The 144,179-nt window shown below is 41.8% G+C and overlaps 2 protein-coding genes, 1 long non-coding RNA gene and 2 pseudogenes across 6 annotated transcripts; 2 read left to right on the top strand and 3 right to left on the bottom strand.

Moving 5' to 3' along the window:
• Positions 1-41,374: 41,374 nt before the first annotated feature.
• On the top strand, positions 41,375-104,472 carry LOC103694537 (mediator of RNA polymerase II transcription subunit 14-like). 4 transcript variants are annotated; one of them, XR_010061845.1, is made up of 4 exons: positions 41,375-41,897; positions 42,097-42,340; positions 62,774-62,965; positions 104,074-104,472. XR_010061845.1 is itself a non-coding variant. In XM_008773673.4 (4 exons), exon 4 carries the CDS (start codon positions 64,445-64,447, stop codon positions 68,657-68,659), a length of 4,215 nt encoding a protein of 1,404 aa, XP_008771895.2. In that variant the 5' UTR covers positions 41,560-41,897; positions 42,094-42,340; positions 62,774-62,965; positions 64,048-64,444; the 3' UTR covers positions 68,660-69,300. The 4 variants fall into 4 exon arrangements, 3 of the variants coding, with proteins under 3 accessions (XP_008771895.2, XP_008771896.2, XP_038956650.1); XM_008773673.4 differs by lacking the exon at positions 104,074-104,472 and adding an exon at positions 64,048-69,300 and having other exon boundaries at positions 41,560-41,897; positions 42,094-42,340; XM_008773674.4 differs by lacking the exon at positions 104,074-104,472 and adding an exon at positions 64,048-69,300 and having other exon boundaries at positions 41,560-41,897.
• Positions 50,807-50,925, top strand: LOC120099635 (5S ribosomal RNA; annotated as a pseudogene).
• LOC108353311 (uncharacterized) lies at positions 97,547-101,856 on the bottom strand. The gene is made up of 3 exons (XR_001842836.3): positions 101,335-101,856; positions 100,859-100,992; positions 97,547-98,705 (listed from the first exon to the last, which is right to left on the bottom strand). It is a non-coding gene; the product is annotated as an uncharacterized LOC108353311 (long non-coding RNA).
• A 9,362-nt stretch (positions 104,473-113,834) lies between the features above and the next one.
• Positions 113,835-115,654, bottom strand: Limd2-ps2 (LIM domain containing 2, pseudogene 2; annotated as a pseudogene).
• Positions 115,655-117,787: 2,133 nt separating this feature from the next.
• Sry4 (sex-determining region Y protein 4) lies at positions 117,788-118,276 on the bottom strand. The gene has a single exon (NM_001416755.1). The coding sequence runs from the start codon at positions 118,274-118,276 to the stop codon at positions 117,788-117,790; it is 489 nt and encodes a 162-aa protein (NP_001403684.1).
• Positions 118,277-144,179: the final 25,903 nt, after the last annotated feature.

Below are 144,179 nucleotides of genomic sequence, written 5' to 3' on the forward strand. Positions count from 1 at the left end.
GGGGGGCTCCCTTCGGGGGTCTTTCAGCAGTTGCCAGTACTATCAATGATCACCAAGAATAGCAGCACCAATGGAGTGGAGTCAACCATAGCTTAGAATGGTATAGACAGCAGAGCTGGAGAAGTGATGCCAGCCCTTTGGAGTTGTTCAGAAGATCATGTGTGGATCCCACACATTAGAACAAGAAGCTAGGAAGTTGAAGTTGACTTGGAGATCCCAAGATGGTAAAGATGTCAGAGGTGTGGGATTTCTGCCAAGGAAAGCTGCTAGCATGGAGTCAAACTAATAGAAAGACGTCTTTTTGTAATCAACATAGATGAAAAAGGAGCTGGAGACTTGAAGACCACTTTGACATCAGACACGAAGATGCAGAGTTTTGAGTTTGCCCAGGTGGTTTCCTGTTTTGCTTTGGGGATTACAGTGAAGTGATTGGATGGATCTCAGAAAAACTTTGAACTTTTAACATTGTTGAGATTGTTAGAGATTGTGGGGACTTTGAAAGTTGAACTAAATTTTTTATTGTTGAATGGCTTGGTATAACCCCCATAGATTCATGTGTCTTGACAAGCCTATGAGGCAGGGAGTGGAATGTGGTGTTTTGATTATGCTTGGCTCAAGAAAACATGGCCCAGACAGCTGACTAATTGGAGTTAAGAGCAGCCAAGATGGAACATAGAAATTAGTAAGTACTAACTTGGAATTATTGGCAAGAGGGAGAGTCTAGCAGCATAGATGCTTTATAGTCACCCAGCTATTGTGCTGTTTAAGGCATATTCAAATATAAGGCTATGTGTGTATGTGTGTTTCATTCAGGAAGAAAATGTCAAGATGGGAAGCAACCTGTGCTGGGATTTATTAATAAATTATTACTACATTCCTGTAATAAAAATACTAGAATATGTCTGGAGAGATGACTCAGAGATTGAGAGCACTGACTGGTCTTCCAGAGTTCCTGAGTTCAAATCCCAGCAACCACATGGTGGCTCACAACTGTCTGTAATGGGATCTGATGCCCTCTTCTTGTGGACGTCTGGAAAACAGTGACAGTGTACTCACATACATAAAATAAATAAAATTTAAAAAAATACTAGAATATAGTGGTAAAGGCTTTATTTTGGCACCAGGTCAGCTTCTGCATATTCAGTGAGTGGTGTAGGTGTTTGTCTTCAGCTATGAGGTCTTGCTGTCAGCTTATGGAGAGCAGCCTGTAGTCTTGGCAAAAGCCCAGTTTATTTGAGGATTCCCATGGGTCCCCTTTGGGCAATAACTGAATTAGATGGAACCCAACCTCAGTTATGAAGGCATTTTATTTGTTTACAAGAGATGACCAGTTAGAAGTACTCTGTTTCTCTCATTATTTGGTGATTTCATAAAAGTGTGTGTGTGTGTGTGTGTGTGTGTGTGTGTGTGAGAGAGAGAGAGAGAGAGAATTTTTTAGGAAGTTTCACTCAGATCACCTTCATATTTCCATATTCTACTGTATTAGGTTTCTATACTGCCCCTCAAGTGGCCCTTAATTTTAGCTGTCTTTCCCAGTGTTCCCTCCCTCATCCTCTCAACTTGATCCTCCAAATTAAGTCCCCACTTTACTTATTTTTAAATATTTTATTTCTTTTCCTAATGACATCTGTCTCCTCCAGTCCCCCTATTATATAACCAATCTCAGTGTTTCCATGAATTTTAGATTAGTTATCATTGACTTATGTAGGATGATGTCATTATGCAGATGAAGGCAGGCACAAGATAGAACAAGGCCTGTCATTGGACAAGAATGAAAAATGGGCAGGAGAAAAATTTTAGAAAGGAGGAGGAGACTGGAGCCATTGAGAAGTGAGAGCAGCTGGGAGAACATGGTGGCAGATGTTAAGATTCCTTTCTGCACATTTACAGGCTGTTATGAATATTCTTAAGGGATGGATGTGTATAGGACTTTGTATGTTTAGGTAGGCAATTATATCTTATCATCTGGATCAGAGGTTACTGTGTTGTGTGTTCTTTCAAATGGCGATTTGAGTTCAACAGAGTGTGTGGTGGCTGGACACACTGGGCCACCACAAAATTGGGATGTGTATATTTGGCATGGTGGCAACCTGCCTTGAGAACTAGATGGGTAGAGAAATTGTTGCCAGGCGTAGAGGGTAGCCATCAGCAGTGTGATATGGAATGGAGCAGAGCAGGTAAGATGCTTTACTGACTGAGATGAAATCACCCAACAGATGCCATGAGGTACTATGGTGCCAGACATAATATGAGATAAAAGAAGCCTTATTTAATCTTACCACAACAGACTTAATAGCTAATATCCACATTATCCATGAGTACATACCATGCATGTCATTTTGGGTCTAAGTTACCTCACTCAGAATGATATATTCTAGTTTCAAACAATTTTCCTGAAAAGTTCATGATGTCCTTGTATTTAATAGCTAAGTAGCATTCCATTGTGTAAATGAACTACATTTTCTTTATCTATTCTTCAGTTGAGGGGCATCTAGGCTGTTTCCAGTTTCTATTATGAATAAAGCTGTGATGAGCATAGTTGAGCTAGAGCTAAAGGTAGATTAGTTCCTGACTTCCTCAGAAACCACCAAATTGATTTCCAGAGTGGCTGTACAAGTTTGTACTCCCATCAGAAATAGAAGAGTGTTCTCCTTGTCCCACATCTTTACCATAGGAGATGTTACTTCTGTTACTTATCTTAGAGATTCTGAACTGTGTAAAATGAAATCTCAAACTAGTTTCAACTTGTATTTTTGGGATGACTCAGGGTGTTGACATTTCTTTTAAGTGTTTGTCAGTCATTTGGGTTTTCTCTGTTGAGATTCTCTATTTAGATCTGTAACCAATTATTAAATTGGGTTTTGATTTTTTGATATTTAGTTTCTCGAGTTCTTTATATATTTTGGATAGCAGACATCTGTCAGTTATTTTAGATATTAATCATCTACATATATGTAGTTGATTAAAATCTTTTCCCATTCTGTAGACTGCTGCCTTGTCCAGATGATGTCCAAACAAATGCTGAAGCATTTTAGTTTCATGAACTCCCAATTATTGTTAAAGAACACAAATTCAGAAATCTTAGTCCATCTGTTAATGGTATTCTCTTCAGGAAGTCTTTTCCTGTGCTAATAACTTCAAAGCTGTTCTCTACTTTCTCTTCTAATAGGCTCAGTATATCTGATATAACTTAAAATCTGAGTCATTTGGAGTTTTTTCAGGATAAACAGGTTAAACCAGATTGCTACATGTAAAAAATCCAAATATAGCTATATTTTTTCTAGTTTGTTTTTCTAGATTCTTTATGAAAAGTCAGGTGTCTGTGTATACGTGGCTTTATGTTTGGGTCTTCAACTCAAATCCACTAAGATCAGTCACTTTTAACAGAAAACCTAGAATCTTTTTCTTAACATTCCTAACTATTGTCTAATCTCACTTTTCCTTAGTAGCTTGGTAAGTGTTCATATTTATTGTAAAAGTTTGGCATAGAACTCATGCCCTACGATATGTAACACCCAATATGTATTAAAGTTTATTTGTGGGGGTTGGGGATTTAGCTCAGTGGTAGAGCACTTGCCTAGCAAGCGCAAGGCCCTGGGTTTGGTCCCCAGCTCCGAAAAAAAAAAAAAAAAGAAAAAAGAAAAAAAAACCCAAAAGTTTATTTGTGAAGGAATGCTGCAATATATATATATATATATATATATATATATATATATATATATATATATATATGGGACAAAAATCCAGGAATTTTATGCTAAATGCCAATCATTGTGTACTTTCATGTTAGTCAGTTGGAAAGTAATTCTAGCTTCTTTTTTGCAGCCTCACTCCTTTGGGTTACCTATGTTGCTCCTATGATTCCTATACTGTCAAGTTTTAACAAAGTGTAGAAAGATTTCATCCTGAGTGACTTTGCCATTACTCCATTCCCTTCACTTGGTCTAAGTGATTAAATATGAGTTCTTAGACCTAAACACAGCAAGAGTGACGCCTTCTAAAACCCAATCATCAATCTTTACAAAAGTCATATTTCTAAAACAGGATGTAGTCAGATATTAAACTTTCATTTTATTGTTGTATGAACAAGACCACAAGGCAAATTCAGTCCCAGAAGGTTCTTGTTTGGAAAGAAATAATAGTATCATCTTTATGCCTGAAATCACCTTTCCTTTCTGAATTATAGTTCATACATTACTCTTTATGTACAGTTCTCTGGCCTCTTGTAGTCCATCTCCCCAGTGAGAAAACATGACAACTGCTTTCCTTAGTGTTATCCTGTTTTGCATGGGTTGGGTAACATTGAGTTCCATTCAGCTCCATTGACTTCCTGTAACTTATAGTTCATACACAATGTCCAGGGCACCATCCAGAGGCTCAAATGAGTAGAGTGAAGCAAATTCTCAGAAACCATTTTTTGTTTGGTTTTATTTTGTATTTTACTTTTGTTATTATCAATAAAAGTGCTTACTGACTACCCTTGGTTGCACTAAGACTTGCTAAATGCATTTTTTTCTTTCTTTTTTTCCAGAGCTAAGAACCGAATCCAGGGCCTTGCGCTTACTAGGCAAGCGCTCTACCACTGAGCTAAATCCCCAATCCCCAAATGCACTTTTTCTACATGGCTAGCCTCAAAGTCACAAAGATCTACCTAACCCTGACCCCCAACTGCTTGTAACAGAGGTATTTATCATCATGGCTGGCACAATTCTTAGGATCTTTTCTTAGATTTATCAAATATTTAAAGTTTTTTTTTTACCATTTCTTGCTTCCATCTCTGGTCTCCCTCTAGCTCCTTCTCCTGTTCAACTCACAGGCAAAGGTAGTGACTTTGTATAGGAAAAACAGGAAATTGTGAGAAATTCTCATAATTCTTCAAAGAGATAGAGTGCAAGAATTCAAGTGCAAAATAAAGGAAGCTAAACTGAAAGATTATTTTAAGAGGCTGCAAGATATACTACTCCAATTCATCTGTCAACAAAATGTTGTCAAGTTTTATTGATATAAGGGGTGGAGACTAATAACATCTTTTGTAATGGTGGACAGACTACATACATCTTGATGTGACAGCAGAAAGTGACATGTTCTTCCAGATAGAGCCTGTATTTTAAGGGAAACCAAATGAATCTCTGATTCATAGTGAGAACCTTACCAAGTATGTGGTTATATAGGACAAAACTATGTAACAATGTTAGACTCCTCTATAAGAAACCATAGAAAACCAAACAGGAAGGGAATGCTTAAGAGATTAAGTAGGTATCTCTTAGTGAATGAACCAATATTTTCCCACCAGGGATGCTTGGCATCTGCTGATTCTCAGAGGCGAATTTATTTATTTTTGAAGATGTTCTTCCTGGGCATCTGGATAGAGTTGATGCCTGAGTTCACAACTTTTGTGAACTTTTGTATGACAGGTGTTTTGAGAGAAAGTATCATGGTAAGAGGCTGCTTTTCTTCACTTAAGATTGTGGAAATCTATGAACTCTGTCAATGTGCATGGAATACAACTGTGTTCCATGCTCATGATCCATTGAAATAGCAGGTAATGATAACCATATTTTTTAACCCTGGGATAGCAGGAGGTATGTATCCTATGAGACTAGATAGGAGGAAAGAAACATTGCCATTTGCCTGTCCAGAAATGTGTGTTGGCCATACACACTTGATGTTAATTAGCTAAGTAGAACTTCACATACTTCATGTGCTTTTTCACAAATTTTCTATTTGAAATCTATTATGTGAATCATTTGTTGGAATCAAATGTTACAGTTGAAAGAATGATGAGGAGAGATATGCCCTGGTATGGTAACTATAACTATACTAGAAAGGAATCAGTTTTGGAGATGCTCTCCATTTACCTGGGAATTAACCTATCACTCAGGGCATGGAACAGGAAATCAAAATAATTATCAATCAGAGATGTGAAAAAATAGCAAAAACTGAAGGAAAGGCTATCTATAGCCTGCCCCACCTAGGGATATAGCCGGTATATATACATAGCCACCGAAACTAGACAATATTGCTGATGCCAAGAAGTGTATGCTGACAGGAACATGATATAGCTGTCTCCTGAGAGGCTGTGCCAGAACATGACAAATACAGAGGTGAATGCTAGCAGCAAACCACTCAACTGAGAATAAGGTCCCTGTTGAAGAAATCAGAGAAAGAATTGAAGGAGCTGAAGGGGCTTACAACCCCATAAGAACAACAATACCAACCAACCAGAGTTCCCAGGGACTAAACCACCATACAAAGACTATATACATGGACTGACCCAGGGCTCCAGATGCATATGTGGCAGAGGATGGCCTTGTTGGGCACCAATGGGAGGAGAAGCACTTGGTCCCGCCAAAGCTAGATCCCTAGTGTAGGTGAATGTCAGGGCAGAGAGGTGGGAAGGGGTAGGTGGGTAGGCAGGGGAACACCCTCATAGAAGAAAGGGGAGAAGGGATGTCATGGGGGTTTATGGACAGGAAACTGGGAAAGGAGATGATATTCAAAATGTAAACAATTAAATAACCAATAAAAATATATAAAAAGAAAAATAAGAATAGCTATTGTTGACTTCCGGTTTTTAGCGGGATTCCCAATCTTGTGTTCCCTGCCTCCATGGAGCTCACTGCTCCCATGGGAGAGAGAGCTCACTGTGGAGACAGGTGGGCACTCCTGAGACTGCAGAGCAGAAGAGACCACCAACACTGCCCACCCCTGCCCACATCCCTGGCCCAAGAGGAAACTGTATACTGTCTCTGGGTTCCCTTGGATAAGGGCACAGGAGCAGGAAATCAGCTGCTTCTGAGACACGGCCGGAACCTGAAGGGACCGACCAGATAAACAGTTCTCTGCACCCAAATCCCGTGGAAGGGAGAGCTAAACCTTCAGAGAGGTAGGCACACCTGGGAAACCAGAAGAGACTACATTTGGCCCACATCTCTGACTCCAGAGGAAAACACCAAACGCCACCTGGAACCTGGTGCACGTTAGCTCCCGGAAAGGGCAGCGCAGATCTCCCTGGTTGCTGCTGCCCCGGAGAGTTCATAAGCAACACCCCACCAGCAAACTTCAGCCTCAGGACCACAGGTAAGACAAACCTACCTACTCCAAGCGACCTGCCTGGTGAACTCAAGACGACCCACAGGAACAGCTGAAGGCCTGTAGATAGGAAAAACTACATGCCCGAAAGCAGAACACTCTGTCCCCATAACTGGCTGAAAGAAAACAGGAAAACAGGTCTACAGCACTCCTGACACACAGGCTTATAGGACAGTCTAGCCACTGTCAGAAATAGCAGAACAAAGTAACACTAGAGATAATCTGATGGCAAGAGGCAAGTGCAGGAACCCAAGCAACAGAAACCAAGACTACATGGCATCATTGGAGCCCAATTCTCCCACCAAAGCAAACACGGAATATCCAAACACACCAGAAAAGCAAGATCTAGTTTCTTTTTTTTTTTTTTTTTTTTTGGTTCTTTTTTTTCAGAGGTGGGGACCGAATCCAGGGCCTTGGGCTTCGTAGGCAAGCGCTCTACCACTGAGCTAAATCCCCAACCCCAAGATCTAGTTTCAAAATCATATTTGATCATGATGCTGGAGGACTTCAAGAAAGACGAGAAGAACTCCCTTAGAGAAACAAAGGAAAACATAACTAAACAAGTAGAAGCCTACAGAGAGGAATCACAAAAATCCCTGAAAGAATTCCAGGAAAACATAAATAAACAAGTAGAAGCCCATAGAGAGGAGTCACAAAAATCCCTGAAAGAATTCCAGGAAAACACAATCAAACAGTTGAAGGAATGAAAAATGGAAAAAGAAGCAATCAAGAAAGAACACAAGGAAACAACCCTGGATATAGAAAACCAAAAGAAGAGACAAGGAGCTGTAGATACAAGCTTCACCAACAGAATACAAGAGATGGAAGAGAGAATCTCAGGAGCAGAAGATTCCATAGAAATCATTGACTCAACTGTCAAAGATAATGTAAAGTGGAAAAAGCTACTGGTCCAAAACATACAGGAAATCCAGGACTCAATGAGAAGATCAAACCTAAGGATAATAGGTATAGAAGAGAGTGAAGACTCCCAGCTCAAAGGACCAGTAAATATCTTCAACAAAATCATAGAAGAAAACTTCCCTAACCTAAAGAAAGAGATACCCATAAGCATACAAGAAGCCTACAGAACTCCAAATAGATTGGACCAGAAAAGAAACTCCTCCCGTCACATAGTAGTCAAAACACCAAACGCACAAAATAAAGAAAGAATATTAAAAGCAGTAAGGGAAAAAGGTCAAGTAACATATAAAGGCAGACCTATCAGAATCACACCAGACTTCTCACCAGAGACTATGAAAGCCAGAAGATCCTGGAAAAATGTCATAGACCCTACGAGAACACAAATACCAGCCCAGGTTACTGTATCCTGCAAAACTCTCAATTAACATAGATGGAGAAACCAAGATATTCCATGACAAAACCAAATTTACACAATATCTTTCTACAAATCCAGCTCTACAAAGGATAATAAATGGTAAAGCCCAACATAAGGAGGCAAACTATACCCTAGAAGAAGCAAGAAACTAATCGTCTTGGGAGCAAAACAAAGAGAAGAAAAGCACACAAACATAACCTCACATCCAAATATGAATATAACAGGAAGCAATAATCACTATTCCTTAATATCTCTCAACATTGATGGCCTCTACTCCCCAATGAAAAGACATAGATGAACAAACTGGATATGCAATGAGGACCCTGCATTCTGCTGCCTACAGGAAACACACCTCACAGACAAAGACAGACACTACCTCAGAGTGAAACGCTGGAAAACAACTTTCCAAGCAAATGGTCGGAAGAAGCAAGCTGGAGTAGCCATTCTAATATCAAATAAAATCAATTTCCAACTAAAAGTCATCAAAAAAGATAAGGAAAGACACTTCATATTCATCAAAGGAAAAATCCACCAAGATGAACTCTCAATCCTAAATATCTATGCCCCAAATACAAGGGCACCTACATATGTAAAAGAAACCTTACTAAAGCTCAAAACACACATTGCACCTCACACAATAATAGTAGATTTCAACACCCCACTCTCATCAATGGACAGATCATGGAAACAGAAATTAAACAGAGATGTAGACAGACTAAGAGAAGTCATGAGCCAAATGGACTTAACAGATATTTATAGAACATTCTATCCTAAAGCAAAAGGATATACCTTCTTCTCAGCTCCTCATGGTACTTTCTCTAAAATTGACCGTATAATTGGTCAGAAAACGTCCTCAGATCTTTTTAGCTCAGTTCTCCTTAGCTTAATTCAGCTCAGTTCTCTTTAGCTCAATTCAGCTCAGTTTTCCTTCATTCAGTCCTGACTCTTTAGCTCAATCCCCTTCAGCTCAGGCCTGACTCTTTGTTCTCAGCACTTAAACATCATTCAAAATACATGATCACATGTTACAAAGTTTATCACAAGTTCACATAAAAAGTCAAATCATAAATTGAAATAGAAGATTACAACAGAGTATGTTTGCATCCATATCCATTAGGCATAATTATCTGGCTAAACATCCATCTCCTGCCACAACTCCACAGGTTCACCAGAGGTTTAAAACCATAACTAATTTATTAGTGAAGTTTATATAGATAAACCCAGTCAATATTTTATCCTCTGTCCTAGCACCTGTAATAAATCATTAGTTCCCTTTTTATGACCTTTGGTTAATTTTTTTACAACCTCTTGGAATGTGCTCTGAGTAGGAGAAAGTTTGGTTACCATCTAAGAGCAATTAACTGGTGACACTTGCAAGACTGGCCGAGTTCTCACTGCAGTTTTGACTATCAGAAAAAGGCTTAATAACAGTCCCTCTATAAAAGAGCTTAATAATCAATGTTATGATTTTAGGAATTCTTATAGAATCATATTAATATTATCATATTTCCTTCTCTATGCAATAAAGATTGGAGCTCATCTTTCATCCCGAGTGAGTGAGTTCTTTCTGCACCTGTACTTGGTCTTTTGCTTCATATGCAAATGTAAGTATGGATGTGTGTGTAAGTATGTAATTGTGAGAATGTATACATGTGTTTGTGTAAGAAAGTAATTGTGAGAATGCATGTAAGTTGGGCCCAATTATTTTGAGTGTAAATGAATAAATATGCATTCATGAACTGTATATGAACTTATATAAGTTTATGTTGATTTGCTTATGTAGAAGTTTTTCCTTCTGCAAGCACAATTCACTTCTCTCGGTTCAATAGAAGTCTATTGCTCCAAACTTCCCCTTAGCCTGACAAGCAAGAGGCATAGGGACAAAAGGGAAAAGGCTTTGGCAATTAATCCTCTAGTTTATTTCTTGCTGTTTCAGAATGAGGTGCTAAATGCCAGAGACTATACAGTTTCTGGCCTCAGAGGAACAGAGGCCAGTCAGTTACAGTAACAGAGCATAGTGACTAGCATAGATAAGAAAATCAGCTACAGTAGCATAGTAACTTAGACTTAGATAAGTCAACTTATTATACAGCAACCCTAAACATCTCATAAGACAAAGTCTTACCTTCTCCTGATGATCTTCCCACTCCACTGTCTCAAGAACTAAGGAGAAAGAAGACTAATGTCATGGTTGGCCCCCCAGCAAGGGATAAAAGGTTTGACTCAGTGAGGGAGTCCCTCCAATTTGGCAGCTGTAGGTGTCATAACAATCACCTTAAAAGGGCCCTGCCATTTAGGATAGAAAAATGAGGGACAATGGTCTGGAGAGGATAGAAGAACCTATTCTCTAATGTTGATGGGCAGATGACAGGAAACAGTGTGTGGCCAAGGTAGATAGTGGTCAGCAAAGTTCTATGAAGGTAGCAAAGCAGTGAGGTGAGTAGATGGTCTAGAAGGGGAGAGCATTTAGGTTAAGGCCGAGGGTTAGGGCCTGACATCCATACATGAGTTCAAATGGTCAGTCTTGGAGAGGTTGCATAGGGAGAGCTTGTAGACTGAAGAGAGCCAGAAGAGTTTTACCTAATCTAGATGGAGTTCCTGTGACAGCTTGACAAGAGTAGTTTTTAAAGAACAGTTAGTTCTTTCTATGTTTCCTGACGATTGAGGGTGGTATGGAATGTGGAAATGCCAGAAGATGTCTAGGCCTTAGCCAGAATTTGAGAGATTTGGGAGGCAAACTCAGGACCATTGTCTGACTGGAAGGAGGGTGGGACACCAAATCAGGGGATGAGGTGATCAAAGACTGTCTGAGCCCTTTTGTTAGTTGTGGGAAATGCCTCTACCCACCTGAGAAGGTGTCCACCAATACCAGGAGGTACTTGGCACATTTGATGGTGTGCATGTGGGAGAAGTCAAATTGCCAGTCAGTTCCAGGAAGGAAGCCTCTGGCCTGGTGGGTTGTGAAGGGGGCACAACAATACCTTGAGTTGGAGCCTGACATCTGACAGATTTTGCAAGAAGCAGTGACACATTTTAAGAAATTTAAGTCCTCAGGAGTAGGCTGTAGGTGAGTCCAGTAAGGAAGGTAAAGTTGTCCTCCTACTCCAATAATAGCAAAACAAGAGGGAGAATGGGGGTTCCCATAACTCTGTCAGGATTGAGTAAGTGGCTCGAGTGTTTTGTTATAAAATTATATTATTTCTTTTATTTAAAACAGTCTTTTTACTTGCTGTAGGTCCGGCACCGCAGTGTCCCAAGGTATCTGCTAGATATCTTAGTCTCAGTCAGCAAAGCCTCTCACTTGCTCTGCTCCAACCCATATCACACTACTGAAGGCCTCTCTCTGAGCCATCAGCAATCTTTCTTCCTATCTAGTTCCCAAGGCAGGTTTCCATGCCAGAAACACACATCTCAACTCTGTGGTGGCCCATACACTCTTCATTTCTCTGAGTCTCCTTCTCTCTTCCATTCTAGTCTCCTACCCTTCCCTCAAACTTTTCTTCCGCCCATCCTTCCTTCTCATCCAATGACAGGCCTCGTTCTATCCTGTACCTGTCTTCACCTACATAATGAAATCGTCACACACAAGTGTCCAAGAGGTAGGAGAAGGGCCACTCACATACCATGGTGGCTTGTTAGGAGTGATGCCCTTGAAGCCCTCCATTATTGAAGTTAATATTATGGTTAGCATTAAGTGTGACTGAGATCATGGAAAATCCCCAGCCAGCTGCAGAAGACTAATACAAATCTGGTGGTCAGGATGAATAATGATATGATAAAGTTGTGACCTTGCTGAGAAATACATCTGATGTCAAGATACCCAATGCAATGACTTGTAACCTTTCTGAAAAATCAACATCCTTCTGACTAATAGATATGACAAACCTGTGCCCTTTCTGACATCCAGTTGACATCAGCTGACCACACGAATACTGTGTCCTTGGCCTGTGCAAATGTTTCACACTTCCCCCCTCCCTCTGTTACCCATGTTATGGTATAAATTCAGCCTTAGGAAAAAATAAAATTGTCGCCTTGATCAGACTCTTGTCTTGGCGTCCTTCTTTGCATCTCTTGTCCCCCATTCTCTCCCAGGTACCCTCAGCATCCTCATTGACAGTAGCTACGTGGCACCTGCTAGTGGTCTGGTCAAGAGAGTTAGGGCCCCTTCAGTCATTCATAGCCAAGCCTCGAAGATCCACTGGAGGGTTATCTAGACATGATGTCCCCTGTTCTTTGCAACATGAAGGCAATTGGGAGCACAGTGTCCCTCTTGATGGCACCTAGGACATAGCCTCTTTGACCTGAAGAAATTAGGGCAAGCCCTTATTTGCCTCATGACCTCTCTGACCACACTTGTAGCAGGAGCCTGGTGGTCTCTTAGCCTTAGAAGACCAGGAGTCTGGGGTAGTAGCTGGGGCTGGTCGGACAGTCTTTGCCAGCATATGGTATTTTTGTCTGCAGGTTTTCTCATCTTCCTTATGGTATACTTTGAAGGCCAGTGCCAAAACTTCTGCCTGTGGAGTTAGGGTCCCCCACCTCCAGCTTACTAGGTTTGTCTTTTATGCTGGAGTAGGTCTGAGAAAAGAAGTAGGTCATCAGAAGTGGTTTACCTTCTGTGTTTTCAGGGTCCAGATTAGTGTATTGTACTAGAGTCTTTGTAAGGCATTCTAAAAGTTGAGATGGTTTTTCCTGTTTGTCCTGGATTAACTCAGAGTTTTTCAAAATTTACTGGTTTTAAGGCTGCCTTACTAAGACCAGCCAGGAGGCAGCTTATGAATCTTTCTCTGTTTAAAATACCTGTGGAATTATAAATCCATGGAGAATCTTGGTCAAGTACTGTTTCAGTCTGATTGGATATGTTGCATCTGTTTGATGAGTATCATCTGCATGTGTTCTTGCCTGCTCCCAAACTTGCCTGCCTTTGTCAGGAAGTAAATTATTAGGATCACATGTACAGTGTGGAAAGTTAGGCTTTAAGACTGAATAATGTACTGAACCTCTTTAATAAAGGCAGAGGAGTTAGAGGTATAAGAACCCAATCTCCTTTCTACCTGGGAAAGTTTACTCGGAGAGAAAGGACCATGTACTCTGACAAGGTCATCTACCCCTGCAACTTCCCTTAAAGGAAAGACTAGTGCTGGGTCAGGTGTCCTGGGGGTGGAAGGACTTGGGGATTTGGCTGTGGCCTTGGAGCAGGTGATGGGGAGGGGTGAATGTAGGTGCCAATGCAGACCTGAAGCTGTCACAGGAGGAGGGGAGGGGTCTGGAGAGGTAGAACAAGGAGGCTTTTGGGTTGACTTGTGAGAAGGAGAAACTGAGACAGTGGTTGGGTTTTTGGAGGCATGGAAACAGGTCTGTAGCAGCAAGAAGGCAGTTTGTTAGCTGGATCAAAGGTCATAGCTTCATGTGGTGAAGGTTTCATGGCTAAGAGAAGTTGTATAGGGGAACAAGAAGAACAGTCAGAAAGGAGCAAAGATAGGTAAATGCTTGGGCTTAACCTCTTTTCATTTACCAGACTGCTGACAGTATGTATGAAGATCCTATAAAATAATTAGATGACCGTAGCAGCTGAAGAGAACCAGAGAGACAACGAACAAGATGAGGTGCCCACTACATACCGGGAGAGGCTCAACTTCCACAATCTCCTAAATTAATGCCATCTGGCCCCTGCTCTTTCACCCCTGGGCTCAAGTAAGAGGAATGAGAAGATGACCCATTGTAGCTATCCTCAGCAAAGGGGAACTTCCTCTGACCCTTGACCAATCTAAGACAATGGAACCTTGGGGGCGACAAGGTGATCCTATGACGGATAAGGCTGGGGTTCGAGAGGTCGATCCTAAGACAGAGGTGGCTACACCCCGTTTAAACATACGGGCCAGTCAAATGCTCCTCTGCCCAGTTTCTCCCCCAAATAACACACACGTATAGCCCAGAATGGTGTGTTATAGCATAAGTTCATTCCTAGCCATTGGGGTGCAGTCCTAACTGCAAGAGTGGCTCGCCATGGCCGAGCTGGGCACTCTGTGAGGCATGTTTGATCTCTCTCAGACCACTACTTCCACCTAATGGTCTTTTATAAAAGAAAAATGGGGGAGATGCAGGGAGTCATATTGGATTTGGACCTAGCCGCTTTGTGACTGTATGGCCACAGTTAAGATTATTTACGGCACAAAAAGATTACAATCACAGAATGCTTTCAGCCCAAACAAAATCCTTCTGAGTCTCTTGCAGGGTTTGACTCCTGCTGATCCCTGCTGAAGCCTTCTGTTCCTAACAAAGGAGCAGTCTTGCCTGGTACCTCACACCTGGGTGAATCTTTCCTGCCTTTTGTTTTCTCGGTCTTTGTCTTTAAGATTTAGGCTGGTCTTCCTGAATATTTCCCTACTTTATTCAGGCCGAAGTCTCCAGCCAGGGTTTCCCACTGTGCTTCCCAAATATTTTCTCCCTGGTGTACTTGGGGTATATAGTTGGTCAATAAAGTTATAGGAGAGCCTTTTCTCTTCTGGCTTGACACGAATAACCTCTGTGTGTGTGTGTGTTTCTTTAATCCCACAGGCTTTTGCCTGATTCTCGGTACTGTGTCAGTGCTGGCGCCGACAATTAGATGTGTAAGATTCAAACTTAAGGACAAAGGCTGCCTTAGGCAAACACCAGGTAGAATATAGGATAAGACCCTGTTCCAGAAAATGAGTTAACCACCCTTACCACCCCATCCGCATGAATGAGCTAACCACTGTAGGGGCAGGATCCTTCACTACCCCCTCTGAGTGCTGAAGATATTTTCCCACCAAGGGCCTCCAATAAACTCAAAGGACAATAGGTGACAATGAATTCAAAAGGTAATAGGCCCAACCAATGAGAAGTAACTTAAAGTCTATAATCCTGAAATAGTATAAAGGGTGTGTGCTTTTGTTCTTTGAGGTCACCTCTGTCCCGATTACAGGGCCACCTCAGTGCATTGGATCATTAAACCTATTGCTTATTGCATCGTTCTCCATCTCCATGTTTTTGTGACCTCCTAGATGTAAGGCTGTTCGGTCCTACAGATCTAGTGTTCCATACTGAAACCAGACCTTATTGCACAGGTATACTAGTTTTGATACCCTCAAGTCGGGTGTTAACTTCAAAGATTTGTTTTCTTTATCTTTACTATGTAGTGTCTTTTCATGTAAAGTTATTGGGGAACATACTGTTTTTTCATTAGTCATTCACTAGAAAAAAAAACTAGAATGTAATCACATTGTCATTCTATATTGATTGAAAGATTTTGCTGGGATATATAAGTTGTGGTAAAAGACCCCTGGAGTGATGACACCCTCATTCAAGTCTCAGGATGACACGACTCCCCAAGAACTCACACAAGACCATCCTTGTTGTAATCACATGAGGTTTATCGATAGCAACCAGTGCACTGGGGTCGAGACTTGTATCCCACGCAGGGGCAGTGGGGTTCGACCCCTAGAGGCTGGGAGAAGAGCTATTTAAAGGGAGAAACCACAACCCGAGGGGGCAGGGATGGTGTCATTGGAAAGTGTGTAGAATAACAGTGAAAAATCACAAGGAAAAACTCTCTGTCTCCCAAGATTGTCTCGTAGGAGGAGCCGTCTCCTGCTTCTCAGATTGTTTAACTTCATGGTCTGCTCGTTCCTAGGAGAAGTTGCTTCCTGCTTCTCAAGATTTTTCTCTAAGATTTATGGTCAGCTAGTTTCTGGGAGAAAGCTGTTGAGCTGGCCAATGTAATTACCCATTTTATAGCCCTAGGAGAGGCTTCTCGGAACATACAATTCTTATTGTTCTTATTTTTCTTCTGCTCTAAACTTTGTGTCTAGGGGGGCAACTTTAAAACTTTTACCTTTCAGTGGGAGAAAAAAAATAATTTGTTGAAGCCTACTCCATTTACTAAATGTGTATATGTGTAAAATGCTTAGAGTCTGTTTGTTTCAGCTTTGCTTTATCCATTCAGTCTGTGTATGTATTTGTATGTATGTGCATGTGTGAAGTTATTGTAGCCTGCTTTGCTTCATTCACTAAGTCTCTCTCTCTCTCTCTCTCTCTCTCTCTCTCCTGGTGTGTGTGTGTGTGTGTGTGTGTGTGTGTGTGTGTGTGTGTATGAATTTTCTCTTTCCTTTTCTTGTTGACCTCTAAGAGTTAAAGGAATTGAGAGTTTCTTCCTGGCCACTGGGAGTGTCTAGTCCCAATGAATCAAGGTTTGTTATCTCACAGAAAAGTCTGCTGAGTGATTTCTCTAATCATACCTGCCAGCAGGTTGCTAATCCAGTAGTGATTTCTCTAATCATTGGTTGCTATCAACACTTACTCCGAGCCAGTTGACCCAGCCAGGTCCAATCAGCACTGGCCATGATCACCAACCCCATACCTTGCTACCTGCCTCAGTTTATGCTGTGGTGTCAAAGCTAGTCTTTGACAACCTTAACAGATTTTATACCAGGAGGTTGGGAGTATGGGGGCTTAGAAAAACAGATAATTTTTCTAGGAGAACTGACCAGCATATATGAACAGCATTGGTTGGGACTTCCCTAACATTTACAATAGTCCAGGATGGGCAGTAAGGGTAAGCTGGTTGTTACCAGATCACACACTACATAAACAAACCTTCATTAATTTCTTAATTCCCTCATCAGCCATGTTAGGCACTTTACTTTATGCCTGGAGGAACATATATTTCTAATATTTATCTTTCCTTTTACATCCTGGATCTTAGAAAGTGACCCAGAAACTGGTACATAACTTCAATGAACATCTATTGGTTGAATTAAAACCATAGGCAGGCTTTAATTAGTCCCTTAGGTGACTAGCGATTGTACAAGTTTGTATTTACTGACTGTGGTACATATTTCTTGATACCACTAGTTCCCTCTCTTGGGAAAAAGTCATTAGCTGAGTATATTTACTTCAGAAAAGAAGGCTTTCTGTGGATATAGAAGAAGCAGACTTTCAGTAGCTGGAAGGATTAAGTAGATGTACTATGTAATCTTCTTTTTTCTATGGACTAATACATGACAGCAGGTGACAAAAAAGGAAGCAATTATTTCACATCCTGGAATATGTTCCAATATAGAAGGACTCTATTTGAATATAGTCCTTCATGGTGGAGAAGTCTATGTGGTTAAAGAGAGATGTGAAGCTAAGGTTACTAATCTCAGCCTACCAGGGATCATAGTATTTTTATAATAGTCTATATTACAGGTACTGTAAAGTTTGAACAGGTGTGAGGTAGTATTAACATATTTAATAGGTTATTAATAATGAATATAAATTCTGAATTCCAGAAATGAGCCACAACTGGGAAGGTGGCTCACCTGTTGTTTACTAACACCCATTTTTTCTTTGACTTTCCTCCACTCTCAGTTTAATATCTGTGAAAGGTCTCATTCCTGCTATTTGCATTTCTTTTTCTTTTGTCAACAAGGTTTGCCTAGCTCTTTCTTGTTTTGGCTGATGATAATCTGTTGCAATAAAAGACATTGTTTGATAAATGATAAAAAAAAAAAAAAAACCTCTGATCTACTTGTACAAGTTGCGGTCCAAGGCGAATGTCCTTAACACCATCCCCATACATGGCCAGACAAGATTAATCCAATATAGTCCAATCAATCAGCAATGTCCCATTTCTGGAAGTGAGTTAAGAACCTTGCTTGGAATTTAAAGAGAGGTCTGGTAGAATGCTCCTATATCAAGTAAGGTAAACTTTTTAACCTTATATAATTCATTACATAAATAACCTTATAAAATATGATCTTTTTTTCTTTTTTTAACATCCAAAGCTTTTTTATTAATAGTAAGAGCTAGGGTTAGTTTTTGCAGCCTCAGCCGAGGCTGGCCCTTCAGCCTCTGGCACGCTCGAACTTCTGAAAGGAGAATTATACGAATTCTACGTTTAGAAATATAAAATTAAAAGAGTAAGCCCCAAAAGCCACAAACTCAGAGCTAAGCCCTGCCGCCAGGAATAGCAGGCCATGAAGATAAAAAAAAAGGAATACAAAAACCAGCTCAGGCTATCAAGGACTGACCCATAAACCATCCACAGACATCCCCCAGCTTACTCAGAATCATACTTTAACCAGATGTCCTCCAGACCCTGAGAAGCCCCTACTTGTGTTTTCCAGCCATTGTGTCCTGCAGAGAGCACTCCAGGAAACCGGGCAGCCCAAGCCTAACCAGAGGTGTTTCAAATACAAATGCTCCATCAATTTTGACAAACTTTTAAAAATAATGAGGACCTGAAGACCCGACCGTTCTCCTGATTTAGTAGCTCTGTTCCAGGAATCAGGGGGCAATAAAACCTTTTGGTTTTATTTTATTTTATTTTATTTATTTTATTTATTTATTTTATTTATTTATTTTATTTATTTTATTTTAATAAACCCCTTATCTCCTGGAGCCATAAAACAATCCTGTAACTTGTGGTGCCTTCCCCTTTGAAATCCCCCATCCCCTGGGCTCACAGCCTCTGCCTTTAAATATTCTTTCTCCCAGCCTCTCGGGGTCGACACCTCTGACTCCTGCGTGGGATATGTGTCGCCCAGGGATCTCCGTAATAGGTCTCTGTAATAAATCTCACCTTTGCTTATTACATCCAAAATGGTCTCTCTGTGTCTGGGGTCCGCGATTTCCCAAGACTTGAGTAAGGGTCTCTCTGTGTGGGATCTTTCAAACTTGGAGTATATATTCGGTGAATAAAGCTACAGGACCCTCTTCCTTTTCTTGCTTAACACTAATAAACCTGTGTGTGTTCTTTAATCCCACAAGCTTACGCCCAACTCTTGGTGCCGTGTCAGTGCGGGCATCGACACCTTTGTGCTTTATTTATTGCTTCTATTTTTATTTTTAAATCATGGATGGTTTTGTTCAATTCTTTCACCTGGTTGTGTTTTCCTGTCATTCTTTAAGTGATTTTTGTGTTTCCTCTTTAAGGGTTTCTACTTGTTTACTTGTGTTGTCCTGTAATTTTTTTTAAGGGACTTATGTCCTTCTTAAAGTTCTCTATCTTCCTCATGAGATGTGATTTTAGATCTTGCTTTTCTGCTGTGTTTGGATGTTCAGTATTTGCTTTGTTGGGAGAACTGGGCTCTGATGATGCCAAGTAGTCTTGGTTTCTGTTGCTTTGGTTCCTGCACTTGCCTCTGGCCATCAGGTTGTCTCTGGTTTTGGCACTCAGAAATCTTGTTTTGGAAGAAGGAGTTAATCAATGGCTATGCTCCAGGAGAGTCTCCCAGAAAGGGTTTGTCAGCTTTTGGTCAGAATAGGAAGAACATTAGCAGAAAGCAAAGTCTGTTCTTCATGACATCAGCACTCCCTTGTCTGGACATTCTATTGTATCCTGGATAGCTCTTAGCATCCTCTGATGTCACCAGTGTTGTAACAACACCCAACTGTTCATTAGGGCTTTCAGCTAGTCCCTAGAGAATTGACCCCTATTATGTTTGCAAGACTGAGGAGTCTACATGAAAGAATCAGGAGCTTAGAGAGTAAAGAGAGAGGCAGAAGGAAGTTGGTTTTCCATCTTGGATAAACCAGAGTTATAAAGAGCTGACTGTTAAGAACTGGTTATCTGATACAGACAGATGCAGACAGCCACAGGTAAACAATGGATGGAGCTTAGGGACTCTTAAGGAAGAACAGAAGGAAGGATTATAGGCCAAAAGGGGATAGAAATTCTACAAGAAGACCAACAGAATCAATTAACCTGGACCCTTGGCTGGCTATAATTATATTTTTTTCATCAGAAACATCAGGTTCCACTTCTTTAATGATACTCCCCCCAGTATTTACACATTTCTATCCATTCTCTGGATACAGTAGGTTAAAGAGTTTCCAGACCTAACCTCATGAACTTGTTCAGTTGCAAAGGCTGCAAGACTGCCTTATGTTTAACTATAAAATGATGTGTACCACCAGTAACTCATCATGAGTAATATGTATATTGCTCATATGATATTGACTACTGTAGCTTATTTTACATAAAGATATCTGTTGTGACTTTTATTCATTGGGAGTATAAACAATGATTTCATTTAAAAGATTAGTGTTAACTTTCTTGTATTATTGAGTGTATGGGAGTTATCAGCCTGACAGTTGGTATGGCAGAACTTCACTAAGCCTATATCATAACTGTCATCATCTCTGAGGTCTGAGAGACTGCAGCATGAACTGGAATTTGTCCCAGCTAAGAAAGAGAACCTACTGCAGAAATAGATGTTATATCAGCAGCTTCATCCCCAGCAAATATAGAATTCCTTGGATGAGTTTCCTTCCTCATATTTTGTTTCCTTAGTCTGAATAGGCCCTAATTTTATATAGCCAATGAATCAGCCAGGTTGCTTCTATTCCCTTTCCTTCTCTGACAACACCCTTTGAGAGAACTGAGGTGACTGCCTTGCTACTAAGTCTCCAGACCAGTCATGGCCTGTAAGACTGTGCTGTTAAATCTGAAGTGAGAGAATAATGCTTAGCAACATTTTTCTGTTTGGCTATGGTTTGGGTTTTCACTTTTTTGTTTTGGGTTTTTAGTTTTTGTTTTTGTTTTTGTTTTTGTTTTATTCTTGGTGTTTTATATATTCTTGTTCTTGTTTTTCAAAGTGTGCTAAGCCTCATCATTCTTTATATTGACAGACCTTTTAAATGTATTTTTATGAATAAAAAATGGTCACTAACCTTTTATACTTAAGAACATCTTCTTTACTAAGTTGTCCTATCTCACTTCTGTAGCCTCAGATCTCAGAGGTAGTAATGAATTTCCAGGCACCCCAAGTCACATAGTGAGTTCCTAGCCAGACAGGGATACACAGAATGTTGGTGTCTTCTGTGTCTATAGTTTGGCTTACTCAGTGGATACACACTTTATGATGTAAGCAGTACCATACTACACCCATGTCATCATGTGTTCAACTATCCGTGAAATATAGTACTTTATATCCCACACTCATTGACTCTGTGGACTAATTTATTATAAATCACAGAAACATTGCTCTAGAGTTTCTGAGGAAATAAAAAAAAGAAATCAGGAGACCCAGGGCTATGCTCCTCATTTTTCTTGCAGTAAATCACCAGTGAGAACCATACAACAGGGATAATGACTTTCCAAGTCATGTAGAGAAATAACTTTTTATAGATGGTGTCAGCCTTCACCATGCATTTGGTGTTCCTCTTTTGGTTTTGTTGTTTACATTTATTTTCATTTATTTTGTGCTAACAAGTGTTTTTTGCCTACTTATGTCTGTGACTCCCACATGCCATTACCTTGAAGACCAGAGAATAAGATCCTCTGATATAGATGTTTGATAAGAACCAGTTGGATACTTTGAGAGATCAGCAAATGTTCATAATTTATGACCCATTACTACAACTCCTGGACTTGGTTTTTGCCTTTACAGCACATGTGCTGTTAGTTGACCTGGATAATCTCCAATTAAATGAAGAACTTTTGAGAGAAATGTAGGTGCAGGTGCATGGGGTTGGCATGCTAAGAGGTTGTCTATGCAGAGCTCGGTAATCACTATTGTTCCCTATGGGTTCAGAACCATAGCTCAGTATCACTTATTTTTAGTTTTGGAGAAGATCTCTGTGTCCTCTCTTCTAGGTACACCAATAAAGTACAGAATTGAGATTATCCTGGAGTCAATGATGGGATAATGAATCCTTTTTGATAACAACAAAAGTATCTTAAACTGAACAGTGTTGGTTGGAAACTTCAGAGTAGCACATTGCATGGAGTGCAGCACATGTAAAATGTTTTTGGAGGACAGCATGCCTGTATAAGCTTGGAACATATGAGGATCAGTATGCTTGCAAACCAGGGCTAATAAATTTCAGCATACAGAGAAGTCGGGTAGAGGTTTTTCTACTCTCTGCCATAGGTCATGTGGTCTTTAGTAACTGACCTTGACACAGAAGGAACCATATACAGACATACTGGAAACTGAGACAATGTTACGGACCCGCTACCAAGTAATTACTGTATTGAATGGGTTTAATTGTCCATGTTAGTACCTGTAAGTAGCCTGATCTTAGCTGTGTCTTACTAACCTTGTGTACTCAATATAGTATGTGGTTGCTTTGGTAAATGTTACTATATGGATAGATTAACCAGTTTCCTCTCCTGGCATATGTGCAGGTAGACAATAACCAAACCCTTCCTATACTACTGTCTGTCCTGCAGTGTGTTCTGAGGCATGTCTTTTCTCTATGAGATAACTAAACATTCCCAGTCATGGACCAGTTTTGGGATGGCAAAATGGACAGTTGAGAGTCTTCCTATAGCTTGCCCTGTAAGTGTTATAGAAAATAAATGGGGTTACAGACATGAAAGTTACAGACAGTGGTAGAGTATTTCTCTAGCATGAACAATGCCCTAGATATAATCCTATTCCTAAGGGGCATTCAGGGAAGAAAAATTAAGAACTCACTTACATCTGAGAGACTACAACAAAAGGCAATTATGTCATTCTAACCTGAAACCTCACCACAGCTCCCTTTGTTGTGTATTTTTATTAAGATCAACATACATTCTTGGGTGGAAAGAATCTGTACTTTATTAATAAGTCACAGATCTGTCAATCTATCTATCTATCTATCTATCTATCTATCTATCTATCTATCTATCTATCTATCATGTATCTTCTTTTGGGGGTGGTGACTTTTTTTCCTCCATCTTTATAAACTTGGGTATTTTTATTTACATTTCAATTGTTATTCCCTTTCCCGGTTTCCGGCAAACATCCCCCTAATCCCTCCCCCTCCCCTTCTTTTTGGCTGTTCCCCTCCCCATCCTCCCCCCATTGCCGCCCTCCCTCCAAAGTCTAGTTCACTGGGGGTTCAGTCTTAGCAGGACCCAGGGCTTCCCTTTCCACTGGGATCTTACTAGGATATTCATTGCTACCTATGAGGTCAGAGTCCAGGGTCAGTCCATGTATAGTCTTTAGGTAGTGGCTTAGTCCCTGGAAGCTCTGGTTGCTTGGCATTGTTGTTCATATGGGGTCTCGAGCCCCTTCGAGCTCTTCCAGTCCTTTCTCTGATTCCTTCAACGGGGGACCTATTCTCAGTTCAGTGGTTTGCTGCTGGCATACGCTGATGTATTTGCTGTATTCTGGCTGTGTCTCTCAGGAGCGATCTACATCCGGCTCCTGTCAGTCTGCACTTCTTTGCTTCATCCATCTTGTCTAATTGGGTGGCTGTATATGTATGGGCCACATGTGGGGCAGGCTCTGAATGGGTGTTCCTTCAGTCTCTGTTTTAATCTTTGCCTCTCTCTTCCCTGCCAAGGGTATTCTTGTTCCCCTTTTAAAGAAGGAGTGAAGCATTCACATTTTGATCATCCGTCTTGAGTTTCATTTGTTCTAGGCATCTAGGGTAATTCACGCATTTGGGCTAATAGCCACTTATCAATGAGTGCACACCATGTGTGTTTTTCTGTAATTGTGTTACCTCACTCAGGATGATGTTTTCCAGTTCCAACCATTTGCCTATGAATTTCATAAAGTCATTGTTTTTGATAGCTGAGTAGTATTCCATTGTATAGATGTACCACATTTTCTGTATCCATTCCTGTGTTGAAGGGCATCTGGGTTCTTTCCAGCTTCTGGCTATTATAAATAAGGCTGCTATGAACATAGTGGAGCACGTGTCTTTTTTATATGTTGGGGCATCTTTTGGGTATATGCCCAAGAGAGGTATAGCTGGATCCTCAGGCAGTTCAATGTCCAATTTTCTGAGGAACCTCCAGACTGATTTCCAGAATGGTTGTACCAGTCTGCAATCCCACCAACAATGGAGGAGTGTTCCTCTTTCTCCACATCCTCGCCAGCATCTGCTGTCACCTGAGTTTTTGATCTTAGCCATTCTCACTGGTGTGAGGTGAAATCTCAGGGTTGTTTTGATTTGCATTACCCTTATGACTAAAGATCTGATGATTTTTGGAATTTCCTCTGAACCTGTAGTTATGTCTTCCTTTTCATTTCTGATTTTGTTAATTTGGACACACTCTCTGTGTCCTCTCATTAGTCTGGCTAAGTGTTTATCTATCTTGTTGATTTTCTCAAAGAACCAACTTTTGGTTCTGTTGATTCTTTCTATAGTCCTTTTTGTTTCTGGTTGATTTCTTGGTTGATGTCAGCTCTGAGTTTGATTATTTCCTATCTTCTACTCCTCCTGGGTGTATTTGCTTCTTTTTGTTCTAGAGCTTTTAGGTGTGCTGTCAAGCTGCTGACATATGCTCTCTCCTGTTTCTTTCTGCAGGCACTCAGCGCTATGAGTTTTCCTCTTAGCACAGCTTTCATTGTGTCCCATAAGTTTGGGTATGTTGTACCTTCATTTTCATTAAATTCTAAGAAGTCTTTAAGTTCTTTCTTTACTTCTTCCTTGACCAGGTTATCATTGAGTAGAGCATTGTTCAATTTCCACGTATATGTGGGCATTCTTTCCTTATTGTTATTGAAGACCAGCTTTAGGCCCTGGTGGTCTGATAGCACGCATGGGATTATTTCTATCTTTCTGTACCTGTTGAGGCCCGTTTTTTGACCAATTATATGGTCAATTTTAGAGAAAGTACCATGAGGAGCTGAGAAGAAGGTATATCCTTTTGCTTTAGGATAGAATGTTCTATAAATATCTGTTAAATCCATTTGGCTCATGACTTCTCTTAGTCTGTCTACATCTCTGTTTAATTTCTGTTTCCATGATCTGTCCATTGATGAGAGTGGAGTGTTGAAATCTCATACTATTATTGTGTGAGGTGCAATGTGTGTTTTGAGCTTTAGTAAGGTTTCTTTTACATATGTAGGTGTCCTTGTATTTGGGGCATAGATATTTAGGATTGAGAGTTCATCTTGGTGGATTTTTCCTTTGATGAATATGAAGTGTCCTTCCTTATCTTTTTGATGACTTTTAGTTGAAAATTGATTTTATTTGATATTAGAATGGCTACTCCAGCTTGCTTCTTCCAACCATTTGCTTGGAAAGTTGTTTTCCAGCGTTTCACTCTGAGGTAGTGTCTGTCTTTGTCTGTGAGGTGTGTTTCCTGTAGGCAGCAGAATGCAGGGTCTTCATTGCATATCCAGTTTGTTAATCTATGTCTTTTCATTGGGGAGTTGAGGCCATCGATGTTGAGAGATATTAAGGAATAGTGATTATTGCTTCCCGTTATATTCATATTTGGATGTGAGGTTATGTTTGTGTGCTTTTCTTCTCTTTGTTTTGCTCCCAAGACGATTAGTTTCTTGCTTCTTCTAGGGTAATAGGTTGCCTCCTTATGTTGGGCTTTACCATTTATTATCCTTTGTAGTGCTGGATTTGTAGAAAGATATTGTGTAAATTTGGTTTTGTCATGGAATATCTTGGTTTCTCCATCTATGTTAATTGAGAGTTTTGCAGGAAACAGTAACTTGGGCTGGCATTTGTGTTCTCTTAGTGTCTGTATGATATCAGTCCAGGATCTTCTGGCTTTCATAGTCTCTGGCGAGAAGTCTGGTGTGATTCTGATAGGTCTCCATTTATATGTTACTTGACCTTTTTCCCTTACTGCTTTTAATATTCTTTCTTTATTTTGTGCGTTTGGTGTTTTGACTACTATGTGACGGGAGGTGTTTCTTTTCTGGTCCAATCTATTTGGAGTTCTGTAGGCTTCTTGTATGCCTATGGGTATCTCTTTTTTTAGGTTAGGGAAGTTTTCTTCTATGATTTTGTTGAAGATATTTACTGGTCCTTTGAGCTGGGAGTCTTCACTCTCTTCTATACCTATTATCCTTAGGTTTGATCTTCTCATTGAGTCCTGGATTTCCTGTATGTTTTGGACCAGTAGCTTTTTCCACTTTACATTATCTTTGACAGTTGAGTCAATGATTTCTATGGAATCTTCTGCTCCTGAGATTCTCTCTTCCATCTCTTGTATTCTGTTGGTGAAGCTTGTATCTACAGCTCCTTGTCTCTTCTTTTGGTTTTCTATATCCAGGGTTGTTTCCTTGTGTTCTTTCTTGATTGCTTCTTTTTCCATTTTTAATTCCTTCAACTGTTTGATTGTGTTTTCCTGGAATTCTTTCAGGCATTTTTGCGATTCCTCTCTGTAGGCTTCTACTTGTTTATTAATGTTTTCCTGTGTTTCTCTAAGGGAGTTCTTCACATCTTTCTTGAAGTCCTCCAGCATCATGATCAAATATGATTTTGAAACTAGATCTTGCTTTTCTGGTGTGTTTGGATATTCCATGTTTGTTTTGATTGGAGAATTGGGCTCCGATGGTGCCATGTAGTCTTGGTTTCTGTTGCTTGGGTTCCTGCGCTTGCCTCTCGCCATCAGATTATCTCTAGTGTTACTTTGTTCTGCTATTTCTGACAGTGGCTAGACTGTCCTATAAGCCTGTGTGTCAGGAGTGCTGTAGACCTGTTTTCCTCTCTTTCAGTCAGTTATGGGGACAGAGTGTTCTGCTTTCGGGCGTGTAGTTTTTCCTCTCTACAGGTCTTAAGCTGTTCCTGTGGGCCTGTGTCTTGAGTTCACCAGGCACGTCACTTGCAGCAGAAACGTTGGTCTTACCTGTGGTCCCGAGGCTCAAGTTTGCTCGCGGGGTGCTGCCCATGAGCTCTCTGCGGCGGCAGCAACCAGGCAGATCTGCGCCGCTGTTTCCGGGAGCCTCAGTGCACCAGGGTTCCAGATGGCGTTTGGTGTTTTCCTCTGGAGTCAGAGATGTGTGCAGAGTGCAGTCTCTTCTGGTTTCCCAGGCGTGTCTGCCTCTCTGAAGGTTTAGCTCTCCCTCCCACGGGATTTGGGTGCAGAGAACTGTTTATCCGGTCTGTTTCCTTCAGGTTCCGGCGTGTCTCAGGCGCAGCGGTCCTGCCGCTCCTGGGCCCTCCCCCACGGGAACCCAGAGGCCTTATACAGTTTCCTCTTGGGCCAGGGATGTAGGCAGGGGTGAGCAGTGTTGGTGGTCTCCTCCGCTCTGCAGCCTCAGGAGTGCCCACCTGATCAGGCGGTTGGGTCTCTCTCCCTCGGGGTCTGGGAGCAGAGAGCTGCTGCGGGCCGGGGTCCGCGGGTGTGGGACTCCTGGTAAACACAGGACGTGCCCGGTCCTAGAGGAATTCTGCCTCTGTGTGCCCAGAGTTCACCAGGCAGGTCTCTTGCAGCAGAAAAGTTGGTCTTACCTGTGGTCCCGAGGCTCAAGTTTGCTCGTGGGGTGCTGCCCACGGGCGCTCTGCGGCGGCAGCAACCAGGGGTCATGAGGGTTTTTCTCCTTCTGTCCTACTAATAGTGTCTTGCAGAAGTTTTGCACTTTTATTTTATTGGGGTTTTTTTTTGATTTTTAAATTTACATTTCAATGTTATTCCCTTTCTTGGTTTTCCATCCATATGCCCTCTCTCCCTTTCGCCCTTCCCCTTCTTCTATGAGGGTTTTCCCATTCCAAAACCACACGCTCCTTCCTGCCTCCCCTCCCTGACATTCCCCTACACTGGTGTGTCCAGGCTTGGCAGGCCCAAGGGCTTCTCCTCCCATTAGTGCCCAACAAGGTCATTCTCTGCTACATATGCAGCTGGAGCCATGGGTCTGTCCATGTGTTCATTTTGGATAGTGGTTTAATTCCTGGTTTAGTCTTAGCATGATAAGAATGGATCGATTTGCATTCCTCTATGTGCTGACCTGCAGTTGAACCAGCACCATTTGTTGAAAATGCTTTCTTTCTTCCATTTGATGGTTTTAGCTCCTTTGTCAAAAATCAAGTGCCCATAGGTGTGTGGGTTCATTTCTGAGTCTTCAATTAGAACTGAAGACTCCATTGATCTACCTGCCTGTCTCTGTGCCAATACCACACAATTTTCAATCACTATTGTTCTGTAATACAGTTTGAGGTCAGGTTGGTGATTCCCACAGAAGTTTTTTTTTCTTTTTTCTTTTTTTTTTTTTTTTTTATTGTTGAGGATATTTTTCACTATCATGACTTTTATGTTATTCCAAATGAATTTGAGAATTGCTTCTTCTAAACCTATGAAGAATTGAGTTAAAATTTTGTTGGGGATTGCATTGAATCTGTAGATTGCATTCAGTAAGATGACCATTTTTACTATATTAATTCTGCCATTCCATGAGCATAAGAAATCTTTCCATCTTCTGAGATCTTCTTCAGTTTCTTTCTTCAGACTTGAAGTTCTTGTTATAGAGATCTGCCACATGTTCAGTTAGAGACACACCCAGATATTTTATATTACTTTTCACTATTGTGAAGAGTGTTGTTTCCCTAATTTCTTTCTCAGACCTTTCATCATTGTAGTAGAGTAAGGCTACTGATTCTTTTTAGAGTTGATTTTATAGCCAGCCACTTTGCTACAGATGTTTTCAGCTGAAGGAGCTCTCTGGTAGAATTTTTGGGGTTACTTTTGTATACATGTGGTATGCATAAGTTTAGCTAGAAAGTGTTAGATACCCTGAAACTAGAGTTACAGATAACTGTGAGCCACCATGTGGGTGCTAGGAACTGAATCTAGACCCTCTACAAGAACAAGTGCTCTTAAGTACTGAGCCATCTCTCTAGCCACGTAATTGTTATACATTATGTGTATATGCGCAGAAATACCTACATGTGCGTACAGGTGCTCACCGAGCTATGAAGAGTTTATCAGATTTTCTACAGCTGGATCCTAGCCAATTATGATCAATTCAATGTAGGTTTTGGAGCCAAATTCCAATCTTCTACAATAGTACATGCTTTTAACTGCTAAGCCATATCATAGACCCTACACCCTCAAATCTTAACTCCTATTATAATTAATCTAAACAGTTACTCAACTTAGTTATCAAGCTTTATACACCTTGTTGATCCAGCATGACATTGCCCACTGGTCACTAACTGTCATCTACTATAATGATTCTATCAGGAATTATTAGAGGTTCTTTATTTATATGTCTTCAATTTAAATCACTAACTCCCCCAATAGTCAGCATCCTGGCTATTCATTCAAATATTGTAAAGAATGAAGTCAATTAAGCAAATATCATCTTATGAACGAATGTCTGCTAGGTACCTCTATCTTTTGTTAGGGATGACAGCATTATCACAAACTATCCCTAATGAATAGCAACTAATAAACTTCCCACAGAGGTATGTAGTAGAAGCGACTATATAAGACAGTCTTCTCAGCATTTTTTGATTGAATATGTCAGATTGACTATATTGCCTGCTGATCCTATGTGATTAGTGACAGACTAAAAGACAAGGTTCTGAATACAAATACATTATGACCCCATAATAGAAGGATTTTTTTTCTTGTATAAATAAACTTATCTAAATGACATTCAAAGCTGTGCCCTAGGTATTAGATCTGTGATCTATAGAAATTAAGCTAAGAAGAATTATTGATACAACATCAAGCAATGGAGACATGGGCAGAAAAAAGCCTTTTAATAGCTTGAAAGATTACTTATCTTTAAAGGTATAATATCTTGTGTTTGGATCCCTATAGTCTATTACATGCCTATAACCCAGAATTTGAGTGAACAAAACAAGTGAATTGCTGCAACTTTGAAGATGGCCAGGACACCAAAACAAGATCCTGTCTCAAAATCAAAATGACAGCTGGAGAGACAGCTGAGTAGTTAAGAGAACTTGTTCCTCTTTCAGAGGACTTGAATTTGATTCTCAGCACCCCCACACAGAAGGTCCCAACCACCTATTTAACTCCAGTTCCAGAGGACCTGACACAATTTTCTGGTCTCTGTAGGTACCAGGCATGCATACTCTACACAGATGTAAACTTTAACATTATTTGTTCTCCCTTGTTTGAACTCCAAAACCCCTATTATTCCTCTCATAAGAATCTTATTTGAGGGAAGAAATAATTCACTTTAAGAGGAAAAACACAACACAAAGAGAAATGAACTTTGAAAGAGAGGTCTGTTAGTTGGAAATCATTTATTGCCTCTATAAAACTTTAAGTAAAAAACCCTACAAAAATTCCATTACAACCTGATATGGTTTTAAGGAGATAATATGTTTTAGGGTAGTACTAGTAAAATAGGATGCAGGATTGCTAAAATGGATTACTCAGCAGGCTAATGCAAAATAAATTTCAATGAAGAACAAAATATATCCAGTATACAATTTAATGGAACAATCATAATTACTATCATAATTATCATTAGTATGAAAATACCTCTTTCTTCTCCCAGCACTTGGCAAATTGTTATTAATAAAGGTTTGTTTTTGTCAACTGTAGGTTCATAAGCTAGTAGCGTATTTCATGACAGCCTTACAAAGCTTGGCAAAGGGCATGGCACACTGCTGTCTGTCAAGGTTAACCAACTTCAAAAAGAAATCTAGTTACCACTTAGAAACAGTGGTGCATGCAACATTTCAAAGCACAAAACTTTTTTTTATTAATTGGGGGGATTTGATTAAAAATACATTTTATTAAAAGGTGTGATGGTTTGCATATGCTTGGAGTGGCACTATTAGAAGGTGTGGTCTTCTTAGAGGTAGTGTGTCACTGTGGGGTGGGCTTGGAGACCCTCCTAGCTGCCTGAGGAGGCTCAGTCTGTTCCTGGCTTCCAGTGAAGATGTAGAACTCAGCTACTCATGTACCATGCCTACCTTGTTGCATGCTTCCGTCTTGTACTCATGTTGCCATGCTTCTGCCTTCATGATAATGGAAATTAAGTCAGCCCCAATTAAATGTTGTCCTTTATAAAACTCGTGTTGGTCATGGTGTCTGTTTACAGCAATAAGATAAAAGGACACATTATTCCTGGTATTTCATCCTACCTCATGGATAAAAGGCATCAGTTAATTTTTTTTAGGATTTTGTTCCAGGGTTATTATAAACAATGATGCTTGGCTGAGCATTCCTACACAAAAAGAGTGACAAAGTCATTTTTGTTGGTCAGTGTCTGTTTTATATCTACCACTTAGTATTTCTCTTACAAACTGATAAGGGTCCCTAAAATAAGGGCTCTAAAATTAACTGTTTCTGTATTTGCAGAAATGAGCTCTTGGACATAATTTGAGGTCTGGATATTAACAAGATACTGAACACAGGATGTGCCTGGGCCACAGCATTTTATTCTCCAATACTAACAAACATTTCTAACACTGCTTATTGTTGCTGTATAAAAGTCCTGCTGAAAACCACTGAACTGAGAATAGGACCCCCATTGAAGGAATCAGAGAAAGGACTGGAAGAGCTTGAAGGTGCTCGAGACCCCAAAAGTACAACAATGTCAAGCAACCAGAGCTTCCAGGGACTAAGCCACTACCTAAAGACTATATATGGACTGACCCTGGACTCTGACCCCATAGGTAGCAATGAATATCCTAGTAAGAGCACCAGTGGAAGGGGAAGCCCTGGGTCCTGCTAAGACTGAACCCCCAGTGAACTAGTCTATGGGGGGAGGGTGGCAATGGGGGGAGGGTTGGGAGGGGAACACCCATAAGGAAGGGGAGGGAGGGATTAGGGGGATGTTTGCCCGGAAACCAGGAAGGGGAATAACACTCGAAATGTAAATAAGAAATACTCAAGTTAATAAAAAAATTTTTTTAAATAATTTCAATAGTCTATGCATATTTAAAGCCCTGAAGTAATAATAGCTGTATTATTTCTCAAAATTTTATGTCTTAACCTCACTTAATAAATATATCCTCTTGTCTATTTTACATTTTGAAATTGTGAGGCAGTTAAGTTATTACACACATATTCATCTGAGGTAAAACAATTTTCTGTTAACTACCTAGAATAAATATTAACACAGTTTAGTTTTGCTTTTGTACAGTCCACAGAAGCCTCACCATTTTAACAAGGAAAGACAGGCATGATATATATTAGTCATTTGAGTAAAAAAGTAATTCAATCAGGATGACGGGAATAAACCCGAAATCCACAAACAAAGCTATCTAGCACAGCATGCCCACAATTTCATGCATGTCCCTTAACTAGTCCCTGCCTTCTCTTTCTCTTACTTTTATTGACCTTTGATATTTTCCACACGTATCATTACTATAAACTGCTCCTAGATTTTTTTTTTAATTTTTTTTCTCCCCTGTGAGGTTGGTTTATGTTCCACAATGTTCTCTGTAAGCAGATGAATTACACCTTTACTACGAATAAAGACTAATAAAAAAAAGCTAGTATCTTGGACTCATGGAGAATATCCTCATTTTTAAGAGTATCTGCATACTCTCTCCTTTTTTATTAATTTGTTTTTATGTTTTAATCATTTCTCAAGGTAAAAGTGGTATGATACACTCCTGGTGAGAGTAATTCAAAGAAGTTTGGCCATATATCCTTTTGAAGGAAGAATAATTGAAAATTATAATGTAGTGTAACAGGATTTACCAGTATATTTGCTTATAAAATGTTTGTTTGACACATAAATAAAATTGTAGTTCAGCAAACAGGAGCAAATTTTTTAAACATGTCATATAGTTTTGAGCTCAGATTTTTTTTAAACAAAAGGAATATAGTCATGTTTTCACTAAAAGAATGTTACTATTATAAAGGGAGAAATCTGAATAATATTAAAGAATGTAAACAAAAACTCTTTGGCTGTGACTATAACTGAAAATTATTTATATTAAAAGGTTATTACAGGCAACATATTTAAATGAAATTCAAACACATGACAGGGTTCATAAAGTGGTACACAAAAAAACAATGTGTTTAAGAAAGTAGAACCATAGGGAGGCCTAGGACAGGACCCTTCTGGTCTCCATCTGCACCCAGTGCTGTCCCACAGTCCTTCAGACCCAAACCTGTCTTCAAAGAGCTGGTTTTCCAGGAGCACTCTCCCTTATAAGCCTACAGTCCATAGGTGGGACCCTATATTCCACTGACTATACCAAGGAGAGACCCACCATCTGCTCCCAGAGCTGGGGCTGTCCCACAGCTTCCTGACCCAAACCCTGCCCTGAGAGAGCTGGTATGCAAGGAGTCCTCTCATTCCTAAGATCACAGCTTGATACGCCCACTGGAGGGACAAGCTCCAGTAGGAGACAGCAAAACCAACTAACATTAGAGATAACCAGATGGTGAAAGGCAAGTGCAAGAACCCAAGCAACAGAAACCAAGACTACTTGGCATCATCAGAACCCAGTTCTCTCACCACAGCAAATATTGGATATCCCAACACACCAGAAAAGAAAGACATGCATTTAAAACCACATCTCATGATAATGAGAGAGGAATTTAAGGGCATAAATAACTCTCTAAACTGAGTACAGGAAAACAAAGTAGAAGCCCTTAAAGAGAAAACACAAAAACTCCATAAAGTATTACAGGGAAACATAATACAAACAGGTGAAGGAACTGAACAAAATCATTCAGGATATACAAATGGAAATAGAAACAATAAACAGCCCTGGAGATAGAAAACCTAGGAAAGAGATGAGAACTCATAGATACAAGCATCACCAACAGAATGCAAGAGATAGAAGAGAGGATCTCAGGTGCAGACGATTCTATAGAAAATAATGACACAATAGTGAAAGAAAATACACAAAGCAAAAAGCTCCAAACCCAAAATATCCAGGAAATCCAGGATAGAATGAGAAGTCCTAAGGAAAGGATGATAAGTATAGAAAGGAATGCAGATTACCAACGTGAAGGGCCGGTAAATATCTTCAAGAAAATTATAGAAGAAAACTTCCCTAACTTCAAGAGATACCCATGAACAGTTGAAATGTAAATACATAAAATAACCAAGAAAAATTTTTTAAAAAGCAGAACTATTGCAACCCAATCAAATTTGGATATTTTCTCATTTAGCCTAACTGTCCTGGTATTTCAAGATGGTTACTTTGTTGAGAATTTAAACAATATACCACTAAAATGCCAGGAATTTTTTGATTGATTTATTATGAATGCATTTCGTTGAAAAATGTTTGTAATAAGATTTTTCATTGTGAGGTTCTTTATGCAATATTATAATTTTTTTGACGTGCACAAATGAGGATGTGAACCATAACAATGATCAGCATGGCAGTATACCCTGTAGATTTCAATGTTGGTAAGCATAGCTTGGTGGTAACTATTCTAAAATTGGACTTAAGGCCCTCTCAATAAGAGGGAATCCATGAACAATTACAATCCTAGCCTGGCAAATACTGGGGAAAAAGGGGGGCGGTTATTAATCAATGAATTATCACTGATAATAAAAACCAGAGAAAACCAGTGTACTAGTATACGTTTGTAAAAGCAATGACAGAAAACAATGTCCGATAAAATAAGAAGTACATTTTGCTGAATATTTTATAAAACTAAGGGCCCACTACAAATAACTTTTGCCTGCAGGTTTTTGGTGTAGTAAGACATGATTTTGGTAGTGGTGACCTAAGAAGCCCGTCTATCTCATAGCAAATAGTGAAAAATAGAAGTGAAGTTACATGCCATTTTCAAATTTATATCACTTAGGTCCTCAAACCTTAAGTATGGTCTTTGCTCTTATACTTAAACATTTTTAGAAGCTTTCATCATGGAGCCCAAGCTAACACCACATTGGTGTTTGAGGTCTTCACAACTGTAAAATTGTATGGAATTATTTATGATCATCTAAAACATTTCATACGACTGTTTCAGAAGAGAAAATGTAACCAGAAGTACTCAGTCTGACTTTTAGCAATGCATTATCTCACAGAATCAGAAAAATAATGTAAGATGGGTTTGAAATGCATTTGTAAATTTTGAGAATATTTCCATCATCTCCAATTTTTTTTATTTGTCCCTATATGGCGAGAGAGTATTTGGATTCACACATCTGATAATGAAGACATTACTTTGTACAGTTTAATTCTAATTTCCAGTGGGTGCTGCTTCTTAATAGTGAACTTCAATACTCCTTTTCTTATTTCTTTATGATATCATGAATGTTTCTGTTTGTAGGTTTAATCTCTGGATGGAGCTACCTGTTCTAAAGGTGTAAGGAAATAGAGGTGTGTTTATCAGGTGCAGTCTTCATGGACCTTGTCACCACTTCTCTTGGGACATGTTTTATGAATATATAAAAGTTAAAAAGATACCCAACAGGGAGTTCAAAGATACCCTATGGTGAAATGATCCTTTCTACACTTGATCTTAGCCAAAAGGCCGAGAAGCGATGAAATGATCCTTTCTGTGAACCAAAAACATTAAAATAAAAATCAGGGAGTGGGGATTTAGCTCAGTGGTAGAGCGCTTCCCTAGCAAGTGCAAGGCCCTGAGTTCGGTCCCCAGCTCCGAAAAAAAGAAAAGAAAAAAAAACCGAAACAAAAAAAAAACCATAAAAATAAAAATCAAAACCAATCAGTTGGTTGATGTTAAAAGAAAAACATTTGTATTTCAGGGAAAACAGAGTAATAGACTTGAAAAATTGCCATAGCTCATTTCATTGTTCCCATTTATATCCATACCTTCCAGCTCTTTATTTATTGATTGGCTTTAATCACACATGCTATTTTATAGTTTAAGAACAACTTTTTGACTTACGGTGGTCTAGAGAACGATTCTAAATCAAAATAAATGCTAGAAACATTGTCCAATGGCATATGTGACTTATTATAGGTGTCATCTTTGCTTCTAGAAATAGTGGTGCACTGAGTTCAAGCTATTCAGTTAATCTTTGCAGTAAGCAATAGGACTTTATAGATTTTGAATATTAAATTAGGAAAATGTATCTGTTGAGTAACAGTCATTGGGCTGCGGGTGTCACATTTATTCCCACATTGCATCATGGCAGACAAAAAGATAAGTCAACATTACTGATCTGAAAATATTTTGTGGTTTTTGTATTTAACATCATCAATTTCATCGTAATCTTCTCCATAAACTAGAAATCTCACTTACCATAAGTAGAATATCAAGCATGTTCCAATATTGAACCACTGAACTGAGAATAGGACTTCCTTGGGGGGATTAGAGGAAGTATTGAAAGAGTTGAAGGAGCTTGCAACCCCATATAAACAACAACGCCAGCCAACCAGAGCTTCCACGGACTAAAACATTACCCAAAGACTACACATGGACTGACCCAGGGCTCCAACTGCATATGTGGCAGGGAATAGCCTTGTTGGGCACCAATGGGAGGAGAAGCACTTGCTCCTGCCAAGGTTGGACCTCCAGTGTAGGGGAATGTCAGGTCGGGGATTCAGGAAAGGGTGGGTTGTTGGCTGTGGGAACACCCTCATACAAAAATGGGGAAGAGTAATAGATGGGGGTTTATGGATAGGAAACTGGGAAGGGGGATAATATTTGAAATGTAAATAAAAACTATCCAATAATAACAAAAGAAATACATTCTAAGTTAAGTCTAAAATTTGATCCTATTTGTATGTGTGCGTGCTTGTGCATGTGTGTGTATGAGTGTTTGCTTGTGAGTGTGCATGTGTGTGTGCACGTGTGCATGTGCGTGTGTATTCTACAGCTATTTAAATCTATGATACTACTGGCATTGTGTTCAATACTATCACTGTATTTAAAAATTCATACTTTAAGTTCTTGAAAATGATCCTTTCTTCTTCTTCTTCTTCTTCTTCTTCTTCTTCTTCTTCTTCTTCTTCTTCTTCTTCTTCTTCTTCTTCTTCTTCTCCTTCTCCTCCTCCTCCTCTTCCTCCTCCTCCTCCTCTTCCTCCTCCTCTTCTTCCTCCTCCTCTTCCTTCTTCTTCTTTAAATTTTGTTAGTTTTAAGGTAACTTTTCAGTTTATAGCCAAGACCGAACTCAAACTCACGGCAGTTCTACTACCTGAGCTTCCTTAGTTCTGGAGTGAGCGTGAGCTTCCATGCCTGTCTTATAAACATGTTTTCAATATTCCATGAAATGTGTATCATGTATAGTGAATCAGTTCATTTAACAGTAGCTCAGGCAACTAAAGGCTTTTGGATTGTGATGTCTATATATGGTCAGTGCCAAAAGAATAAAATTCATGAATCTGAATAAATAATATTCATGCTGGCTTTAGTCCTTTGTGGGGACTCTGATAGCTTAAATCTTGTGTTTCAATATAGCAGTTAAATATAGAAAGATCTCTTTCTTTGAAAGAAAGAAGAATTATGGGATGTTCACACATTACCAGGTTTCCTAGAGATGTCTCGGTGGATATGCATGCATAATCTTCTTTAGGTTTTTGCTTTGTTTTGTGGTATTTTGGAGGTGTATTTTATTTGAGTTCTTACTTTTGACTTTTTTTTATGAATAAAATCTTCTAAGATAGTTTAGTAAATTATAGTTACCTGCATTTCCTACTAATTACACATAACTTTTCTGATAAGGAATCAGTATGGTGATGTGTAACTCAGCAGCAAATTTCACATCATTTATTGTTAAATATAATATTTTGTACAGTCATAAATAGCCTTATTTTATATCATTTTACATTATTTATAGATAATAATGTTGTCTCAACAAAGACCTGAAGGCCAAAATTTGGAATTTGGAAGTATTATAAACAAACATCCATAGTAAAAAATAAAAAGCATTTCAGTTTTCCATGGGAGGACTCAAGCATTTTTACTTACATTGCAAAATGTGATACACTACAGTCACAAAGAATTTCATGAAGTAATTTCATTTACATTCAGAGTAAGAGATTTGAACATTTCAATGGAGATGATGGAGTATCTTTTAGGAACTTTGATCAGCAGAGTGACATGCAAGAGATAACTGACACACTCCAAAATATCAGTTAAGGAGCTACATGGTCAATTCTCTTAAATATTGTGTGTTGATCTGAAGCAGTTCCAAGAGCTCAGATCAAAATTAACAATATCGATAATTGACTAAATACTTATCACTCCCGAAATTGAGTCTATTAAAAGCACAGGATTGAAATATATATGTATATGTGTGTATATATGAGAGATTTAAACAACAATGTACTAGGGAATAATGAATGAAGAAACATAGAGGGAAAGTAAATTTATTTATTTATTTATTTATTTATTTATTTATTTATTTATTTATTTATTTGATGGTGGAAATTGAATGTTGTCCCGGCCCACAGGGCAGTCAGTGGAGGTTGGGAACCACCTAGGAGGGAATGGGGACAAGAGACACGAAGAAGGATGCCAAGACAAGAGTCTGATCAAGGTGACAAATTTATTCTTTTTATTTTTTCCCAAGGCTGAATTTATACTCTAGCAGAGGTAACAGAAGGAATGGGGAAGTGAGAAGCATCTACACAAGCCAGGGACACACTACTCTTGGGGTCAGCTGATGTCAACAGGATGTTGGTTTCTCAGAAAGGTCAAAACTTTGTCATATCACTGCGCATATTGACCACCAGATTTGTATTAGTCTTCTGCAGCAGACTGGGGATTTTCCATGAACTCAGTCATACTAAACTCTAACTATAATATTAACATCAATAATGGAGGGTTTTTAAGGGCCTTGCTCCCAACAGAATGTAGTATAGTGAGGTATGAGCAGCAAACTTGTCAAGAAGTGGAGTCCGTGAATTACCTTGATGAAAACTCAAAGGTACAGATTTATTGGCTTGAAATTATGTTATTTTGAGTAATCTGAATTGGAATGAAATATTAGATATTTATGCACATATATTGATCAGGTTGAAGATGTACACCTCTCGATTTCAAGAAAGTCTAGCTAGAGGAAATTTTGGACATCAGTAGCATACAGGTCGGTTTTAAATTATTGATCTGTATATAAGGAAAAACTAGAAAACCAGGAAAGATAAATGCCAGTGACTGAGAACTGAAGTACCAATGATTGAAAATTATAAAGAGAAGAACATATAGCAAAGTGGGCAAGAAGCAGTCAACGGTGCAGGAGGAAAATGAACAGAGATTTATTTTGTAGGCCGAATGAAGAAAAATACTTAAATTAACAGGGAGGTATAAAGTGCATCAAATGATAGTAGGTAGAAGTTAGAAACTATGTTTTTGCTGATGGGAATAATCCAGGAGGAGAAAAATAGATGATATTGAAAAGAGGAAGAAGAGTTCTGAACTGAGATGGTAAGTAATATAAAAGTGAGACTCAGAACGCAATGGTATGGAGTTAATAACACTCAGTTTTGCCAAGCATGAATTTATTCACTTAAATGGGAGTGACTGAAACACACACACACACACACACACATACACACACATACACACTTTCACAATTCAAAGTCTCATGTTCTCATTCAAAGGTCTCACTGTTGCAGAACCATACTTCTAAAGCTTATTTTTCCTTGGATTTTAAACAGAGTTAGAGGGCATTATTGGCAATTCTTATTTGAAATCACTGCCAACCTCTGTGGCCTTTTTTGGTTTTTGTCCACACCAGATGATGACATAAATTGAAAGAACAGTTCACTGTTCTTCAGTAACACAGCACAACAGCTGTAGATGTAGAAGAGAGGAAGTGGTGCATTATATGTAGTGTGTTAGAAACCTCTCCAAGGTACTGAGCTAATTTTGCCACTGTAGCAACTTCTTTTGAAAGATCCCCGAAGAGAGACCTTTACTCAAGTCTTGGGAAATCGCAGACCCCAGACACAGAGAGACCATTTTGGATGTAATAAGGAAAGGCGAGATTTATTACAGAGACCTATTACGGAGATCTCCGGGCCGAAACGTATCCCAGGCAGGAAACAGAGGTGTCGACCCCGAATGACTGGGAGAAGTACTTTTTTTTTTTTGTTCTGGAGCTGGGGACCCAACCCAGGGCCTTGCGCTTGCTAGGCAAGCGCTCTACCACTGAGCTAAACCTCCAACCCCGGGAGAAGGACTTTTTAAGGGAAGAAGTCACAAGCTCCAGGAGATGGGGGGATGTCAAAAGGAAATACCAAAAGTGTCACAAGTCACAAGTGTCAAAGTCACAGAATTGTTCTTAAGACTCTAGGGTTTGAATGAGGGGAAAGGTCAAGCATTCTCCTGAGAACAGATCCTGATTGTCCTTTAGGGTAAATGTTTGTCAGAGTTGATGAGGCATCTGCATCTGAAACACATCTGGTTAGGCTTGGCTGTAGGGTTTCCTGGAATACTCTCCGTAGGACACAATGGCTGGAGGGAACAGAGGGGACTTGAACAAACATCACAGCGGCAGAACAAAACCCATTACTCATTTACTCAGTCCGGTGATAAGCAGGAGGGTCAGTGTCTCTGAACCAGTTCTCCTGCATTTTTAACAATCTGTCTTCCTGAGTCAGATCCTGTTGCTGAGTTTTGAGCTATTTAAAACTCTATCTTTCACTTTCAAGCCTCTAAGTGTCAAAAGGTGGAATGACTTTTTTTTTAATTTAAGTATTAAAATGTTTTGCTGAGGGTTTAGATCCTCCTTTCAGTGTGTAACTTAATTTATCTGTTACATTACTAGAGCCAAAGATTAGCAGAGGCTTAAAGCACAAGGTGAAGATTACCGAAGCATTATTGTCACTGCAAATCTTACATTCTCGCGGGAGTCATTTAGTAATTGCTATGGCTAGAGTTGCATATTGGTGTGTGTTGTGTGTGTGTGTGCACTGCATGTGTGTGCGCGTGTGCCTGGATGTGTGTGTGTGCGCGAGTGTGTGCACGAGTATGTGCGCGAGTGTGTGCACGAGTATGCGCGCGCGCGTGTTTGTGTGCTTGTGTGTGTGTTTGTGTGTGTGCGTGTGCGCGCGCGCGCGTGTGTTTGTGTGTGTACGCGTGTATGTGCGCGCGCGCGCGTATTTGTGTGTTTGTGTGTGTGCGTTTGTGTGCGTGCGTGTGTGTGCGTGTGCGCGCGCGTGTGTGTGCGTGCGCGCGTGTATGTGTTTGTGTGTGTACGCGTGTATGTGTGCGCACGCGTGTGTTTGTGTGTGTGCCCGCGCGTCTGTGTGTGTGTGTGTGTGTGTGTGTTTGTGCGTGCGTGTTGGTGCACTTGTTTGGGCACATGCAGTAGATTGTGAGTTTGTCAGTAATGTGAGGGCAACCCTCAGGAGCATCTGGAGTGAGACAAACCTAATAGAGTGGGAAGGCGGGGAGCACAGTTCTACTGAGTCCTTTCAAATGCATTATCTGCTGCCTCTAGCTTCTAAATGGCTAACTTGATTGAGTCTTAAAATCCTGCCCTGGTAGTATTTGTTACTAGGTACTGACATGGGCGTGGCGCAGTATGTAAGACACTCGTGTTTTGTTAGGCCCAGTAAGCTGGTCCTTGGGCAGAGTTAGGACTCCTGAAGGTCTCTGCAGAGTCCCTGAGTTACCGCATCCTATTTAGGAATCCTACTGCCAGCCACGCAGTTAGGTACTCTTAGGAGGACCTGCTGAGCATGCGTAAGGAGCACTGCGCATGCTCTGTGGCGTGGTCAGGTTTAGCCAGGACCAGCTCTTTGCTTGCCGACTGTTTGCCCGCCTACCCAGCGCAGAACGCCCCTCCCAGTCTTCCGGACCCTGGGAGTAGCGCTTCCTGCATGCCACATCGCTCCTCACCTCCTACCTCCACCCCCCACCCCTACTTCACTCCAGCACCACTCGGGGCTGGGAAACCTGCATTTACGAGAGTGTGATTCCACAGCGCCTCTGCGGCCGTGGGTTCCAGGCGCCGCACAGGTGACGTGTTGGCATCCGCCATATTGGCTGCGTAGGGAACTAGGAGGGGGCTGGGGAGGTGGAAGGATGGGGCATGGCGTGAGTGGAGCTGGCGGCAGAGGAGTGGCCCGGTAGAACTTGGTGGGGCCGGAGCAAGGGCTGTGTGGCTACCCCAGGTGAGGCAGCACTGAGTTTGTCTTCTCTTTCTGCACCCCAGCAGCGGTCGGGGACCACTGTGGTTTCTCTTTTGAGGTACCTGCTTTTGCCGAGGCCAGCAGAAGTCCAGCGGCAGTCCTGGTCCTACAAGAAGACCAAGCACGAGCCAGCTCACCAGACAAAATGCATGCTGGTGCTGGGGACAAGCAGCTTCTTTTCGAGTGCTCCTGAAGTGGAGGTGCTACCATTCGCTCCTACCGAGACCAAGAAATGGAGGTGGAGGCAGTGTCAGCTTGAGCTTTACCAAGGTTAGTGTGGTGGGCGGGACCGGCTGAAAATCTACAGCCCAGTGTTCAGGGAGATCCTGGACAGTCAGGCTGGAGAGCGGGGTGGCGGCTAGTATCCCACTCCCTTCCTGGGGGCCCAGAGCTAGCTGTGGTAGAATGAGACCAGGAAAGCTGTCAGGACAAGGAGCTCCAGTCTGCAGAGCTGCAGCCTGGCCTCCCGAGGAGCTGCAGCCATGCTAGAGCTTGTTTCTTCACTTGCAACCAGAAGGTGGACTAGGGGACGAGCTGGGTGCCTTGCTTGACTCTGCATTCCTCTTGCCTCTGCTCTCTGAGAATTGGAGTTGAGGACCAGAGCTTGCTGTTGAACTCCAGTGCTTTATGAACTCACCACACCAAAGTGACTAACTCTGGGGACTGTCACCATAGAGGACGACCATTCCTTCATACCAGCCTTCTCATTTCTTTGCAGTCTGCTATATTTCTTCCTCCCTGAAGGGGAGAACAAACAGCCTTTAATCCATGTGCAGGTGAGGGACTGCTGCCTGTTCTCAGTTCCCCTTACTCTCCCTCAGTTTTACTCAACCCTTTACCTTTCCCCAGTCTTCACACCTGACCAGAGACCAAGGGATGCCCAGAGCTTATGAGACCTGAGTTTAGTAAAAGCCTAGCCAAGGTGAACAAAAATACTTTCGTTCTCCTCTTTTCACACCATTGTTCATTCTATTTTTAAAATTTTCTTTTACTGGATATTTTATTTTCATTGCAAATGTTATCCCTTTTCCTGGTTTCCACTCCAGAAAGCCCCAGTCATATTTTCCCACCCCCAGATTCCATGAGGATGGACCCCTCCGCTGCCGCCCCCCCTACTCCCACACACCCATTCCCTTCCACCTCCCATTCCCCTACACTGGGGCATCAAACCTTCACAGGAACAAGGGCTTCTCCTCCCACTGATGCCTCACAGGACCATGGTCTACATATGTGGCTGGAGCCATGGGTTGCTCCATGATGCTCTTTAGTTGGCGGTTTAGTCCCTGGGAGCTCTGGGGTGTCTGGTTGGTTGATACTGTTGTTCTTCCTATGGGGTTGCAACTGTCTTCAGATACCTCAGTTCTTTCTCTAACTCCTCCATTGGTGACCCTGTGCTCAATTGGCTGCCAACCTCTGTATTTGTCAGGCTCTGGCAGAGCCTCTCAGTAGACAGCTATATTAAGCTCCTATAAATATGCACGTCTTGGCACCCCCAATAGTGTCTGGGTTTGGTGACTGCATATTTCATCGTGGGCATATTTTTTCCCTCCTTCTAAGAAGTACTGTTATCTCTCTTCTTCTTGAGCTTCATGTAGTCTGTAAATTGTATCTTGGGTATCCAAGCTTTTGGGCTAATATCCTCTTATCGGTGAGTGCATACCATGTGTGTTTTTCTGTGATTGGGTTAAAACGTCACTCAGGATGATGTTTTCTAGTTCCATCTATTTGCCTACGAATTTCATGAAGTCATTGTTTTTGATAGCTGAGTAGTACTCCATTGTGTAGATGTACCACATTTTCTGTATCCATTCCTCTGTTGAAGGGCATCTGGGTTCTTTCCAGCTTCTGGCTATTATAAATAAGGCTGCTATGAACATAGTGGAGCACGTGTCTTTGTTGTATGTTGGAGCATCTTTTGGGTATATGCCCAAGAGAGGTATAGCTGGGTCCTCAGGCAGTTCAATGTCCAATTTTCTGAGGAACCTCCAGACTGATTTCCAGAGTGGTTGTCTTAGCTAGCAATCCCATGAAGAATGCAGGAGTGTACCTATGTCCCAAAATTTTTGCCAGCATCTGCTGCCACCTGAGCTTTTTATTTTATCTTAGCCATTCTGACTGGTGTGAGGTGGAATCTCAGGGTTGTTTTGATTTGCATTTCCCGGATAACTAAGGATGTTGAATGGATGATTTCTTTAGTGCTTCTCAGACATTCGATATTCCTCAGCTGTGAATTCTTTGTTTACCTCTGTACCCCATTTTTTATAGGGTTATTTGGCTCTCTGGAGTCTAACTTCTTGAGTTCTTTGTATATTTTGGATACTAACCCTCTATCTGTTGTAAGATTGGTCAAGATCTTTTCCCAATCTGTTGGTTGCTGTCCTAATGATGGTGTCCTTGGCCTTACAGAAGCTTTGCAGTTTTATGAGGTCCCATTTGTTGATTCTTGATCTTAGAGCATAAGCCATTGGTGTTTTGTTAAGGAAATTTTCTCCAGTGCCCAAGAGTTCAAGGCTCTTCCCTACTTGCTCTTCAGTTACTCTCAGTGTATCTGGTTTATGTGGCAGTCTTCAATCCTCGTGGACTTGAGCTTCGTACAGGGAGATAAGAATGGATCGATTTGCATTCTTCTGCATGCAGACCTCTAGGTCAACCAGTACCATTTGTTGAAAATGCTGCCCTTTCTCTCCTCCCTACTCTCAACCCCCCACCCCTTTTCTCTTTCTCTCTCTCTCTCTCTCTTTTGTTGGATAGTTCTTTATTTACATTTCAAATGTTACCCCCTTTCCTGATTTCCTGCCCATAAATCCTGTATTCCATTCTTCCTCTCCATAATCACCCACCCCTTCCCTTATCCCTGCCCTGACATTCCCCTACACTGGTGGTCCAACCTTGGCAGGACCAAGGGCTTCTCCTTCTATCGGTGCCCAACACGGCCATCCTCTGCTACATATGCAGCTGGAGCCATGGGTCTGTTCATGTGTAGTCTTTGGATGGTGGTTTGGTCCCTGGGAGCTCTGGTTGGTTGGTATTCTTGTTCTTATGAGGTCACAAACCCCTTTAGTTCCTTCAATACTTTCTCTAACTCCTCCAATGTCTCTCTTTTCATTTCTGATTTTGTTAATTTGGATACTTTCTCTCTGCCCTATAGCTAGTCCAGAGAAGGGTTTATCTATCTTGTTGATTTTCTCAAAGAACCACCTCCTGGTTTACTGATTCTTGGTACAGTACTTTTTGTTTCTGCTTGGTTGATTTCAGCCCTGAGCTTATTTCCTGCCTTCTGCTCCTCTTGCGTGTTTTTGCTTCTTTTTGTTCCAGAGCTTTTAGGTGTCTGTTTAGGTGTGCTGATGTATGGTCTCTCCTGTTTCTTTTTGGAGGCACTCAGAGCTATGAGTTTTCCTCTGAGCACCGCTTTCATTGTGTTCCATAAATTTAGGTGTGTTGTGCCTTCATTTTCATTAAATTCCAAAGAGACTTTAATTTCTTTATTTCTTCCTTGACCAAGTTGTCATTGAATAGAGCATTGTTCAGCTTCCATGTGTATATTGGTTTTCTGCTTTTTTTGTTATTTTGAAGACCAGCTTTAGTCCATGCTGATCTGATAGGATGCGAGAATTATTTCAGTCTCCTTTTAACTATTGAGGTCTGTTTTGTTACCAATGATATGGTCAATTTTGAGAAGGTACCATGAGGTTCTTAGAAGAAGGTATATTCCTTTGTTTTAGGATGTAATGTCCTTTGGATATATGTTAAATCCATTTAGTTGATAACTTCTGTTAATTTCCCTGTGTCTCTGTTTAGTTTCTGTTTCCATGATCTGCTCATTGATGAGAGTGGTGTTGAACTCTCCTACTATTATTGTGTGAAGTGAAATGTATGCTTTGAGCTTCAGTAAAGTTTCTTTCTTTCTTTTTTTTTTTTTATGTCAACCATTTTATTATATCCAGCAAAACCATCTATCGTAGTGCAATGAAGAACATTTCTACAATTAAAACAAGCTAAAGGTCTACAATAGACACTTGAATGGATCCTTTGGATGAAAAGGAAGATAAACACATTCAGAAAAAAACTGAAGCCATCAAAACACTAGCTAAGCGCTTACCTAGGAAGCGTAAGGCCCTGGGTTCAGTCCCCAGCCCCGGAAAAAAAAAAAGAACCAAAACACTAGCTAAGCAAAGAAAGACTAGGAAACAACTCAGAGTAAAATGTCAGCAAAACCACAGGATCCAATACAGGCCTTTTAAAAATGGTCTCCATTCCCCAATCAAACAGTAAAAACCAGCAGCTTGATTTAAAAAGAGGACTTTTCTATTTGTTGCTTCTAAGAAACACAGCAGATATGGCCAGAGACAAGTGGATCTGAGGGTAAGGAATGGAAACTGTCCCCCATGGACATGAAGCTAGAGATCATACAGAGTTTGGTTCTTTGACAAAACACACTAGATATTAAAACTAAAGTCACCCCATATTGATTAAAGATATGATTGTGTATGTTGTGATTCTTAACCTGTACACACTGACCATAGGTTCTCAATTTTTTAAAAGAAATTTCTATTAAAAAAAACTTTTTTTGTCTGCTCAATTCTTTTTTTAATCTTTATTAACTTGAGTATTTCTTATTTACATTTCGATTGTTATTCCCCTTCCCGGTTTCCAGGCCAACATTCCCCTAACCCCCCCTCCCCTTCTCTATTGGTGTTCCCCTCCCCATCCTCCCCCCATTGCCACCCTCCCCCCATAGTCTAGTTCACTGGGGGTTCAGTCTTAGCAGGACCCAGGGCTTCCCCTTCCACTGGTGATCTTACTAGGATATTCATTGCTACCTATGAGGTCAGAGTCCAGGGTCAGTCCATGTATAGTCTTTAGGTAGTGGCTTAGTCCCTGGAAGCTCTGGTTGCTTGGCATTGTTGTTCATATGGGGTCTCGAGCCCCTTCAAGCTCTTCCAGTCCTTTCTCTGATTCCTTCAACGGGGGTCCTATTCTCAGTTCAGTGGTTTGCTGCTGGCATTCGCTTCTGTGTTTGCTGTATTCTGGCTGTGTCTCTCAGGAGCGATCTACATCCGGCTCCTGTCGGTCTGCACTTTTTCCTTCATCCAGCAACATATGGGCCACATGTGGGGCAGGCTCTGAATGGGTGTTCCTTCTGCCTCTGTTCTAAACTTTGCCTCCCTATTCCCTGCCAAGGGTATTCTTGTTCCCCTCTTAAAGAAGGAGTGAAGCACCCGCATTTTGGTCATCCTTCTTGAGTTTCATGTGTTCTGTGCATCTAGGGTAATTCAAGCATTTGGGCTAATAGCCTTCAGTAAAGTTTCTTTTATGAACTTGCATTTGGAGCATCGATGTTAACAAGTGAGAGTTCACTCTGGTAGATTTTTCCTTTGATGTATAAAGCATCTTTCCTTATCTGTTTTGATAACTTATTTGAAAGTCGAGTTTGTTCGATATTAGAATGGCTACTCCAGCTTGTTTCTTTGGACCATTTGTTTGGAAAATTGTTTTCCAGCCTTTTACTCTGAGGTAATGTCAGTCTTTGTCACTGAGGTGTGTTTCCTGTATGCAGCAAAATGCTGGGTCTTCTCTATGTATTCAGTCTTTTAGTCTGGATCTTTTTATTGGGGAATTGAGTCCATTGATGTTAAGGGATTTTTAAGGAATGGTGATTGTTTCCTGTCATTTTTGTTGTTAGAGGTGGAACTGTGTTTGTGTATCTCTTCTTTTGGATTTGTTACAGGAAGATTACTTCTTTGCTTCTCTCGGGTGTAGTTTTCTTCCTTGTGTTGGAGTTTTCTGTCTGTTCTCCTTTGTAGTGCTGGATTTGTAGAAAGATATTGTGTAAGTTTGGTTTTGTCATGGAATATCTTGTTTTTTCCATCTGTGTTAATTCAGAGTTTTGGTGGATACAGTAGGCTGGGCTGGCATTTGTGTTCTCTTAGGGTCTGTATGACATCTGTCCAGGATCTTCTGTCTTTCATAGTCTCTGGTGAGAAGTCTGGTGTGATTCTGATAGGTCTGCCTTTGTATGTCACTTGACCTTTTTCCCTTACTGCTTTTAATATTCTTTCTTTGATTTGTGGGTTTGGTGTTTTGACTATTGTGTGACTGGAGGAATTTTATTTCTGGTCCAATGTCTTTGAAGTTCTCTAAGCTTCTTGTATCTTATGGGCATCTCTTTCTTTAGGTTAGGGAAGTTTTCTTGTATAATTTTGTTGAAGATATTTACTGGCCCCTTAAATTGTGATTCTTCATTCTCTTCTATACCTATTATCCTTAGGTTCTATCTTCTCATTGTGTCCTGGATTTCCTGGATGTTTTGGTTTAGAAGCTTTTTGCTTTTTGTATTTTCTTTGACTATTTTGTCAATGTTTTGTATGCTATCTTCTGTCCCTGGAATTCTCTCTTCAATCTCTTGCATTCTGTTGGTAATGTTTGTGTCTATGACTCCTCATCTCTTTCCTAGGTTTTCTGTCTCCAGGGTTTTCTCTCATTGTTTCTATTTCCATCTTTTTAGATCCTGAATCGTTTTGTTCATTTCCTTCACCTGTGTATATGTGTTTTCCTGTAATTCTTTATGGTATTTTTGTGTTGCCTCTTTAAGTGATTCTACTTGTTTACCTGTGTTGTCCTGTATTTCTTCAGGGGACTTATTATGTCCTCTTAAAGTCCTCTATTATCAGCATGAGATGTGATTTTAAATCCAAATCTTGCTTTTCTGGTGTGTTTGGATATCCAGTATTTGGGAAAACTGGGCTCTGATGATGCCAAGTAGTCTTGGTTTCTGTCTGTTGGGATCTTGTCCTTGCCTCTTGCTATCTGGTCATCTCTGATGTTAGTTGACTTTGCTGTGTCTGACTGGAGCTTGTCTTGCGGAACCTGTCCTGGGAGGCTGTGATCTTAGGAGTGAGAGGATTCCTTGCATACCAGCTCTCTCGGCAGGTTTTGGGTCAGAGAGCTATGGGACAGCCCCAGCTCTGGATCCTGATGGAGACTGGAAATGTCCTGTCCTAGATTGCCCTGAGCCTCCTGTCCCATGTGCTCTCTTGTTGTGTCTATCCTTGGACAGTCAGTGGTGAGTAGGTGGGGTCCCACCTGTGGGCCGTGGGCTCTGGGCTTTGGAAGTAGAGTGCTTCTGGCACACCAACTCTCTGAGAGCAGATTTTTTTTTTTTTTTTTTTTTTTTTTTTTTTTTTTTTTTGTCTGAGAGCAGTGGGACAGCCCCAGCTCTGGGCACAGTGGATACTGGAAGGCGAGATATGTTTAATAGACCTATATCATGGCCAATGTGTGATAGTCTCTTGGTGGAATGCACACTGATGGTGGTCCCTTTGTTATGAACACCGTGTGATGGGAACTCTCTTATGGTCACTGTATGAAGACAAGTTAGTGATGAAGACTTTGTGATAACCACCAATTGATATCCACTGTATGATGGACACTTTGTGATAGTCAGGGTTTGGTGGTCACTATATGCTGATGATTGTGGGTTGACAACTGAGTGATGGCTGTCATATGATTGTTACTGTGGGATGGTCGGTGTAATTTGCTCACTTTCTTATGTCCGGACTGTGATAATCCCTCAGTGCTCATCATTGGATGATGGTCACCATATAGAAATCTAAGGTGATAGATAGTACGTATATTGGGAACAATGATTGTCACTGTCAGATGGCCAATATTAGATAACCACTGAGTGATGGCCACCATGTAATGGACATTTCATAATAGTCAATTCTGATGGCCATTCTGTGATGGCTGAATGATGACAGACACTGTATGATGACTATCAAATGATTCCCATGCTGGGTTGAATATGTGTATAGAGGTCACTTTGGGATGGCCACGATGTAATTACTGCTAAATCATGGCCAACACTTTGATGATAACTGTGTAATGATCTGAGGGAGGACTATTGACTTATGCTAATTAAGATAATCTATGTTTGATGGCATCTATGAGATGGCAACTGTGTGATCATCACCGTATAATAATTACTCTGTGACTGCCCAAATTTCATGTGACTTCCCTCTGTATCGTAAGAAACCACTGTAGCATTTCATTTTTCTTAGGTACAAATGCATATTAGTCATACAATAAATAAAGTAGTAGAAGAAAACTGCTAATACCATGGGTTAAAGTACCAGTGGGCTATGGAATACAATAAGGTTTTAAATTTGGAATGAATGGATTAGTTTTCCATTTAATATTTAGAAGCAGACCTGGCCACCAAGTTTCCCCTGATATATGGCTCTCCAGATTGGCATAACCTGCCCCCTAACCTAAATTCTCCAGCCATAGACTTGGGGCTTCTCTTCTCCAACTGCATTTCCATATCTAATTGAAAAATTTGGTTACCTGGATTTTGTCCCGTTCTCTTTGTGCTTCCTAGCTGTTGGAATTGGTTACATTCTCTGCACTCTCCTGTGTTCTACTCTTTTCCCCGTGTGGCTTGGTTGGGTTTCATACCTACTTTATACCTTCTCTCCTGTCCCTGCTTTTGGATATACTCTCCCACATATGTACAACAAACTTTCTCCTTCACCAAACCTAGTACTATCATAGTCTGTTACATACTAAAGACCTCAAAATACATAGACATTATCAAACTAAGCACTTAAAATATTCTAGGTAGGAATAAGAAAACACAGGAGGCTGACTTAGATTGCAAGTTTAATATAAGTCTAAAGTATAAAATGAAACTCCGTCTCAGAGAAATGAGACAGTGTGCTTGAGAAGGTGGATCAGGTCTACGGCCATACCACCCTGAACGCGCCCGATCTCGTCTGATCTCGGAAGCTAAGCAGGGTCGGGCCTGGTTAGTACTTGGATGGGAGACCGCCTGGGAATACCGGAGAAGGTGGATCAGGAGTCTGGAGATTGTACAGATAGACACATGTCCTAATAAGTCACCTATACACACTAATACTTTGTAAAATATTGTTCAAACATAAAGAACAGCAAAAACAAAAACAAAACCCAACAACAAACCAACATTTTATAGAAAAGAGGTCAAAAATCAGAAAAAGTATAGAAATGTGAAGTATTTCATTTCACCATAAAAATAGAATAGTAAACAGTTAAGATCTTCATGGGGTTGTTAGACAGTGAAGGAGAGAAACGCATTAGCCTGATAAATTAGCAAAGTTGTTTAGAGAAAATAAACAACTCTCTTTGAAATTAAGTAGTTTTCTCTTAATAACAATGGGCCTAGAAGAGTGCTGATACACCTGAGAGCAGAGGTAAGACCAATACTTATACTCTGAGGGACCTGCCTAGAGGCTACAGGACACACGAACCCAGGAGCCATCTGGGACAGGATTCTTCCGCTCTTTGCCTATACCCAAATCTGACTGGGTCCCACATTTCTCTATGCCAAAATCCTGTGGGGGAGAGAGCTGGACCCTCAGAGGTGCAGACAATCCTGAGAGCACAGGGGACACCCCCACTTCTGCTCACATTCCCGGTCCAAGAGGAATCCCCCAGAGCCCTCTGTACACAGGAACCTAGGAGCAGTCAGGGAGAGGAGGATCCTTCCAGTCTCTGCCTGTGCCTAGGTCGGAAAGCCAGTCCCCAGGCTCACTTACTCACTTGAAAGCAGAGGTAAGACCACCACTTCTGCTGCCAGGGACCTGCATGGAGCCTCAGGACACAACAACCCAGGAGCAGACTGGGATAGAACCCTTCCAGTTTCTGCCTGGGCCTGGAGCTGACCAGGTCCTACAGCTCTCTATACCTAGATCCCTCTGTGAGAAAGCTGGTCTCCAGGAGTGCTGACACACAGGCTTACAGGACTGTCAAACTACTGTCAGAGACAGCAAGACAAGCTAACACCAGGGACAACCAGATGTTAAGAGAAAAGTGCAGGAACCTAAGCAACAGAAACTAAATCTACTTGGCATCATCATAGCCCAGTTATCCCCCAAAGCAAATAGTGGATAACCAAATACTGGAAAAGCAAGATTAGGATTTGAAATCACACCTCATGATGATGGAGGACTTTAAGAAGGATATAAGTAACTAACTCCCTTAAAGAAATACAGGAGAACACAGGTAAACAAGTAGAAACCCTTAAAGAGGAAACACAAAAATTCCTTAAAGAATTACAGGAAATCACAACCAAACAGGTGAAGGAATTGAACAAAAGCATCAAGGATTTAAAAATGGAAATAGAAACAACAAAGAATGCACAAGGGGAGACAACCCTGAAGATAGAAACCCAGGGAAGAGACCAGGAGTCACAAATGTGAGCATCACCAACAGAATACAAGAGATAGACGGGAGAATCTCAGGGGCAGAATAACCATAGAAAACATTGACAAACTTCAAAAAAAAAAAAAAATGTAAAACCCAAAAGCTCCTAACCCAAAACATTCAGGAAATGCAGCACACAATGAGAAGATAAAACTAAGGATAATAAGTATAGGAGAGAATGAAGAATCCCTACTTAAAGGGCCAGTAAATATCATCAACAAAATTATACAAGAAAACTTCCCTGAGCTAAAGAAAGAGATGCCCATAAACATACAAGAAGTCTACAGAACTCCAAATAGATTGGACCAGAAGAGAAAGTCCTCCCATCACATAATAGTCAAAACAGCAAATGTATTAAAATTAAAATATTAAATATTAAAATATTTTAAATATTTATTAAATAGCAGTAATATTAAAATAGCAGAATATTAAAAGCAGTAAGGGAAAAAGGTCAAGTAACATATAAAGGCAGACCTATCAGAATTACACCAGACTTCTCACCAGAGAGTATGAAAGCCAGAAGATCCTGGACAGATGTCATACAGACCCTAAGAGAACACAAATGCCATCCCAGACAAAACACTCCATTAACATAAGTGGAGAAAACAACATATTCCACGACAAAACCAAATTTACACAATATCTTTCTACAAATCCAGCCCTACAAAGGATAATAGATGGAAAACTCCAACACAAGGAGGGAAACTACACCATAGAAAAAGCAAGAAAGTAATTGCCTTGCAAAGAAACCAGAAGAAGAGACACACAAACATAATTCCACCTCGAACCACAAAAATAACAGGAAGCAACAATCACTATTCCTTAATATCTCTGAACATCAGTGGAGTCAGTTCCCAAATAAAAGGCATAGACTAACAGACTAGATAACTAAAGAGGACCTAGGATTTTGCTACATACAGGAAAAACACTTCAGGGACAAAGATAGACGCTACCTCAGAGGAAAAGGGTGTAAAACAGTTTTCCAACCAAACGGTCCCATGAAAGAAGCTGGGGTAGCCATTCTAATATCAAATAAAATTGACTTTCAACAAAAAGTTATCAAAAATGATAAGGAAGGACACTTCATATTCATCCATAGAAAAATTAATCAAGATGAACTCTGAATCCTGAATATCTATGCTCCAAGTGCATGGGCACCTGCATTCATAAAACAGTCCTTACTAAAGCTGAAAGCAAACATTGCACCTCACACAAAAATAGTGGGAGACTTCAACACCCACTCTGATCTTTGGATCATGGAAACAGAAAGTAAACAGAGAAATAAGGAAACTAACAGAAGTTATGAACCAAATGCATTTAACAGATATTTATATAACATTTCATCATAAATGAAAAAATTATTTATATATATTTTTTCCTTCTTCTTCTTAGCACTTCACGGTACCTTATCCAAAAGCGACAATATAATTGGTCACAAACAAGGCCTCAACAGATACAGGAAGAGTGAAATATTCCCATGCATCCTAGCAGATAATCATGGACTAACGGTAATCTATAAAAACAACAAAAACAACAGAAAGTCCACATACAAATGGAAGGTAAACAGCGCTCTATTCAATGATAACTTGGTCAAGGAACAACGAAAGAAATTAAAGACATTTTAAATTTTTGTGAAAATGAAGGCACACGTACCCAAACTTATGGAACACAATGAAAGCAGTACTAAGAGGAAAACTCATACCTTTGAGTGCCTCCAAAGGAGAGCATATACTAGCAGCTTGACAGCACAAAAGCTCTAGAACAAAAAGAAGCAAATACACTCAAGAGGAGTAGGCTCCAGGAAATAATCAAACTCAGGGCTGAAATCAACCAAGTAGAAACAAAAAGAACTCTACAGAGAATTAACCAAACCAGGAGCCTGTTCTTTGAGAAAATCAACAAGATCACTAGACTAATCAGAGGGCACTCAGTGCTTTGAGTTGTCCTTTTGGCACTGCTTTCATTGTGTCCCATAAGTTTTGGTATATTGTGGCTCCATTTTCATTAAATTTTAAAAAGTCAATTTCTTCCTTGAGCTAGTTATTTCTGAGCAGAGGATTGAACTTCCATGTGTATGTGGGATTTCTGTTGTTTTTGTTGTTATTGAAGACCACTCTTAGTCTGTGGTGATCTGATAGGATGCATGGGATTATTTCAGTCTGGTTGTATCTGTTGAGGCCTGTTTTATGACCGATTACATGGTCAGTTTTTGAGAAGTACCATGAGGTGCTGAGACAAATGTATACTCTTTTCTTGTGGGATAAAATGTTCTGTAGATTTTTGTTAAATCCATTTGGTTCATAACTTCTGTTAGTTTCATGGCATCTATTTAGTTTCTCTTTCCACGATCTGTCTATTGATGAGGGTGGAGTGTTGCAGTCTTCTACGATTATAGTACAAAATGCAATGTGTACTTTGAACTTTAGTAAAGTTTCTCTTATGAATGTGAGTGCATTTGCATTTGGAGCATAGATGTTCAGAATTGAGGTTTCATCTTGGTACAGTTTTTTTTTTTTTTTTTGGATTTTTTGGTTGGTTGGTTGGTTTGTTTTTTTTTTTTTTTTTTTTTGATAACTTTTGGCTGAAAGTCAATTTTATTTGTTATTAGAATGGTTACTGAAGCTTGTTTCTTGGGACCATTTACTTGGAATAATTTTTCTTATCCTTTTACTCTTATCTAGTGTCTGTCTTTGTTTCTGAGGTGCGTTTCCTGTATGCTGCAAAATGCTGGGTCCTGTTTACCTATCCAATCAGTTAGTCTATGTCCATTTATGTTGTTAAGGGAGATTAAGGAAACGTAATTTTTGCTTCCTGTTTTGCTTCCTGTTATTTTGTTGTTAGAGGTGAAATTATGCTTTTGTGCCTATCTTCTTTTGGACTTCTTGTTGAAAGATTACTTTCTTGCTGTTTTTTATTCGGTGTTGTTTCCCCACTTTGTTGGAGTTTTCCATCTATTATCCTTTGGAGGGCTGGATTTGTGGAAACATACTGTGTGAATTTGTTTTTTTTTTTTGTTGTTGTTTTTTGGTTTTTTTTCATGGAATATCTGGTTTTACCAACTTTGGTATGAGAGTTTTGCTGGGTATAGTAGCCTGGGCTGGCATTTATGTCCTCTTAGGGTCTGTATGACATTCACCCAGGACTTCTTGCTTTCATAGTGTCTGTTGAGACATTTGGTATTATTCTGATGTTTGCCTTTATATGTCGCTTGACCTTTTTTCTCTTAGTCCCTTTAATATTGATGTTGTTGTTGTTGTTTGTACATTTGGTGTTTTGATTATTACGTGGTAGAAGGGTTTTCTTTTCTGATCCAGTCTATTTGGAGTTTTGTAGGCTTCTTATATGTTTATGGGCGTCGCTTTCTTTAGGTTATGGAAGTTTTCTTCTATAATTTTGTTGAAGATATTTACTGGCCCTTTAAGTTGGGAATCTTCACTTTCTTCTATACCTATCATCCTTAGGTTTTTGTCTTCTTGTGTCCTTGATTTCCTGAATGTTTTGGGTTACAAGTTTTTTGCTATTTGCATTTTCATTGACTGTTGTGTGAATATTTTCTATGGTATCTTTTGCACCTGAGATTCTCTCTTCTATGTCTTGTATTCTGTTGGTGATGCTTGCGTCTGTGATTCCTGATCTTTTTCTTAGGTTTTCTATCTCCAGGATTGTCTACCATTGTGATTTCCTTTTTTCTATTTCCATGTTTTAGAGCCTATATGGTTTTGTTCAATTCCTTAACCTGTTTGGTTGTGTTTTCCTGTAATTCTTTAAGGAATTTTTGTGTTTCCTCTTTAAGGGCTTCTACTTGTTTCCCTGTGTTGCCCTGTATTTCTTTAAGGGAGTTATTTTTGTGTTTCCTAAAGCTCTCTTTTATCATCTTGAGTTGTGATTTAAATCCAAAGTCTTGCAGTTCTGAGACTTTGCTAGTCTAGTGTGACAGCACTATTCAGGACATGCTGTAGTGGGAGAACTGGATTCTAATGAGGCCTTGGTATTTCTTGCTTGTGTTCTTGAATCTGGTTATCTCTAGTGCTAACTTTGTTCCCTCTGACTGGAGCCTGTCCCTCCTCCTGTGATCCTGGTTGTGTCAGAACTTCTCAGATTACAGCTCTCTGTATGATACTATGATTCTGCAATCCTGTGAATCTGATATGCTGGGTGTTTCAGAGCTCCTGTGAGTATAGCTGCCTCTGGCATCCTGGATTGCTGATGTGATCCAGCTCCTGTGAACCTGTACTGTTAGAACTTCTGGGAGTTGAGCTTTTTCAGGGTGTTGGACCAGTGGGTGGGGAGCCAGAACCCTGGGTTTACTCTGGGCATATGTGCAAGCTAGAAGGAACCATTGCTTCTGGTTGGTGGCGTTTGTTTCACTGATTCCTGTTGTGGTCCCAGTTACTCTGGGTGCTGGGAAAGATGTTGTGGCCTCTCCTGTGATCCTGGAAATTTCAGAGACCCTGGGAGTCAGACTTTCTCTGGGTGTTGTAGGAGTAGTTGCAGAGCCAGGGCCCAAAGTCTGCTCAGGGCACTAGTTCAGACAGGGAGGAACCTGTGCCACTGCCAAGGTGGAGATTCCTGCATCCCTGGATCCTGGGGTCCAAGTTACTCAGGTGTTGGTGCAGTTGTTGTGGCCTCTTCACATGCTCCTCACATCAGCCTATTAGGCTGGGCTTGTTAGAGTCCCTGGGAGTTGGGTTTCCTCTGAGTGTTGTGAGACTGGATGCAGAGCCAGCACCCAAGGTCTGTTCTGGGCACTGGTTCAGAACTAAAAGATGGGTCTTCAGTTATGTTCCATTGATCAATCTGTCTCTGTATCGATACCATGCAGTTTTTAATCACTATTGCTCTGTAGTATAGCTTGAGGTCATAGGTGGTGGTTCATCCAGAAGTTCTCTTATTGTTAACAGTTATTTTCACTATTCTGGGTTTATTGTTTTTCCAGATGAATTTGAGAATTACTCTTTCCAGATCTTTGAAGAATTATGTTGGGATTTTGATGGGGATTGCTTTTGGTAGGTTTGCAATTTTTACACTGTGTTAATTCTGCCAAGCCATGAGCATGGAAAATCTGCCCATTTTCTGAGGTCTTTGTCAAGGTCTTTCTTGAGAGACTTGAAGTTCTTGTCATACAGATCTTTCACTGAGATTCCACCGTGAATCAGTCAAAATGGCTAAGATCAAAAACTCGGGTGACAGCACATGTTGGTGAGGATGTGGAGTAAGAGGAACGAACACTCCTACGTTCCTGGTGGGATTGGAAACTGGTACAACAACTCTGGAAATCAATCTAGAGTTTCTCAGAAAATTGGAAATTGTTCTAGGTGAAGTCCTAACTGCACCACTCTTGAGCATATACTCAAAGGATGTCCCAGCATTCCAGGGGAGCATGTGTTTCACTATGTTCATAAGTGGCCTTATTTGTCACAACCAGAAGCTCAAAACAACCCCAATGTCCCACAATGGAGGAATGGGGAAAATGTTGTTCATTTACACAGTGGAATATTATTTTACTATTACAAATGAGCGCCTCCTGAGTTTTGCAGGTAAATAGGTGGAATTAGAAAATATCATCCTGAGTGAGGTAACTCAGAAGCAAAGACATGCATGGTCACTAATAATAAGTGGATGTTAGCAAAAAAAAAAAAAGGAGAGTACCCAGGGCACAACCCAAGGGACTCATGAAGTTTAACAAGCTAAAGGACCCAATTGACAATGCCTCAATCCTACTTCGGGGGTGGGTGTGGGGAGAAGAAAGCTCGAATTACAGGGTTGGGGGTAGGGGTGGAGCTAAGAGGAAGGTAGGACCTGGGTGTGAGAGAAGACAGACAGGGGAATGGGAGAACCTGATCATGTATTGGGAGGAAAAAGACTGAAGACCTGAGGGCCAGCCGAAAGAATGGAAACAGGCAACCTCAGGAGGTAGAAGGTGGGGGACCCTCCAGAATGTACCTGAGACCCAGTAGGTTAGAGACTCTCAGGACTCAGAGAGACCTTGCATGGAATGTTCTGAAGTGGGAAGGGGAACTTGTCAAGTCCACTTCCAGTGCAGGGAGGGATAGGACATCAAGAGGAGGGATGGGGTTGCTATCCCACTGTAAAAAGCTTTGATTCAGAATTGTTCCTGTTTGAAGGAACTGAAGGGAGAAAAATGGAGTAGAGCATGAGAGAATGGAGGTCCAGTGAGAAGTCCAAATTGGGATCCAACTCAAGGGGAGGCTGGAGGTCCTGAAAATGTTTACTGATGCTGTGGTGTACTTGGAGACAGAAGACTACCATGGCTGATCTCTGAGAGGCTCAACTAGCAACTGAAAGAGTCAGATGCAGATACCAGCACCCAACCAATGGTCTGAAGCTGGGGAGCCCTGTGGTCATCTTAGGGAAAATGTGGAAGAAGCTGTGGAGGAGGGTGGCTCTATGGGAAGACCAGCAGTCTCAACTGCCCTGGAATTCCTAGATCTCTCAGACACTAGCCATCAACCAGGCAGCATACATCAGCTGATAGGAGGCCCTCCAACACCTATATAGCAAAGGACTGCCTGGTCTGGCCTCAGTGAGAGAAGATGCACCTAACACTTGAAAGACTTGAATGCGTAGGAAGTAGGGAGGTCTGGTGGAGTGGGGGTAGGAATGGGCACATCCTCTTGGAGTCAGCGGAGAGAAAGTACATATGGGATGTAGAGCAATTTAGGGACAGACTGGGAGGGGGATGACATCTGGACTGTAAAAAATGATTAAAGAATAAAAAAGTAAAAAGAAAAAGAACTTCAGAGTGATTTCTTCTATGGTCATTGATGCAAAAATACTCAATAAGACTCACAAACTGAATCAAAAACACATCAAAAACATCATCCAACATAATTAATTAAGCAAGCAAGCAAGATGTTTTAATGTACAAAGGATTACCAATATGAACCAACATGTAAATAAAGTGTAAGAAAGAAATCATCTCATTTGATGCTGAAAAAGCCTTTGACAAAATCTAACACTCCTTAAAAGTATTTAGAAAGGTCAGGGATATAAGACTCATGACTAAACATAATCAAAGCAATACTACAGCAAGCCAATAGGTAACATCAAGCTAAATGGAGAGAAATATAAAACAATTCCACTAAAATCGGGGACAAGACAAGGCTGCACTCTCTCTTCCTTTCTACTTTATATAAGACTAAAAGTTCTGGCCAGAGCAATAAGAAAACTAGCCAAGATCAAGGGAATACAAATTGGAAAAGAAGTCAGAAAGTATCACTACTTACAAATGATATACTATACTTGAGTAATCCAGTTTTTTCTTTTTAGCAGAGAACTCCTGCAACTGATGAACACCTTCACCAAAGTGCAAATATGATGCAAAGCCTTTTCAGAAGTAGACTTAAGTAATTGGGTAAAAGAAAAAAAAATCAGTTGTCCTCCTTCATAAATATGATATATGGGATGAGAAATAAATTAGGGAAACAGCACACTTTACAATAGACACAAATAATTAAAAGCTATCTGGGAGTGAATCCAACCAAGCAAGTAAAAGATCTGTATGCTCCCAGAGAAAGAAACTGCAGAAGATATCAAGGAATAGTAGGATTAACATAGTGAAAATAGATGGATGTTTACTAAAAGGAATCTATAGAGTCAATTCAATCCCTGTAAAAAATCCCACAATTTTTTAACCTTAAAATTACAATTCTTAACTTCACATGGAAAAAAATTAAGGATAGCTGAAACAATCCTAAACAATAAAAGAATTTTGGGAGAAATTACTATCCATTACCTCAAGCTGTACTACAGAGAAATAGTGATAAAAACTGCATGACATTTATGCAAAAACAGAAACATTCATAAAGAATTGAATCTACCAAAAACAAAAATCCTACACATCTATCAAAATGTGAGCTGTGACAAAGAAGCCAGAGCCATACAATGGAGAAAAGGAAGCATCTTAAAACAAATGGTGCTGCTCTAACTGGATGTTTACATGTAGAAGAATGAAAATGTATCATAGTTATCACCTTGTACAAAAGTCAAGTCCAAGAGAATCAAGGACCTCAATATAAAATCAGATACTTTGAATCTCATTTAAGTGAAAGTGGGAAATACCCAGGAATTCCACTGATACAAGAGACTTTCCCAAACAGCACAAATGGCTAAGAGGCTAAAGTCAACAATTGTTAAATAGAACCTCATAAATTACAAATCTTCTGTAAGGCAAAAGACTGTTAATGGGACAAAATTGCAGCCTACTGATAAGAAAATGATCTTCATTAACCTTATATTTGACCTAGGGCTAATGTCCAAAAGGTAAAAAGAACTCAAGAATTGTTAGAGCCCAGCTCCAGTGGTTCTTTTTGCTTCTCTGTTAATGGAAGACAAAGGGGGAAAGTCTATCCTGTATTTTGGAGCTCTTTTTGTAGCCATTTAAACTTTACTAACAAATATAGGCTGCAGAATAAAATTATATCATGATCTCTTGATAGATAATGTAAAACATTTCAATTTGTTTTTCCTTTTTTTAAATTTAATTTTTGGTTATTTTATGTATTAAAATTCAAATGTTATCCCCATTACTCCCTCAGCCATGCCCCTTTCAGCCTCCCCCTGCTCCTATGAGGATGCTCGCACCCCTACCTACCCACTCCCACATCAGTGTCCAACATTCCCCTACATTGGGGATATGAGCCTTCAACAGGACCAAGCGTGTTTCCTCCTATTGATGCCTGACAATGCCATCTTCTGCTTCATATGTGGCTGGAGTCATGGGCTCCTCCATGTGTACTCATTAGTCTGTGGCTTATTTCCTGGGAGCAATGGTGGGCTCTGGTCGGTTGATATTGTTGTTCTTCCTATGGGGTTGCAAACCCCTTCAGCTCCTTCAGTCTTTTCTCTATCTCCACCGTTGGGGTCCCTTGTTCAATCCAATAGTTAGCTGGAACCCTCCTCATCTGTGTCAGGAGGCCTCTGGCACAGCCTCTCAGGAGAATCCATATCTGATTCCAGTCAGCAAGCACTTCTTGGCATCAGCAATAGTGACTGCGTTTGGTGGCTGCTTTGGGATGGATGTCAAGGTGGGGCAGTCTCTGGATGACCTTTTCTTCAGACTCTGCTCCACACTTTGTCCCTGTATTTCCTCTTGCATTTCAGAAAAGAAAATGTAACCAGAAGTACTCAGTCTGACTTTTAGCAATGCATTATCTCACAGAATCAGAAAAATAATGTAAGATGGGTTTGAAATGCATTTGTAAATTTTGAGAATATTTCCATCATCTCCAATTTTTTTTTATTTGTCCCTATATGGCGAGAGAGTATTTGGATTCATACATCTGATAATGAAGACATTACTTTGTACAGTTTAATTCTAATTTCCAGTGAGTGCTGCTTCTTAATAGTGAACTTCAATACTCCTTTTCTTATTTCTTTATGATATCATGAATGTTTCTGTTTGTAGGTTTAATCTCTGGATGGAGCTACCTGTTCTAAAGGTGTAAGGAAATAGAGGTGTGTTTATCAGGTGCAGTCTTCATGGACCTTGTCACCACTTCTCTTGGGACATGTTTTATGAATATATAAAAGTTAAAAAGATACCCAACAGGGAGTTCAAAGATACCCTATGGTGAAATGATCCTTTCTGTGAACCAAAAACATTAAAATAAAAATCAGGGAGTGGGGATTTAGCTCAGTGGTAGAGCGCTTGCCTAGCAAGCGCAAGGCCCTGAGTTCGGTCCCCAGCTCCGAAAAAAAGAAAAGAAAAAAAAAAAAAAAAAGAAACAAAAAAAAAAAAACAAAAATAAAAATCAAAACCAATCAGTTGGTTGATGTTAAAAGAAAAACATTTGTATTTCAGGGAAAACAGAGTAATAGACTTGAAAAATTGCCATAGCTCATTTCATTGTTCCCATTTATATTCATACCTTCCAGCTCTTTATTTATTGATTGGCTTTAATCACACATGCTATTTTATAGTTTAAGAACAACTTTTTGACTTACGGTGGTCTAGAGAACGATTCTAAATCAAAATAAATGCTAGAAACATTGTCCAATGGCATATGTGACTTATTATAGGTGTCATCTTTGCTTCTAGAAATAGTGGTGCACTGAGTTCAAGCTATTCAGTTAATCTTTGCAGTAAGCAATAGGACTTTATAGATTTTGAATATTAAATTAGGAAAATGTATCTGTTGAGTAACAGTCATTGGGCTGCGGGTGTCACATTTATTCCCACATTGCATCATGGCAGACAAAAAGATAAGTCAACATTACTGATCTGAAAATATTTTGTGGTTTTTGTATTTAACATCATCAATTTCATCGTAATCTTCTCCATAAACTAGAAATCTCACTTACCATAAGTAGAATATCAAACATGTTCCAATATTGATCTTACTGAGCATCTACTGAAAACACTTAAATTATAGGGATGATGAATGATCATTGTCAATGATTCATGGTCACACAATGAGTATAAATGTGTTCTCACTACAGAGACTATCTGCACTTCTTGAAGTCTGCAGAAGCAGAAACAGAAGGGAGAAGATGAAAGCAATTTTGTCAGCTGCTACAGCCTGTTTGGTTTCTCCTTCTGGGAAGCCCTTAGACTTACCATCAGGATGCTGGCCCAACTTTGGGTGGTAGATGTATGGAAATTGGTCATGTCTACTTACTTCTGTTTGACTCGTAAGTACCTGTGTCTGAGAACATATACTAGCCATACTCAGTAGTTTTCATAATTTCCTGTTTTCACACATTAGTAGTGTTTATATTTTATGACTTGAAGACTCTTCTTTATATGACTTTTTATTTCTAACTTCTTTTTTTTTCCTTTTTTTCTGAGCTGGGGACCAAACCCAGGGCCTTGCGCTTGCTAGGCAAGTGCTCTACCACTGAGCTAAATCCCCAACCCTATTTTTAACTGCTTATTCATTACCGTAATATAGTTCACTCACATATTTGAAAATTAATACTAGTCTAAAATATAATTCACTATCCAAGAAGATTTCATGTGCAACTTTTAGTAACTCCAACAAGAATTTTGCAATGACTATACACTTCTATATTTTTTTCAATTGTATAGAGACTTGAAAAGAACTATTATGTCTAGAAGTTTGAGGAATTGTTTCGCATAAGTGACTCGTATATTTGCAGCATACATACTGTTTTAGGATTGTTGTTAGCATTCTGTCTAAGTTGAGCCCCCCTCCCCCCCCAGTTACCTGGCAACAGCCAGGTATGCATGATACTATAAAAGGGGCTAATGGCCCCCTCCTCAATCTGTTGCTCTCTTGCTCTTACTCTCTTCCCCCTTTGTCCATCTCTCCACATTCCCCTCTCCCCTACTCTTCAAGTACTCATAGACAGCCTCTACTCTCGCCCCTCCTCTCCCCTCCCCCCTCTTCCCCTCCTCATGTCCCTTCCCCTCCTCTCGCCTCTCCTCCACCTCTCTTCCCCTAATGCCTTCTTAACTCCCCTCCCCGTGCGCTGAATAAACTATTCTATACTATACCTTTGTGTGATTCTTCACTCGGGGAGGGCGCACTAAGGCACCCTCTTCCCCCACATCTTCGTATAACGTATCCCCAGTCTCTTTATCTTTTTATACGTTGATTCAAAACTTCTCATACAATTACAAGAAGACCAAAAAGAGAATTAATGATGTAATAACAAATCAATATTTGAGTTTTATTAGTTGTATTATTGAGTAAATTTTTCTTTCGTTCTATGTTGAACGAAATGGCTAACAGCTTGGGGATTGGTTGCAGGTTGCCTTGGAAAGGGCCTCCCGCGGGTTCTCCTTCCGTTCTTCCTGGCAACTTCCGCTCTCCACCCAGCAACAAGGACGCAGCAACTCCCAGCCCGGCGGCCGCTGAGCAGTCGCTGAAGCTACCCCGTCCACCCCACCTCCACCCCTACCCCTTCCCCCTCAGTGGCCACTGGGCAGCCTCTCAGCCCTCTGGTTCCGCGCTCGCCCGCCCGGCACTACGTGGGTGCGGGTCTCCGCAGTCTGGGCTCAACTTCCTGATATGGGGGGCGGAGGAGCGGCCTGGCGCTAGGCGGCGGCCGCTCTGCCCGCGCTCACCTCTGTGAGGTCATTGAGTCCCGGAAGAGGCTCCAGGGCCGCATCTCAGGCGGTTACCCCGAGCCAGGCTGTGCGCCGCCATGGCCCCAGTGCAGCTGGACAACCACCAGCTCATCCCTCCTGGCCGCGGAGGTGGCAGAGGTGGCGGCGAAGGCAGCAGCAGGGACTTGGTGTCTGCCCCGGCTCCCCCATCGCCCGGAGCCATGGCGGTGGCAGCAGCCTCCGCGACTACCCCTGGATACCGGCTTAGCACACTCATCGAATTTTTGCTGCACAGGGCCTACTCAGAGCTTATGGTGTTGACGGACTTCTTGCCAAGGAAATCTGATGTGGAAAGGAAAATAGAAATTGTACAGTTTGCTAGCCGGACACGTCAACTCTTCGTTCGGTTATTAGCTTTAGTAAAATGGGCCAGTGATGCTGGCAAAGTAGAAAAGTGTGCGATGATCACAAGCTTTTTAGATCATCAAGCCATCTTATTTGTGGATACCGCTGACCGCTTGGCCTCCTTAGCTAGAGATGCCCTGGTCCATGCCTGCCTGCCTAGTTTTGCTATCCCATATGCCATTGATGTACTGACTACTGGCTCTTATCCAAGGCTTTCAACCTGCATCAGGGACAAAATTATTCCTCCAGACCCTATTACCAAGATTGAGAAACAAGCCGCACTTCATCAGCTTAATCAGATTCTTAGACATAGGCTTGTAACAGCAGATCTTCCTCCACAGCTAGCAAATCTTACAGTGGCGAATGGCCGTGTGAAGTTTCGAGTTGAAAGAGAATTTGAAGCAACCTTGACAGTGATGGGTGATGACCCAAAAGTCCCATGGTGTCTTCTCAAGCTAGAAATTCTAGTTGAGGATAAGCAAACGGGAGATGGGCGAGCTTTGGTTCATAGCATGCAAATTGACTTTATCCATCAGCTAGTCCAGTCCAGGCTCTTTGCTGATGAGAAACCTCTTCAGGACATGTACAACTGCCTGCATTTTTTCTGCTTATCGCTTCAATTAGAAGTATTACATTCCCAGACGCTAATGTTAATCAGAGAGAGGTGGGGAGACCTTGTACAGGTGGAAAGATACCGTGCTGGAAAGTGCCTCTCGGTTTGGAGCCAACAGGTTCTAGGGAAAAAAACAGGCACAGCATCTGTTCACAAAGTTACAATTAAAATCGATGAGAATGATGTCTCCAAGCCTTTACAGATTTTCCACGATCCTCCTTTACCAGCTTCTGATTCTAAATTAGTAGAAAGAGCCATGAAGATTGACCACTTATCAATAGAAAAGCTCCTGATTGACAGTGTACACTCACGAGCCCACCAGAAGCTGCAGGAACTGAAGGCCATTCTTAGAAGCTTCAATGCTAATGAAAACTCTTCCATAGAGACTGCACTTCCAGCTCTTATTGTACCCATCTTGGAGCCCTGTGGTAATTCGGAGTGCCTGCACATTTTTGTAGATTTGCATTCTGGAATGTTCCAATTGATGCTTTATGGACTTGACCAGGCCACTCTGGAGGACATGGAAAAATCGCTGAATGATGACATGAAGCGGATCATCCCTTGGATTCAACAACTTAAGTTTTGGCTGGGACAACAGCGTTGCAAACAATCTATAAAACATCTGCCTGCAATAACCACTGAAACGTTGCAGCTCGCCAACTATTCAACACATCCCATTGGTAGGCTTTCTAAGAACAAGTTGTTTATTAAACTTACTCGCCTTCCGCAGTACTACATTGTTGTGGAAATGCTTGAGGTTCCTAATAAGCCCACCCAGCTATCATACAAGTATTACTTTATGTCTGTGAGTACTGCAGATGGCGAGAACACACCTGTCATGGCACTGCTGCTGCAGCAATTCAAGGACAACATCCAGGACTTGATGTCCTATACAAAGATTGGAAAACAGACCATAATTGGTACCAAGCACAACTTATCTGATGACCCATGTCCTGTAGAATGCAAGAAAGCCAAACAATCAGGAGAAATGTGTGCCTTCAATAAAGTTCTAGCTCACTTTGTCGCTATGTGTGACACCAACATGCCATTTGTAGGACTTCGATTGGAGTTGTCCAACCTGGAGATACCACATCAGGGAGTACAAGTGGAAGGTGACGGCTTCAGCTATGCAATTCGCTTACTAAAAATTCCTCCCTGTAAGGGAATAAGTGAGGAAACGCAGAAGGCTCTGGACTGCTCTCTTCTTGATTGCACTTTCCGATTACAAGGTAGAAATAACCGCACATGGGTGGCAGAGTTAGTGTTTGCAAATTGTCCTCTTAATGGCACTTCTATCAGGGAGCAAGGACCATCCAGACATGTTTACCTGACATATGAAAATCTGTTGTCTGAACCTGTTGGTGGTAGAAGAGTAGTTGAAATGTTTCTTAATGACTGGAGTAGCATTTCCCGATTATATGAGTGTGTGTTGGAATTTGCACATTCTCTACCAGAAATACCTGCTCATCTGAATTTTTTCTCAGAAGTTTGTGTTTACAATTATCGAAAACTTATCTTGTGTTATGGAACCACCAGAGGAAGCTCAATCAGTATCCAGTGGAATTCCATTCATCAGAAATTTTACATTTCTTTGGGAACAGTTGGCCCAAACTCAGGTTGCAGTAATTGTCATATTACCATTCTCCATCACCTTCAAGAAATGTTCAACAAAACACCAAATGTGGTCCAGTTATTACAGGTTTTGTTTGATACTCAGGCACCATTAAATGCCATCAACAAACTCCCTACTGTTCCAGTGCTGGGCTTGACTCAGAGAAGTAACACCGCCTACCAGTGTTTCTCCATATTACCACATTCATCCACCCACATCAGATTGGCCTTCAGGAACATGTACTGCATTGATATATACTGCCTTAGTCACGGTGTCGTGGCAGTACGGGACGGTGCCTATAGTCTTTGTGATAACAGCAAGTTAGTTGAAGGCTTCTGTCCTGCACCAGGATTAAAGACTTTCCTGAACATGTTTGTTGATGCTCAGAAAAGAGCTTTAAAGGAGGATGATTACCCTCCTTCTCCTATAGGAGGAGATAGGACGGACTCTTTAATATCACGACTCCAGCCACCTCAGCAACAGCCATTTCCAAAGCAGCCAGGGATATCGGGCGCTTACCCTCTTACTTCATCTCCTACATCCTATCGCAGCCCAGTTAATCAGCCCCCCTCTATGATGCACACACAGCCTCCAGGAGCCCTTGACTCTAGTTCTCCATACACTCTTATGTCATCAAGTGGAGGGTCTCCTCCAGTGTTTGTGTCCAGACTCTCACCAGCAACCCCTTTGCCTGGAATGTCACCAGCTAACCCATCTCTGCATTCACCTGTCCCAGATGTTTTTCATTCCCCTCGAGCTGGCACAAGTTCCCAGACAATGCCAACCAACATGTCTCCACCTCGAAAACTACCTCAGCGCTCCTGTGCAGCATCTGTACCCACCATTCTCACTCACAGTGCCTTGAACATCTTACTGCTACCTTCTCCAATGCCAGGCCTTGTGCCTGGCCTGGCAGGTAGTTACCTTTGTTCCCCACTTGAGAGATTCCTTGGGTCTGTCATCATGAGACGACACCTTCAAAGAATTATCCAACAGGAGACATTGCAGCTGATCAGTTCCAATGAACCTGGTGTAATCATGTTCAAGACAGATGCCCTGAAATGCAGAGTAACCCTTAGTCCCCAAACCAACCAGACCCTTCAGCTAAAAGTGACACCTGAAAATGTAGGACAGTGGAAACCTGATGAGCTTCAAGTTTTGGAGAAATTCTTTGAAACAAGAGTTGCAGGACCACCATTTAAAGCCAACACACTTATAGCCTTCACCAAGCTGTTGGGAGCGCCATCACACATCCTCCGGGACTGTGTGCATATAATGCAGTTGGAGGTGTTCCCAGACCAAGCAACCCAGCTGAAATGGAACGTTCAATTTTGCCTCACCATCCCTCCTAGTGCACCACCAATTGCAGCTCCTGGGACACCAGCCGTGGTCCTGAAATCCAAAATGCTGTTTTTTCTTCAGCTAACCCAGAAAACATCAGTCCCTCCCCAAGAACCTGTTAGTATAATAGTTCCAATTATTTATGATATGGCTTCAGGTATCACCCAGCAGGCAGACATTCCCAGACAGCAGAACTCTTCTGTTGCTGCCCCAATGATGGTCAGCACCATTCTGAAGAGGTTTGCAGAGATGAACCCTCCACGGCAAGGTGAATGTACAATATTTGCAGCTGTTTGTGATTTAATGGCACATCTTACACTGCCCCCTGGTGGGTGTCCATAGACCCAATTGATTTTAAACCAGGAAGGCTGACAAATGAAACAAAACTACAGACACACACACACACACACACACACACACACACACACACACACACACGAGGGAGGGGGAGAGAAACAGAGGCAGAGAGAGAAGGTGAATTCAGCAGTCCTAAAAAGGAAAAGGACCTTTGTTTTATTTTTTATTTTTATTTTTTAATCTTAAGAGCTAAATGTTCTAAACATTTAGCAACATTGGCAACATCTTCAGGGTGCACTTCATCAAAAGAACATCACTTTTTTTTGTTGTTGATGTGTGTATAATGATCTTGTATAGTATGTTTAAATGTGACACATTTCAAACTAGGTTAACAGATCAGTGTCCATGTGCCAGTAATAGAGTTAAATATCTGCTTTATTTTGTAAAGTAATGAAAATGCCAAACATGTTACTTAATTATTTTCCTATGTTTTGGGTGTAATGGTCCATGTTTATTTTTTTTAAGATGATCTGTCAGTTTTGAATATTGTAAAACTGTGACAAACTTTATATTGAAGCTGTATTTTAATATGGCCGCTTTGAATACTTACTCAGAAATGTTTTGGGGAGCTGTTAAACATATCATGGAAAAGCAATATTTAATAAAACTATGATATAAAAGAGAGACTCACTTGTGTGTGTATAAGCTCTTTAGAGTTGTTAGGGCCTCCCTTCATCTTAATCCTAGTGGGGCCCGTCATTTTTTTAATTATATATGTCTGAAATTTGACCAACAAAGATTTTTAAGGTTAGTTTCTTCAAGCATTCCTAACATGAGTGGTGATAACATTTATCATCTCAGTTGTTTTTCAGTGTAGGATTTAGATTAAATGAAACTATTTGTTCTTTGAAATGAGTCCATGATTCATAATAATCAGGGATCCCAAATGATGCAATTCTCATGTGTGAGAAAATGGGAACCCCTTAATAGGAAAACGTCTTTTTATTATAATTTTTTTCCTTTCTTATTGGATATTTTATGTATTTACATTTCAAATACTATCCCCTTTCCCTCCTCTCCCATATTTCCACCCCCCTGATTGTATGAGGATGCTCCCACTCCCACCCACCCACTCCCAACTCAACACCCTGGATTCTCCTACACTGGGAAATGAGCCTTCACAGAACCAAGTGCTTTTTCTCCTATTGATGCCAAAGAAGGCCAACCTCTGCTACATATGCTGCTGGAGCCATGGGTCCCTCCATGTGTACTCCTTGGTTGGTGGTTTAGTCCCTGGAAGCTGTGGCCAGGACTTTATTGAATAGATAAGGGAGAGAATCACCAGTCTTGTCTAGTCCCTGATTTTAGTGGGATTGCTTCAAGTTTCTTTCCATTTAATTTGATGTTGGCTATATGTCTTGTTTTGTGACCGGGTTTCTTCACTCAGGATGTTATTTTTTAGTTCCATTCATCTGCGTAAGAATTTCATGAAGTCATTGTTTTGATTCAGCTGAGTAGTATTCCATCATATAAATGAACCCATTCCTCTGTTGAAGGGCATCTGGTTTCTTTCCAGCTTCTGGCTATTATAAATAAGGCTGCTATGAACATAGTGGAGCACGTGTCTTTGTTATATGTTGGAGCATCTTTTGGGTGGATGGCCAGGTGTTGTAGAGCTGGGTCCCCAGATAGTACTATGTCCAGTTTTCTCAGGAACTGCCAGGCTGGTTTCCAGAGTAGCTGTATGGACTTGCAATCCCACCAACAATGTAGGAGTGTTCCTTTCTCCACATCCTCACCAACATCTCCTGTCCCTGAGGTTGAATCTTAGGGTTTTGATTTGCAATTCCCTAATGACTAAGTATGTAGAACATTTCTTTAGGTGCATCTCAACCATTCTGAATTCCTCAGTTGAGAATTCTTCGTTTAGCTCTGTACCCCATTTTTTATTAGTGCATAAATCTTTTATCTTTACTGTTTATTGGATATTTTTCATTTACAGTTAAAATGTTCTTCCATTTTCTAGATTCCAGTCCATAATACCCCTACACCATTCTTCCTTCACTTGCTTCTGTCCGTGTCTTCACTCACCCACCCACCCACCCATTCCTGCCTCTCTCCCTTGACATTTCCCTACACTGTGGTATCAGGCCTTGGCAGGACCAAAAACTTTTCCTTCCACTGATGCTACATACACAGCTGGAGCCATGGGTCAGTCCATGTATAGTCTTTGGGGAGTGGTTTAGTCCCTGTGATCCCTCGTTGGTTGGCATTTGTTATTCATATGGGGTTGCAAGCCTCTTCAGCTCTTTCAATCCTTTCTCTAACCTCTTCCATTGCGGACCCATTCTCAGTTCAGTGATTCACTGAGAGCATCTTCCTCTGTGTTTGTCATGCTCTGGTAAAGCCTGTCAGTATATAGTATACTAGGCTCCTGACAGCATGCACTATTTGGAATCAGCAATGTTTTCTAGTTTTCATGGCTATATATGTTCTGGGTCCCCAGGTTGTGCAGTTTGTGCATGGCACAGAAGGGAGTCTCAATGGCTGAGATACTTGGAATATCAAACAAATTGTTTCCTGGACAGAATTTTGTTTCCTTTCTTTTCCTCTTTTATTTTTCTTTTTTTTAATTTTCTTTACTTTTTTTTTTCCCTAGTGCCATTGTTATCTCCCTCCCAGTCTGCCATCAAACAGTTCCTCATCCCATTCCTCCTTCCCTATCTCCAAGAGGATGTCCATATACCCCAACACCACCAGGCCTCCCCACTCCCTGGAGCCTCAAATCTCATGAAGGTTAGATGCATCTTCTCTCACTAAGGCCTGACTATGCGGTCCTCTGCTGTATATGAGTCGGGGCCACCATATCAGATAGTGTATGCTGCCTGGTTAGTGACTCAGTGTCTGAGAGGTCTCTGGGATCCAGGTTAGTTGAGACTGCTGGTTTTCCTATGGAGTCGCCTTCCTCCTCAGCTTCTTCCAGTCTTTCCCTAATTCAACCGCTTAGTTCCCTGGGTTCTGTCCATTGGGTTCATTTTACTTAATCATCTGCTTCTTGGGCTTCTTGGAGGGCAGCCATCCTACACTTCTGTCTCTAAACACACCATAGACTGAGTAATAGTGATAGGCCTTGGGACCTTCTCCTGAGCTGGATCTCAATTTGGGCCTGTCACTGCACCTTCTTTTCCTTAGATCCTTCTCCATTTCTGTCTCTGCAGTTCTTTCAGATAGGAACAATTCTGGGTGAAAGTTTTGACTGTGGGATGGCAACACCATCACTCCACTTGATGACCTCTCTTTCTACTGGAGGAAGACTGTACATGTTCCCTTTACACACTCCCGGGCTCTTATCTAAGGTCCCTCCCTCTGATTCCTGTGTTTTCCTCACCTACCAGTCTTTGGTATATTATAGAGAGTTCCCCCATTTCCTACCTCCCAAGGTTGCCTGTTTCCATTCATTCTGCTGGCCCTCAGAGCATCACTTCGTCCTCTCCCCAAATTCCTGACCATGTTCTCCTTTTCTCCTTGCTGTCCTCTCCCTAATCAGTGTCCCTTCTCCACCTCCTTGAATGCTTTCTTCTCTCTCACAGGAGCCTACTGTACCAACTCGACCTGAGTCTTAACTTCCAGGAAACTCTTGTGAATGAGACATGAGGGAGAGATCGATGCAAAAGCAAGAGGATAATTATTCCAGCAATTCGGGGTCGGCCTGCATCAGGAAGAGAGGTGACCCCAAACAATCTGTTAGTACAGTTTTATACATTTCGTAGAGGGCAGGTGGGTTACAGCAGTGGTGATTGGGCATACAAGCATTGGTGGGCTCAGTTGACCTTTAGGTTGCCTCAGACTAGGGCAGCAGTGTCAGGATCCTCAATCTATATGCAGGGAGGAAAGGGCTCCCTGACTTCCTGGAGACATCCCGGGAACTGAGCCAGATAAGATTGGGGCACTCCCTCCTGGATGGGAGTGAGAGGGCTGTTTGTCACCCTGAGGCTGTTGGAAAAGTAATAGCCCTTTTCTTTCATTTCCCCTTTTTCTTGTGAGTATTACAATCATGAAATCACCCAGTTTCTTCGGCCATGACACCCTGGTACTGGTGTCTAAGCACGATCACTTGCACTGTATTAACGAAGTCTTTAACAAAGGATTCAAGGCAATTTAAAATGCAGGGCCTGAAGGTCAAAAGCAAGAGTAAAACAATTGACAGGTTCCATCAGGGTAGTTAACCACGGGAGGAATTAAACCATGATTCAAACCAGCTCTGTGTCCCTCTCTTTCCAATGTAGGCGAACCCCAGCTAGCTGGAATAATTATCCTCTTGCTTTTAAATCAATGTTTGGTCTCACGTCTCATTCATGGAAGTTTTCTGGTAGTTGAGACTCAGATTGAGTCTTACACCGCAATGATTGCCCTCTGTAAGACCCAAAGAAGCAGCTGACTAAGGGAAAAGTAGATACTAACACTCAACCAAGTCAAGCACACTTGTGATTGTATCAGGGAAAGGCCGGAAGAAGTTTTTGAGGAGGAGGACCCTGTAGGAGGACCAGCAGTCTCAATTAACCTGGACCCCCGAGATCTCTCAGACCCTGGATCACCAATGAGGTGGTATACACCAGCCGAGATGAGACCTCCGACACATATGTGAGAGTCCTGGGTCTAGGTTCAGTCAGAGAAGATGACCCTCAAGAGACTGGAGGCCCCAGGAAATTTAGAGGTCTGGTGAGCTGGGTGGAATGGGGGTGTGTTGAGAGCCCTTGAGGCCCTCCATTGTTGATGTTATTATTATGGTTAGAATTAAGTATGACTGTGTTTATAGAAAATCCCTAGCCAGCTGCAGAAGACTAATACAAATCTGGTAGTCAAGATAAATAATAATATGATAAAGACATCCTGCTGACTAATAATATGACAAACCTGTGACCTTTCTGACATCCTGTCAACATAGCCTACTCCCTGACCACACGAATACTGTGTCCTTGGCCTAGATAAATGTTTCACACTTCCCCCCTCCCTCTGTTACCCATGTTATGGTATAAATTCAGCCTTGGGGAAAACTGAAGTTGTCGCCTTGGTCTGACTCTTGTCTTGGTGTCCTTCTTCGTGTCCCTTGTCCCCCATTCTCTCCCAGGTACCGTCAGCATCCTTCGCTTACAGGAGTGAGAGAGGTATGGGATGTGGAATAGTCAGGGGGGTGGCCTGGGAGGTAATAAAATCTGGAGTGTAAAAATAAATAAACAAACAAACAGACAAACAAAAGCTTTTTTAAAATTACTAAGAAAAAATGTTCTGGTTTGATAGACATCAGAAAATGTAATTCATAACAACTCTGAGTTTCCATCTTACACTCATAATAGCAAAGATCAAAAACTGTAAAGATAGGAGATGCTGGTGAGGATGTGGAGTAATGAACACTTCTTCATTCATGGTGGGAGTGTAATGTTGTTCAACTACTTTGGCAAACAATGTGGTGGTTTCTTAGAAAACTGGAAATAGTTGTGTCTCAAAACACAGCTATTCCACTCCTGGGCATATACCCAAAAGATGCTCCACTGTCCCACAAAGAACTTGCTCAGTTATGTTCATAACAGCTTTATTCATAATCGCAGAAACTGGAAACCTAAATGTCTCTTAACTAAAGAATGGTTAAAGAAGATGTTTTACATCTAAACAATCAAATTCTTTTCAGCTATTAAAAACAAAGCCATCGCCAATTATGCAGGTGAATGGATGGACCTATGAAGAGCATTCTGAGTAAGGTAACCCAGTCCCAAAATTACATGCATGGTATATACTCCCTTATATTGGATATTAGCCACAACATACAGGCACCATGCTTCACTTCATAGAACTAAAGAAGCTAAACATTTAGGAAGACTCTCACTTAGATGGGAAATTAAATTGTCATAAGAGATGGAGGGAGGGAGGAATGTGGGAGGGAATGAAGACGGTCATCAGGGTTTCAGGATAGCTGTGAGGAAGGACAGGAGAGATAGCTAGTGGTCCATGAAAATCTGCAACTGATGGGAATGAGGAAATGTGTACATTTCCAAGTCAAGACAGAGACCTGGAAATATGGGACACACCTAAGGAGGTAATCTTAGCTGTGATTCATAGCACTGGGAATGTGGAACCTGAAGAGGCCACCTCTTGTAGTCCAGCAGGAAACCCAGTGGAATGACAAAGATATCAAACACTCTCACAAAACTTTTAACCCAAATTTATCCTGTCTACAAGAAATGGGGGGTGGAACAGAGACTGAGGGAATGGCCAACCAATAACCACTTCAACTGGATACACATCTCATAGGCAAGCACCAATCCCTATCACTATTAATAATGTGGTATTATGCTTGAAGACAGGAGCATGCTGCCCTCTGAGAGGGTCCACCCAGCAAGTGACTGAAACAGACGCAGATCCCCATGGCCAAACATTGGTGGACCTTAGAGACTTTTATGGAAGAATAAAAGGAAGGATAGGAATTGCACAGAAAGACCAATGGAATCTACTAACTTGGACTCTTTAGGCTCTCAGAGACTGAAACACCAACCAAAGAACATATACAGGCTTGGTCTAGGCCTCCCTACACATATGCAGGGGATATGTAGGCAGCTTGACTTTCATGGAGGTCCTGAACAATTGGTGTGGGAGCTATCCCAAAAGCTGTTATTCTAGGAAGGCTGCCTTGTCTGGCCTCAGAGGGAAGAAGCACCTAGCCTCACAGAGATTTGAGATGACAGAGTTAGAGGATACCGAGGGGAGCCACAAACTTCTCAAACGAGAAGGGAATAGGGAATGGGGTAAGGATTGTGAGAGTGGGTGATCAGGAAGAGGGAAGTGAGATGTAAAGTGCATAAGTGAAAAACACTAAAATTAAATTTAAAAATAATCTGCTCCCAAACCGCGTGGGAGAGAGTCCTCACTGCCTGGACAGGTGGGCACTCCTGAGACTGCAGAGCGGAAGAGACCACCAACACAGCCCACCCCTGCCCACATCCCTGGCCCAAGAGGAAACTGTATACGGCTTCTGAGTTCCCTTGGATAAGGGCACAGCAGCAGCAGGTCCACTGAGTCTGAGACACGGCCAGAACCTGAAGGGACCGACCGGATAAACAGTTCTCTGCACCCAAATCCCGTGGGAGGGAGAGCTAAACCTTCAGAGAGGCAGACAAGCCTGGGAAACCAGAAGACACTGCTCCCTGCACACACATCTCGGATGCCAGAGGAAAATACCAAACGCCATCTGGAACTCTGGTGCACAGAAGCTCCTGGAAAGGGCAGCTCAGATCTTCCTGGTTGTTACTCCCGAGGAGAGCTCGTAGGCAGCACCCCACGAGCAAACATGAGCCTCAGGACCACAGGTAAGACCAACTTTTCTGCTCCAAGCGAACTGCCTGGAGATCTCAAGACACAGGCCCACAGGAAGAGCTGAAGACCTGTAGAGAGGAAAAACTACATGCCCGAAAGCAGAACACTCTGTTCCCATAACTGGCTGACAGAAAACAGGAAAACAGGTCTACAGCACCCCTGATACACGGGCTTATAGGACAGTCTAGCCACTGTCAGAAATAGCAGAACAAAGTAATCTGATGGCCAGAGGCAAGTGCAGGAACCCAAGCAACAGAAACCAAGACTACATGGCACCATCAGAGCCCAATTCTCCCACCAAAGCAAACATGGAATATCCAAACACACCAGAAAAGCAAGATCTAGTTTCAAAATCATATTTGATCATGATGCTGGAGGACTCCAAGAAAGACGAGAAGAACTCCCTTAGAGAAACACAGGAAAACATAAATAAACAAGTAGAAGCCTACAGAGAGGAATCGCAAAAATCCCTGAAAGAATTCCAGGAAAACATAAATAAACAAGTAGAAGCCCATAGAGAGGAGTCACAAAAATCCCTGAAAGAATTCCAGGAAAACACAATCAAACAGTTGAAGGAATTAAAAATGGAAATAGAAGCGATCAAGAAAGAACACATGTTAACAACCCTGGATATAGAAAACCAAAAGAAAGACAAGGAGCTGTAGATACGAGCTTCACCAACAAAATACAAGAGATGGAAGAGAGAATCTCAGGAGCAGAAGATTCCATAGAAATCATCGACTCAACTGTCAAAGATAATGTAAAGCAGAAAAAGCTACTGGTCCAAAACATACAGGAAATCCAGGACTCAATGAGAAGATCAAACCTAAGGATAATAGGTATAGAAGAGAGTGAAGACTCCCAGCTCAAAGGACCAGTAAATATCTTCAACAGAATTATAGAAGAAAACTTCCCTAACCTAAAGAAAGAGATACCCATAAGCATACAAGAAGCCTACAGAACTCCAAACAGATTGGACCAGAAAAGAAACTCCTCCCGTCACATAATAGTCAAAACACCAAACGCACAAAATAAAGAAAGAATATTAAAAGCAGTAAGGGAAAAAGGTCAAGTAACATATAAAGGCAGACCTATCAGAATCACACAAGACTTTTCGCCAGAGACTATGAAAGCCAGAAGATCCTGGACAGATATCATACAGACCCTAAGAGAACACAAATGCCAGCCCAGGTTACTGTATCCTGCAAAACTCTCAATTAACATAGATGGAGAAACCAAGATATTCCATGACAAAACCATATTTATACAATATCTTTATACAAATCCAGCACTACAAACGATAATAAATGATAAAGCCCAATATAAGGAGGCAAGCTATACCTTAGCAGAAGCAAGAAACTAATCGTCTTGGTAACAAAACAAAGAGAAGAAAAGCACACAAACATAACCTCACATCCAAATATGAGAAGAAATAATTACTATTCCTTATTATCTCTCAACATCAATGACCTCAACTCCCCAATAAAAAGAAATAGAATAACAAACTTGATACACAACAAGGACCCTGCATTCTGCTGCCTACAGGAAACACACCTCAGAGAGAAAGACAGACATTACCTCAGAGTGAAAGGCTGGAAAACAAATTTCCAAGCAAATGGTCGGAAGAAGCAAGCTGGAGTAGCGATTGTAATATCAGATAAAATCAATTTTCAACTAAAAGTCATCAAAAAAGATAAGGAAGGACACTTCATATTCATCAAAGGAAAAATCCACCAAGATGAACTCTCAATCCTAAATATCTATGCCCCAAATACAAGGGCACCTACATACGTAAAAGAAACCTTACTAAAGCTCAACACACACGTTGCACCTCACACAATAATAGTAGGAGATTTCAACACCCCACTCTCATCAATGGACAGATCATGGAACAGAAATTAAACAGAGACATAGACAGACAAAGAGAAGTCATGAGCCCAATGGACTTAGATATTTATAGGACATTCTATCCTAAAGCAAAAGGATATACCTTCTTCTAGGCACCTCATGGTACTTTCTCCAAAATTGACCATATAATTGGTCAAAAAACGGGCCTCAACAGGTACAGAAAGATAGAAATAATCCCATGCGTGCTATCAGACCACCACGGGATAAAGCTTGTCTTCAATGACAATAAGGGAAGAATGCCCACATATACGTGGAAATTGAACAATGCTCTCTACTCAATGATAACCTGGTCAAGGAAGAAATAAAGAAAGAAGTTAAAGACTTCTTAGAATTTAATGAAAATGAAGGTACAACATACCCAAACTTATGGGACACAATGAAAGCTGTGCTAAGAGGAAAACTCATAGTGCCGAGTGCCTGCAGAAAGAAACAGGAGAGAGCATATGTCAGCAGCTTGACAGCACACCTAAAAGCTCTAGAACAAAAAGAAGCAAATACACCCAGGAGGAGTAGAAGGCAGGAAATAATCAAACTCAGAGCTGAAATCAACCAGTAGAAACAAAAAGGACCATAGAAAGAATCAACAGAACCAAAAGTTGGTTCTTTGAGAAAATCAACAAGATAGATAAACCCTTAGCCAGACTAACGAGAGGACACAGAGAGTGTGTCCAAATTAACAAAATCAGAAATGAAAAGGGAGACATAACTACAGATTCAGAGGAAATACAAAAAATCATCAGATCTTACTATAAAAACCTATATTCAACAAAACTTGAAAATCTTCAGGAAATGGACAATTTCCTAGACAGATACCAGGTATCGAAGTTAAATCAGGAACAGATAAACCAGTTAAACAACCCCATAACTCCTAAGGAAATAGAAGCAGTCATTAAAGGTCTCCCAACCAAAAAGAGCCCAGGTCCAGACGGGTTTAGTGCAGAATTCTATCAAACCTTCATAGAAGACCTCATACCAATATTATCCAAACTATTCCACAAAATTGAAACAGATGGAGCACAATTCCTTCTATGAAGCCACAATTACTCTTATACCTAAACCACACAAAGACACAACAAAGAAAGAGAACTTCAGACCAATTTCCCTTATGAATATCGACGCAAAAATACTCAATAAAATTCTGGCAAACCGAATACAAGAGCACATCAAAACAATCATCCACCATGATCAAGTAGGCTTCATCCCAGGCATGCAGGGATGGTTTAATATACGGAAAACCATCAGCGTGATCCATTATATAAACAACTGAAAGGACAAAACAACATGACCATTTCGTTAGATGCTGAGAAAGCATTTGACAAAATTCAACACCCCTTCATGATAAAAGTCCTGGAAAGAATAGAAATTCAAGGCCCATACCTAAACATAGTAAAAGCCATATACAGCAAACCAGTTGCTAACATTAAACTAAATGGAGAGAAACTTGAAGCAATCCCACTAAAATCAGGGACTAGACAAGGCTGCCCACTCTCTCCCTACTTATTCAATATAGTTCTTGAAGTTCTAGCCAGAGCAATCAGACAACAAAAGGAGATCAAAGGGATACAGATCGGAAAAGAAGAGGTCAAAATATCACTATTTGCAGATGATATGATAGTAAATTTAAGTGATCCCAAAAGTTCCACCAGAGAACTCCTAAAGCTGATAAACAACTTCAGCAAAGTGGCTGGGTATAAAATTAACTCAAATAAATCAGTAGCCTTCCTCTACACAAAAGAGAAACAAGCCGAGAAAGAAATTAGGGAAACGACACCCTTCATAATAGACCCAAATAATATAAAGTACCTCGGTGTGACTTTAACCAAGCAAGTAAAAGATCTGTACAATAAGAACTTCAACACTCTGAAGAAAGAAATTGAAGAAAACCTCAGAAGATGGAAAGATCTTCCATGCTCATGGATTGGCAGGATTAATATAGTAAAAATGTCCATTTTACCAAAAGCGATCTACAGATTCAATGCAATCCCCATGAAAATACCAATCCAATTCTTCAAAGAGTTAGACAGAACAATTTGCAAATTCATCTGGAATAACAAAAAACCCAGGATAGCTAAAACTATCCTCAACAATAAAAGGACTTCAGGGGGAATCACTATCCCTGAACTCAAGCAGTATTACAGAGCAATAGTGATAAAAACTGCATGGTATTGGTACAGAGACAGACAGATAGACCAATGGAACAGAATTGAAGACCCAGAAATGAACCCACACACCTATGGGCACTTGATTTTTGACAAAGGAGCCAAAACCATCCAATGGAAAAAAGATAGCATTTTCAGCAAATGGTGCTGGTTTAACAGGAGGTCAGCATGTAGAAGAATGCAGATCGATCCATGCTTATCACCCTGTACAAAGCTTAAGTCCAAGTGGATCAAGGACCTCCACATCAAACCAGACACACTCAAACTAATAGAAGAAAAACTAGGGAAGCATCTCGAACACATGGGCACTGGAAAAAATTTCCTGAACGAAACACCAATGGCTAATGCTCTAAGATCAAGAATTGACAAATGGGATCTCATAAAACTGGAAAGCTTCTGTAACTCAAAGGACACTGTTGTTAGGATAAATCGGCAACCAACAGATTGGGAAAAGATCTTTACCAATCCTACAACAGATAGAGGCCTTATATCCAAAATATACAAAGAACTCAAGAAGTTAGACCGCAGGGAAACAAATAACCCTATTAAAAAATGGGGTTCAGAGCTAAACAAAGAATTCACAGCTGAGGAATGCCGAATGGCTGAGAAACACCTAAAGAAATGTTCAACATCTTTAGTCATAAGGGAAATGCAAATCAAAACAACCCTGAGATTTCACCTCACACCAGTGAGAATGGCTAAGATCAAAAACTCAGGTGACAGCAAATGCTGGCGAGGATGTGGAGAAAGAGGAACACTCCTCCATTGTTGGTGGGACTGCAGACTGGTAAAACCATTCTGGAAATCAGTCTGGAGGTTCCTCAGAAAATTGGACATTGTACTGCCTGAGGATGATCCAGCTATACCTCTCTTGGGCATATACCCAAAAGATGCCCCAACATATAACAAAGACACGTTCACAGCAGCCTCATTTATAATAGCCAGAAGCTGGAAAGAACCCAGATGCCCTTCAACAGAGGAATGGATACAGAAAATGTGGTACATCTACACAATGGAATATTACTCAGCTATCAAAAACAATGACTTTATGAAATTCGTAGGCAAATGGTCGGAACTGGAAAACATCATCCTGAGTGAGGTAACACAATTACAGAAAAACACACATGGTATGCACTCATTGATAAGTGGCTATTAGCCCAAATGCGTGAATTACCCTAGATGTCTAGAACAAATGAAACTCAAGATGGATGATCAAAATGTGAATGCTTCACTCCTTCTTTAAAAGGGGAACAAGAATACCCTTGGCAGGGAAGAGAGAGGCAAAGATTAAAACAGAGACTGAAGGAACACCCATTCAGAGCCTGCCCCACATGTGGCCCATACATATACAGCCACCCAATTAGACAAGATGGATGAAGCAAAGAAGTGCAGGCCGACAGGAGTCGGATGTAGATCGCTCCTGAGAGACACAGCCAGAATACAGCAAACACAGAAGCGAATGCCAGCAGCAAACCACTGAACTGAGAACGGGACCCCCGTTGTAGGAATCAGAGAAAGGACTGGAAGAGCTTGAAGGGGCTCGAGACCCCATATGAACAACAATGCCAAGCAACCAGAGCTTCCAGGGACTAAGCCACTACCTAAAGACTATACATGGACTGACCCTGGATCTGACCCCATAGGTAGCAATGAATATCCTAGTAAGATCACCAGTGGAAGGGGAAGCCCTGGGTCCTGCTATGACTGAACCCCCAGTGAATGTGATTGTTGGGTGGAGGGCGGCAATGGGGGGAGGATGGGGAGGGGAACAGACATAGAGAAGGGAGGGGGAGGGGTTAGTGGGTTGTTGGCTTGGAAACCTGGAAAGGGAATAACACTCGAAATGTATATAAGAAATACTCAAGTTAATAAAAAAAAAAGAAAGAAAGAAAGAAAAGAAAACCTCCAAACTAAAAAAAAGTCCAGGACCAGATGGATTTAGTTCAGAATTCCACCAGACCTTCAAAGAAGACCTAATACCAATATCTTCAAACTACTCCATAAAATAGAAACAGAAGGAACATTACCTAATTCATTCTATGAAGCCACAATTACTCTGACAACTAAACCACACTAGGACCCTACCGAAAAAGAGAACTTCAGACCAATCTCACTTATGAATGTCAGTGCAAAAATATTCAATAAAATTCTTGCAAACTGAATACAAGAGCACATTAAAACCATCATTCACCATGATCAAGTAGCCTTCATCCCAGGGAAGCAAGGTCGGTTTAATATACGGAAATCCATTAATATAATCCATATAAACAAACTCAAAGAAAAAAATCACATGGTCATCTTTTTAGATGCAGAAAAAGCATTTGACAAAGTACAACAACACTTCATGTTAAAAGTATTGGAAAGATCAGGAGTTCGAGGCCCATCCCTAAACATAATAAAAGCAATTTTCTGCGAACCAATAACCAATATCAAATTAAATGAAGAGATACTTGAAGCAATCCCACTAAAAATCTGGGACAAGACAAGGATGCCCACTCTCCTCATATCTATTCAATGTAGTACTAGAAGTGCTAGCTAGAAAAATAAGCCAACAAAAAGAAATTAAGGGGATATAAATTGGAAATGAAGAATTAAAGGTATGCCTATTTGCAGATGATATAATACTATACAAAAATGACCCCAAAAATTCTACCATAGAACTTCTCCAGCTGATAAACAACTTCTGCAAAGTGGCTGTATATAAAATTAACACAATTAAATCCGTATCCTTCCTTTATACAAAGGATAAACAGACTAAAAAAGAAATTAGGGAAACAATTCTCTTTTCAATAGCTACAGATAATATAAAATATCTTGGGGTAATTCTAACCAAACAAGTGAAAGACCTTTATGATAAAAACTTCAAGTCTATCAAGAAAGAAATCCAAGAAGATCTCAGAAAATGGAGAGATCTCCCATGCTCATGGATTAGCAGAATTAACAGTAAAAATGGCCATCCTACCGAAGGAAATCTACAGATTCAATGTAATCCCCATCGAAATTCCAACATAATTCTTCAAACATATAGAAAGAGCAAAAATCAAGTTCATCTGGAAAAACCCAGAATAGAGAAAACAATTCTAAACAATAAAAGAATGGCTAGGGGAATCACCTCAAAAATCACCTCAGAGCTTGACCTCAAGCTCTACTACAGAACAATAGTAGTAGATAGAAACTGCATGGTATTGGTACAGAAACAGACTGTTGGTCAATGGAATAGAATTGAAGACCCAAAAATAAAACCACACACTTTGCACACTTGGTCTTTGACAAAGAAGCCAAAAATATACAATGGAAAAAAGAAAGCATCTTCAATAAATGGTGCTGGTCTGACTGAGTGTGTATGTAGAAAAATGAAAATAGACCCATATTTGTCACCATGCACAAAGCTCAAGTCCAAGTGGATCAAGGACCTCAACATAAAACCAGATACAATGAATTTAATACAAGAGAAAGTGGGAAAGAGCCTTGAACTCATTGGCACAGGGGAAATTTCCTAAACAGAACTCCAATGGCTCATGCTCTACTATTAAGAATTGATAATGGAACCTCAGGAAACTGGAAAGCTTCTGTGGGGCAAAGACATAGTCAATAAGACAAATTGGCATCCTACAGATTGAGAAAAAAATCTTCACTAACCCCACATCTGATAGAGGGCTGATATCCAAAATATATAAAGAACTCAAGAAGCTTACTACCAATAAACCAATGACCCAATCAAAAAATGGGGTATAGAACTAAACAGAGTATTCAGAATAGAGGAATCTTAAATGGGTGAGAAGCACCTAAAGTTATGTTCAAAGCCCTTAGTGATCAGAGGAAGTCAAATCACAACAACCCTGAAATTCTACCTTTCAGAATGGCTAAGATCAAAGCCTCAGGTGACAACACATGTTGGCAAGGATGTGGAGCAAGGGGAACACTCCTCCATTGTTGGTGAGATTGCAAACTGATACAACATCTCTGGAAATCAGTCTAGAGGTTCCTCAGAAAATTGGAAGTAGACCTAATTAAGGACCCAGAAATAACACTCTTGGGAATATACCCCAAAGATGTACCACTGTGCCACAGGGGCAGATGTTCTATGTTCACAGCACCCTTATTTGTGATAGCCAGAAGCTGGAAACAATGCAGATGTCCTATGACAGAAAGGATAAAGAAAATGTGGTTCATTTACACAATGGAATACTACTCAGTTATTAAGAACGAGGACATCCTGAGTTTTGCAGGCAAATGGAGGGAACTATAAAATGTCATCCTGAGTGAGGTAACTCAGAACCAAACGGACATGCATAGCGTGGTCTCAATAATACATAGATATGAACCCCCCACCCAAAAACGTACAGAATACCCAAGATACAATCTGTAGAACTCCAAAAGGTCAACAAGCTGAAGGGCCCAAGTGAGGACTCCTCAATCCCACTTGGGGGGGGGAGAAGAAAGCAACCACAAGGGGAAATGGAGGGAGCACAGTGGAGGGAAAGGAGATGAGGGGAAGGGGAGAGGGGAACATGATCTAATATCAGTGGGGGAAAAGGACTGAAACCCTGCAGAATGAAAGGAAACAGGCAACTTTGGGAAGGAGAAGTTTGGGAAGATCCTCTAGAATGTAGCAGAGACCTTGGAAGTGAGAGACTCTCAGGACTCAAAGGGAGGACCCCAGATGAAAGATTCTACAGTGGGGAGAGGAAACTTATTGAGCCCACCTCCAGCAAAAACACAGGGTACCAAGCGAGGGATGGGGTTACTACTCCATAGCCAAAAACTTTGACCCAATGCAGGGATGAAAATGGAGAAGAGCCTGAGGAAAAGAAGGTCTAGCGACAGGCCCAAAGTGGGCAACAGCTCAACAGGAGTTCCCAGGATCTGACACCATTACTGAAGCTATGTGGCATTAATAAAAAGAGACCTACCGTGACTGCTCTCCAAAGTACTCAACAAGCAGCTGAAAGAGTCAGATACAGATATGTGCACCCAACCAATGAACAGAAGCTGCTGACCCCTCTGGCTGAAATAGGGAAAAACTGGAGGAAGCTGAGGAAGAGGGGGACCCTGTAGCAGAACCAGCAGTCTCAATTAACCTGGACCCCTGTGATCTCTCAGACACTGGATCACCAACCAGGTAGAATACACCAGCTGAGATGAGGTCTCCAACACATATATAGCAGAGGACTCCCAGGACTCTCTGGGTTCAGCCAGAGAAGAAGCATCTAACCTTCAAGAGACTGGAGGCCTCAGGAATTTTAGAAGTTTGGTGAGGTGGGTGGGGCCGGGGAATAGAGACATCCTTGTGGGGATGGAGGGCAGGGGAGAGGAAGGAGAAAGAAAGGGGAGAGGGAAAGGGTAGGGAGGAGGTATGGGATGTGGATCACTTGGGATGGTGAACTGGAAGGGAATTAAATCTGGAGTATAAAAAGAAAGAAAGAAAGAAAGAAAGAAAGAAAGAAAGAAAGAAGAAAGAAAGAAAGAAAGAAAGAAAGAAGGAAGGAAAGAATAAATTCAATAAACAAACCGCATTTCTGTTAAGATGTCCTTAGAAAGCAGTATTCAAAAGTCTACAGTGCATAGCTTTGAAGGTTTTAGAGTCTGCCCCTTCTGACTAGTGAAGACCGTTTATTATATTCCATAGTTCACAGCATCAGACTGCCCAATGAGTATATTCTGTTTCCCAGAACAAAAAGCTTCCCACAGACTCCATCTTCCAAGAACACATTGTAACCAGCTGTTTACAGACTACATATCCAAACTGTCCAGACTCAACAATACTCTAAACTGTTCAGTGTCTCTTACGTCTGACTTCCTTAAGCCAGAACATCTTTCTATCTACAGGCCACAGTTTGAGACTTTATAGCTTCCAAAGAATCACAGTGCTAAGATCCTGTGGGGTCTGATTACCTATATGTTCTGACTCTCCACAGTCCATAGATTCTGTCATGTGCTGGAAGCTTCAATCTTTCTGGAGCCTAGATGTTCCAAATGCCTGGAGCACACACTAGATAAGTATTCAAGCTCACACTTTTAAAATATTCAGAGTAATAGCACCCTAGCACCTTACTTTCCCTTGAGACTCTGCAGCTTCCAAAATGCCCACCACACCACTTCTGGTTATCCAGAGGCCACAACATAGTCTTGAACTGAGCAGAGCCCAAAGCATTCAATGTGTACAGACAGCAGAGACTGTCAGTTGAGAACTGAGTGCTTTACTATGCAGATTCCACAGTGTTTGACTGAATAGAGTCAGCAGTGTCTGACTTTTCTGAAACCACAGCATTAAATTGCTCCTAGGTCTACTATGTAGAAAGCATAAGGCTGTTCAGATCACAAGTCTTTGGAAGTTCAGAGATGACAGCTTTAGAGATAGCTCTGGGTTGCAGCCCAGAGGCTGCATCTTCAAAGATACCACAGATTCTAATATCCAGAACTTATAGTATCTGAGTTTCCAGAAGCAATGTCACATGACTCTCTAAAGCTTATATCTTCCCTCTGCCCATAGAAATAAGTGACTAGTGTCCATATACCATAAACATTTGACTTTCACTGTGCCACAATTCAAGTCTTTTCAGGATCTGCATTTCTATAAATTGTACTGATTACCAAAAATTTAGACAGCCTATCGCCTATTTGCATCTGACTATCAAAGTCCCACATAGGTAGATGGTGGTGTATAAAGGGGAAAAAGTTATAAAGTTAGAATGATGTAGGCAGAATGTTATTGTGCACTGTGTAGTTTACCCATCATATGATATTTCAACCAGATATGGCACTGTAATGGTTATTTCAAGAATATGCTGTCTCAAGGTTAAAAAAGAATTCTCAGCTGAGGAATATCAAATGGCTGAGAAGTACCTAAAGAAATGTTCAATATCCTTAGTCATTAGGGAAATGCAAATCAAAACAACCCTGAGATTCTACCTCATACCAGTGAGAATGGCTAAGATAAAAAACTCAGGGGACAGCAGATGCTGGTGAGGATGCGGAGAAAGAGGAACACTCCTCCATTGTTGGTGGGATTGCAGACTGGTACAACCATTCTGGAAATCAGTCTGGGGGTTCCTCAGAAAATTGGAATTCCACTACCTGAGGACCTCTCCTGAGCATATACCCAAAAGATGCTCCAACATACAACAAAGACACGTACTCCACTATGTTCATAGCAGCCTTATTTATAATAGCCAGAAGCTGGAAAGAACCCAGATGTCCTTCAACAGAGGAATGGATACAGAAAATGTGGTACATCTACACAATGGAATATTACTCAGCTATCAAAAACAATGACTTCATGAAATTAACAGGAAAATTAATGGAACTAGAAAATATCTTCCTGAGTGAGGTAACCCAATCAAAAAAACCCACACGTGGTATGTACTCACTGATAAGTGTATGTTAGTCCAAAAGCTCAATTACCCAAGATACTATCCACAGACCACATGTGCTAGAGTCCAGCCTCAACACAGGACTGGAGTTCTCAACTGGAAGCAGGGATATCTGTAAGGTGCATAATAAATATACACAGACTACTCTTTGGGTACAAACTGACAGGAAATTTCAAGACTTAAAGCTCCCCCCTCCCCCCCTCCTTCCCTCACTGCCTCCCTCCTTTGCAGCTTGAGGCTGCACACACTCTGCATTCTCTTGCACACTCTGCTTTTCTCCATTGTGCTTTTCTTTTCTCAAACTCCCACACTCATGCACACCTGTGTTCATTACTCTTTAATTCTCACATACTCGTCATACACACCTCACACATATGTCACACACACCACATGCACTCTCCTTTCTCTCACACACACAATCTTCATATATACCTCACATTCTCGCTTCACTCACTTTTCATACTCTCTTTACATGTTATTCTCATGCTCGCTCATTAGCTCTCACATTTGCTCTCACACTGGCTCTCTCATTTGCTCTTCATATTCTCTCTTCACTCACTCTTCACGTGCTCTCTCACCTTTCTCTTGCCCCAGTCTTTTATTGATATTTCAAAAGCATGTAGAAAAAAGACATTATATATAATCATTGCCAAATCAAATTCAGAAGAATAACCAATTAAGAATTACAGTTGTTCCCCAAAGTTTCAAGCTTTCCCTATTCTCAAGCCTGTGGCCAAAATAATAACAATTGCAAACTTATCATTATTTAAACTTTAGCTTTTAACTTATTATACTTCAGAGCTCAGAGCTCCGAGCTCAGCTTGTTGCATTTTCCTGGGAAGCTCTAATGATAAATGACAGACAAAACTGCCAGGCAGTAGTCAGAAAGAATCAAGTTAACCCTTAACTCAATAGTTCTGCTAGCTTTCTGTTCCTTGCACACAATGACACTTGTAAGAGTGTCTCAGTATTTTGACTTAGTTTACTAGTATATAATTTTATATATTCCATACTTCCTTATCCAGGAACCACTCTCAAATGTTATAAAAAACTTAATTTCTAACTTTAATAACTTTTTCCTTTCTTAAGATCCCAATATCGGCTCTAATTCATTTTCTAATAATTTCTTTAAAGTTTCTTTGCAAGTCAAACATTAACCTGGAACTACTATTGTGCAGTTATTACATTGTTTCCAAGATGAGAACACATAGCACACACCTGGGCTTTTAGGGCTGTGCTGTACTGTGCCCCTAATGCCTCAATTTCCAATTGTTGAAGAATCATTACATCAAGGAACATCCAGTTTCACAGAAATCACTAGAGCAGAAGGAGAAAGAAGTAGGAAAGTCAGATATAATAGAATAATCATGCACAGCCAGGTCAACTGAAAGGCAGTCACACACAAATGAAATCTATACAGCCGTTGTCCAGGGCCAAGGTTAGGAGAAATAGGAAAAACCAGTTTTTACAAAGAGCTGCTGTGTGTGGGCTTCTGAGATATCTCTATCCCAGCCTTCTGCTGGCAGTCCCTGTCATCGTATGTTGTACCCAGCACACATGAACCTCAAGAAAAAGGATGACCTAAGTGCAGATGCTTCAGTCCTTCTTAAAAGGGGGAACAAAAATATTCATAGGAAAGGATATATAGACAAAGTTTGGACCAGAGATAGAAAGAATGGCCATTCAGAGTCTGCCCCACCTGGGAATACAACCCACATACATACCAGACAATATTTCTGAAATATTTCTGATGCCAAGAAGTGCATACTGACAGGAGCCTGATAGGCTCCTGAAAGGCTCTGCCAAATATCATGACAAATATGGAGGTGAACAACAATTGAACTGTGTTCCCATTGGATAAGTTAGAGAAAGGATTGAAGGAGCTGAAGGAGCTTGTAACCCCATGAGAAAAACAATACCGACCAACCAGAGCTCCCAGGCTAAACCACCATCCAAAGAATACACAAGGATAGACCCATAGTGCCAGCTGAACATTTAGCAGAGGATGGCCCTGTTGGGCACCAATTGAAGGAGAAGACCTTGGCCCTGCCAAGGCTGGATCCCCCATTGTAGGGAGATGTCAGGGCAGGGAGGTGGGAAGGATAGGTAGTTAGGTGGAAGAACAACATCATGGAAGGAGGGGGAGGGGATATAGGATAGACGGTTTGTGGACAGGAAACTGGGAAAGGGGATAACATTTAAAATGTAAATAAAAAGGAATTCAACAAAAAAATGAAATGGACTTATGTGCCAGTGAGAGGGAGGGGGAAGAATGGGCTGTTTCAAAGCCTATCTCCTGAGAGGTTCTGATGAACCCTACTGATACAGATGAGGAGAATTGAAACTAACCATCAGACCGAGAACAGGGACTGCAATGGAGGAGTTAGAGGAAAACCTGAAGGGGTTTGCAACCCCAAGGAAGACCAGAGCCTAGCCTCTGACATCCTAGATCCCACTACTTCTGGTTGTCCTAGGCTGACAGCATCTGGTGGTCCAGAGGAAACAGCGGCTTTCTTTCTGGAGCCCACCATGTAAGTAAGACGGTCAGACAAGTAACAAGTCTGAACAACTAAGTGTGAGGTCAGAGTATGTGACATTCAAGAACCCCAGCTTGCTTGTCTGCTTGTTTTTTCCCTTCCTTCCTTCCTTCCTTCCTTCCTTCCTTCCTTCTTTCCTTCCTTCCTTGCATTTCTTCTTTTCCTTTCTTCCCCCTCTCTCCCTCCCTCTCTCCTACCCTCCCTCCCACGCTCCTCTCTCTCTCTCTCTCTCTCTCTCTCTCTCTCTCTCTCTCTCTCTCTTCTAAATCTAGAGCCAGTAATGGTGGTTAAGAGCTCACAGCTTATGACTTTTAAGAGCTGACAAATGAGTTCTATAAAACACAGTGATTCTGCAGACTACATAGCTTCAGGTTTCCTGGCCTCTACCTCATCTTCCTGCTCACAGACCATTGTGTCCCACAGCTCACAGCTTCAGATATTCTGCAGGTCAGAGTTAATTACTATTTAGACTCCTCCCAGTGTCTAACAATGCTTCTCACCCCTACCTCGTATCCTCCCCTTCTCCACCCCACCACTGCACAAAGTTTGAGTACCTAGGTAGGGCCCAAAACAGACTTTCTAGCTTGCACAAGTAACTGACAATCTAGAGCCAATAAAATTTCTTGAAAGGCCATCCTTCTAAAATGCACACTGGTCCAGAGCTCACATCTTGACTCTCAAGTGCACCAGAAGCATCTGACTACCAAAGAGCTTACAAGTGTTTGCAGGGGCACTGTTTACAGGGCAGTGAACGAGGAGGAAGAATTCAGACAAGAGAAGCAAAGATTTTGTAGGACTGAGCAACGCAAGCAGAACTCTCTAGTAACTAGCTAAGCAATATATAAAACACAATGGGGGCACCCAAATTCCATGGGGAAGAGAGCAGACCACCTAGGAGACATCCCAAGACCTCAGGACAGACTGCCACCTCTGCCCACCTCGGCCCATATCCCTGGTCCAAGGGGAAAGTGCACAGTGCCTCTGGACACAGAGATATAGGAACAGATAGCCACTGGTACCCGTGGTTCTGGTCTGCAACCAGGACTGAACTGAACCGTCCAAACAGCTCCCTGCGCCAAAATCCAATGGGGGAGAGAGCTGGAACCTCAGAAGTGTGGATACTCCTGAGAAGTCAGAGGAGAATACCCTCTGCCCACAGTCCAGACCCAAGAGGGAATCGCATTGTGCCAACTGTGCTCACTGGGTGCAAGGAAGTACATAAGCAATCAGGGGCAGAACCTGGAATAGAGCTGGAAGACAGTCTCCAGGAGCACCAACACATCTGAAATCAGAGCACCTGGTATCAGAGACAACCCAATGGCTAGAGGCGAGCCCAAGAGCCTAAGCAACAAAAACCAAGACTACTTGGCATCATCAGAGCCCAGTTCTCTCACCAAAGAAAATACTGGATATCCAACACACCAGAAAAGCAAAATTTAGATTTAAAATCACATTTTTTGATAATGATGGAGGACTTTAAGAAAGACATAAAGAACTCCCTTAAAGAAATGCAGGGGCCTTGCTGATCCTGGCCCACAGCTCCCTGCTCCCAAACCCCATGGGAGAGAGAGCTCTTCGCCCAGACATGTGGGCACTCCCGAGACTGCAGGGCAGGAGAGACCACCAGTACTGCCCACCCTTGCCCACATCCCTGGCCCAAGAGGAAACTGTACAGGGCCTCTAGAAACAGGAAGATAGGGGCACTCAAGCTGCAGGAAAGCTGCGGTCCAGACTCTGCCTGGAACTGAAGGGACCTGGTCAAACAACTTCCTGCACCCAAATCCCGTGGGAGGGAGAGCTAGACCTTCAGAGGGGCAGACACGCAGTAGTCAGCTGATCTGGCTACTCTCTGCCCACATTTCTGACTCTAGAGGAAAATACCTGGTGCCATCTGGGCCCCCTGTGCACAGGGACCCAAGATAAGATGGGGCAGGCCCTTCTGGTTACTGCCCTCACTGAGAGCTGAAACCCAGACCCAAGGAGCGACTTCAGGCCCCAGACCAGAGGTAAGACCAACTTTTCTGCTCCAAGTGACCTGCCTGGTAGACTCAGGACACACTTCCACAGGAACACCTGAAGACCAGTAGACAGAAACAACTACAAGCCTGAAAGCAGAACACTCTGTTCCCATATCTGGCTGAAAGAAAACAGAAAAATAAGTCTACAGCGCTCCTGACACACAGGCCTATAGGACAGTCTAACCACGGTTGGAAATAGCAGAACAAAGTAACACTAGAGATAATCTGATGGCGAGAGGCAAGCGCAGGAACCCAAGCAACAGAAACCAAGACTGCATGGCATCATCAGAGCCCAATTCTTCCACCAAAGCACTGAATATCCAAACACAACAGAAAAGCAAGATTTAGATTTACAATCACATTTGATCATGATGATGGAGGACTTCAAGAAAGACATAAAGAACTCCCTCAGAGAAATGCAGGAAAACACAAATAAAAAAGCAGAAGCCAATAGAGAAGAAATAACAAAATCCCTGAAAGAATTACAGGACAACACAATCAAACAGGTGAAGGAATTAAAAATGGAAATAAAAGCAATAAAGAAAGCACAAAGGGAGACAACCTGGGATATACAAAACCAAAGGAAGAGATCAGGAGCAGTAGATACAAGCATCACCAACAGAATACAAGAGATAGAAGAGAGAATTTCAGGAGCAGAAGATTCCATAGAAATCATCGACTCAACTGTCAAAGATAATGGAAAACAGAAAAAGATACTGGCCCAAAACATACAGGAAATCCAGGACTCAATGAGAAGATCAAACCTAAGGATAATAGGTATAGAAGAGAGTGAAGACTCCCAGCTCAAAGGACCAGTAAATATCTTCAACAAATCATAGAAGAAAACTTCCCTAACCTAAAAAAAGAGATACCAATAGGCATACAAGAAGCCTACAGAACTCCAAATAGATTGGACCAGAAAAGAAACTCCTCCCATCACATAATAGTCAATACACCAAATACACAAGACAAAGAAAGAATATTAAAAGCAGTAAGGGAAAAAGGTCAAGTGACATTCAAAGGCAGACCTATCAGAATTACACCAGACTTCTCATCAGGGACTATGAAAGCCAGAAGATCCTGGACAGATGTCATACAGACCCTAAGAGAACACAAATGCCAGCCCAGGTTACTGTATCCTGCAAAACTCTCAATTAACATAGAAGGAGAAACCAAGATATTCCATGACAAAACCAAATTTACACAATATTTTTCTACAAATAAAGTCCTGAAAGGCATAATAAATGTTAAAGCCCAACACAAGGACACAAGCTACACGCTAGAAAAAGCAAGAAACTAATCATTTTGCAACAAAACAAAGAGAAGACAAGCACACAAACATAATCTCACTTCCAAACATAAATATAACAGGAAGCAACAATCACTATTCCTTAATATCTCTCAGTATCAATGGCCTCAACTCCCTCATAAAAAGACACAGATAACAAATTGGATATGCAATGAGGACCCTGCATTCTGCTGCCTACAGGAAACACACCTCAGAGACAAAGACAGACAGTACCTCTGAGTGACAGTATAAAAACAGCTTTCCAAGCATTGGTCTGAAGAAGCAAGCTGGAGTAGACATTCTAATATCGAATAAAATCGATTTTCAACTAAAATTCATCAAAAAAGATAAGGACACTTCATATTCATCAAAGGAAAAATCCACCAAGATGAACTCTCAATCCTAAATATCTATGCCCCAAATACAAGGGCACCTACATACATAAAAGAAACCTTACTAAAGCTCAAATCACATATGGCACATCACACAATGATAGTAGGAGATTTCAACACCCCACTCTCATCAATGTGTCGACAGATCATGGAAACAGAAATCAAGCTGAGACATAGACAGACTAAGAGAAGTCATGAACCAAATGGATTTAACAAATATTTATAGAACATTCTATCCTAAAACAAAAGGATATACCTTGTTCTCACCACCTCATGGTACTTTCTCCAAAACTGACCACATAATCGGTCATAAAACAGGCCTCAATAGATACAGAAAGATAGAAATAATCCCATGCATCCTATCAGATCACCACTGGGTAAAGCTGGTCTTCAAAAATAATAAGGAAAGAACGCCCACATATACGTGGAAATTGAACAATGCTCTACTCAATGATAACCTGGTCAAGGAAGAAATAAGGAAAGAAATTAAAGACTTCTTAGAATTTAATGAAAATGAAAGCACAACATACCCAAACTTATGGGACACAATGAAAGCTGTGCTAAGAGGAAAACTCATAGCGCTGAGTGCCTGCAGAAAGAAACAGGAAAGAGCATATGTCAGCAGCTTGAGAGCACACCTAAAAGCTCTAGAACAAAAAGAAGCAAATACACTCAGGAGGAGTAGAATGCAGGAAATAATCAAACTCAGAGCTGAAATCAACCAAGTAGAAACAAAAAGGACTATAGAAAGAATCAACAGAACCAAAAGTTGGTTCTTTGAGAAAATCAACAAGATAGATAAAGCTTTAGCCAGACTAACGAGAGGACACAGAGAGTGTGTACAAATTAACAAAATCAGAAATGAAAAGGGAGACATAACTACAGATTCAGAGAAAATTCAAAAAACCATCAGATACTACTACAAAAGCCTATATTCAACTAAACTTGAAAATCTGCAGGAAATGGACAATTTCCTAGACAGATACCAGGTACTGAAGTTAAGTCAGGAACAGATAAACCATTTAAACAAGCCCATAACTCCTAAAGAAATAGAAGCAGTCATTAAAAGTCTCTCAAACGCGCTTATCTAGGAAGCGCAAGGCCCTGGGTTCGGTCCCCGGCTCTGAAAAAAAGAACCAAAAAAAAAAAAAAAAAGTCTCTCAAACAAAAAGAGCCCAGGTCCAGACGGGTTTAGTGCAGAATTCTATCACACATTCATAGAGGACCTCATACCAATACTATCCAAACTATTCCACAAAATTGAAACAGATGGAGCACTACCGTATTCCTTCTATGAAGCCACAATTACTCTTATACCTAAAACACACAAAGAACTAATAAAGAAAGAGAACATCAGACCAATTTCACTTATGAATATTGATGCAAAAATCCTCAATAAATTTTTGCAAACTGAATTCAAGAGCACATCAAAACAATCATCCACCATGATCAAGTAGGCTTCATTCCAATGATGCAAGGATGGTTTAATATATAGAATACAATCAACATAATCCATTATATAAACAAACTGAAAGATAAAAACCACATGATCATCCCACTAGATGCTGAGAAAGCATTTGAAGAAATTCAACACTCCTTCATGATAAAAATCCTGGAAAGAACAGGAATTCAAGGTCAATATCTGAACATAGTAAAAGCCATGTATGGCCAACAAGTAGGTAATAATAAACTAAATGGAGAGAAACTTGAAGCGATCCCACTAAAATCAGGGACTAGACAAGGCTGCCCATTCTCTCCCTATTTATTCAATATAGTTCTTGAAGTCCTAGCCAGAGCAATCAGACAACAAAAGGAGACAAAAAAGGGGATACAGCTTGGAAAGGAAGAAGTCAAAATATCACTATTTGCAGATGATATGATTGTATATTTAAGTGATCCCAAAAGTTCCACCAGAGAACTACTAAAGCTGATAGACAACTTCAGTAACGTGACTCGGTATAAAATTAACTCAAATAAATCAGTTGCCTTCCTCTACACAAAAGAGAAACAAGCCGAGAAAGAAATTAGGGAAATGACACCCTTCATAATAGTCCCAAATAATATAAAGTACCTCGGTGTGACTTTAACCTAGCAAGTAAAAGATCTGTACAATAAGAACTTCAAGACTCTGAAGAAAGAAATTGAAGAAGACCTCAGAAGATGGAAAGATCTCCCATGCTCATGGATTGGCAGGATTAATATAGTAAAAATGGCCATTTTACCAAAAGCAATCTACAGATTCAATGCAATCCCCATCAAAATACCGATCCCATTCTTCAAAGAGTTAGACAAAACAATTTGCAAATTCATCTGGAATAACAAAAAACCCAGGATAGCTAAAGTATCCTCAACAATAAAAGGACTTCAGGGGGAATCACTATCCCTGAACTCAAGCAGTATTACAGAGCAATAGTGATAAAAACTGCATGGTATTGGTACAGAGACAGACAGATAGACCAATGGAATAGAATTGAAGACCCAGAAATGAACCCACACACCTATGGTCACTTGATTTTTGACAAAGTAGCTAAACCATCAAATCAAAAAAGATAGCACTTTCAGCAAATGGTGCTGGTTCAATGGCATGCATTCTTATCACCCTGTACAAAGCTTAAGTCCAAGTGGATCAAGGACTTCCACATCAAACCAGATACACTCAAACTAATAGAAGAAAAAGTGGGGGAAAGTCTCAAACACATGGGTAATGGGGAAATTTTCCTGAACAAAACGCCAACGGCTTATGCTCTAAGATCAAGAATCGACAAATGGGATCTCATAAAACTGGAAAGCTTCTGTAAGGCAAAGGACACTGTTGTCAGGACAAAACGGCAATCAACAGATTGGAAAACATCTTTACCAATCCTACAACTGAGAGAGAGCTAATATCCAAAATATACAAAGAACTCAAGAAGTTAGACCGCAGGGAGACAAATGACCCTATTAATAAATGGGGTTCAGAGCTAAACAAAGAATTCACTGCTGAATGGCTGAGAAGCACCTAAAGAAATGTTCAACATCCTTAGTCATAAGGGACATGCAAATCAAAACAACCCTGAGATTCTACTTCATACCAGTCAGAATGGCTAAAATCAAAAACTCAGGTGACAGCAGATGCTGGCGAGGATGTGGAGAAAGAGGAACACTCCTCCATTGTTGTTGGGATTGCAAACTGGTACAACCATTCTGGAAATCAGTCTGGAGTTTCCTCAGAAAATTAGGCATTGAACTACCTGAGGACCCACCTATACCTCTCTTGGGCATATACCCAAAAGATGCCCCAACATATAAAAAAGACACATACTCCACTATGTTCATAGCAGTCATAGCATAGTATTCATAATAGCCAGAAGCTGGAAAGAACCCAGATGCCCTTCAACAGAGGAATGGATACAGAAAATGTGGTACATCTACACAATGGAATATTACTCAGCTATCAAAAACAACGGCTTTATGAAATTCATAGGCAAATGGTTGGAACTAGAAAACATCATCCTGAGTGAGGTTAACCCAATCACAGAAAAACACACATGGTGTGCACTCATTGATCAGTGAATATTAGTCTAAAAGCTCGAATTACCCAAGATAAAATCCACAGGCCACAGGAAGCTCAAGAAGGAACACCAAAATGCGGATGCTCCCACTCCTTTTTAAAAGTGGAAAAAATATCCATAGGAGGGGATATGGAAGCCACATTTAGAGCAGTGACTCAAGGAATGGTTATTCAGAACCTGACCCACATCTGGCCCATATATATATACAGCCACCAAACTAGTTAGGAATAATGAAGCTAAAGAGTGCATGCTGAAAGGGACCGGATATAGATCTCTCCTGAGAGACACATCCAAAGCATGTCCAATACAGAGGTCATTGCTAGCAGCAAATCATTGAACTGAGAACAGGACCCATTGGGGGAATTAAAGGAAGGATTGAAAGAGCCCAAGGGGCTCGCATCCCACTAAGAACAACAATGCAAACCTGAGTGTCCAGGGACTAAACTACTACTGAAAACCTATACATGAACTGACCCATAGCTCCAACAGCATATGTAGCAGAGAATAGACTTCTTGGGGCAAGGGTGGAATCTGAAGCCTTGGTCCTGCCAAGGTTGGAACCCAAGTGCAGGGGATATGGGGGGGTGTATAAGGGGAGTTTATAGGGGGAATACCCTTATGGGGGGGTCTTGTGGACAGGAAACAGGGAAGGGGATTAATGTTTAAAATGAAAGTAAAGAAATATATCTAATAAGAACATTTTAAAAATTAACATAAAATAGATCAGAATTTGAAAATGTAAAAAGCAAACAAACAAACAACCAAAAGAACCCCACTCGTCCATTGAAAACAGGATTGCAAACTTGTTCAACCACTCTGGAAATCAGTCTGGCAGTTCCCCCAGAAAACTGGAAATTGTTCTACCTGAAGATTCAGCTATACAACTCCTGGGCATATGCCCAAAAGATGCTCCACAATACCACAAGGACACATGCTCCATTATGTTCACAGCAGCCTTATTCATAATACCCAGAAACTGGAAGCAAATCAGATTGTCCCTTGACTGAAAAATGGATATCAGCCAAAATGTACAGAAGACTCATGATACATCCCACAGTCTGAAGAGTTAAACAAGAAGGAACTCCCAAGTGAGGGTGCTTCAATCTCACTTACAAGGGGGAACAAAATAATCATGGGAGGCAGAGGGAGGGAGGGACCTGAGTGGCAGAGGGGAGGGAGAAGGGAAAAGGGAGAACAGGATCAGACATTGGGGGGAAGACAGGAGAGAGAAGCCCAGAGGGCCAGGAGAATGAATAGAAACATGCTGTTCTCAGGGGTGGGTGATGGGAGTTGAGGCACTCGGGGAGAGGGGGGTATGCCATCATGGAAGGTGGTAACCCCTAGAAAGTCCTAGAGATCTGAGATGTGAGAGACCTTGGCCCAAATGCCCACCAGTGAGGAGATGGGACCGGAAGTGCTCACCTCTAGTAGTCAGACAGGGTCACCAGTGGAGGGATGGGGACACCAATCCACCTGCAGATTTTTGACCCACAATTGTTCCTGTGTAAAAGAAATGCAGAGACACAATGGAACACACAGTGAAGGAAAGGCGATCCCATGACTGGTCCAATGTGGATCCATCCCATGAGCAGGCACCAACTCTTACTGACACTGTTACTGATGCTCTGCTGTGCTCTCAGACAGGAGCCTAGCAAGGCTGTCTTCTGAGAGGCTCTGCCAGCAGCTGACTGAGACAGATGCAGATCCTTAAAGCCAACCACTCGACTGAGGTCGGTGGTGCAGTGTGGGAAAGTTAGGAGAAGAATTAAAAGAAGTGAAGGGAAGGGCAACCTCAGAGGAAGAACAACAGTACCAACTAACCTGGACCCCTGGTAGCTCCCAAAGACTCAGTCACCAACCAAAGAGCGTACATGGGCTGGTTCAAGTGGACCAACTGCCTTGTCTGTCCCCAGTGGCAGAGGACTCAGCTAATCCTGTCAAGACTCGATGCCCCAGGGAAGGGGAATGCCCAGGGATGGGCGCACCATCTCAGAGGTGAAAGGATGGGGAATGGGGTGAAGAGCTCTGGGACGGGAGACTGGGAGGAGGCAACATTTGGGTGTAAATAAAGAAAATAACTAATTTTAAAACTGAAAAACAATAAAAGAAGAAGCTAAAATATTTACCAATGACCTGCTGGGGAAGGGTTTGGGGTTGATTAAAAATCATTAAAAGGGTTTAAAATATGTCTCTCGTGACCTCAGGTCTATTCACGCTAACAGAGATTGATTTAACAATATAAGTCTAGCCTTGCTCTGCTGGCATTACTACGATATAGCTATGTTTTATACACTAACCCATGCAGGAAACTGTTATGTTCTACACTACATAAAGATTAAAAAATTCCCCAGATTCTTTATGAATTATGTTTATAAGTTAAAAACTTATAGCTTCCATTTAAAATAGTTATGTTAAATCTAAACCCAAGAGAGGTTTAACGTAAAGTCCTAGTCTTACAAAAGCTATTAAATTACTGTAGACATTTAGCGACAATTTAAAAATGCATGTTCATAGTCACCTTATAAATGACCAAATTGTTGAATATGTTCAGATTGCCAAAAAAAAAACAAAAAAACAAAAAAAAACACACACAGACAAGGATCGCTTAACTGAGATATGCCATAGAGACCACAGGAGCCTGGGATGACTGGTCTGGGTTATGAACTATGGACGAATCTCTGTCTCTCTCTGTCTCTGTCTCTCTGTCTCTCTCTCTGTCTCTCTCTGTCTCTGTGTCTCTCTGTCTCTGTCTCTCTCTCTCCCTCTCTCTTCTCCTCCTGCTCCTCTTGTTTCTCCTTTACTTTCTTCTTCCTCTTTCTTTCTCTTTTCTCTCCACACACTCACCCTTTCTCTTTTTCTCTTCTCTCTCCTGACTCAGCATGGCAACTCCCCTGACCTCAGACCTTGAGCTCAATGAATTCAACCCAAAGCAGCTTTCCAGAATTATTCCTTTTAATATGATCTAATTGGCTTGAACTGGCTCATTTCACCAGCAGAGAAATAAAGTATCACTAATCGCTATTCATGTCTCTGATAAATGATTAGATAAAAAAATGTTCTAAGATATGTAGAGGTTTGAAGATAAGTTCTGAGGGTCTCAAAAACTATTAAACGGGTGTGTGTGTGTGTGTGTGTGTGTAATATTTCAGATTTCTTGACCCTCCTATGCTGTTATTGCCCTGGGATCTTGAAGATGCAAGATTTGCTGGAGTAAGACTGCCCACTACTCAGTCACAAGCTCAGAATTCTGAGTTTTCTTTAGTTGTCTCCTGACTTACAAATGGTTTTCATTAGGCTAAAACATTTCTGTCCAACCTTTGTACCTAGCTCTCTGGACAAAACACCAAACCAAACCAAACATATCTTTTAATCTAAAGCTATCGTTTTTGCTAAGACTCAAAGGCATGAGTCTGCTCTTGCTGTCATACAGACACATGTTAACTGCTTTTTTAAAATATGAATTTTAATATGGTATGCTTATATATCTCCATCTGTGAGCTAAATTTCATATAAACTTCAGGGAGTCAAAGAAATCTCAAGACCTTGATCTACCCGCCACATGTCAAATGACTCTAGATAAGTACATCCAAACTTTCTGCACATGTCTGTCCCTCAAAATGAGATTCCCCCTCTTTCTCCAGGAGATTCCTTACCTTCTCCAATTACTAGGAAATTATACCTTGTGCCCCTGGGAGTCTATGATATCTCAGCAGATTCTCAAGTGGCTGGCAAACTCCATCCAGGGATCACCAGAGGACTGCAAACTGCTGAGCTCTGTCTGCACTTGCTGAAAGTAAAACAGATCAGCTGTTGTGATTGTTTCCTATCTCTTCGACTGGATCAGCTAATCAGCTAATCTTCAAATAAATGCTTACTTGTGAAGAACCCTAGGGCCTTTGGCCAGCCTTACACCCCCTGTCTCCGGGGCAAGACTAGGCCAAGTTCTATTCTCCACCCACAGGAACATTTTTGAGTAGAAAATTCTCAGACTGTACTGACTGATGCTTGATGGCTTTAAAGGTTAATATTCTTAGCCGATAAGCAGTAACCTTGCTGAGGTAACCTGTTCCCATAAAAGGCATAAGAACTGCTTGTAATAGCCATTCGGAGTCACTTTCTAGTCACTCACCTTGAGGGACTAATTGAAGGTTGACCCTGAAGTGATGAAAAATAAACCTCTTGCTTTTCCATTGATCTGCATCTCGGTGTCTCACTCGGGGTTATCTCGAAGTAAGTACCACTGAAAGAGGGTTGTGGGGTGGGAGGGTCGTCCTGAATTTGGGTAGACACCCCTGCCCCCATCCCTGGAGACCTATCAGAGTGCAAAAGGACAAACTCAGCAACAGGCACCTACTGCTGTTTGTCTCTGGTCTTTTGCTTTCACTTTTGACTCCTGAGCATGGTGTTGGCTGGAAAGCCTCTACCCTGGTGTGGGTCAATTGCAGAGGGCAGATGTGGCTTAACTCTGTGACCCTGGGGATTCTGGAGGACACTTCAGGCCCCTGGAGGGAGTCAGGAGGACTCTGCACTATTGAAACTTGCTAAACTCCATACTGGTAGGATCCAAGGGAGTCGCCAGGTTACCTGGTTTCTACACTCACAGCAGGGCCAAAGTGTTTGTGTGTTGTCTTTCTCTGTGTTTGTTGGTGTTAGTTATCTCATTTTGTGTTCTTGGACTTGAAGTCACAATATTTTTGGACATGGGACAGACTGAATCTACCCCATTAAACATCCTAGTTAACCACTGGAGGGAAGGTAGGGAAAGAGGAGAAAACTTGTCAGTAGCGAAAGACCCCCGGAGTGATGACACCCTCACTCAAGTCTTGGGATAACTCGACCCCATAAGAACTCACACAAGACCATCCTTGCTGTAATCACATGAGGTTTATGGATAGCAACCAGTGCACTGGGGTCGAGACTTGTATCCCACGCAGGGGCAGTGGGGTTCGACCCCTAGAGGCTGGGAGAAGAGCTATTTAAAGGGAGAAACCACAACCCGAGGGGGCAGGGATGGTGTCATTGGAAAGTGTGTAGAGTAACAGTGAAAAATCACAAGGAAAAACTCTCTGTCTCCCAAGATTGTCTTGTAGGAGGAGCCATCTCCTGCTTCTCAGATTGTTTAACTTCATGGTCTGCTCGTTCCTAGGAGAAGTTGCTTCCTGCTTCTCAACATTGTTCTCTAAGATTTATGGTCAGCTAGTTTCTGGGAGAAAGCTGTTGAGCTGGCCAATGTAATTACCCATTTTATAGCCCTAGGAGAGGCTTCTTGGAACATACAATTCTGGGGCCTGAAACATATCCCTCCTGCAAGTTAAGCAGCCAGGCACTAATACTTACTACTGAATGCAGGACATAGGAGCGGTAAACCATCCAGTGGCTGACATCCGCCCTACTGTGCCTAACCCCTACACCCTGCTGAGCTTTTAGCCACCGTCCAGAATTTGGTACCTAGTCTCAGACTTGAAAGAAGCTTTCTTCTGCCTGCCTTTGGCACCCCGAAGTCAAGAATACTTCGCCTCTGAGTGGAAAGACCCAGAGGATGGGACCACCAGTCAGCTGACATGGGACTAGATTCTTTACCACTTGGGCTCAATCCAGCTACCTTACTGCCCGATCCCACCTCAAGCCACCACATCACAAATGTCAAGGAAAACTGCAGAATCCCATGGGTGGAGAAAAGAACTCTCCCACTGACCCCTGCTTGGAGACGAGGCTACCTGGTTTAAGGGCAGGAAGCAGGCGACATTTGATTTTAATGTACTGAAGAGAGAGGTGTTTTGGTTTGTTCTTCTTTGATTGGTTGTGGTTTGTTTTTTCCATTTATTTAAAATAGATCTCTTTCTCACTTCATATATCCTGATTATGGTATCTCCTCCTTCTACACTTCCCAATACCTGCATCCATCACTTCTGTCCCTTCTTGATCCCCTTCCTTTCTGTCTCTTATTGTAAAAAACAGGATTTTAATGTTTAATAATAAATTATAACAAGATAAAACATACTAAAAAAATAACAGAAAGAAAAGAAACAAAAAGTAGATACAAGAATCAGAGACCCACTCACAAATACCATACAAACACTAAACTGAAACCCATAATATACACACAGAGGACCTGGTGGAGACCTATGGAGGTCCTGTGCATCCAGCCTCAGTCTCTGTGAGTTCATATGAGCTTTGCTCAGTTAATTTAGAGAGCCTTGTCTTTTCTTTCTGTCCTCCATTCCCTTTGGCTCTTACAATCATTCCAGTTACTCTTTCATGAGGTTCCCTGAGTCCTGACAGGAGGATTTGATGAAGAAATCCCACTTAGGGCTGAGTGTACCAAAGCTTCTCCCTCCCCATGCCCTCTTTCTACCCCCCCCATTCTGTATTTTTTTCCCATCCGCTGCAGGAGGAAGCTTTGATGACTGAACAAAGCTGTATGAGTACAGCGAAATGCCCTTAACAGTAATTTGTTGGGATCTTTTAATTTTATTTTTCTATAGATTGGTAGTATTTGCTTTTAGGTCACTGGGCTCTTTAGTCTCAACTTCTTGGCCACCCAAGCAGTGTCAGATATAGGTCTGATGGAGGGAGCCGTAAGTCAAGTCAAATATTTACTAGTTAGCCCTCAAATATGTGACATAGATACCATAGCATGTCTTGGAGGTAGGATAGCATTATACATCAAAAGATTTGTGGTTGGTACCTTCTGCTGGCCTTCAGGAACAAATAAGCACACATGAGTGAGTGAGCACAGTCTCAGCTACATGAGGCTCACAATACCGCTCTTCCCAGCACATAATTGAACCACAGGTGTGGAAATAGATGTAAACACTATTCATTAATGCTGAAACATCAAAATCTTAAGTTTGCTTAATCATCGTAGGAGGCGGAGTCCGATGTCAGAAGACAGAATGAGCCAAGTGAAATAGTTCAGAGAATCATGGGACCCATCCGTAATCAACCAAATTTTTCAGTGAAATATGAAGAGCAACGGTCCAGCAAAAGGGTAAGGAAGGAATCCCATGCACTTGAATCTAAAACACTGACCTTTCTACATCAGCTGCAAGAGCATTACAAGAGGCCAGGGTTAAAAATAGCTGTAAGTTCCCCATATGTGTGTATGTACATGTACCTGTCCTTCAGTCCTTTTGTAAGCATCCATGATTCCAAGAAGAATGATATCCAGATTCAAGTAGCATGTAAATGCAAGGAGTGTTTTATTCTGTAGAAGTTCTGCATGCTGGGGTCTCCCATTATCAAGATAGATACCCGAGTGAGCTTGCAGGTTTGATTTAAAGCACATTGGGGAATTCCCAGGTAGGTGACCTTATCCCGCTCTATCTCTTAGGGAATGTTATTGGAGCATGGAGCCTGGAATCTGTTGTTGAGTAATTCAGGGGTAGGTGGCCTGACCTTGTTCTATCTCTTAAGGACATTCAGAACTATTACCTGGGTGTGAAGGCTGGATACTGTTGCTGAGCCATTGTCCTTACTTTAGGCCAAGTGGTGGGGCAGTTTCTGACTAGTTGCATGAAGCCTCAGTTTTTAGTCCTAATCTCTTGAACTGCCAATTTGAGACCTGTCATGGAGTCAGCCTGTCTCATCATTTCACCCTCAGTTTGGGCCATCTCCAATCCTTGAGAGATTTTAATAAAACTGTTCTGAAACAAACCAAACTAAAGCACTGATTATGCAGAGACAGTAAGTCCAAGCTAACATCAGTAGAATCTGGCATGGATTCTTTGACCACCCCTGAGCAGCCAACATAGAAACATCATTCGTCATCTAAGGCTGCACAGAGTCCTCCCTACTAGAGGAACAGCAAGTCTAGGCCTCTTCTGTTCTCTCAGACCACTTCTGTCAGGGATGCACTATTTCATCTCCTATTTTCCTGTATCTATCTCTATCCGTAGGGCCTTGAAATTTTTATCTAGGAGTATTAGGACTGAGGCACCTACAATAGCAGCTCCAGCCAGCCCTATAGGCCAAGGAGAGAACCTAGAAACACAACAGAAGTGACCTGATTGTGTGGAGGTGCTAGCTGGCTGGAGACATCCTACCCAGAGTAGTAAGTCATTCTGGGTACAAGCTGTACTAGAACATAAAAATCCTCAGTTGCATTTATAGCCAGGCCATAAATGTATGTAGTAAGCCCTGAAGTACGCGTTACAGTGCAGTGGCAGAGGTGGGAATCAGTTGGGGATATCTTCTTTCCAATGCAGAGTCCCTGTCTGGTAACCAACGGTTCTTTGTTAAGTCCAGGGAGAGAGGAGTTAAGAACCAGCAATCTGATCTGCCTTCTTGCCAGCCACTGTGAACTTGATGACAAGGTTTGTAGCATCTCCATTGGGGGAATCCAGATAGTAATGGGGTAGTGGCTGGTGCAGCAAAATGTAGGCAGCAAGCAAGCAGGATCACTGGAGTACTGGAGTCACAGTTTCAGTATCAACAGGGTATGGAGTGACCTTCCATTGTTCCTGTTGCCTGGAAGTCTCCTGTGCTGGACCTTGACTGCTGGATCGTCTCTCCTCGTAGGGTTAACACGAGAGTGATGTATCCACATTCTGATCCTGTCCACCTTATCAGCCCTATGTGTGGTCAGGAACAAGGTGTAAGGCCCTTTCCAGCAAGGTTCCAGAGTCTTGTGGTTATATCTGTTAATCCAGATTTGTCACATGGTTCAAAGTAATGGGGGCTACGTAGAGGGACAAACTCATAAACCTGGCTGATGGAAGGCCAGAGTTGCGTGTAGATCCTATGGAGGGCTCCCAAGGATTTTTAAAACGTTTGCTGGTCATATTCAGCTAAGATACCGACTGGAGGTAGGGCAGCATGGGAGGGGGCCTCCCATATAGGATCTCAAAAAGCAGAGAAACCTAAAATATAGGCAGTGTTCCTAGCTGTAAATAAGGCATAAAGTAGGAGAGATTCCCAGTCGCTGCCAGTTTCAGGTGTAGATTTGGTAAAGGCCTCCTTCAGGGTCCGATTCATCCCTTCTACTTGCCCTGAACCATGGGGAAGGTATGCATAATATAATTTTCTATTGGTTCCCCAGAATCTCTACCTATGGTAGAGGTGGAGTTACCTAAGAGAGGAATGCTGGTTCATTGTCAGACCGAAGCAGGGTAGGCAAACCATATCTGGGTATGATGTCCTCCAGAAGCTTTTTTTCCCACTATTTTGGCAGACTCCCTCTCTGTGGGGTAGGCTTCAACCCATCCTGAAAAGGTATCCATAACAATTAGCAAATACTTGTGTCCATAAGTTCCTGGTTTTATTTCTGTAGTCTATTTCCCAATTAGCCCCTGGCTGTTGACCCCTGATTCTGGTTCCTGTAGTCTGAGGAGTTCACAGCCTGGCAGATGGCTCAGTCTGAGATTACCTGATCAACCACGTGTCCTAAGTCAAATATTTTGTACCTTGCCCCTCACAAAAATTACTTCAGTTTGCAGTGACCAACAGTGAAGTTTAATGGATCTGATGGATGACTGGCTTAGCAAACTTCTTAGGTAGGATGGTGCAGCCTTCAGAGGTCAGCAACCGTCAGTCTCTTCTGAAAACTCCTTGGCATTTCACCTGATGTCGTTTGTCTTCAGTAGTATACTCAGGGATGGTTAGGAGTGCATTGGGCAGCAAAGCTATCAGGAGTTGGCAGCTTGAGTAGCCTCCCTTTTGGCTTTATCAGCTAGCCTGTTCCCTCAGACAATTTCTGATGTCCCTGTCTGATTGATGCCCAGGGCAATGAACTATAGCCATTTTGAGAGTGTTTTGAATAAAGCAAGTATTCCTTCCTTATTTTTGATGGTTTTTCCTTGGGCAGATATTAGTCCTATCTGCTGTCAGTGTAAATGTTGGCTATGGCTCTTTTTGCCAGTCTTAAAGCCTGGGTAAGAGCCTTTTGCTCAGCTTTCTGAGCTGAAGTTCCCAGCAGCAAATCAGTGGTCCAAATAACAGGTCCAAGTCCACTACCACCACCCCTGCGTCCCTGACTCCATTCTGGATGAAGCTGCTCCTATCCCTGTGGTACATACGTTCCCCATCAGCCTGACACTCTGGATGTGCCCCAGAACTATACAGAGAGCAAACATGCTGCACATCTGTGGCTGGGTCAGAGAGGAGGATGGCTGGGTTTAGGGCAGAAGATGGGTTATATCTTATGTGAGGGGACTCAAAAGTAGAGCCTGAAAGTGCACCAACTGGGGTTCGACAGCCACTGGCTGGGTGGATTCTTGAGGGTCCCCTCAGTAGCATGGGGGAGGGGAGATAGTGATAACAAGTCCCTGACCCATGGTTACGTTGCCAGCATCTTTGACTAGAAGGACAGTGGCAGCTGTGGTCCAGAAGCAGGCTGGCCATTTTTGGCCCACCGGGTCCAGCTTCTTAGATAAATCAGACTCAGGTCTTTTCTATGATCCCAAAGTTTGGGTGAGCACCCCCTTTGCTGTCCCCTCTCTCTGATCCACATACAGGTGAAATGGTTTGTGACTCTCTAGGAGGGCCAATGCTGCCATCTCCAGTAAGGCTCTTCTTAGAGTCTTAAGAGCTACATTCCTCTTAAGGGTCCATCTACTTTGTTTTCTTGGTCCTGGAAGACCTCATAAGGCTTTGGCTAGCTCAAGACCTTTGCACCCAAAGTCTACAAAACCTGTGAGATCCCAGAAATTCCTGTACTTGCTTTAGGGTTGTTGCAACTGGGATGCTGAGGATGGTTTGCTTCCAGGTGTCCAACAGCATGTTGGCTGGCCCCCGTTGACTATGCATCCCACATAGGGGACCTCAAGATGACAAAGCTGGGCCTGCCTTCTTAGCAGACACTGGGCAGCCAAGTTGTCTCAGTTCCTGTAGGAGTCTCATGAGGCCTCCTGGCATGTCTCCAAGCCGGGAGCCCTGCAATACACACAGGACCACAGTTATTTGGGGGTGGGCCCACAGGTGCTGACCCAAGTACTCAGGCAGTGCCTCCTCCAAGGTGATAGGTTCAGAGACCAGATCTTTTAAATCCAGACTCCATTTTAGAGAACCTGCCCTAAGTTTGAACTCAGGTTCAAACAGGCATTAGTTTCCAAGTTACGCCCCAGCCCCCACCCCCAACAAAACCTGGGCCTCTCTCCAGTCTCTAGGCTCACCCCAGTAAGATCTGCACTCCAGGTTACACCCCCAACAAGACCAGTGGCTCCAGGTTATTACCCCAAGAGATCTGCACCCCCAGGTTACAAGCCCCCAACTCCCTTCCCCATCTCCTCACCCCCACTGCCTAATGAGCACCAATGCAGAGAGAAATAGAAATTGAGTCTACAATTTGATCTCCAGCACCAGCCAGTTAAACTAAAGGCCTTAGTATCTTTCCAATTTAGATGCTTGCACACTTATCTGCTCCCCCCACCCCTTTGCTGCTTGCTGTAAAGCTTAATCCTGGATAGATGCTCAGGGCCCCTTATTCCAACAAAAGAAGTCCTGCCTGCCTGAGGTTAACTGAGGGGCTGAGCTAGCTTAACTAGAATAAACCCTGATGTGAGACTGCATTGGATCAGCTCCTGTCCAGTTTAATACTTTAGTGGCGCTAACAGCCTGCAGTCCTGAATCCTTGATGCAGGTGTGTCCATGTCAGTTGTCCCTTGAAGCCTCTCTCCCAGTCTTGCCATTCAAAGACAAATAGAGGCTGGCTTTAGGCCACAAAGCTATTCAGTGTCTGAAGCTTTCAAAAGGATGTCAGGGGCAGTTTGGTTAACAAAAGCCATGTTCACAGCTGACTGTTACTCTCTGGCTTCTGGGTCAAAAGCAGTATAGGTCCTATAGGTTTAAAAAACTCTAGATATTCCCTGGGGTCCTCATTCTTTCCCTGCATAACCTGGCTAACCTTACATAAATTTGTGGGCTATCCGGTGGCCTCTCAGAGCCCCCACCCCGCCCATCAGAATCTGGCACCTGTTCTTTAACAGCATTGCTAAATTCTCAGTCAGGTCCAGTCCAAGGAAAGGCTGCACCTATATCAGCCTGAACTAGAGTAGGCAGCCCATTTGCTCCCAGAACCATTTTCTGGGTGGCTCCCAAGAACCCTCTCTCTCTTTCCTCTGTTGTGTAGTGCAGCTAGAGCTGACACCTGGGTTGACTGACACTCATCCCAGGTAAGTCAACATGACTGAATCTAGAAGACCTGTGAGAGCTCATGGTCTATCTAAAAATGGGAGGGGGGTTTCTGCCAGTTCCTGCAAATGGCACATGTGTCATGAACACATATTCCCCTGAACATCTGGGGGGAGATTCTACCTGGGTTCCATAGCCTGGAGAGGTAAGGCCTTAGTAGACTGCCCTCTGGAGAGTATGGGCCTGAATGTGAGGTGGACTCCAAGTGGGGTCGGGGAGGTCAGGGGCTGCTCTTCCCTCTGCCTGTGCTGGCTGAGGAAGGGTAGTGGCAGAGAGGGCATGATGAGAACATAGGAAGGGGACAGAAATCCTCCTTGGGAGCAGAAAGAGGAAGCAAGGCAAAGGGGCCAAGGCTGATTCTCCTTTAGAAGAAGAAGGGTGGGGAGCAGAGAGGCCCATAACAAAAAAAGACCTCATCCAAACAGGGACTTCTCAACCAGGTATTGCCACGTGAAGATGTATGACAGTTGGTCTGGGTGGCCTCAAAGTCTCATAAACTAAACCTTCACCCTGTAAATGATGGGGAGATGGAAAGTCCCCTCCTCAGTCTATAGGTGGGTCATTCATTCCTGCAGTTATGCCTAGCTTGTAGGGACAAACTGCTAGCATTGGTCTAAGCTCCACCCCCCCCAGTTACCTGGCAACAGCCAGGTATGCATGACACTATAAAAGGGGCTGATGGCCCCCTCCTCATTCTGTTGCTCTCTTGCTCTTACTCTCTTCCCCCTTTGTCCGTCTCTCCACATTCCCCTCTCCCCTACTCTTCCAAGTACTCATAGACAGCCTCTACTTCTCTATTTCTCTACTCTTATTCCCCCACCCCCAGTCTCTCTAGGCTTCTGCCACCCTCCCTGCCTGGTTGCTGACTTTGCAGCCTCTAGTTCTAATGGTGGGCTGGGAGAGCAGAAGCAGGTCTGGCCTAGCCCCTTGAGTCCTGCTGGAGACTGGCTGAGGAGACCTTCTCTTTCCCTGTGTGCAGCCATCTTCCCTCCCAAGTGTTCCAGTGCTCGCTAGCTCTCTGTCTCTCTCTCCCTATCTCTCTCTCTCTCTTTCTCCTTCTGTCTCGCTCTCTTTCTCTGTCCGTGTCTCCATCTGTCTGTCTATGTCTCTGTCTGACTCTATTCTCTCTGTCTCTCTCTTTCTCTGTCTCTCTGTCTCTCTTTCTCCTTCTGTCTCTCCTTCTCTGTGTGTGTGTCTCTCTGTCTCTCTATTTCTCTCTCTGTCTCTCTGTTTCTATTCTCTCTGCCTCTGTCTCTCTCTGCCTCTGTCTCTCATGGTCTCTCTCTGTCTCTTGTTTTCTCTATTTCTCTTTCTCTGTCTCTCTCTTTCTCTCTGTCTTTCTCTGTGTCTCTCTGTCTCTCTCTTTCTCCTTCTGTCTCTCTCTTTCTCTCTGTGTGTCTCCATCTGTCTGTCTCTCTATGTCTCTGTCTCTATTCTCTCTGTTTCTGGCTCTCTCTTGCTTTCTCTGTCTCCCTGTCTTTCTCTTTCTCTGTTACTCTGTCTCTCTCTGTATCTCTCTCTTTCTCTCTCTCTGTCTCCCTCTGTCTCTCTCTCTGTCTTTCTTTGTCTCTCTATTTCTCTGTCTCTCTGTCTGTCTCTATTCTCTCTCTCCGTGTCTCTCTCGGTCTCTGTCTCTCATGGACTTTCTCTGTCTCTTGCTTTCTCTATTTCTCTTTCTCTCTCTCTTTCTCTCTGTCTCTATTTCTCTATCTCTATTTCTCTCTCTGTCTCTCCGTTTGTCTGTCTCTCTGTCCGTCTCTGTCTGTCTCTCTGCCTCTGTCTCTCTGTCTCTCTCTGTCTTTCTCTTTCTCCTCAGTCTCTCTGACTCTCTGTCTGTCTATCTATCTCTGTCACTCTGCCTCTGTCTTTCTGTCTTTCTCTGTTTCTCCTCTGTCTCTCTCTGTCTCTCTTTCTCTCTCTGTCTGCCTCTCTGTCCCTCTGTCTCTCCTCTCTGACTCTCTCTATCTCTCTATCTCTCTATTTCTCTCTCTGTCTCTCTGTCTGTATCTGTCTGTCTCTCTGCCTCTGTGTCTGTCTGTCTCTCTGACTATGTCTCTCTCTGTCTCTGTCTCTCATGGTCTCTGTCTCCCTGTCTTTCTCTTTCTCTGTCTCTCTGTCTCTCTCTGTATCTCTCTCTTTCTCTCTCTGTCTCCCTCTGTCTCTCTCTCTCTGTCTTTCTTTGACTCTCTATTTCTCTGTCTCTCTGTCTGTCTCTATTCTCTCTCTGTCTGTGTCTCTCTCATTCTCTGTCTCTCACGGATTCTCTCTGTCTCTATGTTGCTTTCTCTATTTCTCTTTCTCGCTCTCTCTTTCTCTGTCTCTATCTCTCTATCTCTCTATTTCTCTCTGTCTCTCCGTTTGTCTGTCTCTCTGTCTGTCTCTGTCTGTCTCTCTGTGTCTGTCTCTCTGTCTCTCTCTGTCTTTCTCTTTCTCCTCAGTCTCTCTGACTCTCTGTCTGTCTCTCTCTGTCACTCTGCCTCTGTCTTTCTGTCTTTCTCTGTTTCTCCGCTGTCTATCTCTCTGTCTCTCTTTCTCTCTCTGTCTGCCTCTCTGTCCTTCTGTCTCTCCTCTCTGACTCTCTCTATCTCTCTATCTCTGTCTCCCTCTGACTCTCTCTCTGTCTCTGTCTCTCTCTCTCTCTCTCTCTCTCTGTGTCTCTCTCTCTCTGACTCTCAGTCTCTCTGTCTCTCTCCATGACTCTCTCTTTCTGTCTCCCTCTCTGTCTCTCTCTCCCTCTCTCTGTCTCTGTCTGTGTGTCCTGCGTGTGTATGTGTGTTTGGGACTCTGCTCCTGCTCTCTGCCCGCAGCAGGCTCAAAAGAAAAAAAATCCAGCTTTCGCCCTGTCCCCTTTCATAATCTGTTTGTCACCCACCGCAATAATAGCATACTCATTGCTGGGATGGGAAACAGGCTACTTTGAGTCCTCCTTGTCCCCCACCCCAACCAGGGCTGGGCCTGAAACAGTGGTCAGGGGCTTGCAGATGCCAGGTGGAAACTCTGCCCACATGCCAGGTGGAACTAGGAGCGTGCACCGCAGAACCAAAGAACCAACCTCTCGGCTGCCCTCTACCTCAACTATGTGCATGCGTGTATGCATGCATGCGTGTGCCCACTCCTGTCCCTACCTAGCTCCACAGACTAGCCATTACCAAGACTGGCCTGTGTTCAGTTCCATCACTCTCTCCCTCACAGCACAACTTTCTTATTCCTTTTCTCTACCTACAAAACCTGTCAAAGTTCCGTATTATGACTTTCATTCTTATCCTGTCTGATAGGATTTTTGCTACTGCCTTTAAATTATGGTATGCTCTATTCAGATATTACTAGGCAATATAGCCCCCGATCTTGTTAGAAATCTGCTAATTATTAATATATTTAAGTTTATGAGACAGAATCTTCTGAAATCTCTAACAGTTTGCCCCACAAGATTTCAGAAGATATGAACACAGCTTCAAGAGTCTGCTTGGATTGTGATATGATAGCCACTGAGAAACACAGTGTACAAAACTGGATACCCTTAGAGTCAAATGATTTATCTAAATTAAGGTAAGTCAAAAATCTCATGTCACACCTATCCATTACACAGAGAAAAAGCTCTGTGTCTTCTGGGCTCCAAAGCCAGACTGAGTCTGCCCAAGTTGCCATGGAGACCTTAGGGAACTGTTGGGTAGTACACTCTGTCATGTTTTAAATAACATATGACTGCTAGATTATAAGCTATTCCCAGATTTCTGACTACATTGACAGCTAAGGTAGCTGTAGCTTAACAACTAGGACACAGACTCTAAACTCAGTTTCTAGCGACTAGTTCAGCCGTAAGCCTTCACAGATGGAATTGGTTGTTTCCTTATCTAAACCTGGATCCCGTTGATTAAATGTTTCATATCCCCCCCCTTTTTTTGTTTTCAGTTTAAACATTTTTTTTTTGGTTCTTTTTTTCGGAGCTGGGGACCGAACCCAGGGCCTTGCGCTTCCTAGGTAAGCGCTCTACCACTGAGCTAAATCCCCAGCCCCCAGTTTAAACATTTTTAAACCAGGGTTGATCACAACAGTCAACAGCACAACAGAGGGGGAGCATAGCTATTGCCAACCCGGTCAGCTGAGGCTCTAGGAAGAGCTTTAGCTTTGTGATACAAGGGACCCCTAGACCCCCAAGGCTGCAGGCTGTCTTCCCTCTCCCCCTGGCCTCCCCCCACCAGCGAGGTGGCATCTATGAGGCCCTGCAGATGGCACTCTCCCTCTTCCAGTCTCTGTGGCTCACAACCAGGCTAAGGGGCAGAGGTAGCTGGGGAGACAAGAGGGTACAGGAGGCCCAGGTGGCAGTGAGGGAGCTTGGAACCCTGAGGAGGGCATGCTGACTCCTTGCTGGAGAAAAGGCACCTAAATAGGGAAGCTGGACTTGTGGGCCTCCCAGGGAGACACGGGTTAAAGGGAGCAGTATGGTGAAAACTCCAATTCTGGTTCCCACTGCCAACATCCTACAGGGAAAGGCAAGGAATCCTGGAGCAGAGCCTTATGCCTGAAACCTGTCTGAGGGAGCCTCATCCTTTCCCACCCTGCTCCCCCAAGCCCAGGTTAGCCTCCTTCCCACTGCCCAGCTGTAGGCCATGTGCTGGGAGAGAATGGATGTTAAAGGGGTCTCAGGCTGTCTTGGTGCCTCAGCCCACCTCCTCGTGGGCCCAGAGCTCCACGTGGTGTTTTGGACCAAACCCCTCATCTTAGTTGCCTTTGCTCTTAAACAGCTGCTGAAAGTGAGGTTTGCAGTAAAATGCACGTGCATTGCAGCATAACTGCCCAGGCTGAATTTGGTGCGGCAGTGTTCGCAACAGAAACTGGAGTTGTGGAAAATGAGCTTGTCTGCCACCAGCCGCTCCATAGGGTACACAGTCTTCTGGCAGGCTGCACAGGTCTCCTTCACCTGAGTCTGCAAGCTAAAGGACTTAGATAGCTGCACCGTGCTGTTGCCACTGCTGCCTTTGGCTTCATGAGACAAGGTGGCCTGGGCGGCTCCAGCAGCCTGGAACATGGCTCTTCAGAGGTGCTTGGCGGCCCTGGAGGAGATGCCAAGCCAAGAAGGCTCGGGCTGGCCTGCGCCGCAGGGCGGGGGTAGGTCGCTGGGGGACCGCTTCCGGTGCAAGAGGCTCGGGCTCTAGCTGCCATAGCTGCCAGTAGTCCCTGAGCAGCAGCCCCGTATTTCCTCTTCTTGTTAAACTTTTCACTACATGGATCTAACTGTATAATCGCAAATTCTTATTCCTTCTGTTCCACAAACAGATTATCTTAAAGAATGTTCATGTCGTTAACTCTTTTTTTTTTTAAGGATTATTTTATTTATATATGCGATTACACTGTCTCTGTCTTCAGACACACCAGAAGAGGGCATTAGATCTCATTTCAGATGGTTGTGTGCCACCATGTGGTTGCTGGGATTTGAACTCAGGATCTTGGGAAGAACAGTCAGTTCTCTTAACCTCTGGGCCACCTCTCCAGCCCCATGTTGTTAAATTAACTTTTGTTGTTATCTCTTTTGTAAACTTGTAAACTACAGGAAACCCACTCAGATCTATCCCTTATGGACCAAATAGACTCCACCCAGATAATCTGGGTAATCTGTCTATCTGTCTAATGTTCCCACTTACTACCTATTCCAAAGGGTGGGATTCCTCTGGGTTTCAAATGTACATCTAAGAAAAATTTACTTTTCTCCCAAATACACTTAATCTTATTCTCTGCCTATAATATATATATATATATATGTGTGTGTGTGTGTGTGTGTGTGTGTGTGTGTGTGTGTGTGTGTGTGTGTGTTCCAGCATCTTGCCAAGTCCAGACACTTAGTACATCTAGGACAGCTCCAGAGAAGCAACCTCCAGATGCTGAACTGTCCCCTCACAGACACAGACGCTTCGATTGGACCTGTTCCTTCTCACCTATCCACAGACGGTTCAACAGACCCTGGACAACAAGGAAACAGCCAACTCTAAGACTGGACAAACATCCCCATGCCCACTTTTCTAGGTTCCCTAGAGACATATGGCTGTAAAGCAAACAGGAAGTAGAGATCACAACAATGACAACCCTATTCCTGCTTCACCATCATCTCTTTTGAATTTTTCTTTTTTTATTAAACCCAAACAGGGGAATGTTAGCATTCTGTCTAAGCTCCACCCCATAGGTTACCTGGCAACAAGAGTCAGGTATGCCTGACTATATAAAAGGGGATGCTTCCCCTCCTCACTCTCTTGTTCTCTTCCTCCCTCTTGCTTTCTTACCAACTCTTTCCCTTGTCCCTTCTCCCCCCATTCCCTCCCCTCCACCTCCACATGCTCACAGCTGGCCTCTCTGCCTCTCTACTTCTCTACTCCTCTACTCCTTCTCCCTCCACCTCTCCCCCTCCCTCTCCCTCCCCCTCCCCCTCTCTCTCTCCCTCCCTCCCTCTCCCTCACTCCCTTTGTCCCTCCCTCTCCTCCTCCTCCTCCCCCTCTGTCTCCCTCTCCCTCCCACTCACCCTCTCTCTCCCACTCTCCCTCTCTCCTGTGCCTCTACTACCCTCTTAACTCCTCTCCCCATGCCCTGGATAAACTTTATACTATACTGTATTATCCTGGGTTGGTTCCTCAGGGGAAGGGATGTCTCAGCATGGGCCTGCAGAGGCACCCCTTTCCCCTATACCTCACCACACCTCCATAGAACATATCCCCACTCTTTATCTTTTCATAAACACATCATAAACAACCAGACCCAAGTCTTCTGTGACTCTGTGAGGTCCTAAAATGGTTCAGGATCAGCCCCAGTGGAATGCTTTGTGCCTGCCCCGTCCTAGGAATTAAAGAAAAATTTGTAGGAGAGGACAAAAAGCACAAACAGAATACACACACAGAGTGACATAGAAGGACATTCCCAGAAAAACAAAAACTGAACCAAATGCTGTCTCAGATGGTCTGGGCTGCCGCCACCTGTCCACCCACAAATTGCCACTGGCCACCTCAGGCTCCCTGACCCTGCTCCCCTCACATGCAGTCTGAGCCAGTTCCCTACTTGGCCTCCCACCACCAATACCCTAAGCTGGCTTGGCTATGCCCCTTATGGTTTTCTTTCTCAGCCTTGCTGTATTTGGAAATCAAAGTTTGCCATCACTAACATTTCAGAAATCCTTTATTACTGGCATTTGAACTACTTGTAAAGATGAGTAATTGACAAGAATGACAATCAGAATTTGTGGTTCTGGCTCAGTAGCGTTTAGACTTCATTTGGGTGAGTTTTCCCTTACCTTTGTAACAAGCAACTGTTGATGTCTGAAAGCCAGGTGCTAACTAAGCTTGGTTCCTAGAAGAACAGTCTCTCAGGAAATTCTTTTTCTAATGGTGTGTGTGTGTGTGTGTGTGTGTGTGTGTGTGTGTGTGTGTCTGTGTGTGTGTGTCTGTGTGTGTCTCTGTGTGTCTGTGTGTGTGTGTGTGTGTCTGTGTGTGTCTGTGTGTGTGTGTCTGTGTGTGTCTCTGTGTGTGTGTGTGTGTGTCTGTGTGTGTCTGTGTGTGTGTGTGTCTGTGTGTGTGTGTGTCTGTGTGTGTGTGTGTCTGTGTATGTCTCTGTGTGTGTGTGTGTGTGTGTGTGTGTGTGTGTGGTTTGTAATGTTGATTGTTTTGAATTTCAATTATCAGAGAACAAAGGATCTCACAGTCCCTGGTCAGTAGGAAGTTAATATCCAGGGACCAAAAACGGCTTATTTCAGAGATAAAAGAAACTTAAGTTAAACAAAATTAGCTAACAGCAGTTTAATTTTACAGTTTGTGTCATTAAGTGCTTTGAAACCTTGGACATAAAGCCAAAATAATACTTCTTGTCACAATTCCAGAGTTTCAATATACTTTGTGGAAAAACATAACAAAACAAAAAGAACAAGGATACTTGGTATTTACTTATTTATACTTTTGGTATTTATTTATTTATAGTTTTCCCTGTCTAGTTTAGATTTTCAGTGAAATCTCTTGCATGTCAAGCTGTATTGGCTCTAAAGCTGTTTGCTGCCTTTGAGCTGGCAGTACAAATAAATTCATTATGAGTCTAAACCTAGTTTCTTCCATGGATTAAATGCAATAACAATGCGATTAGTACGCTGTTAAAGAAAAAGTATGTAGTAAGCCCTTCTAAGCATTCTCCTTTCTTACACACTACACATCCTTACACACATTTTGGTCTCCTCCTCCAACCACCCCCCCCAAAAAAAGGAGCTGTCCTTTATTACAACAGAGGGAAATCAGTATCCAAACCAAGTAGGAATCTCAAGCTGTAAATTACAGAAGGGGGGAGTGTTGGGATAGGTAGGAGCAGAGCCAGTATCATGAGATTACCTATCACAGGGCTCTGCTGACGTGCTCCTGCTATGGTGTAGGGTCACCAGTGATATCAGTGGACAGTAAGTAGGTTAGCTGCTGCTAGTGGAACTGGTGCTGCTGCTACTGCTGCTGCAGGTGCATGTGCTGCTGCTGCTGCTGCTGCTGCTGTTTCTGCTGTAGTGGGTATCCAGTGGGGATGTCCACAGGCTGTAAATAAATGCTTTTCTGGTTCTTGGAGGACTGGTGTGCAGCTCTAGCCCAGTCCTGTCCGTATATGATAGTGTGTAGGTTGTTGTCCCATTGCAGCAGGTTGTACACTTTTGTTGAGGCAACTTCACGCTGCAAAGTATAACTCCTCTGTGACACTTTAACCCTTCGATGAGGCTGATATTTATAGTTTGGATATTTCTCTCTGTGTAGGGTCTTCAGTCTCTGCGCCTCCTGGAAAAAGGGCCTTTTTTCGGCTTCTGTAAGGCTTTTCCACTGATATCCCAGCTGCTTGCTGATCTCTGAATTCTGCATGCTGGGATTCTGTTGAGCCAACTTGCGCCTCTCTCCACGGGACCACACCATAAATGCATTCATGGGGCGCTTGACATGGCCCTCCATGCTATCTAGACAACTGTCACTGCTCCCAAAGCTCTCCCTTCTCCAGAGATTAATATGTCCTCAGGCTGTAGGGCTGAACACTGAAAGTGAAGATCTGAAATGCTGAATGTAGTGGAAGAATTAGGATTGCAACCAGGAAGTCAGAGATGGGATGAGAGAGACAGAGATAGAGACAGAAACAGAGAGACAGAGACAGACAGAGACAGAAATCAAGATATAAAGTGTAAGGGGTAAAAGCTAGTATCCGAACTGTGTTTGTAACAAAGATTTTAGTATTTAAAGTGTGTAAGAAAATATTCATCCCTCCTCCCTCGGGACCTCCCACGTCCAGCCCAACTAATCTACTTTGAAGCCACCACACAAACCTACATATTGTCAACCAAAACCCCTGTGGATTGTAAATGTAGAGACTGCACTTTTACACTCCTTAAAAACATACAACTTTCTCTTTGGTCATTTCTTCTCAACAAGCATTAAGATACAACAATGAGCATACTAAGCCGTTCTTTTTGCCCTGTAGCATACATGATATTTATGATGGACTAACTGAGAAATAAACAAGCATGTACAAGTGGTAGAGAGGGTCAAAGATAAGTAGGAAAACAATCAATTGTATCCTAGTCCAGTAAGCGAGGTAGCATGAAGAAAAAGAATCAGTCTGTCCAGGGCAATAGCCCACTATAAAGATCTACACCATGGGACAAAGAAAAACCAAAAACAAAAACAGTAGTAATGCTGAGTTTTAGAATTGAAAGCTACAAAACCTAAAACTCAACAAATATCTCAAGGAAGTTTTCTTTCTCTCTTTGTCATATACATGCATCATAAAGCTCGTTTGTACAAATTTCCTATGTAGTAATATTAAAAATATTGTTATTAGGATTATTTCAATACAACCAACAGTTGTTGCTGGCATGTTGCTAAAGTGCATTTGAGACTCAATTATTTACAGATACACACAGACACACACACACTCCACATGCAGGTAATCACACACAGACACTTAGACAAATACAACAGAAACACACTACTGTATTCTCTACTCTGAAAAAATGTGTCCTGAGCCTTGGTGGGCTGCAGAGGGACCCCCATCCAGAAGCTAGAGACATTTGCCTCAGGTCACTGCAGAAGACATCTGTCTGGATATCCAGAAGTACTTCTCTCTCCGACAGAGAAGGCTGGAGGGAGAACACATGCAATCATGGCTGAGCTGCCTGGTATATGAGAGTTCACAGAGCTGCTGACCTATCTGGATTTGACCACATTGTCCAGAAGATAAGCAGTGTGTACAAGGGATGGTAGGGGGACTCTTAGCACAGGCAGAGACACTTCACAGAGTGCCAGACAAACCATCTCTTAGTTCAGTGGACGGTAGATGGCCTACCAGAGGAGCCAATGTCGGTAAGTAGAGTAATGTGGGGAGCAGAAGATGCAGACCTCCAGGTCAGGGAAAAGCCATTTGCTAGAGGTCCCTCCTGTGAGGCAATAGGACAGGTATTTCTCAACATCCACAGCCAAGCCTATGTCTCTCCCAGTTTGCTTCAAGGACCTACCACATATGTCTGCTTGGCCCAAGAATGACCTACCACATATGTGTGCTTGGCCCAAGAAGGACCTACCACATATGCTGCTTGGCCCAAGAAGGACCTACCACATATGTCTGCTTGGCCCAAGAAGGACCTACCACATATGTCTGCTTTGCCCAAGAAGGACCTACCACATATGTCTGCTTGGCCCAAGAAGGACCTACCACATATGTGTGCTTGGTCCAAGAAGGACCTACCACATATGTCTGCTTGGTCCAAGAAGGACCTACCACATATGCTGCTTGGCCCAAGAAGGATCTGCCACATATGTCTGCTTGGCCCAAGAATGACCTACCACATATGTCTGCTTGGCCCAAGATGGACCTACCACATATGTCTGCTTGGCCCAAGAAGGACCTACCACATATGTCTGCTTGGTCCAAGAAGGACCTACCACATATGTCTGCTTGGCCCAAGAAGGCACAGAAAGGTTTGTCAGCTCTTGGGCAGGAAGGTATTGTCGGGTGTTCGGGAAATGCTGAGGCAAAGTCCTTTCAGGCAGAGAGTCTGAATGCCAGCTCAATTCAAGTAAGAGTAAAGGAAACACTGTGAGTAATGCCCAGCCAGCCTTCCTCAATTGTGTGCTGGCATTTCATATTCTGTGTATATTCATGCCGGATAGGTCTTGGGCAGACCTTGAAGAAGTAGACCTTGAAGTAGGAAGGGGCCACATCTTCTTGAGAATCAGCAAGGGAAGATCTGGAGAAGCCCCCATGATCCTCAGACTCATCAATCCCTGCTCTGCAGCTGCTGTGTCAATATAAGTCAAGGTGGAGGGGCACCAGACACCCAGGTGAGGCCTAGCAGTTTTCCTGTGTTGTGGACACAATAACAGGAAAAGCTGATACTTGTGGAGAAAGTCAGTTTGAGGGCACTGATGGGATGGAAGTTGGGGAGTTCCATAACCGTGCTGACAATGAAGCTGCACCTTTCCTAACACTGCGGGGATGGGCTTTCTGGGTTACTCTCAGAAACCCAGACTTTACTCTTGAATCCTGTGTCTGAGTCAGTGTGTCTAGTGAGGTCACATCCCAACATTGAGAACTGCACTGGAGGGTGGCACAGGGAATTCTGTCAAGGCCAACATTCTGTGATTTCCCACATGAGGCAGGAGCAATTAGTGTGTCCTCCAGGACTCTGAAGCAGGAGTTAAAGTGCCCCAAATGCCTTGTCTGGTAGCCTGTTATTGCCTGGTTGCTCTTGATGGAGGCATTGATGATCTGTGTGCTGTCTTCCTAAGAGAGTGCATGTAACCTATTAGGAGGAGGAAATACCTTTCTCTCTGACTTCCTCACTCAGCTCCAGAAAGGACCCCCGTCCATTCTGCCAAGCCACTGCCCTTGGCTTTGGCTCTCCATCCACTGGCAAAGGCATGTTTTGGCATCTTGCCACTTTGTATCCTCAAGTACAGCCCTTCTCTACCCCTATTTCCTCACGTGGATAACACCTCATGACTACCAGTTGCTGAGGGAGTAGTGTCACTGAATGGCATGTCAGTCCCAGTCCTGTCTCATTTCTCCAAGCACATGCTGCCAGCCATCCAGATCATAGCATCCAGAGTCCCTTTTCTCCCATCAAGGGCATCAGAGGACTCCCTACCTGAGACTGCCTTCTAACTTTCCTAGCAGAGACCTAAGGTAATGTGTACAGGCTGCACTTGGCCATGGATTCTTTTTGCCTGCTATTTATTCCATGGATAGCCTCTGCCTTTATAATTCTCCTCACGGGACTACCCCAAAACAATATGATAATGGCTTAGAGAACCAGAACCTTGAGTACTTTTGTTCTTCCAGCCTTCTCCAGGTGCTTTCCAATAATGTTTCTTTGTCAGGGTTAGGAGAGGGGCCCTGTCTATTTCCCCCAAGTTTACCAAGTCAAATGTAGTTATCTATTGCTTGTGTCAAACCCATCACACAGGGCAAGAGCACTGGGGGTCCTATCATCATCCACAGTCTAGCTTGAAACCTGAGTAGAATGGCCCTACTCCGACCCTGTCTTGTTGACCTGTGTGGTCCTTGGGGTCAGTGACAGGTCTGACATAGAATGTCCCTCAAGGACCAAAACTGTTTCAATTCTTCAGAACAAAGAGGACAAACAAGGGCTGGGGAAGCCAATACAACAACCAAAGGACCTCAAGTGTTTGAGACACTCTATCCTGCATTGACATTCCTGAAGTTGCAGTGACTAAGGCTAGACGGCCAAGGGAAAAGATCCAGCATTCCACGGAAATCCACACACAGCAAATAGCCAAAATATGTACTAGCCTCTCTTCCAAACCCTTGATTATTCTGGCCTGGAACCCTCTCTATCCTGACATTAGAAGCACCTCTCCTTTTCCTGCCCAACTGCCTTCTTGGTATGGACATCAGCTATAGCTCATCTCAGAATGTACTGAGAAGCACCCTCTGAATGTCTCCTAACACTTCAGGAACAGCACTGCTGGTGTCAGATGCCACTCTCAAATAAATATCTACCTGTTGATGAGCATATCTCTCATTGTTCTTTACACTCAAATGACATATATGTATATAGAAGAAAGTCAACATTATTCACATATGTGCTAACACACACACACACAAGAAAAAGAGGTAGAGAGAGTGGTCTATAGATAGATAGATAGATAGATAGATAGATAGATAGATAGATAGATAGATAGATATAGAGAGACAGACAGAGAAAGACAGACAGAGACAGACTGAGAGAGAGAAACACACAAAGAAAAGCAGGGAGAGAGAGAGATGGAGAGAGAGAGAAACAAACACACACAAACACATACAAAGAAAAACAGGAAGAGAGAGACAGAGACAGAGAGAGACAGGGAGATGGAGAGAGACAGAGAGTGAGAGGGAGATAGAAAAACACACATTTGGGATGATGTCACAGGTGAGGCAGGTACAGGATAGAAGGAGGTCTGTGTTTGAATGAGAAGGAAGGACAGGCAGGAGAAAAGTTTGAAGGAAGATGAGAAGATTGGAACGGAAAAGAAGAAACAGGAGGGGGAGGGACAGAAGACGTGACAGAACAATATGACAGGGGATGTTAAGATTCCATGCTGTACCTTTACAGGTTGTTATGGATGTTTTTAAGGGATGGATATGTATTGGGCTTTGTATGTTTAGGTGGGCGATTGTATCTTATTAATTGGGCCAAAGGTTATTGTGTTGTGTGTTCTTTCATGTAGTGATTTTAGTGTAAGAAAGTGGGCACTGGCTGTCTGGCCACCACAGAGTTGGGATGTGTGTTTCTGGCATGGAAACCTGCCTTGGGAACTAAATAGGAAGAAAGATTGCTGATGGCTCACAGAGAGGCCTTCGGTAGTGTGATATGGGTTGGAGCAGAGCAAGTGAGAGGCTTTGCTGACTGACAGTTAAGATATCCAGCAGATATCTTGGGACACTGTGGAATAGACCTAAAGTGGTGATAAATGACCACCATACTTTTTTATTTTTTATATTTTGACAACAACAACAGACACACACACACACACACACACACACACACACACACACACACACCCCAATAGTCACCTACGTAGGCTGTATATCCATCAAATACTTTACCTTCCTTATCATCAACAACTACTCCACATCACGTGTCCTGCTTGTAGTCCCAATGTCACCTTCTATCCCATATTTGTAGGTACACACTCAGAACTGTAAGATACAGGGTGCCCTGCCAGGAATGACTCCTAAGGTGCTTCTAGGTATTGCAATGCTTATAGGAACATTCATGTAGGTGTCGATGCTCCCCACCAGTGCCACGCTAGCAACGGGATCAGACAAGTATGCTAGCCATTTGGTTATAATCATCATAGGAAGGAATTAGGCAAAAGGACCCACCACAGTCCCAGGAAACCATTCACTCCTGCTGGCGCCTAAGGGTATAGAGACTAGGGGCTGCCCAGGAAGGTATATGAAGAAGGTATCCATTCCCGTGTCATTGCCACAACTTTGAGATCCTCATAAATTCTGAGTGACACACAGATTCATAAATTCTGTCTGTGACAGAATATGAAGGAGGTCATGTTAGACATTCTTGCAGGCCACTGGAGTCAGGAAATTGACATGGCCCTGACTCTGTAGGAAGCTGATTAGACAATTTCTGCTTGGTCCTAGGACTTTGGCTGAAGGACTCTAAGAAACACCTCTCAGCTGACAGGAGCCTCCTAAGGAGCTGTCTCCTAAGAGGCTCTGCCAGAGCTTGACAAATGCAGAGGCAGATGCTCTCAGCCAACCATTGAACTGAGAATGGGATCCCCAATGGAGGAGATAGAGAAAAGACTGAAGGAGCTGAAGGGGTTTACAACCCCATAAGAACAACAACAGTATCAGCCAATAGCCCCCCGAGGGCTCCCAGGGACTAAACCAATGTCCCAGGAGTACATAGGGATGGCTCCAGTTGCATATGTAGCAGAGGATGGCTTTGTTGGCCATCAACAGTAAGAGAGGCCCTTGTTTCAAAGCTTGATGTCCCAGTGTAGGTCAATGTTGGGTGGCAGAGGTGGGACGGAGTGGGGGTGTGGGTGAAGGAGCACCCTCATAGAAGCTGAGGGAGGATGGGATAGCGGATTTCTGGAGAAAAAACTGGCAAAGCGAAAACATTTAGAGTGTAAATAATATAATCCAATAACAAGTATTTATATATAAAAAAAAAACCTCTCATGCCCAGAGTGACTATTTTGTTCGTCAGCATGAATTGATTTCCCCTAATGTTCTAATTTTTTTAATAGTTCTCCTTTTTGACTTTGTTGAAATTATATCTGATAATTGAGCTAAATCTGCATAATTGAATTAGTAAAATATGTGTAATGTCTAACCTACAAAGAAAAATAGACTGTCACTTCACTCAGTTAAGGAAGAAAATATAAACAACAGGAGAAAAGGTTGTTTTATTATGGAAGGTAGGTAGACGGGAAGTAGAAAGTTAGGAAGTTCTTCCTCGTATCCTCCCTTTTTTGTTTGTCTTTCTTTTTCTCCTCCTTAACCCAGGTTCTCTCCATCTGCCCTCTTGTCTCTCCTTGCAAAACCACCAAACAATGTATGTGTGTAGAGACATTATATTCTTAAATCCAGCGAAAAGGAAAACTATATTGTATCTTGTGTCTAAGCATGCTCATACATATGAAGAATAAAGGGGGCTTCAGCTCAGAGTCTCTTAATCATTGTTCCAGCACCATAGTTTTAACTGGGTTCCCACAGCTAAATTCTTTTAGATGATGTGAACATAAATGTGATGATGACTCTGATACAAGCCGAACAAAACTAAAAGACTACATGCTATATAAGTCATAAAGACTGGGTTATGCCTTCTACAAGGTTTGCCTGGGTGCTTGCAAGCCTAAAGGTTTTGCAGGTTGTACACAGTTAATATTAATTTGCTTCATTACACTCTGTGTGGAAAGGGATTCAGTCTTCTCTTAATAAGGAGATGTGGCAAAATGTCTTGATAAATTCTGTCTTTAGAACTCTAGTGAGACTGCCTAAAACACAGCTGGACTTGTTAACTGTTCTTATTCCTTCCAAAGGGAGGAGACAGGCAAGATCACTGGGCTTTCAACTGTGTATCTTGTCAATCCTCCCACCTGGTTGTATGAGATTAGGCTCTAGTTATATGAGACCGCAAGGTTTTCTGGGTATACAGGCTAAAAACTCGAAATAGGGAGGATCCCTTCAAAGAAGATATACTGAAGAAAGGCCTCAAATATTGCCTAACATTTCCCCTTGAAAATTTTCTTATAACAAATGATGTCTCTGCCTACTATTTTATATCTCATGGTAGTTTAGATGTTGTATTCAATGTCGTATATACATTAAAATCACATAAATCTCTCTCTCTCTCTCTCTCACACACACACACACACACACACACATTGAAGAGTATTTTCAAATGCATAAAAATAATTATGGGTGTCTACCGCTCTGTCTACTGCCTGCACCTTCTTAGTTCTTGTTAACCCAGCACCTATGACAAAAACTTAATACTTAAATATCCATATAAGGTAATCTTCTCTTGTACAATATGCCAGCATACATTCCCATAATTATCGTAGTCAACACATGTTGACAAGATATGACTGAAAGATGTATGTCTAATCCCTTATATCTTTGTTAACTTTGTTAAGCTTTATCTATTTAGAGTCCCTGAGTCACATAAAAAGCCTTGGTGGTTTGTAGAAGGATTCATAGAAAGAAATGGGGTTCCTACTCTCTCTCTATACTGTAATCGATAGTCCAAAGTTTATTTTCATTGTAAAAGAGCTTCAATTCAAAATGATAATTTCTACGACTCATTAAGATAAAATTATAAAAATCTAGTGTCCTGAACATTAGTAATTGTAAGCTCTTAAAGACATTTAAGCCATACAAATTAATGGTCAGTCTCCTTATAAACGATCACGTTCTTTCATGTACTCAGAACTGTGATTGTAGTCAAGCTAATGCAGATCTATTTCTTTTACCGAGACTAGCTTGGCAGGATGGACAAACTACATCTCCCATCTGTATATGTTGTCAAAGTTAAGTCCGAATCAAGTATCTCGAAGCAAGTAAACTTACTCTCTTTAATGTAAAATAATATTCAAAATTGGAATACTAGAAGCAAAAACAAAACTATTTTTATGAAAAAATAAATGCTTGGGTAAAATAGGTTTCATTTATAATACACTTGCATAGCAGGATTTCCGTAGGCCTATAAGTAGGTCCATTGTATGGAAGACAAGAGTAAGCCCCAGGCTAGCTTTGTTGCAGGAGAAATATGCATAGGAAAATAGGATGTCAAAAGGCTGATGGTGCTGTCTTTGTCTGTTCAGGCCTGACCAGCTCTGACTGTTGTAGACCTGACCAGCTCCTGCCTCATGGAGGATCTTCCAGTCTCACAAGCTTCCTTTATTTCCCAAAGAACAGAGAGTGAAAAATCAACTACTCTGGCCTCACTGTCTCCTACACTGACATGTGAGGATGCTATAAACAGTGGAACCTGGAAAGTAAGCCTATCACTGGACTGGTATGGGACCTGCGTGCTAGTTCAATTGACCATGCCCTCTGCTATGCCTTTCAAGTCTTCATTTTAACAGGAGCTAATTTCATGGTCCACACACTAACCACAAATGATCCATGACTAAAGGGGGCTGCCAAGTTCTCTGCCATCAAACTCATAGTTTAGGGCAATGATTCTGTGTACTGAAGTGGTGCCTTTGGAAACTTAGCTAGACAATTTTGTAAACATAACTCAGAATGGGGTTCTATTTGTCTTGTAAATTGCCGATTAGATGCCGAATTCCATGGAGTTTTTTTTAAAAAAACGCTTCCAGGTGGTCTTTCTTTATCTGGGAGTCCTGATGTAGCACACTGCTATTACAGTTGTTTTTTCCTACAAAACTCTGGTACATCCTCCAGCCAGTTGTACAATGGCATTTGAGGTTACTAAACAAAAGTTATTTTGGACTGTCTCTTAATGTTCCCTACAAAGTTGTACAGTTATTACCTCCTGACTTTTGTCCTGGATCTTTGCCATCTGTTGAGTTTTATCGTGACCCCTTGGATGGACCCTGTCACCGTTGTCTCCTGTTATTCTTCTTGTTGGACCTGACAACCTAGGACCTGAAAGAATGTGATTGACTATGCTGTAATAGTGTACCCACCCTTACTTTAGTTTCTGTGTACTTGTATACATGAAGGTACTTTTGTACACGGATGTGACAAAGAAAGCAATGACCCAAGGACAGTTGTTTGAACTGAGAAAAGCATGTAAATAAACACCAGTAAGAACATACAAAATATTAACAAGAGCAGCAATTTCCCAGATCTCGGTCTGGACAGACCAAAGTTAAACACAACTGCCTGGCATGTACTGTAGATTATATCTGGGAAAGCATGAAAGCAAAGCAGAAGGCCAAGTCTAGATTCAAGTACACCGACCAGATTGGAACCTATAGCTGTGGACTGACATCCAACAAGAATAAAACATGCCTTATGAATTGAATGAAAATGTTTGTCACAGGAGGCACAAAATCACATCCAACAACAATCTAGGGGACAAAGTGGACATGAGGGGGAAAAAATAAGGTCCTCTGCCCTTTTCCGGTATCATCTCTCACAGTCCCCAAGGCATTGCTCACATTGGACCATTCTTTCAATGTTTCAGCAGACACTATTTTAGGGTGCAACAGCTGCTGCCCTTTCTACACAGTCCCTTTTGCCAGCTCAAAAAGGAATCTGCATGCTAAACTCCTAAAGGCAATTCTGGCAACCTCTGACTCCTGGATCCACCTCTTCACTCTTTTGGCCACACTGAGCACTGTTTTCAGGTCTCAGAGCTAAAACAGGTGAACTATATCCTTTTAATGTCTCTGCTTCACCAGTTCTCAAAAACCTTAGAGAAGTTTCTAGCCCTTCAGAACCATGGCTGCTGCAATATCTACCCCAAGACTAGATCTGACTACTGCTAAAGAGAGGATCGGTACCCTCTTCATCCAACAATGCTGCTCATGCACCAACAAACCCTAACTGGTTTGAAAGGTGGTTGAAACACACAAGGACAGACAAAAATACAACCACAAGCCTCCTTTTATGCATGGGCCATGAGTTCTCTCTCAGTCTGTCTCTTTCCCTGGATCACTCCTTTCCTCATTATCATCTGCATTTTCACACTTTTACACGGTCTTCACCCTACTGAAATTCACCTCATACCCAAAGAAACCCTCCATGTAAGCAGCTCTCCCAGTGGATCTCACCAGCACGAGGCATTAAGAGGCACCCACGTACGAGCAATTGAGCTCCAAGCGGTACAAGACAGCCAAAGGAAGACCTGACTTTGGTACAGCAAAGTATAGTCACCCTACTGAACCAAATAGATTGCCTGGCTGCAGTGTTCCTCCCAAAATGCAATGCATTACATGTAATGATTGCCGAAAAGGAAGGTGTCTCTGCCTTGCTAGAGGAAGGATGCTGGCTTTCTGTGACCGATCTGGCCAAGTACCAGAGAAAGCTAAGCCATCACTGAACAGAATTAAAAACAGAAAAGGGGCAGACAGCATTTACCTGACTGCCAAGTGATGGTTTTGCTTCCTAGTCAGGTACTAACATTATGATTTGTGCTAACTTCACTCTTTGTTTCCGGTTCTTTCTGCTGTCTCACCAAGTTTCTCCAATGTAGACTACAAGCTTGCACTGCTCAGAGGGTCACAGAGTCCTTTATGGTCCAAACCTCACAGTCCCTGCCTATCCTACCTGGAAGGGTCTCAGCATGCTCCTTCCACCATTCAGAACATACCCATCTCCTTGACTCCTCTAGATGGATGATGTCCCATCCCCACTTGCCACCCGGCCTTCCCACTCACATGAAACTATGGCCCCTCTCCCATCTTCTTTTTACCCTTCCAGAATTGGGTTATGTTGGATAATGATAATAGCCTCAGGTCATGAGGAATCAAGTCAAGATGTAAGGGTCAACAACCCTCAGTCAAAAAGAGTGACTTAGGTCCATCCTGCCTGCTCATTTCTGTCCACCTGCAGAAACAATATGTCTGGGCCTCAAAAGCAAACTACACAGATTCCACTCAAATCACACACACACACACACACACACACACACACACACACACACACACACACAGAGTACACACAAGCTGGAAGTTCCTGGTAGCTACCCAAGTATGTGTTTATGTATAAAAATATTTTCCTTCACGCCACTAAGTGCACTCAACGTTCATCCCAGGAAAAGGTTGACGCCACTCACTATTGCAACAAAACAGTCTCAGCCTGTTGAGATGGAGTCATTCTGCCTCTCTGCCTTACTTTTCTTACACTCAGGATGGTACAACAAGCACCCTTAAATGTATCTCTGAGTCCCATCTGTCCAGTTCTTCTCCCCATTAAGCCATCAAAATACAAAAGTACACAGGGTAACAATGTTGTGCTCTCTCCCATGTGCACTTAATCTCTGTTGGGAATAAAACAGTAACAAATTCAGAGACTGATGAAAGAAAAAGTCATTCTCAGCACCGAGTTCTGCAGAAAGGGAATGTGTACACACTGTCATGGAGACCAGGGGCAAAAACGTCTCTGGAACATTGGTTTAGGGGCAAGAGAGTGGGTTTTACAGTCCTCCCATGGGGAGAAATGTCTGCCCCCTCTCTCTGTCTGTATGGTGGAACCAAACTTCACATCTCATTGGCCAAGTACACATGCCTCATCCAATAAACAATCTTGGGCTAGAGGTTGCTTCCCCCTTTCCTGATATTCCCCTGTAAAATGTGTAACAGAGTGCTGAGTCCAACATGTACCAGACACCAGCTAAGAGAGAGAAGAGGAGGCCTAGCATCTCCTGTAAACCCAGTGAGGCCTATGAGCACCAGTGAGGCAAGTTCTCACTATGCACTGTAGGCTGGCCTCAGACTCACTGTGTGACTCATACTGGCCACAATCAGTATGAGTTTTAGGCGATTGTGGGGTCAATGTTAGAAAAGAAGCTGTGTTTCCTGTGCAGAGATTGGAATGTGACAGGTCCAGACGCTACTTACCTTACCTTGGGCTACATCTAGTTTACTGAAAGAACCATTCCTTGCCTCTCTGTGTACCCATACCTCCAGGAGTCTTCAGGGTGCCAGTGAATTAAAACTTGATAACTACTATTTGGCCTGAACAGAAGGGAAAACTAGGTTTGGATTCCAAGTGTGACACTGAAGCAATAGATGACCATGGACGTTAACCCAAGAGGTACTTAAACTTGGACACCAACTATGTACGCTGTGCAAGCTCTTCACTTTATAAAAAGAATATAAAACCATGTGATTTCACACTACTTATCAAGGGCCTGTTTGTTTGAATTGGAGGCAGGGTCTTGCTATGAATTCCAGGCTAGTCTTAGCCTTCCTCCCCTCCTCTGCCTCACAAGGGCGTGATAAACATTGGTGTGGATGCCAGTTCTGTGGTGAAAGTGTAGTGAGGTGCTCAAAATCCATAACTAGCTTTTGTTATATGGTTATGCAGCACACATTTGCTTTTCTAAAATCATTCATTTGTCCCCTGTCACAATGGCAGGGGGTCAGCCTGTCTAAACAAAGGATATCAGATGACCCTTGACATTCAAAAGAAAAAATCATTTTTGGGCTCAGCCACGGCAGTTGAAAAACCTGGAGAATAGCTCTTTGCATCCGTTGGTTTGGTGTTTTATAGCTTGTTTGCTTTTTGACTTTGTGTGTTTTGCTTCTCTATGCAAGTCCATGATATACTTTGGGGACTGTTGTCACCTGCTGCCAGTGTTATAATCACAAACCTAAGTTCATTTACTCCTTGTCAGCTAGAAAGGGCAAACAGCCAGGGCAGTTGTTGGAGAAAGAAAAAGTTTTATTTAGAAGACTACTAAGAAGGCAGAGAGGCAGACAGTATCACAACAAAGACTGTGTTCTTTTAGAGTAGCAGGACTTTTTAAAAACCTTTAGTCAAGTGCTTAATTGCCTGGCTGTGCATGGTTGGGGCATATGTCTTAGGTGCCAGCATAAGCCAGCAGAGAGTGTTGGGTCCCCTGGAGCTGGAATTCCTACAGGCATTTGTATGCCAAACTCCTGTGTCAGAACACAAATCACTCTTAACCACGAAGCCATCTCTCAAGTCTCTTAACCCACTAGGTGGCTTTTGTCAGACTCACCAGTTGCAGCAAAGCCAGTGGAAAACTTCTAGACTGCACTCTGCCTTCCAAGGATCAGAGATCCATTGTGGAATGGTAGGGGTGGAAAAGACAGAATATGAGAGCCAGAGGATGTGGATGGCTACAGGTCAATGGTATTCCTTCTCATACAGCAGGGCAGCTGCACATATGAACTCACAGAGGTTCTGAAGTCATGCAGAAGACTATTGCAATAGTTACAAGTACGCATGTGACATCTGAAGCCACACTAAATTCCAGTGTCTTTCTTATCCTTGTATTGTCATGAAGTACCCCATGAACAAGGTACCTCAAGAAGCTAAGATTGATTCACTGGGAGCTCACAGTACCAGAGGGCTGGTGTCCTTGACTATGATGGAGATAGGCTGGCAGGCAGGCACACAGAATTGTGCTCAGAGCATTTAGCAACCGTCCAGAGCCAAGTGCAGCTGGCCGTCTCTGACTATTGTCAGGGTCCAGCCTCAATTCTGAATGACAGTTCTCAACTGGAAGCAGGGGAAAAAGTATAAAAGACTACTTTGGAGTACAAACCGACAGGCAATTTTTCAATGCTTAAAGTTTCTTCAATTCTTCTTCTTCGTTGTCTTTGTCATCTTCCTCCTCCTCCCTCCCTCCTCTTCCTCTTCTTCCTTTCATTCTTCTTCTCCTCCTCCATCTCTCTCTCTCCCTCTCTGTCTCTCTGTCTCTGTGTGTCTGTCTGTCTGTCTGTCTCTCTCATACACACACACACACACACACACACACACACACACACAAACACACACACACCTGCAGCTTGAGGCTGCACACTCTGCACTTTCTTGTGTGCTCTTCTTTTCTCCTCTGTACTTTTCTTTTCTCAAACTCACACACACATACACAGATGTCTTAATTCCTCTTTCACTCTCACACACACTCGTCATACACACCTCACACATATCTCACACACATCACATGCACTTTCCTTTCACTCACACACACATTCTTCATACACACCTCACATTCTCTCTTCATTCACTCTTCACACTCTCTCTTCACTCACGCTTAGCTTCACATGCTCCTCTCGTTCTCTCTTGCCTCCTTCTTGCCCCACTATTTTAATGTTACTCCAAAAGCAGGTTTAAAGAAAAGACTTTGCACAATCATTGCCAAATCAAATTCAAAAGAATAACCACATTGCACAAAGAATTAAGAATTACAGTTGTTACTCAAAGTTTCAAGCTTTCCCTATTCTCAGGCCTGTGACCAAAATAATAACAATTGCAAACTTATCATTAGTTAAACTTTAACTTTCGACCTACTATACTTCAGAGCTCAGAGCTCTGAGCTCAGCTTGTTGCATTTTCCTGGGAAGCTCTAATGATAAATGACAGACAAAACTGCCAGGCAGTAGTCAGAAAGAATCAAGTTAACCCTTAACTCAATAGTTCGGCTAGCTTTCTGCTCCTTTATATTGCACACAAACACTCTCCTAAGAATTCCACTATTTTGACTTAGTTTTTTTTTTTTTTTATTAACTTGAGTATTTCTTATATACATTTCGAGTGTTATTCCCTTTCCCGGTTTCCGGGCAAACATCCCCCTCCCCCCTCCCCTTCCTTATGGGTGTTCCCCTCCCAACCCTCCCCCCGTTGCCGCCCTCCCCCCATAGACTAGTTCACTGGGGGTTCAGTCTTAGCAGGACCCAGGGCTTCCCCTTCCACTGGTGCTCTTACTAGGATATTCATTGCTACCTATGGGGTCAGATCCAGGGTCAGTCCATGTATAGTCTTTAGGTAGTGGCTTAGTCCCTGGAAGCTCTGGTTGGTTGGCATTGTTGTTCATATGGGGTCTCGAGCCCCTTCAAGCTCTTCCAGTCCTTTCTCTGATTCCTTCAACTGGGGTCCTGTTCTCAGTTCAGTGGTTTGCTGCTGGCATTCGCCTCTGTATTTGCTGTATTCTGGCTGTGTCTCTCAGGAGCGATCTACATCCGGCTCCTGTCAGTCTGCACTTCTTTGCTTCATCCATCTTGTCTAATTGGGTGGCTGTATATGTATGGGCCACATGTGGGGCAGGCTCTGAATGGGTGTTCCTTCAGTCTCTGTTTTAATCTTTGCCTCCCTATTCCCTGCCAAGGGTATTCTTGTTCCCCTCTTAAAGAAGGAGTGAAGCACCCGCATTTTGGTCATCCTTCTTGAGTTTCATGTGTTCTGTGCATCTAGGGTAATTCAAGCATTTGGGCTAATAGCCTTCAGTAAAGTTTCTTTTATGAACTTGCATTTGGAGCATCGATGTTAACAAGTGAGAGTTCACTCTGGTAGATTTTTCCTTTGATGTATAAAGCATCTTTCCTTATCTGTTTTGATAACTTATTTGAAAGTCGAGTTTGTTCGATATTAGAATGGCTACTCCAGCTTGTTTCTTTGGACCATTTGTTTGGAAAATTGTTTTCCAGCCTTTTACTCTGAGGTAATGTCAGTCTTTGTCACTGAGGTGTGTTTCCTGTATGCAGCAAAATGCTGGGTCTTCTCTATGTATTCAGTCTTTTAGTCTGGGTCTTTTTATTGGGGAATTGAGTCCATTGATGTTAAGGGATTTTTAAGGAATGGTGATTGTTTCCTGTCATTTTTGTTGTTAGAGGTGGAACTGTGTTTGTGTATCTCTTCTTTTGGATTTGTTACAGGAAGATTACTTCTTTGCTTCTCTCGGGTGTAGTTTTCTTCCTTGTGTTGGAGTTTTCTGTCTGTTCTCCTTTGTAGTGCTGGATTTGTAGAAAGATATTGTGTAAGTTTGGTTTTGTCATGGAATATCTTGTTTTTTCCATCTGTGTTAATTCAGAGTTTTGGTGGATACAGTAGGCTGGGCTGGCATTTGTGTTCTCTTAGGGTCTGTATGACATCTGTCCAGGATCTTCTGTCTTTCATAGTCTCTGGTGAGAAGTCTGGTGTGATTCTGATAGGTCTGCCTTTGTATGTCACTTGACCTTTTTCCCTTACTGCTTTTAATATTCTTTCTTTGATTTGTGGGTTTGGTGTTTTGACTATTGTGTGACTGGAGGAATTTTATTTCTGGTCCAATGTCTTTGAAGTTCTCTAAGCTTCTTGTATCTTATGGGCATCTCTTTCTTTAGGTTAGGGAAGTTTTCTTGTATAATTTTGTTGAAGATATTTACTGGCCCCTTAAATTGTGATTCTTCATTCTCTTCTATACCTATTATCCTTAGGTTCTATCTTCTCATTGTGTCCTGGATTTCCTGGATGTTTTGGTTTAGGAGCTTTTTGCTTTTTGTATTTTCTTTGATTATTTTGTCAATGTTTTGTATGCTATCTTCTGTCCCTGGAATTCTCTCTTCAATCTCTTGTATTCTGTTGGTAATGTTTGTGTCTATGACTCCTCATCTCTTTCCTAGGTTTTCTGTCTCCAGGGTTTTCTCATGGAGATCTCGTGAGCATACATTCCTATGATCTCAGCTCTTGAGAAGCTTATGCAGGAGGATCTTGAATTCAAGACCATTATGGAGAACAGTAAATTCTAGGTTGGCCAGAGTTACATAGTGAAGCTATGTAAAACAAAATTTAAAAGAACCTAACTGGATGAGGTTTGTGGTTGCACATGTTATACTGATATTTGAGCGACAAAGGCAGGAGGAATTCTTTGAGTTTAAGATCAGTCTGGGATACATAGTGAGTAGCAGACCATTCATGGTTCTGTCTGTCTGTCTGTCTGTCCGTCCCTCCTCCTCTGTCTCCCTTCTTCCCTCCCTTCTTTTCTTCCTTTTCTTTCCCTCTCTCCTTCCCTCTCTCCCTTCCTCTCTTGCCTCTCCTTCCCTCTTTCTCTACTGTTTCTCTGTCTCTTTCAGTCTCTTTTTCTCCACCTGTCAATCTACCAAAAACCCTGTTCCAATCTCCCTGTTCTTCCCTCCACTGCATCCTACCTTCTCTCTCTCACTACTTTCTACCTCTCATTTCCTTTTTTTCTTCTTGAACTCACAAAAACATTTACAGCCCATTATTAGATTTTAACAGTACTACATAATATAATCAAATGTATCATAGGGTAAAGTTTACAGAAAAAGAATTAGAGATATTTATATTTCTACCTCTGCATTGGACCCTTTGTGACCTCCTAAACATGTTCTTTGACCTTTCTTTTCCTGATGCCTTATCAGCAAAATGAAAATCATGATTCTATAATTTTCCTAGATTACTTCCCAGGCACACATTGGAGACTCATTCAATTAAACAATGTATAAAAGCATGTACAATATTGGGTTTTTGGAAAGCTTAAGAACAAAAAGGGTTAAGTTTAATGGAAACTTTTGGAGACTATAAATATAATTCATTCTTTATGATCGCAATATCATCTTACATTTTAATAATTTGTCTTTTAAATTCAACATTAAATTTCAGTAATAGCCATGTTGGCTCTGCTTCTTTGGAGGAAGTGGCTACTGCCCTTGCATCCTCTGTGAATTCCTTTGTACAAGATGTGAATTGGAGATCATTTTTATAGAATGCCACCATTGCTGTTGGACTTTTCTTACTTTGTCTTATTATTTTTCCAGTTGTCATCTCCTCAACTCGACGCTCACTCTCCACTATAACTGTGGATGTCTGCACCATACAACTTTTTAAATAAAAGTGAGAGAGATGCTGGGGACAACATACGATGACAGGGACTGCCAGCAGTAGGCCAGGATGGAGACATCTCAGAAGCCCACAGCAGCTCCTTGTAAGGTAGAGTGGCGTCTGGGACCCCAAGAAGCAGGACACACATCACTCCAGGGGACTGACCATCTGAAATAAGAGGCTGCCTGCAGTAGGCTGGGATGGACACATCTCAGTAACCTGAAGCAGCTCTTTATAAAAAACCAGTTGTTCCCATTTCTCCTAAACTTAGTCCTGCACAACAGCTGTGTAGCTTTCATTTGTGCGTGGCTGTTTTGCAGTTGGCCTTGGTGTGCATAATTATTCCATTACATCTGACCTTCCTACTTCTTTCTCCTTCTGCTCTGGTGAATTTTGTGTAACTAGATGTTCCCTGATGCAATGATTCTTAAACAATTGGAAATTGAGAGATAAGGGCACAGCACAGCACAGTCCTAATGGCCCAGGTGCATGCTGTGTGTGCTCATCTTGGAATCAATGTAGTAACTGCACAATAATAGTTCAGATTAATGCTTGACTTGCAAAGAAACTTTAAAGGATTTATTAGAAAATGAATTAGCACCAACATTGGGACTCCAAGAAAGGAAAAATTTATTGAAGTAACGAAAAACGTTTTATATAACATTTAACAGTGGATCCTAGATAAGGAAGTATAGAATATGTAAAATTACATACTAGTAAAACTAAGTCAAAATAGTGGAATTCTTAGGAGAGTGTTTGTGTGCAATATAAAGGAACAGAAAGCTAGCAGAACTATTGAGTTAAGGGTTAACTTGATTCTTTCTTCCCAGGAAAATGCAACAAGCTGAGCTCGGAGCTCTGAGCTCTGAAGTATAGTAGGTCGAAAGTTAAAGTTTAACTAATGATAAGTTTGCAATTGTTATTATTTTGGTCACAGGCCTGAGAATAGGGAAAGCTTGAAACTTTGGGTAACAACTGTAATTCTTAATTCTTTGTGCAATGTGGTTATTCTTTTGAATTTGATTTGGCAATGATTGTGCAATGTCTTTTTTCTACCTATTTTTGAATTATCAATAAAAGACTGGGGCAAGAGAAAGGTGTGGAGAGCACGAGAAGAACATGTGAAGAATGAATGAGAGAGATCATGAGGGAGCAAATTGGAGAGCATGTGAAGAGTGAGTGAAGAGAGAATGTGAGGTATATATGAAGATTGTGTGTGTGAGAGAAAGGAGAGTGCATGTGGTGTGTGTGACATATGTGTGAGGTGTGTATGACGAGTATGTGAGAATTAAAGAGTAATGAACACAGGTGTGCATGAGTGTGGGAGTTTGAGAAAAGAAAAGCACAATGGAGAAAAGCAGAGTGTGCAAGAGAATGCAGAGTGTGTGCAGCCTCAAGCTGCAAAGGAGGGAGGCAGTGAGGGAAGGAGGGGGGGAGGGGGGAGCTTTAAGTCTTGAAATTTCCTGTCAGTTTGTACCCAAAGAGTAGTCTGTGTATATTTATTATGCGCCTTCCATATAGCTTTGCCTTCAGTTGAGAACTCTGATCCCTGATCCTGTGTTAAGGCTGGACCCCGGCACCCTCTCCCAATTTCATGTCACCATTTATATATGATAATTCATTAAGTTCAATTAGTGATGCCCATATGAACTTGGATATGTGCATATGCATCAGAATATGGAAAGCGTGCTTAGAACTCCCCCTCCAACAGCTCATTTGCTCCTCATAAGAGTGGAACATGGAGAACACATCCTGTATTTATGTCTATAATTCTAAATGGCATGTCTTATATGGATATCTAGATAATCACAGTTGCTGTGAGTTCACAGACTCATGTGCAGAAGACAGCATTTAACAACAATAACCATTGTCTATTCCCTCCTCTTCTTTGGTGCTCTTCCATGACATTGTGGTCTCATTTGGGATTTTGCTTTCACTGTCACTTATTCTCTGAATACTGGAAAGTTGTTTATCTTTCCAATGATTGTTGTTCACTTCAAAAGAAGCTTTTCTAACTAAGGTTTCTGACAATCTATGTATATAAAAATAAACATAGAAGCCAATTTTACAACATCACCATGAGCAAAACTACAATAAGTTTTTGTAAATGATGGGTCTGGGGGTGTACCTGGAAGAGAAAGGGGGACACCAAGACAAGAGTCAGACCAAGGCGACAACTTCAGTTTTCCCCAAGGCTGAATTTATACCATAACATGGGTAACAGAGGGAGGGGGGAAGTGTGAAACATTTATCTAGGCCAAGGACACAGTATTCGTGTGGTCAGGGAGTAGGCTATGTTGACAGGATGTCAGAAAGGTCACAGGTTTGTCATATTATTAGTCAGCAGGATGTCTTTATCATATTATTATTTATCTTGACTACCAGATTTGTATTAGTCTTCTGCAGCTGGCTAGGGATTTTCCATAAACACAGTCATACTTAATTCTAACCATAATAATAACATCAACAATGGAGGGCCTCAAGGGCATCGCTCCCAACAAGTTCTAACCTATGACCAATGAACTCCCCTTCCATGAGCCTTTAACTATAATTTCAGTACCAAACATTAAATTCCTTCATGTAGGTAAGGTCTCAAACTCACTAACAAAGTAGATGTTTACCTCATAATAGTTGTACAACCATAGCAACCGGGAGAAGATCTTGATTGATCTTGAAAGGCATGTTGATTCCAACACTGGGTAAGACCATGGATGGGTCTCATCTGCTGAAGCGATGGTATATTATATTCTGACAGTGTAAAAGCTAGAAATCTTTAACATTGTTTTCTAGTCACTTTGAGATGGAGTGTTCTGTGTCTTTAGTTAAAGAGTATGGTGCCTTTAGCATTAGGGTTTTCCATGAAGTTGAGGTGGTTAGCAAAGGACATTGACAAAATTGCATTACTTTGGAAACTCTTGGAAACTTCAAGGTGGGGTGTTTTGTTTTTAGCATGGTGATTTTTAGCTAGTAATCAATGTTACTGGGGATTGAAATAATTGATGTCTGCTGCATAATTCAGAACAAACTTTGAACAGAGGGATTTATTTTTATTATGGTATGGATCAGTGTGACCCCAATAGTCCTGTGTTCAGTGGTGGCCAGTGAAAGGAATGTGGTGGGTTGAATATGCTTGCCCTAGGGTGTGACACTATTAGAAGGCCTTGTTGGAAGAAGTGTGTCACTATGGAGATGGGCTTGAGACCTTCTTCCTAGCTTCCTGAAATTAGTCTTCTCCTTTCTGCTTTTGGATGAATATGTAGAACTCTCAGCTACTCGATCTGCCTGAATGCTCCCATGCTTCTGTCTTGAGGATAATGGACTGAACTTCTGAACATGGGGACCGAACCCATCATCCCCCTAATCCCTCCCCCTCCCCTTCCTTATGGGTGTTCCCCTCCCCATCCTCCCCCCATTGCTGCCCTCCCCCCATAGTCTAGTTCACTGGGGGTTCAGCAACAGTAGGTTCACAGCAGTAAAACCCTACAGGTAGGATCTCAAGTATCAAACCACCTTGCATGATCAACAATGGCATGTCCTGTGATGAGTAGAATCTCAGCCATCAATCAGTTCTCCAGTGCCATTTCAGAACACTTACCTCAAAAAAAATTTACCTAAGTCCACACTGATAACCAATTTCCTAGACAGATACCAGGTACTGAATCTGTAGTTATGTCTCCCTTTTCATTTCTGATTTTGTTAATTTGGACACACTCTCTGTGTCCTCTCGTTAGTCTGGCTAAGGGTTTATCTATCTTGTTGATTTTCTCAAAGAACCAACTTTTGGTTCTGTTGATTCTTTCTATGGTCCTTTTTGTTTCTACTTGATTGATTTCAGCTCTGAGTTTGATTATTTCCTGTCTTCTACTCCTCCTGGGTGTATTTGCTTCTTTTTGTTCTAGAGCTTTTAGGTGTGCTGTCAAGCTGCTGACATATGCTCTCTCCTGTTTCTTTCTGCAGGCACTCGGCACTATGAGTTTTCCTCTTAGCACAGCTTTCATTGTGTCCCATAAGTTTGGGTATGTTGTACCTTCATTTTCATTAAATTCTAAGAAGTCTTTAACTTCTTTCTTTATTTCTTCCTTGACCAGGTTATCATTGAGTAGAGAGCATTGTTCAATTTCCACGTATATGTGGGCATTCTTCCCTTATTGTCATTGAAGACAAGCTTTATCCCGTGGTGGTCTGATAGCACGCATGGGATTATTTCTATCTTTCTGTACCTGTTGAGGCCCGTTTTTTGACCAATTATATGGTCAATTTTGGAGAAAGTACCATGAGGTGCCTAGAAGAAGGTATATCCTTTTGCTTTAGGATAGAATGTCCTATAAATATCTAAGTCCATTGGGCTCATGACTTCTCTTAGTCTGTCGACATCACTGTTTAATTTCTGTTTCCATGATCTGTCCATTGATGAGAGTGGGGTGTTGAAATCTCCTACTATTATTGTGTGAGGTGCAATGTGTGTTTTGAGCTTTAGTAAGGTTTCTTTTACGTATGTAGGTGCCCTTGTATTTGGGGCATAGATATTTAGGATTGAGAGTTCACCTTGGTGGATTTTTCCTTTGATGAATATGAGGTGTCCTTTCTTAACTTTTTTGATGAATTTTAGTTGAAAATTGATTTTATTTGATATTAGAATGGCTACTCCAGCTTGCTTCTTCCGACCATTTGCTTGGAAAGTTGTTTTCCAGCGTTTCACTCTGAGGTAGTCTCTGTCTTTGTCTCTGAGGTGTGTTTCTCAGTCTCATTCTTAAGATGCCCTACAATGGAGGAATGTTCCCCTTGTTCACATCCTCTCCAACATGTGCTATCACTTGATTTTTTTATCTTAGCCACTCTGATGTAATCTCAGAGTTGTTTTGATTTGCATTTTCCTGATGACAAAGTACATTGAACATTTATTTATAGGCTTAATGACTCTTTGAGATTCTTCTTTTGCAAATTCTCTGTTCAGTTTTATACCCCATTTTTCAACTGGATTGTTTGTTTTTTAGAGATTAATCATAGATATATATTTATATATTTAATATATACTAATATATAAGTATGAGACTATATTATATTTATATATAATTTCAATATATTTATACATATTGTAATGACAGTATATTATATACTTATATTTTTATTATAATATGTTATATATTTACATTTTAATATATATTAATATATAACAATATAATAATAGATATAAATTTATATCATTTAAATATATATTAATATATGTAACACAATAAATATATGTATATCCATCTTAATATATATAAATATATGTATTGATATTATAGTGTATATTAATAAATACACATAGCAATATAATTATACACTATATACATTATTTTAACATAAATTAATACATATATATGACAATATAGTAACATATATATTGCATATTTATATTAACATAAATTAATACATATATATTACACTATAAGAAGGGTTTGTATACACGCATATTCCGGACACCACAGTTTCCCCGACTCTAGATCAGGACCCTTCATCCTCTCTGCAGGAAGCCGGAACCCGAGATGAGGCCGCCGCGGCCCCCGTCACGTCCGACCGGACGCGACCTCAAACCGGAACTGAGGAGGAGAGAGAAGGAAGACGGACGTTACAGCGAGCGGGAAAACATGCAGGTGTCCCTTGAAGACGATGAAGACTGACAGTGCGGGCAACGCCCACCCTTTCTAGGCCACGCCCACCCTCCCTAGGCCACGCCCACCCTCCCTAGGCCGCCAAAAGGGTTTGTACAGGGGATGGCGCTGAAGACGGACAGTGCAGGCCACGCCCACAGACAGTAGGGGCCACGCCCACCCGCTCTGTGCTGAACTGGGACAGCGAGGGATCTGCTTCTGCGAGAGGAGAATTTATATTTTTTATTTTTTTATTTTTTATTTATTTTTATTTTATTTTATTTTTCTACTTATTTTTTTATTTTATTTATTTTATTTTATTTTTGGTTTATTTTATTTTTTATCTATTTTTTATTACTTTTTATTTTATCTTATTTACTTATTTTTATTTTATTTTATTTATTTTCTATTTTTTTTAATTTTATTTCATTCATTCTTTTGTTGTCCCAAGACAATGAGGAAATAAACTTGGACAGAGGTTGAGATACTTAAGGACTTTGCATATATATTTTTTAATATATATAGTTTTCTTGAATATGTATATAATAAATGATATATAAATAAATAAAATATATAAATATACAATAAATAAAATATACATATGTATATATTTATATATTTTTTCACGTTTCCCAGCAGGCTCATCGTTCTGCTGACGTCTTGTATCAATTTCCTTATTTTCCTCTCTTTATATTATTTTCTTTCCCCCCTTCCAGTTGATTCTTCCCTTTGAGTTTTTTTAATCCAAATTTATAAATTCTATTCGTCCCTGAACAGCGTGATTTGGAATTTTCTTTTGCATTTTTACTTTTTTTGGGGGGAGGGTGCTATAGCCTGCCCAGCAGTCATGTGCTTGCTTCAGGGACTTATAGAATTTATACATTGAGTGACGTACATCATGGTATATGTGGACTTGAGTAACGGGTTGACAGAAGGAGAGAGATATGAAGCATTGCCTCTTCGCTATAACACGCCTGGCAGTCACATGCTTCAGGGACGTATAGAATTTATACATTTCATGTGTAAAAACTATACGAGTCCATCTCCTTCCCCGAAAAATTGTAAATAAACCCGATCGTGCAAATGTGGAAAAAAACTAAGGAGTAAAAAATAAATAAAATAAATAAATGTGAACATAAGTGACGTCGATGGCGCAGTCCTGACCATGAATTCTAAGTGCCTTGAACTGGCGAGAGCCCAGTGCACTGAACGGCTCTTTTATTTGGAATGAGTTTTTGGGTCCAATGAGTTTTTGGAGGAATCGTAGGCCACAGAAATCTACAAACCAGACGGTGTTTGATGAATGAGAAGGAAACATCAGGTTACGTGTAAAATACAACATGGCGCTGAGATCATCAAACACACACACACACACACACACACACACACACACATCATATATATATATTTTGTGGCTTTGCTCCTGAACTGTAATGTAATATATATGTGTGTGAGTGTGAGTGTCTGTGAGTGTGAAAAATATTTATTCATCCGTTTCTCCTTATAACTTCATCTTCTGATCTGCTTCTTATCACACATTAACTTGTACACGTGCACGGACACTGACCTCGACTTTTATTTTTATTTATTTTTTTATTTTTAATTTTTATTTCATTCGATTAAATCATTATCAATTAATAATTAATAATCAATTATCATCCATTGATTATCTTAAAGAATCACAAAGCAGCCAGGTGTGGTGCGGCTTCCTTTACATCTTTAATCCTGGGACCCAGGAGGCAGAGGTGAGAGAATCTCTGAGTTCTAGGACAGCCTGGGCTACACAGTGAAGCCCTGTCTCAGGAGCACAAAAAATTTACATATATAAAAAATTTATTTTACACTTTATATGTATATTTTATATTATTTTTATTTCAGATTTGTGTTTTTTTTAAAGATTTATTTATTTATTATATATAAGTACACTGTAGCTGTCTTCAGACACACCAGAAGAGGGCATTGGATCTCTTTACAGATGGTTGTGAGCCACCATGTGGTTGCTGGGAATTGAACTCATGATCTCTGGAAGAGCAGTCGGGTGCTCTTAACCACTGAGCCATCTCTCCAGCCCAGATTTGTGTTTTTAAGATGGGATCCCACTATTATTTATAATTTTTAAAAGAACACGTGATGACCCCTTCATCTCCTGCCCTGAAACTCCTGCTCACACTCATGACTTCTTTAATCAGGACTGTTAATAAATGCATATGTGTGCACACGCATGTATCTGTGTCTGTCTGTCTGTCTGTAAAACATCTTGAGTCTATTTTTTACTGCAAGTATGTGTGTGTGTGTTGCATGAGTGTGCATGGGCATGTGTGTGTATATGCGTGTGTGTGTGATGTACATGCATGTGTGATGTGTGTGTGTGTGTGTCTATGTGTGTGTGTCTGTGTGTGTGTGTGAGATGTACATACGTGTGCATTGGCATAAG

This window comes from Rattus norvegicus, chromosome Y, assembly GCF_036323735.1.
Source record: "Rattus norvegicus strain BN/NHsdMcwi chromosome Y, GRCr8, whole genome shotgun sequence".
In the NCBI taxonomy this organism is placed as follows: domain Eukaryota; kingdom Metazoa; phylum Chordata; class Mammalia; order Rodentia; family Muridae; genus Rattus; species Rattus norvegicus.

What these genes read in the sequence shown, in the direction of transcription:
- Sry4 (NM_001416755.1), bottom strand. Translation starts at nt 118,276, where the DNA reads ATGGAGGGCCATGTCAAGCGCCCCATGAATGCATTTATGGTGTGGTCC.
- LOC103694537 (XM_008773673.4), top strand. Translation starts at nt 64,445, where the DNA reads ATGGCCCCAGTGCAGCTGGACAACCACCAGCTCATCCCTCCTGGCCGC.